Source organism: Cetorhinus maximus, chromosome 3 (genome assembly GCF_964194155.1).
Source record: "Cetorhinus maximus chromosome 3, sCetMax3.hap1.1, whole genome shotgun sequence".
In the NCBI taxonomy this organism is placed as follows: Eukaryota; Metazoa; Chordata; class Chondrichthyes; order Lamniformes; family Cetorhinidae; genus Cetorhinus; species Cetorhinus maximus.
This window is the reverse complement of record NC_135881.1, coordinates 203,437,946-203,582,124: the sequence shown is the minus strand read 5'-3', so window position 1 is coordinate 203,582,124 and position 144,179 is coordinate 203,437,946. Positions and strand designations below refer to the sequence as shown.

General features: G+C 44.6%; 1 protein-coding gene across 1 annotated transcript; it reads left to right on the top strand.

The window, feature by feature from the left end:
• The first annotated feature begins 33,434 nt into the window (after positions 1 to 33,434).
• On the top strand, positions 33,435 to 134,431 carry LOC144679210 (cadherin-20-like). Its single transcript, XM_078539644.1, has 12 exons — positions 33,435 to 33,539; positions 65,120 to 65,560; positions 70,558 to 70,852; positions 76,490 to 76,609; positions 79,482 to 79,649; positions 92,684 to 92,871; positions 93,837 to 94,090; positions 104,192 to 104,328; positions 108,726 to 108,847; positions 118,661 to 118,778; positions 125,566 to 125,817; positions 131,680 to 134,431. Exons 2-12 carry the CDS (start codon positions 65,354 to 65,356, stop codon positions 132,174 to 132,176), a joined length of 2,358 nt encoding a protein of 785 aa, XP_078395770.1. The 5' UTR covers positions 33,435 to 33,539; positions 65,120 to 65,353; the 3' UTR covers positions 132,177 to 134,431.
• Positions 134,432 to 144,179: the final 9,748 nt, after the last annotated feature.

Sequence of the window (144,179 nt, the reverse complement as noted above, 5' to 3'; positions counted from 1 at the left end):
GCGGGACCGGACAATCCTGGTGGTGGGCGGGGCTGGACAATCCTGGTGGTGGGCGGGGCTGGACAATCCTGGTGGTGGGTGAGGCTGGACAGTCCTGGCGGTGGGCGGGGCTGGACAATCCTGGTGGTGGGCGGGGCTGGACAATCCTGGTGGTGGGTGAGGCTGGACAATCCTGGTGGTGGGCGGGGCTGGACAATCTTGGCGGTGGGCGGGGCTGGACAATCATGGCAGTGGGCGGGGCCGGACAATCCTGCCCATAATCTGACATGGATGCTTCAAAGTAGGAAGCAAATCTTTGTTACTTGGCAAATAGTTTCCAAGACCTATTCCGATGGAGATGTTTATTGGTACAGTCAGTCTCATGTTACCAAAATCTGGATTTAAGAAATGCTTTTCTCTATCCTAACCTTTAACCTAGGGTTACCTTGTAATTAAAAAAAAAGTCTTGCTTTTAGATGTCCCGTAAGATATTGCATACATTGCATTGCTCAAAAATCCACTGACTTGTACAACAGTGTATAAGTCACAGTGATAAGTGAGGTATTTTGTCTTGATTCTGTTGTCCCCTGGCCAAAATCGTCCAGGTCGATTTTTACCATTTCACACTTGGTTCAGGGTCCCTCTCTTGCCCGGTTGCAGCCTTGCCTGCTTGTATTTTTGCAATGCATTCTTTGTCCCTTTTTCTGGATGAAGGGTTGCTGAGTTCCAGTGAGAAACAAAAGCAGCCGGACACCTCCAAAAGATTGACCCTCTATGCAGTTAAGAGCCAACGCAAAAAAGCAAGGCACTCTCTGAGGTCAGTGATGTGCCCATTCCCTCCCCATTGCTGTTAACATTGACCCTCTAGACTGAACGTCCTTGCAATGTGAATGTTGGCAGCTCTGCTGTTTCTGGGTGACAGGAAATGCGGGAGTTTCCGATTCTGTCTCTTTGGAGTATCAATCCAATCATGTTAAACAGCGATTTATAATGTGTTGGATGAAATAAATGACACCCTATTAAAATGCCTAAATTAAATCTGGAAAAACAAAAGACCTACTCCGGGAGCTTGAAAATTCATAGCGTGCCTCCATAGCAATCGGCACTGTCACTGAGAAGTCGCTGAATGGCAGAAAACTGATTAAAGTTTATTTTTATTTTCCAGTCCCCAGTGGTTCATTAGATTAGAGGCTTTTGATTAACATGTTGTCACCGTCGGAAAGCAGACTGTCAACCCAGGCAAAGACAGGCTCAGATATCCCTGGCCAGATCAAAGGGGGAAAAATTGAGGACATTGCCTCTAATTACCATCATTTCATTCTTTATATGAGAAACAATAACCTCAGCAGATAGGCTTTGCCGAGTGATTTCCCTGTTAATGATGTGATTTAGCTTCCTCATCACTTTGAATAAATGGAACTGGCAAGTTTTGGGAGTATTTCTTTTTAATACCTTCTCAGGCTGTCACATTATACAGTCCCAGAAATGAATCTTTATGATGCAAAGCTGCTTATGCAGAAGACTAAGATTAAGCCAGAAATTATTGCTGATGAAAACAGTCCAATTAATTTCTCTCCTTGCAATAAATTATAATATTGAAAGAAGCTTTTCTGAGCACCTCCAACTTACTTCATTTAGCTAGTTGAAAACAATTGTCGTCTGCTGTCCATTAAATTTAAATTATTTGTGCATGCCACTCGAATCTCAAACACACAACATAATAAAATCATACAGAAATGTCAACAGGGCCATGAACCATGGATTACAATTGAATATTAAAAATCACCTGTATTCATTCAGCTTTATCTCAGTGGCCTATTTTCTGAATAATTAGTCCACATTTACCTGCTCCTGACACTTCATATATTGGCACTTCTGATAATAGATCCTAAAATTCTAGTTAACTCTGATGGCCCCTTAATACAAAAGTAATTTGGCTGGGGTACTCTTGAATCACTGCTGTCCATGTGGTGTAGATACACTCACAATGCTGTTAGGAAGGGAGTTCCAGGATTTTGAGCCAGCGACAGTGAAGTAACGGTGACATAGTTCCAACTCAGGATGATGTGTGACTTGGAGGGAAATTTGCAGGTGGTAATGTTACCAATGTTGGCTGTCCTTGTCCTTCTGGGTGGCAGAGTTGGCAGGTTTAGGAGGTGCTGCAATGCATCTTGTAGGTGGTACACACTGCTGTCACTGTGCATCGGTGGTGGAGGGAGTGAATGTTGAAGGTAGTAGATGGGGTGCCGATCAACTGGGCTACTTTGTCCTGGACGGTGTTAAGCTTCTTGAGTGTTGTTGGAGCTGCACTCATCCATACAACTGGAGAATATCCCATTACACTCTGAACGAGTACCTGAATCAGGAAGTGAGTTACTCATCTCATAATTCCCAGACGCTGACCTGCTCTTGTAGCCACAGTATTTATATGGCTGGTCCAATTCGGTTCCCGGTCAATGGTAACCCTCAGGATGTTGTTGTGGGGTTTCAGTGATGGTAACGCCATTGAATGTCAAGGGGAGATGTTTATTTCCTGATACTTATGTGGCACAAATTGTAACTTCTCATCCCAAGCCTGAATCTTGTTCAGATCTTGTTGCATATGGGCACAGACTGCTTCAGTATCTTAGGAGCTGCAATTGGTCCTGAACATTGTGCAATCATCAATGAACATCCCCATTTCTGACCTTATGATGGAGGGAAGGTCATTGAAGAAGCATCTGAAGATGGTTAGACCTCGGACACTACCTTGAGTAACTTTTGCAGTGATGTCCTGGAACTGAGATAATTGACCTCCTACAACCACAACCACCTTCCTTTGTGCTAGATATGACTCCAGCCAGTGGGGAGTTTTCCCCCTGATTTCCAGTGACTTCAGTTTTGCTAGGGCTCCTTGATGCCACACTCGGTCAGATGCTGCTTTAATATCAGGGGCAGTCACTTTCATCGTAGCTCTAGAATTCAGCCTTTTTGTCCATATTTGGACCACAGTTGAAATGAAGTCTGGAGCTGAGGGGCCTCGGCAGAATGCAATTTGAACATTGGTTAGCTGGTGGTTACTGAGTAAGTGCCACTCGATAGAACTGTCAATGACATGTTCTATCATTTTCTGATGAGCGAGAGCGATGGGGGGGTTTAATAGGCTGGATTTGTTCTGCTTTTTGTGGATAGGACATATCTGGACAACTTTTCACATTGTCGAGCTGATGCCAGTGTTGTAGCTGTACTGGAACAGCTTGGCTAAGGATGCAGGTGGTTCTGGAGCACAAGTCTACAGTACTACAGCTGGGATGTTGTCAGATCCCATAGCCATGGACAAGCTGGTGGAATGGGTGAACACATGATGGATAAAATTTAATGCAGAGAATTGTGAAGTGATACATTTTGGTTTGAAGAATGAGGAAAGAGAAAATAACCGAAAGGGTGAAATTCTAAAGAGTTTGCAGGAACAGAGATAGGGGTAGTGGACAGATATATGTTAACAAATTGTTGATGGTAGCAGGGAAATTATGAAAGTGGTTAAAAAGGCATAAGGGACCCTGGATTTTATGAGGTAGCAGCATAGGGAACAAAAACAAGGACGTTTTGATGAGCCTTTAAAAAATTCAGGTTCAGCCTCAACTGAAGACCAATTCTGGATGCTACACTTTAGGAAGAATGTGAAGGCTTTAGAAAGGGTACAGAAAAGATTTATGGGAATGATTCCAGTGATGAATAACTTTAGATACATAGGCAGATTGAAGAAGAAGGAGATGTTCTCCTTAAAGAAGAGGAGGTTGAAGGGAGATGTGATAGGAGTGTTCAAAATCATATGGAGAGAAACTGTTCCCATTGGCGAAAGGGTTGGGAACCAGAGGACACAATTTAAAGTGACTGGCAAATGAACCAAAGGCAACATGAGGAAAAATGTCTTTGTGCGGTGAATAGTTAGGATCTGGAATGCACTACCTGAGAGCGTGGTGGAGGCAAAGTCAATTGTGGCTCTCAAAAGGGAATGGGATAATTACTGGAACAGAAAAAATTGCAGCGCTACAGCAAAAAGTTAGGAGAGTTGGACAGGCTGCTTGCCCTTACAGAGAACTAGCATGGACACAACAGGGCCAGTCACCACCTTCTGTGCTGCAATCATTCCATGATTCTATGAAAAGGAGCATGTGTGGGAGGCAGAGTACAACACTGTAGCCCCGATCTCTGCAACTACACTCCCCATGAGTGTATCTCCCCACCGGGAGTGATCATTGAAGCCCCCTTTTGCGTCTCCCCAATAATGTACTGAGTGGACACTAACATAGAGTAGACATAGCTGTGCTCATCAAATCCATTGGCCTCTAAAATTAAATCAAATGAGCCAGAGCTGATAAGCTATGGTAGCTATCTGTATTTGTAAATCAAAAAAACCCACCCATGACTTGATCATCCATGAAAGATCTTGTCAGCCTAAAGTTGTACCACAAGAGTCTCACTTTCTGCTTGTGCCATTCTTCTTTCAAAAGGAGCATGACACTCTGATCCAAGAACATGATCATTTTGTTGGTTTAATTGCTAGGAGAAAAAATTGGAATTTCCCATTCCACTTGAAATATTGGCATCGGAAAGCAACGCAAGGACATTGGGCTGTAACTGAAGCAATCAGCTTACAAAGTGCAGCACGCTACAAAAAGCAGCTGCCATGTTTTGTGACAGAAAGAAGCAAGCTACCTTGGAGTAGAAAGGTAAAATATTCAAAAGGAACGATTAATAGAAATACGGGGCCACAGGTCAGGAGTACAGCTGTGTCGCAGTGTGTAGCAGAGGTTCGTTATTCCCTGCAACCTCGGAACCTGTAAAACAAGGTGGGGGGGGGAAAAAAATATTCCATGGTTTATGAATGGTTGCTAATTCCTAGCTGGAACCTGCCAGATATTCCTGTTGCCAGAATGACGATCCAAGGCAGACGTACATAAATTTTGCATCATTTCCAATCACACTGCTGTTGATCTCAACATTTCTCATAGCCAAGGATGAAAACCAGAAAAAACTAGCCTGAGGCATCAACAAACGTAAAAATGAACTCCCTTTATCCCCCTAGCAATATCTGCATATTCATACTGGAACAACAATTTTACTCAAGTTTTTGGAGGCAAAACCTTCAACTATTGTAGAATTCGAAGTTTCAGTATTTGCTTTTATGCTATGTCTTTTTAAAACCTGGAGTTAAATTAGATGACGATGAGCAAGAAGGTGCATATTAATTGCAATTTTAACACACTGGGGACTGCCTGGACAGTGTGTGGAAACCCAAACAGACTATTATAGGTGTATATTTAATACATTACCATTAGATCTTTGCATTTCTTCGGGCTCTGTAGCAGCAGCTCTGACTCAAACGATGAGAGATCCAAGATGTGGGAGTCCATCATTTATTGCCTGTCCTTAATTGCCCTTTTGCCTGTCCTTAATTGCCCTTGAGAAGGTGGTGATGAGCCACCATTTCGAACACAACTGAGTGGCTTGCTAGGCTATTTCAAAGGGCAGTTAAAAGGTGGGTCTGAAGTCACATACAGGCTAGACTGGGAGGTTTCTTAAAAGAGCCAGCTGAATTTTCATAATTCATATAGATTTTTAATTTGAGGTTTATTTAGTTGAATTTAAATTCCCCAACTGCCATGGTGGTATTTGAATTCATGTCACTGGAGGCTAACCTTTGGAATGATAACCTAGTAAAATGGCCATTATGCTACTGTACCCTGTGTACTGGTTAGATTGACTCAGCACCAATCCTGCTTTTGCGTTGATGGGAAATCAGGAGCAACGTAGAACAGATGGCTGCAAAAATATCCAAATCAAAATTACATTCTGTGGGTTCATTAGATTTTTTTATAATGGTTTTTACTAACCTGATGTTTCCTTTAAAGCTTAACAGCAATTTACTAGGATGATACCAGAATTGGGAGTTTATAGCTATCAGGAAAGATTGAGCAAGATGAGTGGTGTTGTAATATGCCTTTAAGGGGTTGCAGCATGACATCAGTAGAAAGGAAGTATGTCATGTGATTCAGTTTTAGTTTCACTTTTGCTTTTAAGCAGAGTACACACACACAGCTCTGCTGCTCTGATGTCTTCAAGCTTTATGCCTCTATAGATGTTCTCATGTGCCTAGTCTCAATAAATGAACCTACAATGTGTTTGCACAGTCCCTTATGAGGGATTGGTGCCATTATATAATTATAAAAACATGATGGGTGTCTTTTCTCTAGAGAAGAGAAGATTGAGCAGAGACCGGAAAGAGGTTTTTAAGATTATGGAAGGGTTTGATAAGGAAAATGTCAGGATTATGCTGCCATTTGTGGAGAAACCAGAACTGTGGTCCATAATTATAAGATGGCCAATAAATCCAGTATGGAATTCAGGAGTAAGTTCTTTACCCAGAGAATGGTTAGAATGTGGAACTCTCCACCACAAGAGGCAGTTGAGTTGAATAGATGGATCCAAAGGGAAGTTGAATAAGCATATGAGGGAGAAAGGGATAGAAGGATATGTTGGAATAGTTAGAAGGATAAATGTAAGAGGAGGCTCATCATTGAGTATATTCAGGACAGGGATTGATACATTTCTAGGTATTAAAGATATCAATGGATATGGGGATAAGTGCAGGAAAATGGCGTTGTGGTAGATCACCCATGATCTAGTTGAATGGCAGAGCAGGCTCGAGGGGCCGAATGACCTACTTCTGTTCCTATTCCCTATGCTCCTCTGTCCATGTGGCACAATAAACACCAACGTGGACCTGTTGGGCTGAATTACCTGTTTCTGTGCTGTAAGTACTATGTAATATTTTACAATAGATATCAGGGGGAGACAGGATTGGATTTAACTATGATCAGCAAACTCGGCACAGAACAGGAACCGAATCTGGGAGTTTTCATCAGTCTAGCCTGGTACTGCACCAGCTGTTGGCTTTACCCACTTAGCCTTTGGGAGAATTAAAATGTTTTGTTCGCCAAGTGTCGCCTTTTAATTATAATCCCTTTCGGAGATTTTTGACACTTTCTTTTGAACTTATCAAGCACAAGTTTTGCACACAGATCACAGCCTTCTTTAAGAATAGCAGAAACAAGAGAAGTAGAGACAGAGGGCAGCCTCTTTCTGAACAAGCCCTGTTCTTGGAGAGTTTAATCAAAACAAGGGCTCTTTTCTGGCGATATTTTAATTTGACCTAAGAGAAGGGGGAGAGAAGTAAATAACTCAAAGGGCGATTTTTACTTCTGACTTTAAGTATACAACGCAGGACATATTATAGATTTATTTAGGAACCCTGTTTTAAAAAAAATTAAAAATTCCTGTATGTGGTTTGACTTGTTGTAATGGCAGACCCCAGGCAAGCCATTCTAAGAGACTCTATTGTGCCATTGTGAGTAAAGTGCTGCGATTTTACACTGCCTAATTGCAGTTGAAATATTTTTTTTTAAATCCAATTATCTGATTCAGATGCACCAACGGTAGAAAAACAAGGAGGCATATATTTACTAATAAATAGATCTCACTGGGAAAAATCAGATAAACTTAAGCTAAATATCTGTACCTGTCGGATGTGATATTTATTCCGTTTGGCTAACCAACCTAATAAAATTGGAAAACGATTATAAAAAAGAAAATTAAAATAAACACACATTTTATAAACTGAAGCAAAACGAGAAAATGTTGGAAGCAGACTGTAGCTTAACTCAGTAGCTGAAATAGAAGCAGGAGATCTGATGATAAATTCTGCATGAAATATTGAGGAGGTTCTGCACGTAAAGACCAAACCTTATAAGACACCAGGTGACTGCAATTTCCCTGCATCAAATAAAGGCAGAAGCTGCTGCCAATGTATATCCAGCCAGTTAGCACCTAAAGGAGAAAGAGCAATGTTGTCATTGGGACCCTTAATGAGTGTCCTGCTGGAGTTATCCCTCCTTTTTTGTTGTTCACTCATGGGGTGTGGGTGTCACTGGCTAGGCCAGCATTTATTGCCTATCCCTATTTGTCCTTGTAGAAGGGTTGACTTAAGAGTCAACCACATTGCCGTGGGCCTGGAGTTACATGTAGGTCAGGACAGTAGATTTGCTTCCCTGAAGGGCATTAGTGAATTAGATGGGTTTTTACATCAATCAACAATGGTCAATTGGATTTTGCAGTCATCATCATCAGACTTTTAATTCCAGATTTTTATTGAATTCAAATTTCACCATCTGCCGTGGGTCGGATACAAACCCAGGTCCCCAGGGCTTTACCCTGGGCCTCCTGAACTACTAGTCCAATGACAATACCACTATGCCACCACCTCCCCTCTACCTTGGGAACATTCAATACTTCATACTCGTTCTTTGTTAGGATACAAATCTTGAAGTATTGTTCTCAGAAAACGTTTTTAAATTGTGAGGTATCGGATTAAGTAATTTCAGTCTATAAATATAAGGATTGAAATAGTGATGCTGCACTTTCGCCCACTCTGCCCATGGGTGTGGGTACAAGTTGTTGGTGGGACTACAGCACTGTAAACCAAACCCATTTATCACACTCACATCTAGCAAGGGGTGGCGGGGAGAGGGAAATCAGGTTAACTGTAAAATAGGCAATGTCCCATATCACCTGTTTCCCATCCCCCCTCCTTCACACATACGATGCAAGTCCCACCCAGCATAGTCTGTGGGTGCTCAGTGGTTGAGTATATTCAAGACTGAGGTTGAGTAGAACTTTGGACACTAAGGGAATCAAGGGATTATGGGGATCAGTTGGGTAAATGGAGTTGAGGCAGAAGATCAGTCATGATCTCACTGAATGGCAGAGCAGGCTCAAGGGGCTGTATATCTTATACAGCCTCCTAGTTCTTATGTTCTTATGACAGAAGGAGTTGAGTTATCAAGTGACACTTACTCACCAATAACCTGCTCAATGATGCTCATTTTGAGTTTCACAAGGACTACTCAGCTCTAGACTTGTTGATAGCCTTGATTCAGACATGAGCTGAATTCCGGTGAGAGGAAAGTGACTGCTGTTGGTATTAGGGCAGCATTCTACCAAGTGTCCCCAGGACTCCTACCTGAAGTCAATGGGGACGAGGGGAAACTTTAGTAGCTGGAGGCACACCAGGCCACAAAGAAAGATGGTGCAAGTTGTTTGATGGCAATTACCTTAGCTTCAGGACATCAGTGTTCAGTGCAACATCCTAGACCCAACTATCCTCAGCTGTTTCATTAATTACTTTCCCCCCATCATAAGGCCAGAAGTGTGGTGCTTCACTGATGATTGCATAATGAATAAACCAGTGCAGGGCCACATGCAGCAAGACCTGGACAGCATCCAGGCTTAGGAAGTAGCGAATACTATTCGCACCGCACCAAGTGCCAGTCAATGACCATCTCAAACAATAGGGTGCTTTAGCACTTCCCCTTGACTTTCAATGGCATTACCTTTGCTATGTCCCCCACTATCAACATCATTGAGGTCACCATTAACCGGAAACTCAAATGGATACTAGAGCAGGCCATGGTTTGGGTATACTTTTCGTTATTCATTTATGGGATGTGGGCATCACTGGCTAGGCCAGCATTTATTGCCCATCCCTAATTGCCCTTGAGAAGGTGGTGCTGAGCTGCTTTGTTGAATTGCTGCAGCCCATGTGGTGTAGGTACACCCACAGTGCTGTTAGGAAGAGAGTTCCAGGATTTTGACCCAGCGACAGTGAAGGAACGGCCGATATATTTCTAAGTCAGGATGGCGAGTGACTTGGAGGGGAACTTCTAGATGGTGGTTTTCCCATGTGTCTGCTGCCCTTGTCCTTCTAGATGGTAATGGTCGTGGGTTTGGAAGGTGCTGTCTAAGGAGCCTTGGTGAGTTGCTGCAGTGCATCTTGTGTTTGGTACACACTGCTGCCACTGTGCATCGGTGATGGAGGGAGTAAATGTTTGTGGATGGGATGCCAATCAAGTGGGCTGCTTTGTCCTGGGTGGTGTCAAGCTTCTTGAGTGTTGTTGGGGCTGCATTCACCCAGGCAAGGTGGCTCACTTCCTGATTCCTGGAGCCTATCCATCACCTGCAAAGTACATGTCAGGAGTTTGATGGTCACCACCACCACACCCCAGCCCACACTTGCCTGGATGTGTGCAACAGTGACAACACGAAGTCCACTTGAACAACAACTCATCAATGGCTTAAATATCTACCCTTTTCACCACTGACACCCCATGGTTGCAATGTGTAATATCTACAGGATGTATTGCGGCAATGTTTCTTCAGCAATACCTCCCAAACCCAAATCCACCACCACCCAGAAGAACAAGTGCAGCAGGCACCATCCCCTGCAAGTTCTCCTCCAAATCACACACCATCCTGACTTGGAACTATATCACTGTCCCATCCCCAATGTTAGGTCAAGATCTTGGAACTCCCTTACTTAACTGCACTGTGGATGTACCTACACCACGTGGACTGCAGTGGTTTAAGAAGGCAGCTCACCACCACCTTCTCAAGGGCAACTAGGGATGGGCAACAAATGCTGGCCTTGTCAGTGATGCTCATATCCTGAGGATGAATTAAGAAAAAGTCCAGTTAAGATGATAGCTCATGAGACTCCCTTGATGTGCTGGGTAGCTCAGGCCTGTATAAAAGATTTACTGTTTGAAGCTCATTTCAATTCGAAACGGTAACCCTGGCTTTGGGTCCTAAGGTAGAGTTAAATCCAAAGATATCAAGGGATGGGTATTCGATGCACTGCAGTGTTTCCAAACATTAATCTGCTTTCCAAACTCCTCACCCGCTAACTGAAACAAACTGGTCCTTGTACAATAAAGCTGGAAAATCAAACTTGAATAGGATGGTAGAAGTGGTGTTTTGAAACTCCTCATTCCAAAAGAAATTCAGGAGCATGCCCATTAGTTCCTTTTAAGATATTATAAATGCACAATAATCAGTTTTTAATTGAAGTTTGAACTGGGCTTGCTTTTCAATGCTGGGGTGGTCACCTCAGCCAGAACCTTATTTATATTGTTCAAATCAGCATAGAATTGTTCCTGCTGCTTTTGAATGCCTTTCATACCCCGACCGGTTAATTGTATGCACGAGGCTTTTTGTTCATTTTAATTAAATTTTGCACGCTCCAGTCTAACTGAAGTCTTTTCACGGGTTTTAAAAGCAGGTGCTTCTAACCGAGACTGTTACCAGGTGCAGTGACAATAAAGCTGCATGCTCCCAGAAAGCTTCCTGCTGGACCTAGTGGGCCATGCATTGCCTTCAGTTTTTTTTTCTGTCATTTTGTCTTGCTTGACAAGCTGATGCCAGAATTACAAAAATACTGCACTGTTATCCATACGAGAAGATGTGTCCAGTGTTGCAGTAGAAATATATAAGTGTACTCAGGGCAGTAACTAGGAATGGATATTTAAGTTGGGTGGACAAGCCAAACTGCAACAACAGGTTGTATTTATATAGCACCTTTTAATGTTGTTAAACATCCTAAGTGCTTCATAGAAGCGTTATGAAGCAAAACCAGACACCGAGCCTCTTAAGGTGACACTAGGGCAGCGGAACATAAACTGGGTCAAAGAGGTAGGTTTTAAGAAGGGCCTTAAAAGAGGAAAGAGAGAGAGAGAGAGAGAAAGGCACAGAGGTTGAGGGAGAGAATGCCAGAGCTTGGGGCCCAGGCAGATGAAGGCACGGCCACCAGTGGTGGAGCGACTAAAATCGGGGATGCTCAAGAGACCAAACTCAAAGTGCGAAGGGTTGTGGGGTGTCGGAGGAGATTACAGAGGTAGGGAGAGGTGAGGCTATGGAGGGATTTGAAAACAAGGATGAGAATTATAAAATTGAGGCTTTGCTTAACTGGGAATATTGATCAATTAGACAGATGGGAAGAGCTCTTTGATGGCTCAGGAAGTTTATTAAAGTGACAAAGTGGTTATTTCTTTAAATATAAAAAAATTGTATTTAATATTATATTTTATATATTCCTTAACCTCAAGCAGTAAAATAAGTGGATGAAGAAATAAGCTTGTAACTCTCACATTCCACGGTTACAATAACTTGCATTTATATAGTGTCCTAACTATAAAAAGTCATGTCCCAGGGCACTTCATAGAGGAATAATCTACAAAAAAGCACACTGAGCCAAATAAGGAGATAAATGTGAAGAGTAGTGGGAAAATGCTTGGATGAAGAGGTAGAATTTTAAGAGGGTCTTAAAGGAGGAGGGAGGGCAGATAGGGTCAGAGACGAGACTCCAGAGCAATGGGATGAGGCGGTTGGGTGATTGGCTGCAATGTGCACAAAAAGCCAGGTTCAGAGGATTCAAGGGGAGGGTGGCCAGGCTGGAGATAGGGAAGAGTCAGACTATGGAGGGACTTGAATTCAGGGCATAAAAGAATTTGATAGCATTAAAGGTCAAAGCTGTAGGCTGCAGTAAGGAAAGATCGAAAGTGACTGCTGCAGGCTTTGGGACCTTCAGGAAGCTGGGGGCTGCTAAGCCCAGGAAAGCTCGAAGACATTTTCTTTCCTTCATTAAATTCCAAATCCCAAACAGAAAAGATGCACTCTAAATGTTGAATCCTTCAAGTACCATAAGAACATAAGAAATGGAAGCAGGAATAGACCATTTGATCCTTTGAGCCTGACTTGCCATTCAACAAGATCATGGCTGACCTTTAACCACAACTCTACCTTCCTGCACCATCCCCATCTCTCTTAATTCCCTTGGGACCCAAATATTTATCGATCTCAGCCTTGAATATACTCAATGATTGATCATTCATAGGCCTCTGAGGTGGAGAATTGAAAGAGTAAAGAAATTTCTCCTCATCTCCATCTTAAATGGATGAGATTTTAAGACTGAGGTGAGCAGAATAACCCCTTATCCTGAGACTGTGATCCTGTGTTCCAAATTCCCAGCCAGGGGGAAACATCTTCTCAGCATCTGCCCTGTCAAGCCCCTTAAGAATTTTATATGTTTCAATTAGATCAGCTCTCATTCTTCACAGCTCCAGGAAATATAGGTCCAGTCTACTCGATGCCTCATCATAGGACAATCCCCTCAGTCTAGTGAACCTTCATTGCACTCCTTCTAAAGCAGTGATTGGCAACCTGTGCTAGTGAGTGGGCTGCATGAGTGGCCCTCCTTCATCTCAGTGAGCCGCAAGATTGAAATCGGGCATGTGCACTAACCATGACCCCATGAATAAGATTAAATATATTTAATACATGCCGAATATTTCCTAGCAAGATACGGAAAATTCTTAATCATGCATATATTAATAGAACTGTCATCAACTTCAAGTGGTAAAAACAAAATAAATATTTATGCTTGCCTTACCTACATTCATCCAGGACACAAACATGAATTAATTCCTCTTCAAACTTCCTTTTATCAGCCCCAGATTAAATTCAAATGGATTTGACAGCAACAAGAGGTAGGGCTTTAGATAACTCAGAGAAGAAAAATGGTTCTCATAACGCTCTGCCAGTGTAGACAACACTTGCATGTGAACCGATGGATCATATTCATTTCCATCGTCAGAGTACTTTTGCAACAGTTTTTCAATTTTGGGAAGTGAGTATAGCCACATGGAGAAAAATCTCATCCAAAATCCAGTTTTCGTCTCCTAACTCTGGGCTACCACCAAAAGTAACACCAAAAAGCTCACCCTCCCACACCCACCGGTGTCGTAACCCCAATGGTCTCCCGGGATAGGGTAATTTTGCTAACTGCGCTGGCATACCCACAATTCGTGGGGCGTGCTGATTGAGCCGTAGCGGCGCCAGCCTGCGCGTGGGTAACAGTCAACAGAATGTCTCGCAGGCAGCACTCGGAACCCCGATGGGTCACATGAGGCTCTTGGGCCATAGGCTGCCCACCACTGCTCCAAGGAAAGCATGTTCTTCCTTAGATAAGGAGACCGGAACTGCACACAGTACTCCAGGGACAGAATTTTGCCCTTGGCAGGGGTGCTTGGCGAGGGCAGGTCGGGAAGCCGACCGTTACCCGTGATCGGCACTGCACCGCGATTTTACACGGGCAGGCCAAATAAGGCCCACTCAGCGTGGAACACGAGCGGTAGTCCTCAGCGCTGCCTGTGCGGGCGGGTGGGGGGGAGGAGGGCAAGCGGGGCTGGCGCAAACTTGGCACATGCACGCGAAAGAGCGCTTCAATCTCCCTGAGGCAGCTTCGTGCCTCAGGGAGATGAAGTGGTGTTTAAAAAAAAATAACGAAGATAATAAAAACGTCATAAAACATGTCCCTTCATGTGACTCTGTTGCATGAGCAGGGACATGTCTTTAATTCAACTGTGAAATTTTAATTTTAATTTTATTAGCTTTAGGAAACCTCGTCCCGATGAGGATGAGGTTTCCTAAAAAAGTGTAAAGGCCGCTTGGCGTTTTACGCCTGCCCGCCACCCGTAAGGTGTGTAAATTTGAAATTAATCACCTTGTTAATGGCCTTAATGGGCCCTTTAATTGTCGGTGGGCTCACTGCCTAACGAAATATCGCGGGAGTACGCGGTGACATCGAGACGTTCGCCCGATGTTATCGCGCATCATTTTACACTCGGCCGGGTCGGGCGTGCGCGTTGCCCTATCAGCTCAATATTCTGTCTCAGGTGTAGCTTCACCAATGCCCTGTATCATTGTAGTAAGGCTTATTTACTTCTACATCCAAACCCTTTGTGTCAAAAGCTAACCTGGCCAGGAACACACCAGCAATCCTAACCTCTAATACTGCTGCGGTATTATTGATGGAAACTAACACCTTCTGATATTTTTTCCAATTTGAACATGTCAGTCAGATACACCCAGCTGTCACTTGGGTGGATGTATTCAACAGCCGCCATTTCCTCTGGCAAAAACATTCCAGAATTATGAGCAGCTGCAGAGAGCTGATAGAGCAGCCAGTTATCCACCTCATTATAGAGAAAATACCTACTAAGATGTTTATCTTGAAACATATGAGATTCTTAGGAAGCTTGACAGGGTAGATGCTGAGAGGTTGTTCCCCTTGTGGGAGAGCCTAGGACCCGGGGGTATAATCTCGGAGTAAGGGGGCACACATTTAAGACAGAGATGAGGAAGAATTTCTTCTCTCAGAGGGTAGTGAATCTGTGGAATTCTTTACCGCAGAGGGCTGTAGAGGTTGGGTCATTAAGTACATTCAAGGCTGGGATAGACAGATTTTTAATCAGTAAAAGATTCAAGGGTTATGGGGAAAAGGCAAAAAAGTGGAGTTGAGGATTATCAGATCAGCCATGATCTCATTGAATGGCAGAGCAGACTTAATGGGCCAAATGGCCTACTTCTGCTCTGACATCTTACGGTCTTATGGTCTTTATTGCCTAATTGAAGGACATGGGGGTGGGAGGATGTGGGGGAGATGCCATTAAAGCAATTGAGCCATTGTATATTGTGAGAGGTCTGATGATTTTTATGATATCAAGGTTTCTTAAGATTCATGTGACATTCAAAGTTGCTGGTAAGATTTAAAACCCACGCAATATTGACAGAATGTTTGCAACAAATATTTTTTGAGCACTTCAATTGACTGCAACCATTTAATGATGAATATTCAAAAGAGAAATGCAACACTGTGTTACACACCTATTACAGAAATCAATGTTTCATTCCTCAGGACAATTACTGTTTATGATGCAAAGCAACATAGTGTGACAGAAATTCAAATGGGTTTGCACTCCCTAGTGTCATTTTCAAGTGCTGACATTTCAAGGTTGATGTTCGCATTGGCACTGCATCTGAGACTTCTATGGAACTCAATTTGAATACTTAAACACTTATTAGTGAGACACTTCAGGGTATGTTTTCCCAACCTCTCATTTATATTTTTGTCTTGAATGCAAGAGTTGACTGAGAGGAGGATTTCTGCTCAGAGTAGAGTCAATGGGAGAAAAATAAAAGGCAAGTGTTTTAGGTACAATTGCTCTAAGACCCTGGAAAGCCCAGGACAACTCATTTCGTCACTTGGCATAAAACTTTACAAGGAACTTTGCCATGTCTTTGTATAGAGGATCAGGAAGACATGGCGGTGTGATAATTTTTTTATCCATTCGTGGTATGTGAGCAACAGGCCAATGTTTATTGCCCTTGAGAAGGTGGTGGCGTACTTGAACCATTGCAGTCCATGTGGTGCAGGGAGGGAGTTCCAGGATTTTAACCCAGTGACAGTGAAGGAACAGCGATATATTTCCTAGTCAGGATGGTGTGTGGCTTGGAGGAGGAGCTCGCAGTGTTCACTGCAGTATAACTTGTGGTGGAGAGAGAGTGAAATTTTAATCTGGCAGATCATGATGCCAATCAAGAGGGTCCTGAAAGGTGCCAAGCTTCTTGAACATTGTTGGAGCTTCACTTAAGTAGATAGTATTCCATACCCCTGACTTGGATGGTGGACATTTTTTTTAATTCAGTCACCTGCATTTATTGCCCTTGTTCAGAGGACATCTAAGAGTTAACCAAATTGCTGTCAGTCTAGAGGCCAAGTAAGGTCTGCAGATTTCCTTCCAATGGTTTTATGGTCATCATCAGACTTAATTCCAGATTTTTATTGAATTCAAATTTCACCATCTGCTGTGGCAGGATTTGAACCCAGGTCCCCAGAACCCTGGGTCTCTGGAATACTAGTCCAGTGACAACACCACTATGCCACCACCTCCCTTTCTATAGCTGCAATATCCATTTACTGGTCCTGTTAAGTTTCTGGTTAATGGTAACCCCCCCCCCACCACCACCCCCCCGCCCAGGATATTGATCTTAGGGGTCTCAGTGATGGTACTGTTATTGAACATCAGGAGGCAGACTTCAGAGGAGATGAGGCCGGGTGTGTGTGTGAGAGAGTGAGTGGCAGTGAGTGAGATGCCGGTGAATGTGTGATGGGCTTGTGCGTGTGTGAGTTTAGAGGCATGGATGAGATCATTCATCCACTTTCTGCACTGGGTGGCTGATCTCTTGTGTGCAGCATTGGCACTGGCCACCACTGCCACCGCCTCCTGCAGCCAGAGTCGGGGTGGAGGACTTTGCGACAACCTGCACGGCTTCCAGAAGGCGTCTCCAGGGATGCGCCACTGAATCGGTAGGGCTGCACTCTTCTTGGCTTTTTGGGACCATGTCTTCACCGGTGCCCTCCTGGGCTGCAGGCATTGAGAAGTGTGCACGTGGCTACGGTTTAAATATGGTGCCCTGCTTGAGGAAGCGGCGCGGTAATGGCACGGGGGGCCAATGGGAAGCCACCCGCCAGCGAGACGGCGTATTTCCTGTGGCACAGTTAATGAGGCCGGAATGAGATGTGGCGGTATGAAAAGCCGCCATTGCGGCTGGCGGGTAAAACCTTTTTTCCGTCCACCATTACACTTGGTGCAAACCTGGGACGATTCCACCCGTAGTCCTGGATGTTGCTGTTGGAATAAAACAATGCACCTGCAGCAATTCATTATCAATGGCCAGCAATGCCCGGAAGTTCATTGTTTTACCCCCTTCCTCCCGTTGCAGTAAATTGCTGCAGCATTTTTAGGATTGCGCTCTGTGCTCTGTTAGCATTGCCACACTCTTTAATTCTCAATTATTGTTTGTTCAGAGCGTGTAGTGCACCAAATTCCAATCTTAACTCACTGCCCAAATGGTGTGCTGGGTCTGACCACATGCAAGAAACATTGCAGCTCAGCTGCAAAAGGTTCTCGCGTGAGAGGAATCAAAAATCACCCACTGTTATTTCAAACCATCAGGCAGACGTCAGAATAGGGACAGCACTCGGTGCTCCGTGCCCATTGACTTGGTGGACTTTGCCTCAATCCTGGAACTCCCTCCCTAACAACACTGCGGGCGTACCTACCACCACTTGGACTGCAGTGGTTCAAGAAGGCAGCTCAGCACCACCTTCTCAAGGGCGATTAGGGATGGGCAAGCCAGCGATGCCCACACCCATAAATTAATTAAATTATTCCACGGCACTACTCGAAGCAGAGCAAGGAATTCTCCAGATGTTGAAGCACTAATTCCTAGCCGGCTTTTCCTTGTGCTAATGCAGGGAAGGTGCCGAAACCATCTTAATGCTGCTGATCAGTCTAATCGCTCCTGAGGTTCATTAGCCAGTGCACTGCGTAGGCAGAAGATCACACATGCAGTTGAAAAGTTAATGAGCAGGTTAGAATGCTTGCAAAAAGACATTAGTAACCCGCTGTTAATCCCTGGATAGGGTTACAAATCAGAAACAACCATAGACCCATCGGGCTACTTCAGTCATATGTGAACTAATGAAACAAATTATTGGAACTAAACACCAGCCAACCTTCCTTGATATCTTTGAGGAAGTGGCAGCCCAGATGGACAGTGACACAATGAGTGACAACATTCTTCACCAAAAAAATAACTTTATTTAAACTCAAAGTTGTGGGGATTCAGGGAAAGTGCTGAGCATGGATAAGAAAATGGCTGGAAGGTAGAAACAAAGGGGATGAAAAAGCAAAGTAAAGTGTCCTGAGATTGATGTTCCTAATTTAGCCAATACCCAAAGCAAGTTGGTAAAATTTGTCACTGTTACCAAACTAAAGAATGACGGTAGTATCAGAGGACGCAGCTCAAATACTACAGATTCAGATTAGTAAAGGGCAAAGTTAGGATCGTTATCAGACAGTTCGTCTTCAGACAAAATTGATGTGCATTTGGAATGGATGTCAGATAGAAGAGTAGAAGCAAAAACCGAGAAGCATTTAAAAACCAAATGGATAGATTAATTCATGAACGCTCTGGCCAAAGGCAGGCCCTCGGTTCAGTGTGTGCTGATGCTTCATTCTGAGCTGTTTCCTTTGGCTGTTCTCGTCAGTGGTGGTCTGGCCATTGTTTTCCAGAGTCAGGAGGCTGGTCCTGAGTTAGCCGAAACAGGGATTAAACCACGTGCTATGGCAGCTAACCAGCTCTTCTAACCCAATAGACAGAGGAATGAAAAGACTTCACGTTATTTCTGGAGGGTTGAACGATGATGGGCTAAGTGCCCTTGCTCATTGTACTTATGATCACCCGAATCGTGCACCTACAGTAATTTCTAACCTATTATATCTGAAAATTCTAAATATTTTCCTTCTCGCCTGTTTTGTCACAGAAGCCTAATAAAAACACAAGCATGATAATGTCAGACAATAGAGTCCTACTGGTAATGACCCTATTTAAATAATCTGATATATGGGAGGACAAAAAGATACGACATTGAAATGTGTGTGTATGATGGAATGTGGAGCTCTGTCACAAAGTCGAAATAATCCTCAGAAATATTGGAGCTAGAAACCTGGTTAATGTTTATTTGACGCTTTCAATTTTGCAACAGCGATGACGCATCCAAAGTATTTCTGTAAAGCCTTTTGGAATGTTCTGAGGCCCATGAAATGTGCTATAGAAATGCAAGTTCTTTCTTGTGGGATAGTAGTTTCACTGCGTGTTACTTTAAGCATTGCTACTGATGGTTTCACAGTCCATGGACCATCTAGATTGGAACACTAGTTAGGGTTGAACTCCAAAGCTCAGAAAAGGACTAAGGATCCAAAGACTTGAGAAGCCTTGTCTGCTCCATATAATGTATGAAACCAAGCTCCTTCACCAAGGATTCACCATTGGTGGCTAACTCATTAATAATAATGAGTATTGCTGAGAAAAGAGACATGTCTAAGCTTTTTGTCTTGCACTCATCAGGACACTCGCAAGAATACCAATATAAGGGGAAAACAACAATCCATACTGTATGAGAAGAGAGTGCTGATTGGTTGACAAATGGATTTGACATGGAGAATGCATTGCTGAAGTTTAAACCAGGCATCAAACAATGTTTGGCAGTTAACTGTCGGTCACCCATCAGTGGTGCATTCTCATGGCAATGCCACTTGTTTTTCCCTTATCTCGGTATCTTGCGAGGGTCCTGATGAGTGCAAGACGAAAAGCTTAGACATGTCTCTTTTTTTTCAGCAACACTCAAGTTCTGTACTACCAAACGACTATTAGTAATAATGATTAAAATAAACAGGAAGCTGTTGTCTATCTCTAAAAGAGCATTATAAGCAATGGTACGTAACTCAATAAAAGCAGGAGAGGGTCCTCCTCCATTCTAGACCTCAGGCTCAGCATCAAACTAGCAGAGCAAGATGTAACTTCATGCTCCTTAGCAACGCACCTGGGCTTGGACAGCAACTTATGCAATCTTGCATACAAACTCCACATTCCATTGACATGATTTTCAGTCACGTTTTTCTAACAATATTCACCATTATGAATTACTATGGCAGTTTAATTCTCTTGCTCAAATGTAGTGGTCAGTCTACCACCAGGTGGTGCTGTGTGGTGAGTTCCTGAAGCCTCTCTCCAAGGTCAATTGCCATCTTATGTATAAATATATATAAATATGTATATACATATTTCTCATCTAACCATGAACGAAGCCATGGGAAATTTACTGCTAAATATAAAAACAAAAACGGTTACATCAACAACTTTATTTTTAATGCTGCAACAGATCCCAAGGAACTTCATAGAGGTGTAATCAAAATTAAAACAAATATCTGGCTAAATAATTATGTATTAGAAGGGGTGACGAGTGAATTTTAAGACGTGTCTTGAGGGAGGGGATTGAGGTGGACAGGCAGTGAGATTTAACGAGGAAATTCCAGAGCTTAGGGCCTGAATAATTGAAGGGGTGGCTGCCATTGGTGGTATCGAGGGAGAGGGGAATGCAAAAGGGGAGTAGAGTCAAAGAGGACACAGAATGCAAGGAAGTTCAGAGATTCCAGAGGTAGCGAGGTGCAAGAGCACAAAATAGTTCAAATGCAAGGATGCAAATTTTAAATTGGAGACGCTGAGCGACGAAAAGCCAATATCGGTCAGTGAGTTCAGGGTGCAGAGAACATGGTACGAGATTAGGATACTGGCATTAGGGTTTAGGATAAGCTGAAGTTTATAGACAGAGGCTGACTAGGAGATCTTAAGAATAGTCAAAACTGGAGGTGACAAAGGCACTGGTGTCCCCAATGGTATGGCCCCAGTCAAGTTCATGAAGCACAGACCTGTGCATATCTGATGCACATCTGATTTAGACATCCATCCCTATTGCCAGTGCATTACTAAAGCCCCACTCCCTTTTCCAAGGTGTTCGGACGGTAAGGTTGGCAAGGTTTGCCCACAGTATGTGCAGTGGACATAACCAGAAGGTTGGTGGGAGAGGTGGATAGGGCAGTTGAGGTTTCTGTTGGAAGGAATCAGCGCCTGGTGATCAGTGCAGAGAGGGAACTTTCTACCATGGAGATACAATGAATGTTCATGAACATAGCTCCAGTATTTGCTTTCAGTTTCTGACAATGGGTGAGACTCTTAAGTGATTGGTCATACGCGTCTTTCAGTGGACTGAGAGTACAGCTCCAATCATATTTACTGATGGATCTGTTGTGACACACGATTCCTCATGAGAGTTGAAATGTGCGAGGACTGGCAGAGGTGCTATTTTTTGCCCTTAACATTTTAAACGCTGTTTGCTGTGTCATTGTCCATTCCCATTACACATCATTGTGCAGTAGCTTTCAAGGAGGCACTGCAATCTCTGCGGACTTAGGAACAAATATGTGATTGCAAATTCGGTAGCACTTTCACATTAGATGGTCTCGGAAGTTTCTGAGTGGCTTTGACATCATAGGTAGAATTTTCTGGTCGGCGAGCGGGGGCGGGGCCCACTCGTCGACGTGTAAAAAGACGCGTGGTGACGTCAGGCGGGCGTCCTAACATCACCTCACGTCATTTAGATTTTCAGTTTGGCGGGCGCACAGCAGACTCGGCTGTGCGTCCGCCGAACTGTCAAAGGCCTATTAAGGCCTGTTAAAAACAAATTGAAATAATTCAATGAGCTGCCCATCCAAGCTTAAGGTTGGCGGGGGGGGGCAGGCGAAGAGCCCAGGCGGCCTTCGCATTTTTTATGGAACCTCATCCATGGGTGGGATGAGGTTTCATGAAGTGTTTAAAAATTCATTGACATGTCCCAGCTCATGTGGCACTGTTACATGAGGGGACATGTTTTAAAAGTCTTTAATTTCTTTATTTAGATGTTTAAAACCTAAACAAATCTCTCCCTGAAGCACCTCTGTGCCTCAGGGAAATTTCTGCGCTCTTTCGCGCAGGCCTTAACTCATGGAATACACCCCCGCCCCTGCCTGCACAGGGAGCGCCCAGAGCTTCCAGGTGAGCGCCACGCTGGGCGGGCCTTAATGGGGTCGCCCACATAAAATGGCGGCTCGGCCCCCCGGTTGGGGGTGCCGATCGGGCTCGCGCCTGCCCCAACACAAACCCCCCCCCCCCCCATCAACGGGGAGAAATATCTGCCCCATGTGTAGGCTTTACTCCAGCTGCTGTCACTCTGTACCTTAGAAAGTCAACCTCGAATTACGCAAATGTGCATTTGTCCCTTTGGAGCATCAAATGTGTTGTATGAGCCAAGTGAACACTGCTGATAACTGCCGATCATGTTCTGCTTTGTCCTTTCCATGGACAACAATAACGTCAAGTAGATTGAGCACAATATCTGACAAGACTGAAGAAATGACCTTCTGAAATGTGCTAAAGGCTGAACATGGTCCATAGGGAATTCTGCGGTACTGAAACACAACTTCATGAGTAACAAAAGCTGCAAGATATCAGCTTTGCTCTTGCTGTCTGAAGATAGCTCCATCACATGTTCAGCTTTGTGAAGACTATGGAGTAACAAAATAATGCTGATAGTTCTTGGGTTGTAGGAAGTGGGTACTAGCGTAGGAAGTTTCACAACTCCTCCCTGGAGAACAAGCCGAAGATATGAAAGTTCCCTTGAGATCCATAAAGTCAGAACTAAGAGGTTAAAACAGAAATGGCCGCTTTAGAGAAAGCTGGTAGTCTTAGCTGTTATTTAGCTAAAGGAGAGTGTACTTTAAAAAGAAATATCTTTCAATATGGAGTATAATTTTACCAGAAGGATTAAAACCAATTGCTCGCTGTCATGAAAATAATACATAATTTTCATAATATTATTGTGATTTATTGTAAAGGTAGGTTAATAGTGGGGTTTGGATTAGTTTCTGTGTGAGGTTGTTTGTGGGGTGGGTGGGGTTTAACTGAATTGCAGGCAGCGTGTCTGGAGCTTTTGAGTGATCAAAAGGGAAGCCAGGTTTGAAATGCTAGACACTTAAATAGGGCTGAAGCTTTAGAATATGAGGTGTGAGGAACATTTGCATTTTTAGTTAAACCAGAGTAGTGAATTTCAAAGAGATGGTGAGGTGTTACACCTAGCCAACAGAGGCTAAGCCAAACAGTGTGTTTATTTTTCCCAAAGATTACTGATAATATGAGTGCTATGAAAGATTTATATTATGGAAAACGTAAAGTTGCAAAGACATATTGGACCAATGGGATTTACATTAAAAAGGGAGAAACATGTATAAAGGAGCTGAGGCCATGTATAAGCAGAAGGCATTCTAAGATCTAACAAGTGTGAAAAGCCTCCAGCCTCAAGGTATCAAGTTGCTGTCTACAGGAACTGAAGCTAAGAAAACTCACTGTACATATCACTGTCCAGGGTAATGCGTGCTTTGCCTGGGTCTATTGACATTTATTTGTTTTTACTGTTGCCTTAATGGGGGTGTAACTGGGAGTCAGGTTAATTAGGGGAGCTAAGAGTTACCATAGTAGTGACTTGTTGACCTATGTATGTGCTGAAAATCATTTCTTTTATTAACAAATGTTTAATTTAGTTTTGTAAAAAAAAAAATCTCTAAAACTTGGTGGACTTATTACTACTGAATTAAAGGCACACATCTCAAAAAAAAAATACAAATTGCAAAAACAGCTATAGCAGCTGTTTCAAGTTTCCCTCTGGGACTTGAGCAGCTCAGTATTTACCATCCGCTGTGCCATAATGCTCGCTAAGAGGAGAAGTGAGGGTCTCAGAGAATATAATTAACCTGCCTTTGGCCAGATCGTCCCTAAGATTTCCTTTCTTATTCTCGGTGTTAATGACAAACTCGAATGTAGATAAAAATTGCTTCTTATCCATGTGCTACAAGTGAAATTGTTCTTCATGGTAATAAAATGGTTTCACCAACATTTTGACAAGGTAGATGCCAAGAGGCTGTTTCCCCTTGGCTGGGAAGTCTAGAACTAGGGGCTCAGCCATTTAGGACTGGGGTGAGAATTTTCTTCATTCAGAGTTGTCAGCCTTTGGAATTCCCTACCCCAGAGGCTGTAGATGTTCCATTGTTGAGTATATTCAAGACAGAGATCAATAGATTTTTGGACACTGAAGGGATCAAGAAAAATGGGGATAGAGCAGGAAAGTGGAGTTGAGGTAGAAGATAAGCCATGATATTAGTGAATGTCTCGAGGGCTTGAATGGCCTACTCCTGCTCCAGTACTTATGTCCTTATTGAGAGGCTTCGATCGCTGAGCATGCCTAAATTTCAGAGCAGCTCCTTCATCGTCACTGGGTCAAAATCCTGGAACTCCCTCCCTAACAGCACTGTGGGTGCACCTACACCACAGGGACTGCAGAGGTTCAAGAAGGCAGCACCACCTTCCCAAGGGCAATTAGGGATGGGCAATAAATACTGGCCCAGCCAGTGACGCCCACATCCCGTGAACCAATAAATTTTTAAAGAAGCTCGGAAGCCTCCAACCAAATCAACAATACAGGAATGTGGTCGGTTTTGTTCATGCTATCTCTCCTGCTCTAGGCCTCAAATTGGTCCAAAAATTGTCAATTTCACCAAAGGAATTGCAGGCATCATTTCAGCTCCTTCCCCCCTTCCCCCCACCGAATAAAACAAAGCCATCTTTCAAAATGTTGCAACGGCTGCGAATTCTGCCCTAGATTTATGTCCTCCCTGCCACCTTCTGTCCTATATCCTGCTTTTCCGATGTAAACATGTCTAGATTTTGTTTTACTGTGCCCTGGTACATGTCTGCATGGCGGCTGTATCAAATCTATTGCTACGCTGCATTGTAGGGAGCCACAGTTGGTCTTGTTCCTCCATGTTCCCTCCATTTTCACAGTGAAAAGAGCAGCCCAGGATAAGCTCCTAGTCAATTTGTTCTGCTAATCATTACTTTGCTTCCACTGCAATGAGAGCCCACTGGAGCGGAAGGCCACCCAGCCATATTGTGTGGGGCGGGGTGGGGGGGACAGAGTGGGAGGGACAAAGGGGCACAACCCTTTCTGATGATTCAGTCAGGCATGGGAGACAGCCTGGGCCACAAAACTGCTCGATAACGCATTGAGAAAATAGCATGCGAGGAAAAGAAAGGCAGAAAAAATGAGGTGACTTGTGCAAAGGGAAAATGCTTGATCAATAAAGGAGAGTTTAAAAAAAAATTAAGGCTTTCAACCAACCTTCACAGTCTAGTTATACTGCATTTGGAGGCCATTATCTGGATTTTTGACTTACCTGGCACAATAAATTGCTGTTTTCTACAGCTGGAATTACTTTGAGAATAGACACTCCATTGTTCTGGGGAAATGAGAATTTGTCCTTCCTCACAGTTCAAAAAGGGAACAGTTTTGACAAGATTGCTACACAAATCAATCTTTAATATCTTAAAAGCAATTTCTCTCCCAGATGATCACCTTTTCAGAACAACGTCTCATTCATAAAAGCTTGTTATGTGTAATGGCAGCTCTTTTGTTTTATTGAATGCTAACGAGGCACTATAAAACGCTGAAGTTGACTCTCTTCGTTTCCCAGTGAAGAGATTCTGCACTGAATGGACAAAAGATGAAAGGACTTTTCGACAAGATGGTTTTGCAAATTGGAAGGCACTTGTGACAAATGTTTGAAAACGTGACAGGTTGCAGGACTGATTTTTTTTTTTGCCTTGTCTTTGAGCCCTATAGATGTAGGAACTAAAGTAACGAATGCTTCCTTCACTTGACTTGCAAATGCTTAAACATGAAATAGGGCCCTTTGTTCTTTCGGTCCTCCCATGCTGCTTTTGCGGCACCATTTGTTTAGTGTCTGCCTCTCCATTACTGGTAGCTGTGGTTCGTGTATTCCTGAATGTAATTTGTATCCTAACTTTTCACTAAGAGAGAAATCTGCATCTCCACCACCCCCACCCCCCCCCCCCCCCACCCACCCACCACCATCCCCACTCTCTCGCCAACTTTGAAAATATGGTTTGTTCTGATTGGCTTTACTTCAGAGAACACTTGCCAAGGAGAGTCTATCGGATTGTCAAAGGGCTTCAGAGGCAGCTGCATTAAGGAACTGAGGAGCAGGCGAGTGCTCATTGCTGCCAGCCAGACCGAGCCCCGGCACAGAGGGCGTGTTACAGGCAAAGGGACACTTGTCTTTGCCTCATTAGTGCTAAAAACCCTTAATTTAAGCCAAAACAGAAACATTAAGGATCTTCAGCAAATATTCCACAAGGTAGGAATTTGCATTTCCTTGGTATTTTTTGTTTTACAGAATATAATGGGAGGAGTTGCACAAATTGTCTTCAGTCCTCAAGCCTGGAGTTTGAAAGCTGTACAGTTGCCACTCCTGATTTCTTTGTTGACTCTCAGCGACGTTTTCAACAGAGGTTTGCTTGCTGGGAGTGTTGTGGTTGTTTTGTTGGCGTTTGCTTTATTCCAGTCCATGAGTTGACTCTTGTACTTCTGTGTCGGGAGTTACCCGCAAGAAATGCAAGTGACAAAGATATTATTCAGAATGGGGAAATCGCAGCAAGCAAACTGCTTGGTAGCCATTTAGACTTTTGCAGCACCCTCACAGATTGGAGAGGCACAAAGAGGTAGAAAGGGAGGAAGGAAAAGAGCAGATGTCGAATAGAGAGATGGAAAGGCTGAAAGATGGAGGTGTGGGAAAATGGAGAAAAATGGCAGTGAATGGAAATGAAGAGCAGAGATTAGTTAACATGGCTGGTTAGTGCTTTTTCTTTTGGTTTTGCACTTAATTAAAGGCATTTTCCCCCTCCCACTTTTAATTGTGTTTTTCCCTCTTCTAGATTCTCTCCTTAAGTGTTATCAAACACCATTCCCCACCACAGCAGGCCTTCTAATCTATTCTTGCCCATTGTTCCCTCCACTTCCCCATCTTTTGACAGTGGAGATTTCAGCCTGTGGGACATTGCAAGTGTAAGCTTGTATCTTTGGCGCACCATTATGATCTACCCTGATTGCTCAGCTGTCGGGTCTTAAGAGCTAGAGGGCATTGCTGCATAGCCTGAAGGACACGAGGAGGCACCAATGCCTCCACGTCTAAAATAACTGTATGAGACACGCAGTAGAGCTTTAGTCAGGATATTTTTCTCCTAATTTCCCCATGAGCGATTCCTGTTACTGGTTTTCTCTGCATCCTCTTCTCCTCCACAATAAATCACAATGCACAACCTTTCCATCAACAATGTCATAAATGTTGTATATTTGCTCGCTTCACAGCAGCACAGAGATGATACTAGTTTTTTATAGAGTTTTATGCAATACTTTAGCATGCTTCAGCTCTTCTAGTAGTGGCTTCTGTGGTGCCTGTTCTGAGTCCCACCCGGCCTTAACCAATCAAGCACAGTGTGCATCATTAGTAAACAGACTCACATAATCGTACACAAAACAATTGAACACAACAAACAACAACTTGGATTTGCATAGCATTTTTAACATAGCAAAACATCCAATGTGCTTCACAGGAGATATTAGGTCAAACGTCCAAGAAACTTAGTTAAAGAGGTCGTTTTCAAGGAGTGTCTTAAAGGACAGAAGAGGTAAAGAGATGGAGAGGTTTAGAGAGGGAATTCCAGAGCTTAGGGTCTTAGGCAACTGAAGGTACAGCCACCAACAGTGGAACGTTGAAAATTGGTAATGCTCTAGAGGTCAGAATTAGAGCAGTGCAGTTTTTTCAGAGGCTCTGAAGGAGGAGATTGCAGAGATAGAGGGGTGAGGCAATGGAGACACTTGAAGGAAAGGAATTTTAAAACAGAGGTAAAAGCAAAAAACTGCGAATGCTGGAAATCCAAAACAAAAATAAAAATACCTGGAAAAACTCAGCAGGTCTGACAGCATCTGCGGAGAGGAACACAGTTAACGTTTCGAGTCCATCCTCAGGATTCTGCCTTTGTATGAGGGAAGGTTTACCTTCGTCACAGTCACACTCGAAACTTTGCTTAAGAGCTGCTTCAATACTGTGGCAGGGTCAGAAACCTGACTGGAGGAATTCAAACATTGGTGAGAGAGCCATAAACAATCTCAGCTAACTTGGGAGCCAGGAGGTGCAGTTGGATGACCAACAGTTTAGCGGGAATGAGCGGGGATGGCTGCCTTGCTAGTTGAGCTCAGAAAAAGCATGAGGGAGATAGGAGAGAAACTAGAGAAAGATGTGTGTTCAGGCCCAGGGCAGTAGGGAACTTTAGAGGACGTTTGGCCTGGGTGGGCTAGTGGAATGGAGGAAAGCAGCAGAGGCAGCTAAATTGGATGATCTCGACCTTAGTGACAGAAGACTTGTTGGAGGTGAGAGTGGGGGACAGGGGAGAAGGGTTTAAGAAGACAGCTTGTAGCAATGGGTGACCATGAAACTACCAGATTTCTGTAAAAACAAATCTGGTTCACTAATGTCCTTTAGGGAGGGAAATCTGTCATCCTTACCTGGTCTAGTCTACATGTGACTCCAGACCCACAGCAATGTGGTTGACTCTTAACTGCCCTCTGAAATGGCCTAGCAACCCACTCTGTTCAAGGGCAATTAGGGATGGGCAACAAATGTTGGTCTAACCAGAGACGCCCACATCCTGTGAATAATTTTTTTTTAAAAACCTGTTGTCTTTCAAAGGTTTTGTACAGATTCACCATTAAATTTTGACTTCACTTATCTTTACAGCTGTTACTATAAAACTTTGTATTCCATTATCTGTCTTATGGTTTTACCAGATGGAAGTGCTTCTTCTACTGTTTAATAAACCTGAGCCATCAAACCCCACTTATCTTCCCTGTCACCCAAGATTAGCCTCATCAAAAATGGAATTATTGCTTTTAAATTATTTAACTACAATAACACCTTACATTTATTTGCCAGTAAATTCCACCTTCTATCTGTTTTTCCCATTTCATCATCTTATCTATATCCTCTTTCAACTTCCTTTAGTTCTCAGAATTACTCTTGCCTTTTGTGTGCAGCTTTGGTCTCCTTATTTAAGGAAGGATGTAAATGCGTTGGAAGTGGTTCAGAGGAGGTTTACTAGATTGGTACTTGGAATGAGCAGGTTGTCTTATGAGGAAAGATTAGACAGACTGGGCTTGTTTCCACTGGAGTTTGGAAAAGTGAGAGGTGATTTGATTGAAGTATATAAAGTCTTGACAAGGTGGACGTGGCAAGGATGTTTCCTCTTGTGGGTGAGTCCAGAACTAGGGGGCACTGTTTTAAAATTAGGGATTGTCCTTTTAGGACAGAGATGAGGAGAAATTTTTTCTCAGAGGACTATGCGACTTTGGAACTCTGCCTCAGAAGGTATTGGAAGTGGGGTCACTGAACATTTTTAAGGCGGAGGTAGACAGATTCTTGTTAGGCAAGGAAATCAAAGGTCATCAGGGTAGATGGGAATGCGGAACTCAAAACACAAACAGATCAGCCATGATCTTATTGAATGGCGGAGCAGGCTCGAGGGGCCGAATTCGTATTTCGTATGTTCGTATTTTAATGTCAGCTGTAAAATTCGCCACCACTCCCTCTGGCCCCAAATCCAAATCATTGATGGAGACCATAAACAGACATAGCCGCAGAACAGCTCTCTGTGGATCACGGCTACCCACTTCCAACTGCTCCTGGAAAATGCCTTAACACCTACTCTCTCCTCCCTTCCAGCCAACTTTTAGTTCAATTTGAAACGCTTCTCCAAACTCCTTCATTTTAGCCAATTGCCTCCCGTGTGGCACCTTTTTCAAAGGCTTGCTGGATTCCATTCCTAAGCACTAAACAAAATACTAACACTTCAAAACAAATGGCTGAATGTTTTCCTGGTTAGTTGTTACAATAAGTTAGGTGATGTTGGTAAGTATGTGACGTTAGTTTGGTTTGGGCTTCATTAAGATAGGCATGAGAGCTCTGGATTGATGCTCTGAGCAGAAGGTGCATGTGATGTTGAGACAAAAATCATCCATGGTCATGTTGATTGGGGAAACAGGTTCGAAGGACTGCATGGTCTATTCCTACTCCCATTTCTTATGTCCTTGCGAGTAGGGGGATATATAAAGCAGCTCATCCGGTGTGTTGCAGTAGTATGAATTTTTAAGAATTCATTCACGGGATGTGGGCTTCGCTGGCTGGGCCAGCATTTATTGCCCATCCCCAGTTGCCCTTGAGACGGTGGTGGGCGCAACTAGGGATGGGCAATAAATGCTGGCCTGGCCAGCGAAGCCCACATCCCTTGAATGAATTTTTAAAAAAATAATCCCTATGACTGCAACATTTAAAACAGTGCAGGTAAACCTCAACTTGCTGTTCGGCAAGCCTGGCCAGAGACACTGTACATCAGGCATGAATTTTATTCTCTCTTAATGTGACATATTGCCTCGAGGTACTGTTTCAACTATTTTCAGTGTTTCGGGCAGCCAAATAAATATTAATTAGACTGCTCATGGCAAGCCTGTGTGACATCGGGACATTCCATATGGCTGTCAACGAGAAATATATTAAGTGACAAGTGCTGAAATGGTGCCTTCTCTGAGATGAACGGCAAGAAGAGCTGTAATAAAAAGACAAAGAACTGTTGAAGCTATCCTGAACAAAATGTCTTTCTCCAACTTCTCACCCATCTCTCCTCGGGCTCTCTCTCTGAACTCATCTCCTGCACGAGACCCACCCTCCTGTTTCCTTGGCCCCGCTCACACTCGCACACACCCAGATCTAAATTCTCCTCCTGCCCCCTTTCCGCTGCTCCCCCCCCCACCCCCCACCCACCACCGCACCACCCGTGCCCCCCCTGCCCAACCCCCACCCCCCCGCAACAAGCACCATTACTAGCTGACAGAATAAATGGTTGGTGTGACCATGAGTATGATATTCATGGTTCGAGCCGAGGAGGAATATATTGCAGCCTTCTAGACTCAACATTGAGTTCAACAATTTCAGATCATGAACTCTGTCCCTCATTTTGATTCTGAGGCTTTTTTTGCCATTTGCCAGCTTGAATCTTGTTTTTTCATGTTTTTGCTTTTGGACAGAGCTCTTCATTATTCTACCATCCACACTCACTCTGGGCAATTCTTTGTTTCTTTCCTGCATCCATTACCATTTCTTTGTCTTGTGATCTATGACATCCTTGTCATTTAATCTCTCCAACCCTCTACCCCTTCCCAGACCCTCCCTTTTTGTTCTTCCTCCTCCTCCTCCCGCCCCCTTTTCAACAGCGTCAAACCCAGCACGTTGCCATCCTCTCCCAGTGCTGAAGAAGTCATAACTGACTGGAAATATTCACTCTGTTTCTCTCTCCACAGAGGCTGCCCGACCAACCAGCATTTTTTGTTTTTAATTTCAGGTTTCCAGTATCTGGGGCATTTTGCTTTCGGAATAAATAGTTCCCTCTCCCAAGGTTCTATTTTCCCTCTATTTTCTAACCACCATCGTTACTGCCCCCTCAAAAAAAGTATCCATGAACCTTGTGTCTGCCCCATCTCCAACCTCCCTTTCTCCTTTTGAACATGATGGCACTAGTTAAATTGGTGTCCATCGTTCCAACTATTCCATGTTTGACTCTCCCATCAAGTATCCAGCCCACCACAGCATTGAAGCAGATCAAATCAAAGTCACAAGTGACAAAGACTTCTAACCTCCACTGTAACATCACTTGCCTCGGTTGTCAAGAAATAGGAGCTTACCTGATTTACAAGAGGACGTCAGGAACTATAAGTCCTGAAATGGGCAGGTGGGGAGTGGGCTGTGCATGCGCATTTCAGCATTGCGAGATTGCCCAGAGCACCTGCCGGGGGTGGGGGGTGTTAAAAAGTGTTGTAAAAACTCGATCATGGGACCCAGGAGTGAGTTACCACGACAGAGAGGAGCCCTGGGACAGGGGACAGAGAGAGGGGACACGGGGAGAGTAAGGGGAACCCAGAGAGAAGGAACCCAGGGAGAGTGGACAGTGAGAGGTCCCACAGAGAGAGAGAGAGAGAGAGATAGGATCAGGGAAGGAGCCACCGGGAGGAGGAGATAACTGAGAAGAACTACTGGGGAGATAAACCATTGGGAGAGGAGCAAAGGAAGAGGCTTCAAGCAGTAAACCTGTGGGGTTGACAGGCTCCAAGTAGTGAGTGCTTGGGAGCCGCCCTGGAGTGTGAAAAGGCATTGGATAGTTGGTGACTCTGTGCTACACACCATTGGGGGAAAAGCAGCCCTTTGGAGCAGTGGCGTTCTGCTCGGTGAGGCTGCAGAGCTGGAGTTGTGCCTGTGAGTTGTTGCTGCAGTGCAGGCTCAGGAATCCAGGGGAATGGAGTCTCAGGAGATGAATTGAAACCCTGGGAGGTAAGTAGTTGTCAAGGCAGTCCGAGTCAGAGCGGCTTTGAGGGAATTCAGAGACTTGATCTTCGAGAGTTAAAAGTTTGGAATCCCTTGTGAGGGAGAGAGATTGGTTGACTCATAGTGTTTACTGATATCTGGGTAAGCTGAGAAATCCAAGGCACCTGTCTTGGTTGCATCTGCCACTATTGTGCAGTGTCATGTGTTCGACCACAATTTTCCTGTTACCTAATATTGATTCTGGATGTTAGAGTGTAAGATATATATTGTGAATTGTTTTACTTTTCTGACAGTGTATGGTAAAGTTTATTGTATTTGTTCAAAAACCATGGAATCCTGTAGTTTTATTCTCTTAGCAAATTTCTGGGATCTCAAATTTGACTACTTTAAACAAAAGCTCACTGGTCCCTAGCAAGAGTTGGACATAAATTTGGACGTCTGGTCCAGGATCATAACACAGTCCATTGCTGATTAACCCCTTGCCCAAACTTTTTGTCACCTCCAGATTTGACTGTACAATGCTCAACCTTCTCCGGCTCAATGACCAGACTTCCATTCTTGTCACTCCATAAGTTTCAGCTCATCCAAAACGTTGCTGTCCATATCCTAGCGAGGACCCAGTCGCATTCATCCTTCACCCCTGCTGCTGAGCTACATTAGCTCCCAATCCCACGCTGCTTCTGATTTAAAATTCTCATCCTTGAGTTTATGGCCTTGCCCCTCTATATGTCCTCAACCTCCTCCAGCGCTACAATCCCTCCACCCCACTTCACTCCAAGTCTACTCCTCCATCTCTAGTCACAATATTTGTACCTCCCTTAGCTCAGCACCCATTCGGACTGGGCCTTTGTGGAGAAAAAAAGTCCTTGGGTCACGCCTTGACACTAAAGGCGCTATATAAGTGCAACTTGTGGTCACTGATGGCCTCCAAACAGTTATTTTGTGTTTTTGACAGACGTATTCCACCTCCCCCGAACTCCTATGTGACACGGGTGCTGGGGATTGTTACACTACGTCGAAACATGTAGAATCAAATGGTGTAGTTACATCACTCTGGATAAGAGCCATAGGGTAGAATTTTTCACTTGGCATGTGGGCAAGCGACTGACCCGCTCGAGGGTGAAATAGCACGTGGTGAGGTCGGGCGGGCGGGCGTCCCAACGTCATCGTGCACTCGCACGATATTTTAGTCGGTGGGCGCATACGGGAGTCAGCAGCGTACCCGCCGACTATTAAGAGGCATACTATGGTCATTAACGTAGTAATCAGCAGTGATTCTTCATTGCCCATCCAACGTTACAGTTGGCGGGCAAGCAAATTGGCTTCTGAAGAAACCTCATCCAAGGGCGGGATGAGGTTTCCGATATTAAGTTTGAAAAATGATTCAAACCTTTGGACAGAGTTTCCATCAGCCGTACATTCAGGTGGCTGATCCTGATGCTTGAACATTTTCTTTTGGCGTTTGAAAATCTTTATTTATGGCTTTTAAACTCTTGAGCTCCCTGAGGCAGCTCTCTGCTCTCAGGGAGCTGTGAGCGCTCTCCCACGCCCGCGCTGACTTCAACGCTTGCCCTCCTCCAGCCCCCACCCCGGCAGCGCTGAGCACTTCAGCGCGCCTTTCACACTGACTGGCCGTTAATTGGCCAGACAGCATGAAATCGCGGTCAAGGGGGCCGATCGTGGGCGGTGACCCACTTCCCAGCCGCTCCCGGGCCTGCCCACCTAACTCAAAATCCTACCCATAGAGTGAGGGCCGAACTTTAAACCAATTCCCACTCCATCGTTTTCCAAGTGAAAACGAGGGAAGCAAAGTCACATCCCGGTAACTCCTGATAGTCAGGTACCAGAGGGATAGGTGGTAACAAGGGGCTGAGACACCAGGGATCCCTCTCGGCACCTAAGGTTTTAGGCAAATAATGGAAATCAATTAACATAGAAAATAGTTGAAACCATCAAAATTCCTTTGGCCACATTATCACATGCTATGTCTTCTCCTTTATATACACCATAAAGGAAGTGTGAGGCAGCAAATAAGAGATGGTGAGGCACAGCTTGAAGCAAAATGTGACCCCAGTCTGAACTTTTGCTATCATATAAAGCAAATAAAAATTTACCTACCAGTTATACATGCTCTAGGAACTTTGATGACATTTTATCTACATATTAATGGGATGTGAGTTTCCCTGGCTAGGCCGGAGTTTATTGCCCATTCCTAATCACCCTTGAGAAGGTGGTGGTGAGCCACCTTCTTCAACCGCTGCAGTCCATGTGGTGTAGGTACACCCACAGTGTTTGTTAGGAAGTGTTACGACTGCAGCCAATGTTATTTGCTGAGCAAGCCAAATCCCAGAGGGAAACTTGTCTTGCTGATCATAACCTTTTTTTTTTGTTTTGTATTTTGAAAGCGAGGATAAAACTCCTGATCCCAGAATCCCAGTAACACTTTTAGGATTTTAAAATTAAAAGATTTATTGACAAGAAGATAAAAAACTTAAACACATAAGAGTAGAATTACACAGTTGAAACAGCCTCTCCAAATGTTCCCCAAAAAAAACCCACTTTGTTAGAAGACACAAGTAAACTACTTGGCAACAGCTCTTTTATAGCTTTCTAATCATAAAAATCCAGTAATATTACCCAAGGCAAAAACTGCTGCTACTTTAATAAAGTATACAACATGACTTCTCACTCTATTCCACTCTGCTGTGGAAATCCAAAGGAAGTTCAGAAACAGATTGCTTTCTGAAAACAAGGATTTTTCCAACTTGAAACCAGATGGCTGCTTCAAATTCACAAATATTCTCAGCACAGAGCTGGTCTCAGGACATCTCCCCCACACAGCCACCTCAACTCAACTGAACACCTTCCTTTAAATATCTATTTTTCTCTTTCATCCTAGATTCCATTGTCCTAAGCACCTCTTTGAACTCAACTTTTCCAAAATATAAAAATCTTTCACGTCTTCCCCTTGCCTCCACTTTCGGGTCAAATAAATTTATTAATCTTCCCTTGTTTACTCATGAAGCCTTTGTAAGTTGTAAAGGCCCATTAAACTCCCCTTTGAAATTTAGCAACTGAAAAGTCATGTCCCTACCTCTCATCTAATGCAAATTTTAAAAGCCAACCTATTCACTTGTAATTCCAACTTCACCATAGCCTCTCATTGCAAATGCATGCATCTAATACCTTTACCTTTCATCTTTCAGTTCCCATAGACAAGCTGTGTCTGTGAACCTTCTCCTCCACCCACCACCCCAACCCCCCATTTAATTAATCGTAGACCCACACACACAGATTTCTTTACAGAATACCACCATATTCCCAAAAATATTAATAACCTCCGTCTTCACAGGAGGGAGTTCCAAGATTTTGACCCAGTGATGGTGGATGATTTGTGGTCAATTTTGATCACCCAAACTTTTGGAAGGTCACCATGGGCTTAGAGACAGTGCAGAGGAGATCTACAACAACAACTTATATTTATATAGTGCCTTTACTGTAATGGAGCATCTCAAGGCACATTATAGGAGCATTATAAAAGAATGTCTGACACTGAGCTGGATAAGCTTTGATCAAAAGCTGGTCAAAGAGAAGCTTAAGAAGTGCCTTAAAGGTGGAAAGTGAGGTAGAGAGCTGGAGAGGGGCAGGGAGGGAATTCCAGGGCTTGGGGCCTGGGCAACTGAAGGCCCGGCCACCAATGGTGCAGCGATGATAATTGGAAATGTACAAGAGGCCTGAATTAGAGGAGCACAGATATCTTGGAGGGGTGGGGTGTTGGAGTTTACAGATATAGGTAGGGACAAGGCCATCGAGGGATTTGAAAACAGGGATGAGAATTTTAAAATCAAGGCGTTGCTTGACCGGGAGCCATTGTAGGTCAGCGAGCACTGAGGTGATAGGGGAACAGGACTTGGTGCGAGTTAAGGCACAAGCAGCAGAGATTTGGGATGGGACCAAGGGTAAAAGGCTTCAGATATGCGAAGGGACTGGTGAAACTGGTGCTGTTCTTCTTAAAGCACAGAGAGTTAAGAAGAGATTTGGCAGAGATAGAGGAACAACGATATAGTTCCAAGTCAGAAACAGAAATACCTGGAAAAACTCAGCAGGTCTGGCAGCATCGGCGGAGAAGAGCAAAGTTGATGTTTCGAGTCCTCATGACCCTTCAACAGAACTGTTCTGTTGAAGGGTCATGAGGACTCGAAACATCAACTTTGCTCTTCTCCGCCAATGCTGCCAGACGTGCTGAGTTTTTCCAGGTATTTCTGTTTTTGTTTTGGATTTCCCGCATCCGCAGTTTTTTGTTTTTAGTTCCAAGTCAGGATGGCGTGTGGCTTGGAGGGCAACTTACAGGCTGTGGTGTTCCCCACCTACTTTTCTACTTTTTCCTATTTCCCTTTGCGATGGTTAGATAGATATTGTGAACTGGTGCCTGTATGCAGCTATCAGATTCACAGATACCGCAACAGTGTCAAAAATATGAAAGAAAATTGAAGAGGAAATTATGGGACACAAGCTGGGGCAAATTGTCTGAAGAGGCATTTTATCCTGATTTGAAAATGTAACCAGGACTTAACCATCTCTGAGACAGCATTGCTAACACAAATGTTTTATTTTAATTGTTTTTCCTCATATATATATATAGCCATTTTAGAATAAGGTAAAGTAGATGATTTTTTAAGCACAAAGATAACATTGTAATGGCTGATATGATTTAAAAAGTAGTTTATTTCAAAATGATGTCTCCTTTGATAACAATACTGCAGCTGTTCAAAATCTGAAATCATAACAGAAAATGCTGGAAAAACTCAGCAGGTCTGGCGGTGTCTGTGGAGAGAGAAAGAGATTTAACATTTGACTCGAGACATTAACTCTGGTCCTCTCTCCACTGGTGCTGCCAGACCTGCTGCCCTTTTCCAGAACTTTCTGTTTTTATGGTGCTTTTGCCAAAACCTCTTCACTGAGGGTCCAAATGTCTGACTTACGAAGCAATTGGCTGCAGTGCTTTGGACAGCTTCGTGTTTTCAGAGTGGTCAATGAGTGGGTAGAAAAGAGGACCAGCTTCGCAGGCAGTTCAAGGCATTCAAAAGATTCACTCTTAGCCACTGCCTGGATATGATTAGGAGACAGCTGAGAATAATCTGCCAGTAAGCAGTGTTGGTAATGTACCGCTAACTAGACAATTGTCATAAAAATGCTGGTGAGAATTCAACGGTGTGTGAGGGGGTTAGAGGAAGAGAAAAGGCTTATACATTAGTTTAGTTGTGTTGTGGAATCACTGCTGAAATATAAAAATCTTTATGCTTCATAACAATGCAAATGCTGTGTAATTAATTGAAAATTAGCTGAAGACTGTAGTATGGTTATTTCATATTGAACTGAAATTAATTCAAAGCCATGATGTAGGAAGGTTACATCCGCACAAGTATTTTTTTTTAATGTTGAATTAGCAAACTTTCACACAGGACAACACAAAGCTTAGTTGTACAAAAGAACAGAATAGTTCACATGTGACTTCCTCACTCGTGATCTATTCAGGTGCTTGCAAATTTTGAACATCAGTATTTTATCTCTTTATACTGTACTCTTATTAAATATTCATATAAAATATTCATAAGATACCCTTGCTAAGAACTATGCAACAATCTGTAACCCGTTCACCACTGAAAAGCCTTTGTGGCTTTCAAAATGACAAAGATTTTCATTTTACTCCTGCAGAATTGATATTTGTCATTAATTTGATACTTTTATACCCTTAATAGTGTCTCATTTTGAAACGGTAGCCTCATCTGGCACTGTAGACGACTGCATTTATCATGGGCTTTGCTCTTGCATCCCACAGTGACACCCTGATTCAGAATCATTTTCTTAATAAAGCCCAGGAGACAGCGCATTAACCATTCACCTGCCATGGGCCTTGGAACAGTTGTTAGCCATCCGAAACCTTTAAATAACTTGCAAGGAAGTTGGCATTGATCACGGGCTTTTGTCACATTAATGATTGTCCCAGAAAGGTACTGCCAAGGCAATCTGCAGATGTCCAAGATACAGATATCCAATGTGGCTTGAGGGACTGGGAACCCTTCTTTGCCTCGCTAATCCCTTAACCTCCTTATCAAGCCATGCTAAGAGTTAAAGTGAACCTTTATAGACTAGCACACAGATGCCTTTGTGTTATTTTTTAACCGTTACATGATAGCTGCCAAGTACCTGTCACACAAAGCAATCCATACATCCAACTCATTTTTTTTATCCTTTCATGGGATGTGGGCGTCACTGGCTAGGCCAGCATTTATTGCCCATCTCCAATTACCCTTGAGAGGGTGGTGCTGAGCCACCTTCTTGAACATCTGCAGTCCATGTGGTGTAGGTACACCCGCAGTGCTGGTAGGAAGGGAGTTCCAGGATTTTGACCCAGCGACAGTGAAGGAACAGTGATATATTTCCAAGTCAGGATGGTGAGTAACTTTGACGGGAACTTGCAGGTGGTGGCGTTCCCATGCATCTGCTGGTCTTGTCCCTCTAGGTGGTAGAGGTTGCAGGTTTGGAAGGTGCAGTCGAAGGTGAATTGATGCAATGCATCTTTTGGATGGTACACACTGCTACCACTGTGCATCTGTAATGGAGAGAGTTGAATGTTGAAGGTGGTGGATGGGGTGCTAATCAAGTGGGCTGCCTTGTCCTGGATGCTGCCGAGCTTCTTGAGTGTTGTGGGAGCTGCACTCATCCAGGCAAGCAGAAAGACCCCAGAGGAAGGGTATATGATCTGTGCTAGCTAAGGAAGTTAAAGATAGTATCAAGTTGAAAGAAGAAGTGTACAATTCCACAACGATTAGTGGCAGGTTAGAAGATTAGACAGAATTTAAAATACAGCAAAGAATGACTAAAAAATTAATAAGGAGGGAGAAATTAGAAGATGAGAGAAAGCTGAATAGAAATGGAAAAACAGATAGTAAGAGTGGTTGAAAAGGAAAAGAATAAGTAAGGTGAACATAGGTCATCTAGAGAGCAAGTCTGGGGAATTAATAATGGAAAATAAGGAAATGGCAGATGAATTGAACAGATATTTTGCATCTGTCTTCACTGTAGAGGATACAAATAACATTCCAGAAATAAGTGTGCATCAAGAGGTGAAAGGGGGGGAGGAACTTAAAATAATTAATCACTAGGGAAAGAGTACTGAGAAAATCATTAGAACTAAAGGCTGACAAGTCCCCAGGGCCTGATGGACTTCATCCTAGGGTCTGAATAGAAATGGCTGCTGAGATGTTAGATGCATTGATTTTAAATTTCCAAAATTCCACAGATGCTGGAAATGTCCCATTACATTGGAAAATAGAGAATGTAACTCCTCTATTCAAGAAAGGAGGGAGACAGAAAGCAGAAAACTACAGTTTGGTTAGCTTTCCATCTGTCATAGAGAAAATGCTGGAATCTATTATTAAGGAGATTACAGCAGTGCACTTAGAAAATCTCGATGTAATCATGCAGAGTCAGTATAGTTTTGTGAGAGGGAAATCATGTTTGGCTAATTTTTTGGAGTTCTTTGAGGAAGTAACAAGCAATGTGGATAAAGGGGAACCTGTAGATGTGGTGTACTGAGATTTCATGAAGGCATTTGACAAGGTGCCACACATCAAAAGTTACTACACAAAGTAAGAGCTCATGATGTGGCGGTAACATATTGGCATGGATAGATGATTGGTTAGCTAACAGGAAACAGAGTAGGTATAAATGGGTCATTTTCTGGTTGGCAAGCTGTGACGAGTGGAATGCCACAGGAATGCCTCAACTAACAAGCTACCTTCATGACTTGGATAACAGGATCAAATGTATGGTATTAGCTAAATTTGCTGATAACACAAGATATTTAGGAAAGTAAGCTCTGAAGAGGATGTAAGGAGTCTGCAAAGGTATATAGACAGGTTAAGTGTGCAGGCAAGAATTTGGCAGATGGAACATATGAACTTGTCCAGTTTGGCAGGAAGAATAAAAAAGCAGCATTTTATTTTAAAAGGGGAGAGATTGCAGAACTCTGAGATATATAGGGGTCTGGGTGTCCTGGTACATGAATCACAATAAGTTAGAATGCAGGTACAGCAAATAATTAGGAAGGCAACTGGAACGTTGTTGTTTATTGCAAAAGGAATGGATTAAAAAAGTAGGATGTTTTGAGACATATATAGGGATTGGTGAGATCACATCTAGAGTTCTGAGTAGTTTTAAAACCAAAAGACGTAGGAGCAGAAGTAGGCCATTCAGCCCATCGAGTCTGCTCCGTCATTCAATGAGATCATGGCCTTTTCCTGCCTTTTCCCCATAACCCTGGATTCCCTTACTGATTTAAAAATCTGTCTATCTCAGCCATGAATGTACTTAACAACCCAGCCTCTACAGCCCTCTGTGGTAAAGAATTCCATAGATTCACTGCCCTCTGAGAGAAGAAATTCCTCCTCATCCCTGTCTTAAATGAGTGACCCCTTACTCTGAGATTATGCCCACTGATCCTAGACTCTCCCACAAGGAGAAACATCCTCTCAGCATCTACCCTGTCAAGCCCCCTAAGAATCTTATGTGTTTCAATAAGGGCGTCTTTCATTCTTCTAAACTCCAATGAGTACAGGCCCAAGCTACTCAGCCTCTCTTCATGAGAAAATCCCTCCATACCCAGGATCAACCTAGTGAACCTTCTCTGGACTGCCTCCAAAGCCAGTATATCTTTCCTTAGATAAGGGGACCAAAACTGTTTACAGTATTCTAGGAGTGGTCTAACTAGTGCCTTGTATAGCTTTAACCAGACTTCCCTATTTTTATACTCATTCCCTTTGAAATAAAGGCCAACATTCCATTTGCCTTCCCTATTACCTGCTGAACTTGTATGCTAGCTTTTTGTGATTCATGACATAGCAGCTTATTTTTCACACCTCTCCTAACTATACTCAGTTCTGCCGAAGGGTCGTGAGGACTCGAAACGTTAACTGATTTCTTCTCCACCGATGCTGCCAGACCTGCTGAGTTTTTCCAGGTAATTCTGTTTTTGTTTTGGATTTCCAGCATCCGCAGTAGCTTTTAGCTTTTGGTTTTAAGCCCCCAAATCCCACTGTGCTGCAGCTTTCTGCAACCTTTCTCCATTTAAATAATATTCAGCTCCTCGATTCTTCCTGCCAAAGTGCATAACCTCACAGTTTCCCACATTATATTCCATCTGCCACTTTTTTGTCCACTCACTTAACCTGTCTATATCCCTCTGTAGACTCTTTTTTTGTGTCATCCTCACCACTTAACTTCCCACGTGTTTTTGTGTCACCCGCAAACTTGGCAACAGTACATTCACATCCCTCATCTAAGTCATTAATATATATTGTAAGTAATTGTGGCCCCAGCACTGATCCCTGTGGCACTCCACTAGTTACAGGTTGCCATCCTGAAAATGCCCCCTTATCCCAACTCTCTGTCTTTTTTTAGTTAGCCAATTCTCTATCTATGCTAATATACTATCCCCAACACTATGGGCTCTTATCTTATTAAGTAGCCTTATGTGCGGTACCTTATTGAACGCCTCTTGGAAATCCAAATATATTACATCTACTGGTTCCCCTTGATCTATCCAGCTTGTTACCTCCTCAAAGAATTCCAATAAATTTGTCAGGCACGATTCCCCCTTCATGAAGCCATGCTGACTCTGCTTGATTACATTGTGCATTTCTAAATGCTCTGCTGTTACATCCTTTATAATAGACTCTATTATTAACTCTAACATTTTCCCAATGGGCCTATAGTTACCTGTTTTTTGTCTCCCTCACTTTTTGAATAAGGGTGTTACATTGGCAGTTTTCCAATCCTCTGGGACTTTTCCAGAATCAAAGGATTCTTGGAAGATTACTACCAGTGCATCCACTATCTCTGTAGCTACTTCCTTTAATATCCTAGGATGCAACTCATCAGATCCAGAGGACTTAGTGGCCTTTAGCCCAATTAGTTTCCCTGGTACTTTTTCTCTAGTGATAGTTATTGTATTTATTTCCTTTCCCCCTCCCCCCATTTTGCCTCTTGATTGTTTAGTATTTTTGGAATGCTTTTAGTGTCTTCTACTGTGAAGACTGATGCAAAGTATTTATTCACCTCCTCTGCCATTTCCTGGTTCCCCAATATTATTTCTCCAGCCTTATTCTCTATGTTCACTTTGGCCTCTCTCTTCCTTTATATATATTTAAAGAAGCTCTTACTGTCCATTTTTAAATTACTTGCTAGCTTACCCTCAAAGTTTATTCTCTTCTTCTTTATTATTTTTTTGGTCATCTTTGGTTGGTTTTTAAAACTTCCCAATCCTCTGGCTTACCACTAAGCCTTACCACTTACCACTATGTTTTTTCTTTCAATTTGGTCTCCTTATTTAAGAAAGAATGTAATTGCATTAGAAGCAGTTCAGAGAAGGTTCTCTCAACTGATTCCTGGGGTGAAGGGGTCAACTTATGAGGAAAGGTTGAACAGGTTGGGCCTGTATCTATTGGAGTTTAGGAGAATGAGAGGTGATCTAATTGAAACATATAAGATCCTGAGGGAACTTGACAGGGTGGATACTAAAAGGACGTTTTGCCTTGTGGGAGAAAGGGGACACAGTTTAAAAATAAGAGGTCTCCCATTTAAGACGGGGATGAGGGGAAATGTTTTCTGAGGGTCACGAGTCTGAGGAACTCTCTTACCCAGAGAGGGGTGGAGACAAGGTCATTGAATATTTTTAAGGCTAAAATTGGATAGATTCGTAATTGGCAAGGGAATCAAAGGGTATAGGGAATAGGAAGGAAAGTGGAGTTGAGGCCACATTCAGATCAGCAATGATCTTATCAAATGGTAGAACAGGCTCAAGGGGCCAAATGGCCTGCTCCTGCTCCTAATTTGTATGTTCATATGCGTATTCGTATTCTCCAGCTAGGGGAAACAATGGTGGGGTTTTCCAGCCCTGTCAGTGGTGGGCATTGTCGCAGGCAGGACAGGAAAACTTGGAGAGCACCCAAAAGTCAATGGACTTTTGACCACTCTCCAAATTTTCTCATCCCACTCGAAATGATGCTCATCGCTGCAGAAACAGAAAATCCCAGCCAATGTCTCAGTACCTAGCCTGTCAATACCCTTCAGAATCTTGCATGTTTCAAGGAGATCAGCTCTCATTCTTGTAAACTCCAGTAGACATGCACCCAATTTACTCAGCCTCTCATCACAGGATAACCCTTTCATCCCAGGGACCAATCTAATGAACCTTTGCTGCCTCCAGTGCAAGTACATCTTACATCTTTCCTTAAATATGGAGACCAAAATTGCACACAGTATTCTGTAGCAAGTAACTCACCTCCTGACTCCCCAAAGCCTGACCAACATCTACAAGGCACAAGTCAGGTGCATGATAAAATATTCTCCACTTGTCTGGATGAGTGCAGGTTCATGACACTCGCAAAACTCAACACCAACGATGAATCAGTCTGCTTGATCAGCACCCCATCCACCATCTTCAACATTCACTCCTTCCGCCACAGCAGTGTGTACCATCTACAAGATGCACTGCAGCAACTCACTCAGGTTCCTTCAACAACATCTTCCAAACCCGTGACCTCTACCACCTAGAAGGACAAGGGCAGCAGACACAAAAGCCTAATGATGACCATGAAACCATTGTCAATTGTTGTAAAAACCCATCTGGTTCACTAATGTCCTTTAGGGAAGGAAATCTGCTGTCCTTACCTGGTCTGGCCTACATGTGACTCCAGACCCACAGCAAAGTGGCTGACTCTTAATTGTCCTCTGAACAAGGGGCAATAAATGCTGGCCTAGTCAGCGACATCCACATCCCATGAATGAATAAATAAAAACATGGGTACACCACCACCTGGAAGATCCCCTCCAAGTCACTCACCATCCTGACTAGGAAATATATCGCCGTTCCTTCACTGTCACTGGGTCAAAATCGTGGAAATCCCTCCCTAACAGCACTGTGGGTGTATCTACACCACATGGACTGCAGCAGTTCAAGAAGGCAGCTCACCACCGCCATCTCAAGGACAATTAGGGATGGGGAATAAATGCTAAGAGTTGGCAATGCCGCTCACATCTCATGAATGAGTACAAAGTTCCGTTGACTGACCTAAGTGACACATCTTAAGGGAGTTTAACTTTTTTGGTATCAATCTTCCTTGCACCACCTCCATGGTTTTGGGGTATTTATGGGTGGTATTAGGATGGCATCACCTGACTTGCACTTAGTTAAACCAATAATACAATTGAGCGTTTATGTGCTTTGTCTATTGATGCTCTACAGTAATTTGACATTTTAAGCAGTAACTATCATCTTTCCACTTCACCTTAAGCCATTTCTACATCACCCATACCCTGTCTGTGGCATTCATCCTATCTTCCAATGTTTGGAATCCTCCAGCAATGGGTAATGAATTTCATTTTCCACTGATTTGCCAATTTGTAAATTTGATCTAACTCCTGTTCTTTGAATACTTACCACCTCGAATGTCCTTTTAAATTTAGTGGGCTGAATTTTCCCCTCGTCGGGGGTGGGGCGGGGGGGTTGATGGGCGGGCATGCATGGGCGCAATTCCGATCGGTGTCCCTGATGGGAGGCACGCCACCATTTTATGTGGGTGGGCCAATTAAGGCCCGCCCAGCGTGACGTCCACACGGAAGTGCTATGCACTCCCTATGCAGGCGGGGGAGGGGGGGGGAATCCTAAAATCGAGAGTGCGTTGTTTCGTGCAAGCACACTCATCTCCCTGAGGCTAAGTGCAGCCTCAGGCAGATCAGCTGTAAATGTAAAAAGGATAAAAATAGAAAAACAAAATTTCCCTTACATGTCCCCTCATGTGACAATGTCATATGAGTTGGGACATGTCCATAATTTTTACAAAACCTTTATTAGAATTTTTTAAAGCCTACATGAAACCTCACCCCGCCAGTGGATGAGGTTTCATGTTTTTTCTACTTCCCACCGGGTCTCCTGGCCTGCCCGCCAACCTTAAGGTTGGACGGGCAGGTCCTTTAATTGGTTAAATGATCCTGTCAATGGCCTCAATTGGCCATTGACAGGTCAGCGGGCCCGCAGCTGATTTTGCTGCGCTCCCACCTTCCTGAAAATTTAAATGGGGTGCAGTGACGTTGGGAGTTCCCCCCACCCCGACATCACCACGCGTCATTTTACACATCGGCGAGCAGGCCCCACCCCCACTCGCCGACGCATAAAATCCTGCCCAGCCTGTGCAAATTCAGTAATATTAGGTTGATTTTCTTAATCAAAGCTAATGTAGATTGGAAGCAGCCAGTGCTCCAGAACAAAAACTATTTGGTAACCAGAGGAGACAGATTTAAGGTAATTGGCAAAAGAGCCAGTGGCTGCATAAGGAAACATTTTTTTAACAGCACAAGCTGTTATGATCTGTAATGGGCTGCATAAAAGTGCAGTGGAAGCTGATTCAATGGCAGCTCTCAAAAGGAAATTGGATAAAGACTTGAATGAAAAATATTACAGGGCTGTAGGGAAAGAGCTATGGTGTAGGGGGTATCATATTAGCATGGGTAGAGGATTGGCTAGCTCACAGGAAACAGAGAGTAAGGATAAATAGGTCATTTTTGGGTTGGAAAAATTTAACCAATTGAGTACCAGAGGGATCAGTGCTTAGGCCTCAACTACTTACAATTTATATCAATGACTTGGATGAATGGACCGATATGGTTGCCAAATTTGCTGATGACACAAAGATATTTGACAGAAAGTTGTGAGAGGACATAAGGAGTCTGCAAAGGGATATAGATGGGTTAATTGAGTGGAGAAGAATTGGGCAAATGGAATATAATGTAGGAAAAAGAGAACCTTTTGGCAGTAAGGATAGAAAAGCAGCAACATTACTTAGATGAAGAGAGATCGCAGAACTTTGCGGTACAGAGGGATTTGGGTGTCCTGGTACATGAATTGCAAAAAGTTAGAATGCAGGTGCAGGAAGTGATTAGGAAGGCAAATGGAATGTTACTGTTTATTGCAAGGGGAATGGAATATAAAAGTAGGGACATTTTGCTACAGCTGTACAGGGCATTTGCGAGACCACATCTGGAGTATTGTGTGCAATTTTTGTCTCCTTATTTAAGGAAGGATGTAATTACATTGGAAGCAGTGCAGAGAATGTTCACCTGACTGATTCCTGGGATGAGCAATTATTTTATGAGGAAAGGTTTTGACAGGTTGGGCCTGTATCTAATGGAATTTTGAAAAATGAGAGGCAATCTTATTGAAACATATCCAATCCTGAAGGGCCTTGACAGGGAGGATGCTGAAAGGATGCTTCCCCTTGTGGGAAGACACAGGAGTCATCTGGTGAACTTTTAGCAAAAGAATAAAACATTTATTAAACAAGAAAAGATTAACTATGTTACAATACTCCTTCACCCACAGCTATACCTTTACAGATATGTACAGCTATGTAAGGATAACACAAGTTACTAAAGCTATCTTATACTCTAATGTTCACAGTGAGTACACAGTCCATGTAAACCAATAGGCACCCTGTGGTCAGGCACACCACACTCTGAAACCGAGTGACAGATGACACCCCAAACAGATGCCATGGATCCCTCATCAACTCTCCCCTCAGACGCTTATCACGCCATGAGCCAACAGGTCTCACTGAACCCTGTCTTTCACACAAGGGTTTCCTAGCTCCACTCTCGAAGAACTCGCTTTGGAATCTTCTCCCAAACAATGCTTTCTCTCGGGTGACCTGTTTGTTTTAACTCCCCTTCAAGAGTCATCAAACCTTCATTAAAATGCAGGCATCTTTTAAAGTGAAACTAAAACTCAACTTCCTCTTTCCTTAACACACAAATACAGAGACACAAATCAAATTTAACTTAAAGCTATGCTTTATTCCCAACACACCCAGCTACACATATAACTTACTTAAACTATCTCTATTTCCTAACGATAGCTCTTTAAAAGCGCTGGCACAGCTGCTATGGGCCAAATGGCCTGCACTGTGCTGTATCATTCTATGATTAAATCTAAAAGCTGAGATACTCCACTCAGTATGCAACAGGATCTCTGACAACCCACTGATTATAGAGAAGGGTAACCTAGCCATTCAGTACAACAGATCAATTTGCCTTGAATATATCATTTCCATCATCGGTTGGTTGGTGGTTGTGAGGGTGAAGACAAAGAAGTGATGTTATTGCATCTCTTTCACAATTTTACCCAGAAGACAGAAAATAATTAGTGGGGTTTTTTCTTGCCATTTTAAATGTCACAAAAACCTTAACATAAAAAGTTCCTGGACCATGACCCCACCACTGAACATCAAGCCATTGTTTCCAGGTCTGTTACTGACCTCATCTCCTCTGGAGATCTTCCTTCCACAGCTTCCAACCTGATAGTCTCCCAACCTCGGACGGCCCGCTTCTACCTCCTACCCAAAATCCACAAACAGGACTGTCCCGGCAGACCAATCGTGTCAGCCTGTTCCTGCCCCACGGAACTCATTTCTTGCTATGTTGACTCCCTTCTCTCTCCCCTTGTCCAGTCCCTTCCCACCTACATCTGTGATTCCTCTGACACCCTACATCATATCAACAATTTCCAGTTCCCTGGTCCCAACCGCCTCGTCTTCACCATGGACGTCCAATCCCTCTACACCTCCATCCCCCACCAGGATGGTCTGAGGGCTCTCCCCTTCTTCCTCGAACAGAGGCCCGAACAATCCCCATCCACCACTACTCTCCTCCGTCTGGCTGAACTTGTTCTCACACTGAACAATTTCTCCTTAAACTCCTCTCACTTCCTCCGAATAAAAGGTGTGGCTATGGGTACCCGCATGGGCCCCAGCTATGCCTGTCTCTTTATAGGGAATGTGAAACATTCCTTGTTCAAATCCTACTCTGGACCCCTCCCACCACTCTTTCTCCGCTACATTGATGATTACTTCGGTGCTGCTTCATGCTCTCGTCGGGACCTGGAAAAATTTATTAGTTTTGTTTCCAATTTCCACCCCTCCATCATTTTCACATGGTCCATCTCTGACACTTCCCTTCCCTTCCTTGACCTCTCTGTCTCAATTTCTGATGATAGACTGTCCACCAATATCTATTACAAGCCTACCGACTCCCACAGCTACCTCGACTACAGCTCCTCACACCGCGCTTCCTGTAAGGACTCCATCCCATTCTCTCAGTTCCTTCGTCTCCGTCGCATCTGTTCTGATGACGCTACCTTCAAAAACAGTTCCTCTGACATGTCCTGCTTCTTCCTTAACCGAGGTTTTCCACCCACGGTGGTTGACAGGGCCCTCAACCGTGTCTGGCCCATCTCCCGTGCATCTGCCCTTGCACCTTCCTCTCCCTCCCAGAAACATGATAGGGTTCCCCTTGTCCTCACTTATCACCCCACCAGCCTCCGCATTCAAAGGATCATCCTCCGCCATTTCCGTCAACTCCAGCATGATGCCACCACCAAACACATCTTCCCTTCACTCCCCCTGGTGGCATTCCACAGGGATCATTCCCTCCGGGACACCCTGGTCCACTCCTCCATCACCCCCTACATCTCAACCCCCTCCCACGGCACCTTCCCATGCAACCGCAGAAGGTGTAACACCTGCCCCTTTACTTCCCCTCTCCTCACCGTCCAAGGGCCCAAACACTTCTTTCAAGTGAAGCAGCATTTCACTTGCACTTCCCTCAATTTAGTCTACTGAATTCGTTGCTCCCAATGCGGTTTCCTCTACATTGGCGAGACCAAACGCAGACTGAGTGAGCACTTTGCAGAACACCTTCGGTCTGTCCGCAAGCATGACCCAGACCTCCCTGTCTCTTGCCATTTCAACACTCCACCCTGCTGTCATGCCCACATGTCCATCCTTGGCCTGCTGCATTGTTCCAGTGAAGCTCAACGCAAACTGGAGGAACAGCACCTCATCTTCCGACTAGGCACTTTACAGCCTTCCGGACTGAATATTGAGTTCAACAATTTTAGATCATGAACTCTCTCCTCCCTCCCCACCCACTTTCCGATCCCCCCCCTTTTTTTTCCAATAATTTATATAGATTTTTCTTTTTCCACCTATTTCCATTATTTTTAAATGTATTTCCATCCATTGTTTTATCTCTACCTTTTAGCCTTTTTCGATTTCTTCCCCCCACCCCACCCCCACTAGGGCTATCTGTACCTTGCTTGTCCTGCTTTCTACCCTTAATTAGCACATTCCTTAGATAATATCACCACCTTCAACACCTCTTTGTCCTTTTGTCTGTGACATCTTTTGGTTATCTCCACCTATCACTGGCCCTCTATCCAGCTCTACTTGTCCCATCCCGCCCCTTAAACCAGCTTATATTTCACCTCTCTTCTATTTTTACTTAGTTCTGTTGAAGGGTCATTCGGACTCGAAACGTTAACTGTGTTCCTCTCCGCAGATGCCGCCAGACCTGCTGAGTTTTTCCAGCTATTTTTGTTTCTGTTTTATAAAAACTTGCAGATTTGATGATTCCAAAAAATTCCACCTTTCTTGGGTAATACAAGGTAGAATACAAAAACACCAACCATTCATCCACGGAATGTGGGCATCACTGGCAAAGCCAGCCTTTATTGCCCATCCCTGATTGTCCTCGAGAAGCTGCTGCTAATCTGCCTGATTGAACCGCTGCACGTAGTTTGACACAACTACAGTGACTCGCTCGGCCATTTCAGAGGGCACTTCAGAGTCAACCGCGTTGCCGTGGGACTGGAGTCACATGTAGGCCAGACCGGGCAAGGAGTCGGATTTCCTTCCCCAAAGGGCATTAGTGAACCAGATGGATTTTTATGACAACCTGGCAGTTTCACATCCACCATTACCGACGGTACTTTTTTTAAAAAAAATTGCATGTCTATTAATTAACTGAATTTAAATTCGTGCAGCTGTTGAAGGGAAAAAAAAACAGTGAAACTTGCACATAACAGGAGCTCCATTTTAAGGTATACAAGACCAGTATCATTTCCCAAGTTTTACTGGTTTTTACCTTCAGTGTGAGTTTATAGCACCAGATGATTAGCCCAGGTCCCCTGGATTATTAGACCATTAACGTAACCACTATGCTACCTTACCCGTTCCACTGGTTAAAATAAAACCAGCCGGACCTCACGCACGTAAAAGACACAGATTTTCCAAATCTGAAGAAACCAATCAGAAATTGTAAGAAGTTGAGTGTTGCGCTTGCCAGGCTTATGGAGAAACCCAGTGGACACATTTTCTTACAACAGGAGAAGCAAGGTGCTCCCCCTTGTGTTGGAGGAGTGTAGGTGGACTTTCTGCAGCAGCTGACTGACATGAGCAGCCTCGCTCAACATGATGTGTGAGCACTGTTTCAGAATAAATCACCCCAGCTAGTGTGCACTGGCGATGGAAGCGCGGCAATGGAAATTAAGCAGCGGATTAGCTCCGGTTGGAATAGTTCGATGAAGAGCTTGCTTACTTGGATTTAGTTCCTCTGGTCCCGTGCGGAACAATGGGCAGCAAGAACTCCGCCACCAGCCCCAGCCCATCGCAATTTCTTTCACTCCAGCCCAGGTGATGCCCCGCTCTTAGAGGAAGAGGCGCAGTGGAGGGTTATGTGATAGAAAAGCCTCGATGAAACTGAAAGGAAGAGTCAACAGTACAGTTGTGAGAAAAGCCTTGTTGTATAGTGCAAAAACTTGGGCACTATCGAGAAGAGAGGAACAGCAACTGGATACTAATGAGATGCGGGATGCTGAGATGGACGTGTGGAGTAACAAGGAAGGACAAAGTCAGGAACCAGCACATCAGGGGGTCAGTGAAGATTGTGGGAACGTCAAAGGAAGTAGCCGAGACGAGATTGACATGTCATGCGCCCTATTTTTGTTAGATTATTTTTCTTATCCTTCAGCTCCGCAATTTTTTAGCCACAAGTTGTTGGAAGTGCGAACTGTTAATGGTGTGACGAAGGCAATAGGGCACCTGGGACTTTGCTGAACAATGGGCCCCAACAGTCTATCTCCTTGACTAATGAGATTTAAGGGTTGGGAAAGAAACAGGAATGATGGAGAAGGAAATTGGGTGAATTAGAGTCAAATTAGACACAAAAGGAGAGGTAAAGAGGGAAAGAAAGACTGGATTAAGAGAAAGAAAAAAGAGACAGAAAGGAAAAGTAAGAAAAAAAAAAGGAACTATTTAAAATTGGACATTTTAAAAACCTTCAAAAGCAACTCACTAGTTGCAGGAATGAGTCTCCACTGTTTCAGTTGTTCCTTTTTTAATTGGAGAAGTTAAGTGGCGTTGCAGGAACATAAACTGCGTCGATAAGAGGGTCCTTACGTCATTAAGTACCAGCCCTAACTTTCTGCGGTAAGTTTAATTCATATTTACAGTGCAGGTGCTGAAATTTCTTCCAGCTAGTGGGAAGGTTGAGGGTGAGCTGCAACGCTCGAGGGGCTAACGACGGAGTGTGTCAAATCGTCCAGCAACTTAGCACGATTCAGAGCCCACGGGATATCTCTTCCTCGCCGCAGTTTGCTGAATTATTTACGCAATAATAATTGTGGGCATTAAATTGTTAATGTGTTCCCAGCAAATTCTAAGCCCGTGTCACCCGCTCTGCCACCCACAACAAATCTACCAAACTCCACCAGTTTCAGTTTCAGGTGAAGATCATTCCACTGTTCCAAACTCTTTCTCAATCTGCCTCACATTACCGAATTTCTGATCGTTGTCAAACATTTCAATGGTAACCACAACGTTTTGTAGTTATATAGCACTTTGAATGTAGTAAAATATCCCAAGGCATTTCATGAGAGTGTGGTAAAGCAAAATTAGACAGCGAGCCACAAAAGCAATGTTAGGGCAAATTGCCAAATGTTTGGTTAAAGAGGTAGATTTTATGAAGCAGCTTAAAGGTGGAGACATAGGTGGAGGGGCCCAGGCAAGGAATTCCAGGGCTTAGGGCCCAAGCAGCCGAATGCGCGGCCACCAATGGTTGAGCGATTAAAATCAGTGATGCTTAAGAGGCCAGGATAAGAAGTCCAAGTACAAATGCAGCAAGACCTAGACAATATCCAGGCTTGGGCTGATAAGTGGCAAGTAACATTCACACCACACAAGTGCCAGGCAATCTCCACCTCCAACAATGAGAGAACCTAGCCATCGCCCCGTGACATTCAATGGCATTAACATCGCTGAATCCCCCACTGTCAACATCCTGGGGATTACCATTGATCAGAAATTGAACTGGACTAGCCATATAAATACAGTGGCTACCAGAGCAGGTCAGAGGCTAGGAACCTTGCAACGAGTAACTCACCTCCTGATTCCCCAAAACCTGTCCACCATCTACAAGACTCAAGTCAGGAGTGTGGTGGAATACTCTCTACTTGCCTGGATGAGTGCAGCTCCCACAACACTCCATGAAGCTCGACACCATCCAGGACAAAGCAGCCCACTTGATTGGCACCACATCCACAAACATTCACTCCCTCCACCACCAACGCAGTGTGTACCATGGACAAGATGCACTGCAGAAACTCACCAAGGCTCCTTAGGCAGCACCTTCCAAACCCACGGCCACTACCATCTAGAAGGACAAGGGCAGCAGACACATGGGAACACCACCAGCTGGAAGTTCCCCTCCAAGGCACTCACCATCCTGACTTGGAAATACATCACCATTCCTTCACTGCCACTGGGTCAAAATCCTGGAACTCTCCCCCAAACAGCACTGTGGGTGTACCTACACCACATGGACTGCAGTGGTTCAAGAAGGCAGCTCACCACCACCTTCTCAAGGGCAATTAGGGATGGGCAATAAATGCTGGCCCAGCCAGCAATGCCCACATCCCGTAAATGAACAAAAAAAAGGATGAGTGCTGAGATTCCAGATGGTTGTGGGGGGTTGGAGGAGATTACTGAGGCAGGGAGGAGCGAGGCCATGGAGGGATTTGGAAACAAGGATGAGGATTTTAAAGTTGGGGCATTGCTTGACCGGGAACCACTGTAGATCAGTGAGCATAGGGGTGATACGTGAATGGGACTTGGTCAAAGGACCTAATCTTAAACCTCCTCCAGTGACTCAGTAGGTAGATGTATTACCCGGCATTGAGCTGACCTATGCAGACCAGGAAATTTCTATCCCTGGTCTATGCTACGTTTAGTGCTCTTGAACAGGTTAGCAGGAGGGTTTGAAAATAGCCTCAACATCCTTTCTCTAGGGAAAAGTACAAAAGCTGCAGCTGCTTGGCTGGGAAGTGTGGATGTTACATGAGGATTGGATTAAGCCTAGTTGTAAGACTATCCCTTGGAAGAAGATCTGTCAATATTTACTGTCCCCCCTCATGCATGAGCTGTGGTCTCTTTGGGGCAATATTGGAAAATGCTTCACACAGGTGGGACTGTACATCGGCGCAATGTAGTGTCTTCAGGAGGGACGGGGAGACATGTAGTGAGAGGAAAATACTTTATTAAAAATTGCCTGATGCCAAGCATAAAATGATTCCACAGTTATCGGCTTCTGGGTGTTCAGCACTCACAGGGCAATTATAGTTCAGCTGCAAGAAATAGCATATATTCAGAGTCTGTTCATTCCAGTAAGAAGGTGGCTTCTTTTGTGTCAATTTAGATTGTATTTCTGGACAATTCACTGACCTGGAGTAATGCCTCCATTGGCTGTTTCTTTAGAGGTATTTTTTTTTAATTTTTCAAGAAATTGCAGCTTTTGCACTGGAATAATGAATTAACCTTGCCGCAGATTGTTATGGCTGTTACTTTACAGCGTGAAGGCCCTTTTATGTTCCTGCAGTGCCATTCAACCTACCTAGCCCAGAGACATCTCGGCAGGTAGAGAATTATTCTTGGAGGTTTTTAAAATTTAAAGCAATTTCATGTTTTCTTTGCTTATTCCTTTCTGTCTAAGAGAGGGTCCACGGCCATAATTTAGGCTGCAAAATATGATGGCGTAAATCACCATTGAATGTTTAAATTATGCCAAGGTTGTGTCTTCACAGCTTGTGAATAGTTGTCTATTGTAACCATATTCTCCATTGATAAAGTAGCCGTGGTTTAATTCATGTTCATCGGTAAAAAGAAAAATGAAGTTCTTTGCAATATATAAATCAAGGACGATGTTTTGGAGCTTTTTTTTTTTGCCTTAGTTTCTTCTGCCACTTATGACTCATCATGTGCGTCCCTGTCCTTACATAGTCACCAATAACCAACTGACCCCACTGTGAGCTGCTCGCACAGAAGCTATTCAAACCCAGAGCCATGCAGATAGAGGGTGGTTTGTGTGCGCTGAATGAATAATAGAGTTCATTGAATGCAACCACAGAACAAGTAGAAAAAAATTGGCCTGAACTAGCTGAGGTCTCAGGCTAATTTGAATTGATCTTAACAAAAGACCCTTAACCACTGCAAAAAATGTTCTCCCGGCAATCAGCATTGCTGTCAGATTAGAGAGACCCTGAAGGAAAAATATGTTAATTCTCACACGGCGTGGCCACCAACATCCTGAATTATTTAGTCATTAGGATATATTGTCACATGCTTGCATCAAACAAATGGTAAATGTTCGCTGTATCTGTGTAGCTTCAAGCACGTTGCCTTCAAGAAAAAGAATTTGTTGTTCTTGTTTGTTTACATGCCCAGTGCAATCACTAAATCAAATTGAAATGCATCATGTCACTTGTGCATAATGTCGTATTCACGAAAATGTTCTCCCTCCTAAAAGGTTTGCCAAACATCTTTTCAGGAAGACAGTTGCTTCTGTGGACTGTAGCTCCGATTACATTAGCCTCTGAAAAATAAGATGGTTTGAATTATCTCCTAACTTAATGATGTATGTCATCTTAAGAGCTAGAATTTGATTCAGGACCCCATTTTGCATAGCTGCTCTTTATTTCACGAGATCCACTTTAAATCACGAGCTATGCTATCCATGAAAGTGTATCAGCTCATAACCTTCTCCCAAGAATAGGTTGTTCAAATGGAAGTCCCTCCCCAGACTTCTCCACCTCTCTACTTCTTTCACCTGTCGTAATATCTTGTCATGTCACTCGGTAACTCTCCTGTGAAGCACCTTGGGATGCTTTACTATGTCAAAGGTGCTATAAAAATGCAAATTGTCACTATTGTATTGAAGGCTGCTCAAGAATGTGCCTTTCAAAGAATTTGCTGCTTTTAAAAATAAAAGCATTCAGACACTTCAGAGTAATGTATCTGAACATAATCCAACATAAAGCTTGTGTTGCGTACTCTGAGTTGGGGTCTGCTCTGAGTAGGGCAAGTATCTGCTATAACATATCACAGCTCCATTTGTGAACTGCGGAGTTCAGAAACTTTTCACCTTGGTTTCCAGTCAATGACAAAAGTTGCTAGATTAAGATGAGGAGCAGGAGCAATGTGATAACCTGATATCTATTCCACTTTCTTTCATTACCAACTCAACAGTGTTATGATCCCAGCTGATGTCATTACTGGACAAGTCAGATTCCAGAGGGGTTGATAGCTCCTAACTTTTTTTTTGAAACAGTGGAGGAAAGTTACTGAACAAATTCCCAGGAGTCTGCTGATGAACTTTTAACACAAAGAATAAAACATTTGTTAAACATGAAAAATTAATTATATTACACCAGACAAAAATGTTGGAAAGACCTCAATACAAACACAGGAACATGATTCAAATATTCACTTTTCCTTCACCTCAGCTCTTTCTTTCCAGACACAGACAAATTCAGAAAGATGAAACAGTTCACCATATCTATTTTATACTCTAATATTCAGAGTAAGTCTGAGGTACATGTGAATTAACTATGATCCGACTCCAAAGCCGCACTCCAAAGTAAATGACAGGTGTGACCAAAGCAGGATCCACAGATTTCTCAATAATCCATCCAGATGCTTGCCACATTGTAAGCCAGCGAGTCTCATTGAAACTCTATCTTTCTTACGAGGGTTTCCAATCTCCACAGTTGAAGAACTCGCCTTGGAATTCTCTCCAAGCATCACTCCCACTTGGTTGACTCCCACAAGGATCCAACTCCAGAGTTTCAATCACATCTCCTGAGACTCTTTCCCCCTGGACCTCCAAGTACACTGAAGCTTCTCCTTCCAAGCATACTTTCAGATCTTCAGCTGTGCCAAGCAGAACACCACTGTTCCAAAGTGGTACCTTTACCCTTATGGCCCACAGCACCAACCTTTAGCTGCCCTCTCAGATCTTCTGGGCTTCTCTCAAGCCCACTTTGCTTCAAGTCTGCTCTTTGCAGCTTTCACTTTAACTTGGAGCATTTTTCTCTGCTTCTGTCATTTATCTTGACTCAATGGGATCTATCTCTGATCCTTGTCTAAGCTCATGCCTGGTACTTTCTTCTGGGACCTCTTTCTGTCCTACAAGTCTGGTTTGGGACCATCTTCTTGGGCTGGGAACCTCTCCCTATCCCCCTCCCCCCGTGTCCTGCTCCCTGAGACACCACCTCTCAAATGGTGCTTTGGGTCAGGTCACCTGACCTGCCCTTCCACGCCATTTCACTTATTTTCTTCTTCCCTTCTGCGCATGTGCTGGTTCCCGGCCTGAAGATGTGAAGACAAATGAGCTGCGCATGTGCAGCCCCTTTCTGGCTGGCGCTTGTGCAGAAGGTCCGATGTCCACTGGGAACTGAAGCTCCCGGCCTCTGAATACAGAACAAGGGAAGTATCTGCGTTTCTTAACAACAGTAATTAAGCCTCTTTGTAGCAGATGTTCAGGGTTACTAGGCACAGATTATCTGGTCATTATCACATTGCTGTTTGTGGGATCTTGCTGTGTACAAATCGGCACCACTTATACCAGGTACATTATAACAGTGACTGCATGTCAAAAGTAGCTGTGGCCATGAAAGGCGCTACATAAATGCATGCCTTTCTTCATAATCAGGAGAGGTAGATGCAGGCAGCTGACACGCTGTCTCTCGTTTACCAGCCAAAGTCAAAATTACTCCCCAAAGGTAACGAAAAATCTGCATCAGATGGAGTGTGTTCGTGGAGACAGAGAAGGATTACTCCAGTGCGATTTTTGTCCATGATATCAATTCATAAGACCATAAGACATAGGAGCAGAAATTAGGCCATTCGGCCCATCGAGTCTGCTCGGCCATTCAATCATGGCTGATAAGTTTCTCAACCCCATTCTCCTGCCTTCTCCCCGTAACCTTTGATCCCCTTACCAATCAAGAACCTATCTATCTCCGTCTTAAATACACTCAATGACCTGGCCTCCACAGCCTTCTGTGGCAATGAATTCCATAGATTCACCACTCTCTGGCTAAAGAAGTTTCTCCTCATCTCTGTTCTAAAAGGTCTTCCCTTTACTCTGAGGCTGTGCCCTCGGGTCCTAGTCTCTCCTACTAATGGAAACATCTTCCCCACGTCCACTTTATCCAGGCCTTTCAGTATTCTGTAAGTTTCAATCAGATCCCCCTCATCCTTCTAAACTCCATTGAGTATTGACCCAGAGTCCTCAAACATTCCTCATATGTTAAGCTTTTCATTCCTGGGATCATTCTCGTGAACCTCCTCTGGACCCTCTCCAGGGCCAGCTCATCCTTCCTGAGATACGGGGCCCAAAATTGCTCACAATATTGTAAATGTGGGTCTGACCAGAGCCTTATAAAGCCTCAGCAGCACATCCCAGCTTTTATATTCTAGTCCTCTCGAAATAAATGCCAACATTGCATTTGCCTTCCTAACTACCGCGTCAACCTGCAAGTTAACCTTAAGAGAATCCTGGACTAGGACTCCCAAGTCCCTTTGCACTCCAGATTTCTGAATTCTCTCCCCATTTAGAATATAGTCTATGCCTCTATTCTTCCTACCAAAGTGCATGACCTCAAAATTCATATTACTTATCAGAATTAGAATATGAAAAATGATTTGAGATATCAAAATATATAATGTGATTAGCTGTTCAGGAAACTATTGAGTCGGTGAGTAAAGATGAGATTTTAGAACTTTAATTATTTCTTCTATGGACTCTTGCCTCAGGGGTTTATATGCAAAAGCACCAAAGCTGTCAAAAACGGTCATTGTAAGGTCAAATTCTCAAAACCATCCAGTTAGATGGGGTTCTCTACTTTTTACCATCAGCAGTTTGTGAATTTCTGCTTGTTAAAAAGTGAATGAGCAGGAAAACATGATCAAGCAATGCAGCATAGCCAGAGCCCATAGTGCATTTCAAATTGTATTTAAATATGATGTCGTTTTTATTTCATTACTTCCCAGATTGGTTGAATATATTGCACTCAAAGCTCTCCTTCTGAAATGAGCAGGGTTAAGCATTGCTTCAATGCACTTACCAGTCAGAAGTAGTGTGCAATGCTGTGTGATTATTGAGAAGGTTATTAAAGTGTGGTGTCAACAGAACTCATAAAAAAAAAATACACTGAAAGGATAGTATTAACCTCCTTTAGTCTTATTGGGTTTGTTTATCTCTTTTTTGTAAAAAAAAGCTATGCTTTCTTCCACACCCAGCTTGCCTGGATGAGTGCAGCTCCAACAAGAAGTTGACACCATCCAGGATAAAGCAATCCGACTGATCGACACCCCCTCCACCACCGACACATGGTGGCAGCGGTGTGCACCACCTACAAGATCCACACTGCGGGGACTCGCAAAGCATCCTTTGACAGCACCTTTCAAACCCATGACCTCTAGCACCTAGAAGAGCAAGGGCAGTAGACATGTGGAAACACCACCACCTCCAAGTTCCCCTCCTGACTTGGAAATGTATTGCCGTTCCTTCACTGTCGCTGGGTGAAAAATCCTGGAACTCCCTTCCAAACAGCACTGTGGGTGCACCTACACCGCATGGACTGCAGCGGTTCAAGAAGGCAGCTCACCACCACCTTCTCAAGGGCAGTTAACGATGGGCAATAAATGCTGGCCTAGCCAGCGATGTCCACACGCTAAGAAATATAAGGTGGGACTGATGGCTGGGGGCAGCAGGAACATAGGAACACTGTCATAATCATCTAGTTCGTGGTTCGTATTAATATTTTAGAAATAGCTTTTGGTATTGGGAAGATTAAATTTGTACGGGTAAGATAATTAAAACACTTGATTTTAGAAATTGTCAGATTACCTCAAGTAGTGGCAGTGGGAAGGCTTCCATGTGTATTTGTGAGATCAGAGTTAGGAGGGTAAAAGCCATAAAAGGCAGGTGACCTTCCTTTAACTGGGAAACTGCAGACAGTAAGTCTGAGGGGAATTGTCCTGACTTCACTGGGAATTTGAATTATTCGTGCAGACCTCAGGGTCAAGAGGTTCGGTTTTGAAACTAAATTTCATTAATGCAAATATCTATTGCACATTTTTTAAAAATTCATTCATGGGATGTGAGTGCCGCTGGCCAGGAGCATTTATTGCCCATCCCTAGTTGCCCTAGCTCAGAGGGCATTTAAGGGTCAACCTCACAGCTGTGAGTCTGGAGTCACATGTAGGCCAGACCAAGTAAGGACTGCAGGTTTCCTTCCCTAAAGGACATTAGTGAACCAGATAGGTTTTTAACAACAATAACAATGATTTCATGGTCATCATTAGACTTTTAATTCCAGATTTTTATCTCAATTATCCCCTGTTGCCATAGAGATGAGTGATTCAGGGTGGAGCCATGGTTGGAATTCTGGGAAGTTGTCTGTGGTATTTTTCTAGAAGGTTTTTGGGGTTGGAGCTGAAAGCACCCAAGTTGGTGGGTGTCAGCCCTGAGTTCAGCAGGCAGAGGGAGAGTCTGCTAAGAGCAGAAAGGCAGCTGTAAACAAAAGGTCAGAGTGCAGTGAAGTTCATGCATGAACTGGAGTGTCCAAAATCGTGAAGTGCTTAAGCAGCAGTGAAGGGTTTCCTAGCCAAACACTAGTGGAAGGACCCTTAAGAAAGCTCATACCTCGGAGGGTAGCAAGAACACTGAGCATTCCTGAGAACCTTAGCATTTTGGGTTGGTCCCAAGTAGTGAAGGAACTTTCAACAGCCTGATGGCCAAAGACTTTCTAGGGGAAAAGTCAAAGCAAAAAGGGAAAGGTTTGGTTAAGGATTTCAGTTCTAAAGTATAAGTGATCGTGTTTGTTGGGGGTTTTTTTGGTGTAAAGTATAATTGATAACCTAAGGTTCTGGGCAGAATTTTCCATTCCTGTTCAGCAGCCTAAGCGAACAATATGGCGAGAAGGCCAAAAATCAGTTTCGTGACGTTGTGAAACCAGTTTGCGATCATCTGCTCTGCCCATCGATGGTGGGCCGCGTTTCCCGCCATCGGACATCGGGAACCTCATTGCACTACATTTGCATATCATTATTCGCCCAGCTCACTGGAATCAACCCCCACCACCCCCCCTCCCCCACCACCCCTCCCTCAAGCTGGATTGCCTGAGCATGTCGGTGTGATTGCACGCCGACATTTTCACAACTGTACATAAGTGACGTGCATCTGGCAAGCTTCACTTCACTAGGGACTTCGAGGTTTGTTTGCCTACCTTGCTTCAAGCACCAGTCGCAGTCATCAGTGCCAGGCTTCACAGGCAGCACCACATCACTTTTAGGGGGCTTCACAGGCAGGTCAATACCTGCCAGACCAGCCGTAAGGCGGGGGTGGCTTTTCAATGGCTGGAGGGCAAGGGCTTGCTTGGGGAAGGGGGCGAAGTGGCCTCAGGCAAGGGAAGAGGCTGCAGGATGAGGGCTGTATTGGGGAAGGGGGGTATCCCAGGTCCCAGGGTGTGTGTGTGTGGGGCACAAGTTGATCTGTGCAAGTGGCCTCAAGATGGTGAGGGCTGAGGAGGCAGTCTCCAGAGGAGATGAGGCCAGATGGAGATGTGAGGGTGTGTGTGTGAGAGTGAGTGGTGATGTCCCATGAGCTGGCAATGAGTGAGATGCCAGTGAATGTGTGATGAGCTTGTGAGTGTGTGAGTTTAGAGGGATGAGATGGTTACACGGATGTGATCATTTATCCTCTATCTGCACTGTATGGCCAACCTCTTCTGTGCAGCATTGGCACAGATCGTCACTTCCATCACCTACCAAGCCAGAGTGGTAATGTTGCTGCCCCTCCTGCAACCAGAGCAGGGGTAGAAGATATCACGGCGGGCCTCCATGGTATCCAAAAGGCGCTCGAGGGACACATCACTTAACCGGGGAGCTGCAGTCTTCTTGCCTTTCGGGGCCATGTCTTCATTGCAGCAGCCCTGGACTGGGAGCGCTGAAAGACGTGCATGCGGCTGCACTTTAAATGTTACACCCAGCGTGAGGAAGCAGCGAGGTGATGGTGTGGCGGCCGAATGAGAGCCCGCCCGCCATCGAAACAGCACGCTTCCCGGGAATGCATGATTAATGAGGCGGGATTGGGTCGATACGGCATGAAAAGCTGCCATTGCTGCCAGCGGGTAAAACGGCCTTTTTCCCTCCCGCTATCGCACTTGGTGCAAATCTGAGACGATTCCGCCCAGCGTTTTAGTGTTTGCTTTGTTTGACTCTTGTAAACCAGGGAATCTTGTGGCTTCACTCTTTCGATAGATGGAAGGGTTTTGAATTTCTCTTTAAATGTTCACGGTCTCTACAGGTCCCATAACGACAGGAGAAGGCTATTTATCCCCTCTAGCCTGTTCCACCATTCAATGAGATCATGGCTGAACTGTGACCTAACTCCATATACTCACCTTTGCCCCATAGTTCTTAAAAAGTTTGGCTAACAAAGTCTACCAAACTCAGGTTTAAGATGAACAATTGATCTCGCGTCAATTATCATTTGCAGAAGAGAGTTCCAAACTTCTACGACTCTTTGTGACTGAAAGAATTTCCTAATTTCACTCCTAAAAGGTCTGGCTCTAATTTTTAGACTATAACCCCCTAGTCCTAGACTCACTAAAGAGCAGAAATAGTTTCTTTCTATCTACCCTATCTGACAGCCTTAAATATCTTGAAAACTTTGATCAAATCACCCCTTTTATGTTATAAATTCCAGGGAATGCAAACCCAATTTGTGTAATCTCACTTCATAATTTAACCCTTGGAGTCCAGGTATCATTCTGGTAAATCTTTGCTGCGCTCCCACCAAGGGAGGTATTGTAAGATTTCCGGGTTCGGGATCACTGATACCTAAATAGGTAGTCGACTATTTGTATGTAATTTTAAGATAGTTTACTGAGTTTATTAAGAAACAACAGTTTAGATACGATACAGTAACTAATACGACCGGTAACAGCTTGTGATAACAGCATTCCGCCCTCCAGTCTGAAGTGTTAGGAAACTCTTCCCTTGATCCCTCGATCTTCCTCCTCCTCCTCCTCCTGTGGTCCATCTTCCATCTGAAGAAGGCAGATGCCCAATGAGCACTGCCACCTCACCAGCACCACAGGCCTTGCACCTCACCAGCCCCTCACCAACCCCTAACCAGCACCTCAGCCCCTCACGCCCATTATGACACCAATCTATATACCCTTTTTTGGGGGCTGGTAGCTTATCCAGTGTCAATCACCCATCTAACCATTCTGACCAATGGCACAGGACAAGTACTCACAACACATCCCTTGTGCGTCACTCTGCTCGAGGCCAGCTTTTTAGTTTACATCTTGCTCAGGGTCATATCCTGGCCCTTTTTAAACAAATGCATGGATAAGCGGGTACAGAAGACGCCATCTTAACTTAGGAATGACAACCTGAACCAAGTGACCTTCCCTGTTTCCACAGACTCTTTGAAAATTGTTGCCTTTTTAGAAAGCATTTCAAGATGTGTTATACTTTGCAGAAAATATCTGTTTATTCAAGACCCCAATTTCTTTCAGTATGGTGCCCAGAATCACTGCCAGTACCCCCAGGTGTTGTCTAGCAGGGCTTTGTACAGCTGAATTCTAAGTTCTACTGCATCCCTTGTATTCTTGTATTCTAATATTTTGAGTGAAGACTGGAGGCCCAGCCAGGGTTACATTGAGGACAGGCTGCGGGTTTGGGGAATCATTCCTGGTGAGCGAGTGAATGGGACTTGCTAGGGGACAGGCAATGGAGATTGCAACCCAGGACACACAGTCTCCCGGCTCTTCCATTGACACATCTTGTGGTGACAGTTTCTGAAGTAATGCCAGTGTGCAGCCCTGTAGCCTAGGGGGAAAAATCCACACCTGGTTACTGAAACATTACTGGTCATTTGGTGGTAGGATTTAATCGGTGAGTCAGAATATTCAGAAAGGCAAAAAAGTATAACCAACAAAGCAGGAACAGCACAAAAAATTAATCAGAAAGAAAGATAATTGTAGGCACTACAGCCAAAAACAAGACCATAAATATTCTTTCCTTAAATAGCAGCATCACTGGAACACTGACTGGAAGGGATTACTGACCCCATCACAGGAAGCTGGAGAAACATTGGCAGTCATTAACCTTGCAAAGCTTCAGTATCAAGCCTTCCATCCAACCTTAACTAGTTTATATATGGGAGCACTCTTCTATTTCTGCAGGTTAAATTAAAAATATTAAAGCGATGGTAAACCTTTTTAACTGCTTGCTTCTACAACAGGGATCCTGATAGGAAGACTTCCTCTTGAAGGTTCCATTATAAACACCCACAGAATAAATGGACAATGAATTTTTTTAAATTTGCATTTCTATAGCACCTTTCACGTCCACTGGATGCCCCAAAGCACTTTGCAGCCAATGAAGTGCTTTTGACTGATGTAATGTCGGAAACACGGCAGTCAATTTGCGCAGAGCAAGCTCCCACAAAGAGCAGCGTGGTATGACCAGATAACCTGCTTTGCAATGTTCATTGAGGGCTAAATATTGGCCAGGATATTGAGGATAACTCCCCTGTTCTTCTTCAAAATTCTGCATTCGGATCTTTATCACCCGCATGAGAGGACAAACAGGGACTCAGGTTAACCTCTCATCCTAAATTCAGCACCTGCCACAGGGCAGCTCTCCCTTAGTACTGCACTGGAGTATTTTAGTGCTCAAATGGCTGGAGTGGGCCTTGGATTCACAATCTTCTGGCTCAGAAGCATAAGTGCTACCAACTGAGCCACAGCTGCCATCCTAGCAACATACTCGAGACCTTTTTATTGAAGTAAAAACCCATTATGACTCATTCATGCCTCAACAGCTTTTAAATTGTGGGCATGCTTGTAAAAGAGTGTCAGAACATCAAAATGAAGTATTTTCTTTCTCACTCTAAGAAGAAAGACAGACAAGCAGATGGGGTGGGGCAACAAATATATTTTGAAGAATGCAAAACGTCGATCATCAAAATAATTTTCTTATAGCTATCTCGTTGAAACTGTCAAAAAATATGTATCAGTGTTACAAAATCTCATGGTTTCCTGATGCATGTTTAATAAAAGATCACACACTCTTTGCTAGCTCACATGAACAAGCATATGCAGGAAGCAAGTCCCGATCTAAGCAAACGTTACTAAGTCTTGTGGCGATTGGTGTGCCAAATTTGTAGCCATTCTTACCCTAAGCAAAGTTCATTACAAGAAAGCTCACTGTTCATTTCAGCCTATTGCTTAGCAAAATCGTTCCCCTTACTTGTGATGCACAGTTTGGCAATACTTTCTGAAACGTGTTTGTTATTCTTTACATTTGCGGCACACTATTGAAAGCTCACTTGTGTTTTCATTGCAGGTCCAGCGCTGATGAAATTTTGCAAAATTCCGTTGGACAAGAGGCTCAAAACTCAGCTGAGAGTAAAAGTGAAAGACTTGATTCAGAGGAAAACCACCACAACCTAATTCTTGATAAAGATATTATTTGACCAAAGACTGTCACACCAAGTTTCCAAAAAGAAAAGCTTGCAAAGGATCGCCCCCTTTCCTCCTCTTCTCCACCTATGTTTCCTGTAACAATTGGATTTACAATATGATGGGTAATAAATATTTACCTGGGGTGTGCCTGTTTCTGTGTCTAGCTGATTTGGTGCAAGTGTTTGGTGTGCAGCCAGTAACTGCAGTGGAGAACAACCAACACGATAAGGTGTTGCATCATCGTGTGAAGAGAGGTTGGGTCTGGAACCAGTTTTTTGTGCTGGAGGAATACACCGGATCAGAGCCGTTATACGTTGGCAAGGTAAGACCAGGGGGAAATAAACGTTCAGATTCAAAAGAATAATGAAGTTAAACCCATTAGCAGCTTTTAGCAGACCCACACTTACCATCCAGCCCCCTACTTAAATAATATTGGATCAGTTCTGGACAAACCAGATTTACATTCTGCATGGCGGAGACATCAAAAACAACTTGCGATCACATATTGGCCCGGATCTTCTGCGAAGCAGCAATTGCCATTGGATTGACACTCCGACCCTACTTCATTGCGCCCTGACGCAGCTCCACATTTCTGGCCGGGTCTTCGGAGTCCGGTTTCTCCAGAAATGCGGAATGTACAATCCATCAGAGAACTCCCTCCGTCACAATGGAGTAGTGGGGGGGTGGCGGGTGGAGGGGGGGTTTGGAAACACCCCCCTTTTTACAGCACTACTGCCGTAAGGTAAGTTTAAATGTCCCATGTGAGTGTTAGTGAATGGGTGTGTGAATGAATGAGTGAGTGGGCAGGGTGGTAGGGTGGGTGAGGTGGTTAGGTGGGCAAGGTGAGTGAAGCGGATGGTTGGGTCGGGAGGGGGGTACTCGGGCCGAGAGCTAGACCGGTCAGGTCAGGGGGTGGTCGGCGGTGGGGGTAGTCAGGTCAGGTTGGGAGGTAGTCAGGTCAGGTTGGAGGGGTAGTCGGTGGTCGGGGGTTAGCGTGGCAGGAAGGGTAGCTGGGTTGGGTTGGGTCGGGGGAGTAGTCAAGGTGGTAGAGCGTAATCGGGGGTGGTGATCAGGGGGTAGTCAGGAGCGAGGAGGTAGTCAGGGGGTCAAAGGGGGAGTCAGGGGACTCAGTGTGAGCGACTGGGTTGGGGGGGGGTGGGGGTCAGTTGTATAGTTACCCAGGGGTTAGACTAAGATTTTAGATTTTTCCGTCAAAGATTTCCTGGGTAACTATTCAGGTAAGTTAATCAGAACTGTCCAAGTCTCCAACTCTAACCCGGAGTCAGAGACTTTCACAGAGGGCCCTGGGGAGCAGGAGAATTGCCCATCGGAAGTTCAGACTTCCCAGGCAATTCCCTTGGGGGGTCAGCACACTGGGGCTTCCATGGGGGTCCTGACGCACATCTGGGGTCGTACATCCGGTTTCTGATGATCCAGAGACTGGAAAATCTGGGCCAGTATCTTAAAGAAACATGTTCAGATCCCGTTCAATGAGACCTGAGGAGAACTGATTCTGAGTCAGGAGGAAGAATTTTGGAAAGATGGTCAAAAGGTAGGTGGAAGGGATGGGTTTTGAGGAAATGATTTAAAATGGAGAGAGAGAGGTGGAATATCTCTGCCCAAATCTTAGAGCTTCCAGCGATTGATAAATTAGACCTCAGCTAGTAATAGCAAGGGGCAGCCCCAGAAGATTGATCGAGGTTGGCTGAGTGCTGCTTAGGCAGATGCAAAACATGCTCTCAAATGGTTTCAGCTGCGGCTCAGCGGGTCGTGCTCTTGCTTTTTTTCTTGAGTCTGAAGGTTGTTAGTTCAAGCCCCACTCCAGAGACTTTAGTGCAAAACTCTTGCCTGACACTTGAGTACAGTACATGCAGGTGATACCTCTCGGCTGAGATGTATTTGTTCGAAGAGGAGCAGCGGAGTTATCCCTGCTGTCCTGGTAATTGGAATATCACCAAAAAAAAAGATTATCTGGTCATCATTACCTTGGTGTCTGTGGGAGCATGCTGCGTTTTTTTTTACATTATGAAAATTACTATACTTCAAGAAGTACTTCATTGGCTCTAAAGCACTTTGGGATATCCTAAGCTCATGAAAGATGCTGCATAAATGCAGTGTTTTGGCTGCATACACACACACATATATACACACACATACACACACACACATATATACACACACACACACGTATATACACACATACACACATACACACACACATATACACACACACGCACATATATACACACACATACACACACACACATATATACACACACATACACACACACAGATATATACACACATGCACACACATATACACACACATACACACATATATACACACACATACACACACACACACGTATATACATAGACACACATAAACATACACACACACACACACATGCACACACATATACACACATACACATATACACACACACACACATATACACACACATACACATACACACACACACATATATATACATACACACACACATTGTAGGAATTCAACTTTCACCACTGACATAACATGTAGCAAATTAACTATTGCTTGTTACATTTTTGTGAATCTTATACATAGTTTACTCTCGTGGTTTTTGGTGCCTGTTTTGGACTAGTCAAATTGTTGAACTCCAGCTCCCTACATCCTCAGGAGTGTTTTCACTTTCCCTAAAACCTTGGTAAATATCTCGGTGTATCCAGAATAATGAATAGAGAAGCCTTTACTGGAATATTTCAGCCATTGATTCTATCTATAACACCAAGGGACCGTTTTTATTTCCTGAAGGTAACAGATTTAAGATGTGAACTGCCTAACAAAATTATTAAGTAGTAATAGAACAAGCAAATAGTAATAATATGTAATATTTAGCAATACTAATATTTAATAATAAAACATTTTTACAGTCGCTGTTAAACTTTGCTAGATCTTCGATTAGTGACAAGTATTAGTGCAAGTCTTGCACTAAAGTTATGATCTAAATACTTTTTTAATGCTCACTTAAGACAGAGATGAGGAGAATTTTTTTTCTCTCAGAGGGTAATGAGTCTTTGGAACTCTCTTCCTCAAAAGGCGGTGGAAGCAGAGCCTTTGAATATTTTAAGGCGGAGCTAGATAGGTTCTTAATTAACAAGGAAGTGAAAGGTTATAGGGAGTAGGCAGGAACGTGGGGTTAAGGTTACAATCGGATCAGCTATGATCTTATTGAATAGTGGAGCAGGTTCAAGAGGCCAAGTGGCCTGCTCCTGCTCCTAATGCATCTGTTCGAATGTATGTTCATTTAGTGATACCCTCTCATTCCTTCACCCACTATAGAATTAGCTAAGCCAGGTAACTTTTATGAAGAGGTACCAGTCAAACCGTTTTCCTTCCGAGGCTCTAGTCCATCTCATTGATTTAAGCAAAGAATGCTGACACATCTACTCAACACTAGAACTGGAGCTTCATGAGCTTAAATAGCTGTCCGAAAGTTTTTCCCTTAAAAACAGCTGCTAAATAGGTACATAACTAAATGTTTGTATTTGAGTTGAGAGGGCTAGCTCCACTCTCAAGCAAGCTGCTGAGAAACCGGTTAAACAATTATTGTAATAATTGGTGGGATATTCCGACCCCAACGGTGACAATGCCCGCCATTGGCAGGACCAGAAAATCCTGTCAATGTATCAGATCAAGTGTGACCATGACCAGAAATTCTAGAAATCAGTAACTCTTTTGGGCGTGTGGCAGTGGGGTGGGGGGTGCTGGTAGAAACCAATGTGCCCCCGATCTACTCTTGTGCTATTAGGGGAAATTTGAGTGCAGAAGACTCTGACTTTCGGTGACATGCAATTTATTTTGCCCTGCCACTTAGACACCAGAAAATCATACTGTAAGCTCATGCATTGTGCTATTCAGGAGAAAAATGAGAATAAAAGATTAAATCCCATTTTTCCTCTGCACATTTTGGGTGTCCTTTGCCAAGAGGGCAGAGGAAAGTGAACAGTAATATTTTTAAGACTCAAAGGAATCATTTTCAACTTTGTCACCTGAGTGGGAATTAGTGGAACAAGAATCAGGTTCAGGCAGATGATCCCTACCAACCAGTTACCACCCAGGTATCAAGGTTGAAAATTACTGCCACGCCTCTTTAGGGCAAGTTCTCAATGGTACCATGAGACTGAGTATTCCGTAGAATCATTGATGGCCATTTGGCCCATTGTATCAATGCTAGCTGTTTGGTAGAGCTGTCCATTTAGTCCCTGTAATTAATTTCCCTTCAAACCTTTATCCAATTCCATATTGAAAGTTATTCTTGAATCTGCTTCCACTCATGTATCGTGCACTGTTCTTCAACAACATACCCTCGTAGTTTCTTTTCTAGCGCGCAGGCATTTTGTATAAGTATGGCGTCCCTCTACATTTGTTTGCGCAGCCACACACACGTGTTAACTTAAAGGGGCCGACTAGTGCACAGCCTTTGTGCAGACTCTCGGGTTGCTGCACAGCTTACGGGTAACATTAAAATAAAAGCAAAACACTGTGGATGCTGGAAATCTAGAACAAAAGCAAAAATACCTGGAAAAACTCAGCAGGTCTGACAGCATCTGCGGAGAGGAACACAGTTAACTGTGTTCCTCTCCGCAGATGCTGTCAGACCTGCTGAGTTTTTCCAGGTATTTTTGTTTTTGCTACGGGTAACATTGTTCTTTAGGTACAATTGCTAGAAGACACTGAAACATTCAGAAAGGTTCACAGGGTCTTGGAATGTTGCAGCAGAGAAGTGGGCTATTTGGACCTCATGCCTGTACTGCCTCTTTGGAGCTATCGATTTATCCCACTCCCTTTGCATTTTCTGCATAGCCATATAATCACATCTTTGCAATTATTTATCCAGTTAGCTTTTCAAAGTTACTATGGAACCTGCTTCCACCGCCCTTTCAGGCAACGTGTTCCAGATCACCACAACCCGCTGTGTAAAAAAAAATGTTTCCCCACGCCACCTCTGGTTCTTTTTCCAATTATCTTAAATCTGTGTCTCCTGGTTAACAACTTTTCTGCCACTGGAAACAGTTTCTCCTTATTTACTCTAACAAAACTGATTCTGAGCATGTCTTTCATGTCACCTCTTAACCTCCTCTGCTGTGAGGCAAGAAGCATGGGGAACACATGATCAGAAATCACAAGGAACTCCGCAGCCCACACCCACCGAGTGCTCCCACTGATAAAGGAATTAGCATAGGAGGCAGAGACACGAATACTTGAAGAGATGAAAGTGAAGGTGGAAAAATCAATAATAATAATAAAACCAGCTTATCATTCTGTAATTATAGCTTCATTCAGACATGGACAAAGGAGAAGGTTCTGTCAGATACATCCTCTCTGGTGATGGAGCCGGCACTGTTTTCACTATTGATGACAGCACTGGAGACATTCACGCTGTACAGAGGCTAGATCGGGAGAAGAAAACACACTACACCCTACGTGCACAGGCCTTAGACAGATGGACTGGGAGGCCAATGGAGCCCGAGTCTGAATTCATCATCAAAATCCAGGATATCAATGACAACGAACCAAAGTTTCTTGACGGGCCTTACGTAGCCAGTGTTCCTGAAATGTCCCCGATGGGTAAGGATCAATTTTGTGATAGCTTCTTCAAACAAGGCGGTAATTCTAGAATATTCCTGCATGTTATATTACTGTGGCAGTGACACTGTTGCAGTGCATTCTTGCCCCTGAGTGACAAGGTTTTGGGTTCAAGACCCACTCCAGGGCTTGAGCACAAAAATCAAGGTTGATGCTCCAGTGCTGCACTGTCTGAGGTGCTGTCTTTCAGATGAGACAATTAACCTGAGGTTACATCTCAGGCTGTAAAAGGTCATGTGTCACTATTTCAAAGAAGAGCAGGTAATCCCTGGCATCCAGGCCAATATTTATCCCTTAATGAATATCACTAAAAAATAGATGATCTAATCAGTATCACATTGCTGTTTGTGGGAGCTTGCTGAGTGTCAATTGGCTGCTGTGTTTCCTATGTTACAACTGTGACTACACTTCAGAAGTATTTCATTATCTATAAAGTGCTTTGGTACATCCTGTGGACCATACTCAACCAACCCATGCTTGCAAAGCCCAAAACAAAACATCGACTGTTAGATGTGATTCCGTGAATGGGCAGTACTTGCTGAACAACCCCGAGTGTGCTAATAGCTACACTAACAACCAATTTAAGATTATCAGTAAAGCTTGTAAGATGGCTCAATGACGCTTTCTAGAAGTGATATACATGCATTCACAGGAATTCATTCTCTGCAAACAAAAGGAATATGTTCAAGCCTTGCACCTTTTCTCAATTACCTGGGAGCTTGGGAAGCCAATCAGAATTGACTTGCCAACCAATCAGCACCTTTCGTCCTGTAGTATAAATTGTTGTTTGAAATTTGGCATTCTTTCATTTGCCCTGATGAGTGCAAGATGAAAAGCTTCAACAATATGTCTCTCTTTTCAGCAATATTCAAGTTCTGTATTACCAAGTGACTATTTATAGCAGATCATTACAAACTTATCATGTATTTCCTTGTTATAAAAGCATATTTCTTTAATCACTCTCATTGCCAGCCCAATAGTTTGAATAATGGGGCATCCAGACATCCTGGAGATGCTCTATTACAACCAACAAGGGACATGACATCCAATTGGCCTTTCATCTGAGTTTCCAAAAAGCTTCAGAAAGGGACCGATACCAATCTGATGCCCCACTCTCTTTTCCCACTCCAGGACACATGGGGCACTATTTCCATAACTGATGCTGCAGCTGGAACCCAAGACGAGTGCCTCCATGTCAGTAATAAAAATGGCTTTTGTGTAGTTTAAAGCAAAACTACTGTCACAATTATTAATAAAAGAAGTGTTTTGAACCAGAAGTGCTGCTCAAGATCTTCCTTCCCCTTTAAGAGAAATACAGCAGCTTATGATCTGAAGTTATGAATAAAATGATACAATTTGACATCCCTGTTTACTATGGTCTATCTTTGCTAATGCCCGCAATTTCTTGCCAGCAATATTGTACCCACTGCACTAGCGTGTTGTGTAGGATTTCCTGATCTGACATGAGCGACTGAAGCTACTTTTACTCTGTTTACAAACTGAGCTCAGTCCATCCACAAGAACCTGGTGTCATTCACGTTGCTGTTACGACCATCTCTCCCTCTCTGGCAGCTTTTCCAGCAGCATGACCTGCTTTTCAATGACAGCACTTCAATGAATGGAGTCAGGCAGTTGTTATTAGCCTAACCCGAATGCAACGGGATTTCTTTCATTTGTATTCTGCTCAGCGCTCTGGCGTAATGCAATGAAAAGCTGATCGTGAAAAGCCTACGATGGAGATTGTTAGAGCTGATTTAAGCATCTGGTTAAAACCCCATCACATTGAGCTGCTGAGCTCTGATGACCAAAGAAAGCTCAAGGGTTCTAATGAAGAGTCATGTTCAACTCGAAATGTTAACTCTGTTTCTCTCTCCGCAGATGCTGCCAGACCTAGTGAGTATTTCTAAAAATAAGTTAGCACGCAGGTACAACAAGTAATCAGGAAGGCAAATGGAGTGTTGGCCCTTATTGCAAAAGGCTTGGGGTATAAAAGTAGGGAAGTCTTGCTACAGCTGTACAGGACATTGGTTACACTGCACCAGAAGTACTGTGTACAGTTTTGATCTCCTTACTTAAGAGAGAATATGCTTGCATTGGAAGCAGTTCAGAGAAGGATCACTAGGCTGATTCCAGGTAATAAGGTGTTGGCTTATGAGGAAACGTTGGACAGATTGGGCCTATATTCAAAGGAGTTTAGAAGAATGAGACGTGGTTTTATTGAAACATATAAGATTCTGATGGGGCTTGACAGAGTAGATGCTGAGGATATTTCGTCTTGTGAGGGAATCTAGAGCGAGGGGGCACAGTTTAAGAATAAGGGGTCTCCCAGTTAACACGGAGATGAGGGGGAATCTCTCCTGTCAGAGGGTCATTAGTGTTTAGAATTCTCTTCCACAGAGGGCAGTGGAGGCTGGGTCTTTGAATATATTCAAGGCTGAGTGAGGCAGAATTTTAACTGACAAGGAAATCGAGGGTTATAGGGGACGGGCAAGAAAGTGGAGTTAAGGTCACAATCCGATCAGCCATGATCCTATTGAATGGCAGAGCAACCTCGATGGGCTGAATGGCCGCCTCCTGCTCCTATATTTTTATGATCTTCTGATTTCTAGAACTTTCTGTTTTTATTCAAGCAAGCTCAATATCCACACCATGAAAATTACAGGACAACATTCCCAACAATATAAATAAATCTGAGGTACATTAAATACAGTCTGTCTCTGCTGGCACATGCAGTAAAACAAATTTTAAGTTGTTCAGCATCACTACACTTCAAATTATATCATTTACCACCCATCAGCTGGGCAAAATAAAACAGCCAAAAAGAAATTTAAATTACATCCTTCCTCTCAACAAACAATCACTTGCATTTGTTACACAGGGAATCAGAAGCTTAGGGGTCGGAGCCAATTAACCCCTTCACTCTCAAGTCCTGAAATAACTCAAAAGTGATATGCCTATTGTTGACAGTGGTTATATTTTATTCAGTAAGACTTTACACGTGCTAATGTCTGAGCAGCAGAATCAAAACACCGACAGCATTACCCTTACATGCTGGGTAAGAGTGTGATCTCCACGTGGCTGCTGCTGGTGGCTGTGTCCCGGGCGCTATCATCTGTCAACGTGACACATGGGGTCCCTCCGCCAGTCCGTCCTTCCACATGGGGGATGGTCCCAAGTCTCTGGACAAATGCCTTTGCACCTTAAGTGCTCGGGACATCCTTTCTTATACTCTTTCTACACAGCAAAACCCAAGGAGACCAGTTTAACCCAATCATTGCTTGCTATAATTTGAACTCTCCCATTAAAGAGATATCACATACCCATCAGCCCACCCAAACTAGGCCAGTATCCCATGACTCCTGACTCCACGTAGCAGCTTGTGAACATTTAATGCCAACACCTAACTAAAGCAAGTAAAAGATGTTGGCCTTGATACCCAGCTATCTTGCCTGAGATTCGAGGCATTATCGTTTTCCCTGGCAGTTTATCTGGGTCTCTATAATCTTACCAAGGGTTTATTTTTTGGGTCACACACACACACACACACACACAGCCTGTCTGTTTTCACACCCAGCTTGAATTTCCACTGAAATTTTGCCATTTAGTCTCTTTTAAATAGTCAGAGCCAATAAAACATTTGATCAACGAAAGCCCAGGCTACAATCTTCTATCATGTCACCTCTCAGCCATTTCTATCCAGGGCATTTCACAAGCAGAGTCAAAGACAGAGTTCAGTATAAACCTCATTCGATTACGACTAGTGAAAACTCTAATTTACAATCAGACAGTTATAGTATTTAAGTTAATTGTTAATTAGTGAGAAAACTCAAAAGTAGGGATTTTCCAGGATTCTCAAAATAGGATATGCTTTAATATTGTTGTCAGTCTTAGGTTCTGGGGGGGCAACTTTAAATTTGGGTGCATGCTGATATATTAGGCCACCCTCCTCTGTGCAATTGGTGAGATGCCTGAACTGTTTTTGGGGCTACGAATCCCTGATGCCAGCGAGCTTGGTATATTGAAGCAGCTGGAGGGAGGGTGGTACCAGATCCTCTTCCCAGCCCAGTCAAAGAGCCAGCATTGAATGGATGAGTGGGCGGCAGTTGTAAGGGGGCTGGCAGCCAGTCAGAAGATTTCAAATGTTCCCTCAAAATTGCGTCAAGAGCCCGACAGTCAAGGCAAGACCCCCGTTTGTATTTTGCAGATCGCTTCCCGCCTGAAACAGGCATTCACTCTGACCAAAATAAAAACAGAAGATACTGGAAAAACTCAGCAGATCTGGCAACATCTGTGGAGAGAGAAACAGAGTTGATGTTTCAAGTCCATATGACCCTTCTTCGGATGCTCTGACCACCCTGTTACCCAACAAAATGATTGCAACCGTATTCGGGAACAGGAAGGGGCAGTGAGCGGTGATCCCTTACCTCCAGCTCACTAACAGCCCACTCCCAGCATGTGGAAACCGTGACAATCAGGGTCTACATTGTCATTGATATACAACACCAGCTTGCGTTTATTTAGCGTCTTTAATATAAAAATTTCCAAGGCACCATCACAGCACCATTATCAAACACAATAGGGAGGGATTTGGAAGGATGAGAATTTTAAAATCAAAGTATTGTCAGACCAGGAGCCAATGTACACAGGGTGATGGGTGAACAAGACTTGGTCCGTGTTAGGACATGGGCAGCAGGGTTTTGGATGAGTTCAAGTTTACAGAGGGTGCAGGTTAGGAGGCCAGCCAGGAGCACATTGAAATAGTCTAGAGATAACAAAAACCTGGATGAGGGTTTCAGCAGCAGATGAACTGAGGCAGCGTCACAGATGAGCGATCTTTTGGAGGGGGAAACAGGTGGTCTTAGTGACGGAGAGATTATGATCACATTGCTTTCATGGTAAACAACATCACCCAAAAGACTGAATGTAGCACACTCTGCCACTTGTATTATCCCATATGCTGAAGATGGTCCACACAAGTCAGTTATGACTGTCTCACTCATGAATAGGAGGGTGGTCACTGATTTCCTACTTTTGTGCACAAACAGATGGTATCACAGAATGCAGTCCCCAGGTGTATATATAATAAAAATGGGATGTGACTAATTTAGTCACCATAAATCAGTGACCACGATTATTTAGTTACACTTAGTTGAAAAAACGTAAAAGTATAATGCCCCTATGCAAAAAAAAAATACAGTTTTTTATGTATCTGCTACAACTTTATACTACGTGAAGAAATAAATTGTCCAAAATCAATATAATCATGAATGGTGCAGAAACGCCCCAAATATCCTGTTGGGACTACATGTTCCTGAAAGGAAACATCAACAATTTCTCATCCAAGACCTGTCAACAGAAGCCCTTCTGTACACTCCCAATGGTCATTATCAATATCAGTGGTTCTAGACTTTGTGTAATGGTGTAGCCAATGGAAATAAAAATGGAGAGAGAGTTTAAAATGGGCAGCAGATTCACGATTATCCACTTGACACTATTACACAGGTACAAAGCTACCCCCATCGAGCTCCCTCAAATTTGCAAAGCTGAAAGCTAACCCAGTGTGCAAACTCTTCTATTTCCAACATGACAGAGGCATGATTGTGTCTCATCTCTATACAGGTACGTCGGTAATACAGCTCACAGCCAGCGACGCTGATGACCCCACTTATGGGAACAGTGCTCGAGTGGTGTACAGCATCCTGCAGGGGCAGCCATACTTCTCGGTGGAAGCGAGGACAGGTAAGCAAAAACTACCACTGCCTGGGTTTCAAGCATGAAGCAGCGGTAAGCAGCAAGCTGTGCATTTGCTTTGCTGGTGGATTTATGGTGAATCTCTTATAGTTAACCACTCTACCAAGTGTCTCCACAAACTCCTCTCCCCTTCTTCTTCCAGCCTCATCTCTAAAAACAAGGGTTGGTAAGATCTGGAACACACTAACTGATAGGGTAGTTTCAATCGGACTATATAGGAACTTTCAAAAGGTATTTATGTGATGAGGATGAATTTGCAGGGTTATGGGAAGAAAGCTGTGTGTTGCATATTTTATATCTCGGAGCTATGCAGAGATGACACTAATTTCTAAGCGTGCAACAGGTTTATTTACAAGGATTTTAAAACACTTCTGCAATCACAAAATGTCTGCGCCATGCTTATCCCAGCTCTAGCTCCTAGCAACTTCCAACACTTTCTGTGGTGTCGGTTTACTTTTCTCTAAGTCAACAGCCAGGCTTAACTAATCAAGGACAGTGAGCATAGATCAGTTACCATGCTCACATAATCAAACAAAGAACAGTTGGACACTACACTTCTGTAATATTAGTGTTTGGTGTTTGCATAGAAAAAGAACAAAGGGAGGGAGACTGTAACTGGGATGGAAATATGGTTGCAGAAATCATAGGTTATATAGATATAGGGAATGCAGTGATGTTTTATTATATGTGGATTTTTAGAAAGCTTTTAATAAGGTGTTACATGGGAGGCTTATTACAAAATTAAGGCATATGATATGAATACAAAGATAAAGAGCATAGCAGGGGGGAATGAAAAGTAACGAACAGAGGTAAATAGATGTTTTGTGGGTTGGTGGAATGCCCATGTATGTGTAAAGGCAAAATACTGCAGATGCTGGAAATCTGAAACGAAAACAAACAATGCTGGAAAATTTCAGCAGGTCTGACAGCATCTGTGGAGAGAGAGAGACAGGAATAACATTTCGAGTCCATATGACTCTTCTTCAGATCAGAAGAAGGTTTATACGGACTCGAAACGTTATCTCTGTCTCTCTATCTCCACAGATGCTGTCAGACCTGCTGAATTTTTCCAGCATTGTTTGTTTTCGGCCCATGTATGTGTGTTGGGACCACCTTCATGTTCCATTTCTGCAATGGCATAAGGAAATTATAGAAGTTTGCTGATGCAAAGAATTCCTCACCCTTGTTATAGAATCAGCCATAGAATTTTACAACACAGAAGGAGGCTATTCTGCCCGTCATGCCTCTTTGAAAGAGCTGTCCAATTTAATCCAGCACCACAGTGTAATGTTCAATTGTTCTGTGTTCAATTATGTGAGTCTGGTAACTGATCTATGCTCACTGTGCTTGATTGGTTAAGCTTGGGTCGTTGACTCAGAGCAAAGTAAACAAGCTCCACAGAAAATGCTAGAAGCTAGAGCTGGGATATGCTATATCCCCGTTTATCAGCATCAACTCCAGGCACCACTTAGCAAGAGCAAAGCTGTATTGCCAAGGCTAGTAGTTGGTAAGCATCCAAAGTCGCTGTCTGGAGGAGATAGGCTAAACAGTCTCCTTCTCTCACTCCACCTGAAGACCAGCAGATTTACTGCTTTCAGCCTCAGGCTGAGGCCTAAAAGAAAAATTGTGCCTTTTATTCCTCAGGGACTCGTCTGCTCCCTTCAAACCCTTGCTGCTTCTTCTGGTACAGCAGCATTGCCAGAACCTTCCACCAGGGTAAAGGTGGGCACCCTTTTGGGGGGGGGGAACAAGACTCCCCCTCTGCAGTCCGCTCTGTGTGCCAGTGAATCCTACCACATGGCAAAGGGCTCTGGGTTACGGTCAAGTCAAAGCAGCAAGGGGAAGAAGCCCAGCTCCAACAATGGGGAGAGAAATCTAGCTCTCAATCAATGTCAAATTCATGGTGGGGATTCAAAAAAAATTTTAGCAAAAAAAGTGAGAGACTTGTTGACTTAATAAATCTTCCATTTTACTGTTTTGTTTAAATGGAGTCGAGGATTAGATTAAAAGGCCTAATGAATATGGTGGAACTGTGTTGGGACTGTTTGAATAAACGAAGTGAGGAATATATTCCGTTCGCAAGTCAGCCCAACACATCCTCACCAACAATCATCTCACTTGACCAATATTTTAACATGTGATCACTGGATACAGTTTATTTTCCGATTAGTACAAAAGGCGGTTCAGTTGCTTCTAATTCATAAGGCTCTGGGCTCAGGTCTCACTCTAGGGTTTGAGCACAAAAATCAAGGCTGACACTCCACTGCAGCACCATTGGAGGTGCTGAATTTTAGGCGCTGTGTTAAAACCAAGGCCCCATGTGCCTGCTCGGCTGCATGTAAGCCATCCTGTGGCACTATTTTTTATGAAGAGCAGGGGAGTTATCTCCTGTGTCCTGACCAAGATTGATCTCTCCACCAACATCGCAAAAACAGATTATCTGGCCATTATCACAATTGCTGTTTGTGGGAGCTTGCTGTGCGCAAATTGCCCGCTGCGCTTTCTACATTTGCAACAGTGACTTCACCTCATAACAAACATCATTGGCTCGAAATCATTTTGAGACACCTGGTGGTCGTGAAAAGCAGGGTATAAATATAAACTTTCCTTTCTTAAAAAAGAAATAGAATTTATTAAGATAGCCAGGCTTTAGATTTCACATAACTTTGTTCACTTTAGAGGCAATTTCAAGGTTAATTCCAGAGGAGTTTCACCCTGAGATGAACTGAATCAAGTCTCCGTGTTTTCTGCGCTGCTGCTAATCTGCTTTTTGTTGAAATAGATTCCAACAGTGGAATTGGTGCCTCCTGCACTTCTCAAAATACAGTAAATGATTAAGTCTGTTTTCTCCACCCCCCAGGTATCATCAGGACAGCGTTATCAAACATGGACCGAGAGGTAAAGGATGGGTACCAAGTGGTTGTACAAGCAAAGGACATGGGTGGACAAATGGGAGGATTATCTGGGACAACAACTGTAAACATCACGCTCACCGATGTGAACGACAACCCTCCCAGGTTCCCTCAAAGTGAGTGCCTCCATCATTGCATCAACCGCTCATTTCCAAATGTTTATCGCTAAGAGCTTACATAGAATTTACAACACACCAACAGGCCATTCAGCCCAGCTGCCAGTGCTGGTGTCCCACACGAACCCTCCCCCTCCCACCTTGCTTTATCTCACTGGACGAGTATTCCAGAGACCCAGGGTAATGCTCTGGGGACCCGTGTTCGAACCCCATCATGGCAGTTCGCGAACTTTGAATTCAGTTTTAAGAAAACCTGGAATGGCTAAAGTCTGATGATGACCATGGGCAGAATTGTTTCTATGGCGGATGGGCTCGGTGGGGGGCGGGGTGAGGTGGGGCAGTCACGGAGTGCATGAAAGAGGGCTTCAATCTCCCTGAGTCACGGAGCTACCTCAGGGACATTGAATCGATGTTGGAAAAAATTAAATGAAGGGTTTAAAAATGTATTTAAACATGTCCCCTCATGTGACTGTGTCACGTGAGATGGGACATGTTTTTATATGTATGAAAACTTTTTTTTATTTATTTAATAAAAGCTTTAGGAAACCTCATCCCGCCCGTGGATGAAGTTTCCTAAAAAAAAAACGCGAAGGCCGCTTGGGCTTTTCGCCTGCGAAATACTGAGGGACTGCGCGATGACTTCAGGACGCAAGCCCTGCCTCATGTTACGCGTCGGTGTGTCTGGCCCGCCCCCGCACGCTGACTGCAAAATCCTGCCCCCGTGAAACCATTGTCGATTGTTGTAAAAAACCCACCTGGTTCATTAATACCCTTTTAGGGAAGGAAATTCTGCCAACCTCACCTGGTCTGGCCTACATGTGACTCCAGACCCACAGCAATGTGGCTGACTTCAAAATGCCCTCCGAATGAGGGTAATTAGGGATGGGCAATAAATGCTGGCCTAGTCAGCGACACCCACATCCCTTGAATGAATAACAAAAACCCATCACAGTATCTTCCTATTCCTTTTTACCTCAGGAAACCTGCCAACTTCCCCATTCTGCCGTCTTCAGTAAATGGCGTTAGATAGCATTCAGCCTATCTGCTGTCACAACCAGGCTACCCACTGCAATCCTCCCTCTGCCAGTCCTTAAACAAGGAGGAAAGAAAGAAAGGCTGGCATTTATATAACGCCTTTCACAACCTCTGAAATTAGAAGCAATTCTCACTAATGGTGACCATGAAACTATCATCGATTGTTGTTAAATCCAATCTGATTCACTAATGCCCTTTAGGGAAGGAAATCTGCCATCCTTACCTGGTCTGGCCTACATGTGACTCCAAGCCACAACAATGTGATTGACTCTTAACTGCCCTATGGTCTAGCCAGCCACTCAGTTCTAGGGCAATTAGGGATGGGCAACAAATGTTGGCTTTGCCAGCGACGCCCACAACCCATGAAGGAAAAATTAAGAAAGGATTTTCCAAAGCCCTTTACAATGTAGAAACCACGGCAGAATTTTCCTAGTCCCGGGATGGCGGAGATAGAAGTGGGGGGGATCGGGAAAATAGCCGGGGGGGCGCATCTGAGACAGCTCCCCTGATGCATTCCCGCTGCCCGGGAAGCTGCTACATATTTAAGCCCCGATTAAGGGTCATTTAGAGTGCTCGTCAGTATTTTGCCACAACAGAGCATGAGCAGAGGCTGCCAGCCTAATGGAGGCAGTCCCCCCTACAACAGTCCAGGGGGGGCCATCGGACGGGAGGCTCCATCCCCCAAAGAGGGGGACCTCCGGCCACCCAGCAGACCCAGTCTGGGGCCCAAACGCCGCTGCCGGAGTGAATTCCTCTCCGATCGAAGGGGCCTGCTTTCCCCTCTCGTACTTCTGTGACTCATCACCCCTCCGAGAGCACCTCCACCTTGAGGTTACCCTCGCCTTTCCTCGGAGAGGACTGGGGCTGTATTACGAGCCCGCCCACCATCCTTAATTGGACGGCGATATCGGAGGCGGCCAACTGAGAGGCCACCTTCTGGGAAATAGAACCCCCCCACCGGACTGGACCCTGGAAACTGCGGGCTCGGGACCCCAAGGTTGGCCCCGGGTATCGGGGTCCCAAATCCGGCGGGAACGTCCAGCCCGAAACCATTTTTTTTCCACCTGTCCGGATAGAAGTTAAAAATTCCACAGAATTATTCAAAATAGATCGATAATCCTTCCTCAACTAATTTGATTAAAAATAAGATTAATGTGGCTGCTGTATTTGTACAAACAACAAACAGCATCATGGGGTAAAGCCTTTTAAGACTCCGACATGAGAGTCGGCCATTGGATACAATAATTGGACTTCATTCAATATTTATCACAGATTTTATATATACTTCTCCTGACATCAGTTTACGGATCCCAGTGATTCCCGATTTATTCACGCAAACATTATGGCCTGAATTTTACGCTCCCCCAGTGGTGGGTTTCTAGGCGGGTTGGGGGTTGCGGGGAGTATGGGGGGAGCGTGAAATTGAAGTAGGACAGGATCCCCTCCAGGTCCCTGCCTGCCCCAACCAAGCAGTGACTTTACGCTGGGGCAGGCAAGGCCTCAGGTAGGACGTCCACCTTGGCCCCAGTTGAGGCCCTCAAGTAATGGCCACTTACAAGGGCAGTTTCCCACCCAGCCTCAATTTTTAGCCCGGCGGGAGGGGACATGTCTAAATAATATTTTTCTGACTTTAATAAGAACTTACGTTCTGAACTTGATCTCCCCGCGGCTGCTCCGCGCCTCAGGGAGATTTCTGCGCTCCTTCGCACGCATGCGCGAAAGAGCGCAAGCCCCAACTCAGGGCATCCCTCCCCTGCCCGCCTAGGGAGCACTCAGCGCTTCTGGGCACACGTCACGCCAGGCGGGCCTTAATTGACCCGCCCACGTAAAGTGGGGGCGCAGCCCTGATCGGGGGCACCAATCGGGTTCGCGCCCTCCCCCGCCCGTCCCTGCACAACCCCCCGCCAAATGGAGGAAATTTCTGGCCCTTATTTTGAAACAGTGACCTTCAGTTGTAGATTCTACCACAAGAAGAAATGCCTTTCCACATTCACCCTGTCAAGTCTGCTCAAGATCTTATATGTTTTCAATCAAGTCGCCTCTTACTCTTCAAAACTCCAGTGGATACAAACCCAGCCTGTCCAGCCTTTCCTCACAAGACAACCCGCCCATTCCCGGTATTAATCTAGTAAACCTTCTCTGAACTGCTTCTAGTGGATTTACATCTTTCCTTAAATAAGGAGACAAATACTGTACACTACACTCCAAATGTGGCCTCGCTAGTCCCCTGTATAACTGAAGCATAACCTCCCTACTCTTGTATTCAATTCCCCTCGCAATAAATAGTAATACCCTATTAGCTTTCCTAATTACTTGCTGCAACTGCATACTAATCTTTTGCAATTCATGCACTAGGACACCCAGATTCCTCTGCATCACAGAGCTTTGCAATCTCTCACTGTTTAGATAATATGTCTTTTTTTTAATTCATCCTGCCAAACTGAATAACCTCACATTTTCCTACATTATACTCCATCTGCGAAATCTTTGCCCACTCACCTAATTTATCTATATCCATTTGTAGCCTCCTTACGTCCTCTTCACAACTTACTTTCCTACTGACCTTTGTGTCATCGGCGAATTTAGCAACCATACCATCAGTTCCTTTATCCAAATCATTTATATAAATTGTAAAGAGTTGAGGCTCCAGCACTGATCCCTGTGGCACACCACTTATCACATCCTGCCAGCAAGAAAATGACCCATTTATGCCTACTCTCTGTTTGCTGTTACCTAGCCAACCTTCTATCCATGCCAATACATTACCCCCTACACCATGAGCTTTTATTTTCCACAATAACCTTTGATGAGGCACCTTATCAAATACCTTCTGAAAATCTAAGTACAGTACATCCACTGGTTCCCCTTTATCCACAACACCTGTTACTTCTTCAAAGAACTCCAATAAATTGGTTAAACATGATTTTCCTTCACTAACCATGTTGACTCTTCCTGATTACATTGAATTTGTCTAAGTGCCCTGTTATAATGTCTTTGATGATAGCTTCCAACACCTTCCCTATTGCAGATGTTAAGCTAACTGGCCTATAGTTTCCTGCTTTCTTTCTCCCTCCCTTTTGAATAAAGGAGTTACATTTGCTATTTTCCAGTCCAATGGAACCTGCTCCGAATCTAGTGAATTTTGGAAAATTAAAACCAACGCATCAACTATCTCACTCGCCACTTCTTTTAAGGCCCTAGGATGAAATCTATCAGGACCTGGGGACTTGTCAACCCACAGTTCCGACAATTTGCTTACTAGCACTTCCCTGGTGATTGTAATTTCCATTTCCTGATTTACAGCTATTTCTGGATGTTATTTGTATCCTCTATAGTGAAGACTATCGCAAAATACCTGTTCAATTCATCTGCCATTTATTTTCCATTATTAATTCCCCAGGCTCACTTCCTATAGGACAAACACTCATTTTGTTAACTTTTTTCTTTCTTAACTATCTATAGAAACTCTTACTGTCTGTCTTTATGGGCAGAATCCTCCCCCTGTTGGGAGCGATGTTGAATGGCGCAGCGCGTTTCCGATCGGTGCCCCCAATTGGGGGCGCGGCGCCATTTTACGTGGACGGACCAATTAAGGCCTGCCCAGCATGACGTCCGCACAGAAGCGCTATTATTTGATTTTAATTTTAAAGTTTTAGTTCTATTTTATTTGTAGATCACCTTAACCCCTGTGTCCTAAGCTGGCTATTAACACACTGTCCCTAACACTAAGCATTCATCGGCCAATCAACTTACAAGAGTACAGTGCCGATACGATTTTAAATCTTAGGAACAGAATAAATCTTAACCACTAACTAGGTACTCTCCAGAAACTCACCAAACAGCTAGCTTCTTCTCCAACCAATCAAACTGCTTCTTTGCTGTGATGTCACTGCCTCTCCTCTCACGCTGTTTTCAATCTCCCGACTGTCTCTCCTCTCGCGCTGTTTTCAATCCCCCGACCGGCTCTCCTCTCACGCTGTTTTCAATCTCCCGACTGTCTCTCCTCTCGCGCTGTTTTCAATCTCCCGACTGTCTCTCCTCACCCGCTGTTTTCAATCTCCCGACTGTCTCTCCTCTCGCGCTGTTTTCAATCTCCCGACTGTCTCTCTTCTCGCGCTGTTTTCAATCTCCCGACTGCCTCTCCTCTCGCGCTGTTTTCAATCTCCCGACTGTCTCTCCTCACCCGCTGTTTTCAATCTCCCGACTGTTTCTCTTCTCGCGCTGTTTCCAATCTCCCGATGGCCTCTCCTCTCGCGCTGTTTTCAATCTCCCGACTGCCTCTCCTCTCGCGCTGTTTTCAATCTCCCGACTGTCTCTCCTCTCGCGTGTTTTTCCAATCTCCCGATGGCCTCTCCTCTCGCGCTGTTTTCAATCTCCCGACTGTCTCTCCTCTTGCTGTTGTGTGGGGGAAGACCGGAAATCAGCAGTCTTACGTCTCAATCAGGAAGGTGGGAGTTGGGTGGGGGGAGGTTGTCCTCCATTGGAAGCCCACTCCTGAATTTGGGCACCCTCCCCTAATGTCCAGTGGCCTCTGGACCTCTGTCTACCCCCACGGCCTCTCTCCGAGACCCCAACTGTCCCCTTCACAACACAACCCCCCCACCCCAGGCTTTCCCTACCTTCCATGCTCTGGGACCCCTTGAACTTACCTGGGCCTCCAGTGCCCAGACCTAAGCTCCGAAATCCTCCTGTATTTCTTCTTCTATCCACTGCAACATTGTGGCTGGCAGCTCTCTCAGGCATGGACTCCCTCCCAAGTGATGGGCAGAAACCCCACCTGCAGCCGCTTAACACTCATTCCAGTGTGAAGCGGCTGCGAGACCCTCGGAGTCAGTGCGGACCCTTCGGTTGGCAGGAAGCGAGACTCCACCATCCCGAGAATTCAGGCCGATGTGTTTCCCCGGAAGGCAATCCTGCAAAGGTTAAATGATCATAAAACTATAGATTTTTTTTTGTTAAGTAGGACATCAAGATATGTGGAACTAAGTGGGGTGAGGAATGGGACGGAGGGGGTGGGGAAGATGGAGTTGAGGTACAGATCAGCCACGATCTAAATGAATAGTGGAACAGGCTCGAGGGGCTGAATGGCCTCCTCCCGTTCCTGTGTTCCTGGGAGTGTGCCAGTAAAGGCTGCAGAGTTTTGGCCATGTTATACTTGTAGCATTGGCCATTTTTTTACATTAATGTTTAGTTGTAAGTGATTATATGAGCATACGGCTTGAGTCTGTGTGTAATATCCATATCCACCTGAAGTGAGAATATGATAAATCCAGTGAGCAAATTGTCGCAGGCAGGGTATTCGCAAATGCAGCAGAATAAATCTCTGCTAAAAGCACATTATGGAAACCTATGAGAAAGTGGTTCCACAAAATCCTAAACTTGAAAGAGAGCGGTTTAACTGGCTCTTTTATAGAGTGAAACTCAGGGGCTGGTTTGGGAATACATTATTGAATCTATTGCTAAATATCAGCGTTAAAACAATCGCCTGGTTCATTTCTTACATTCCTAGTGTCTTTCTTGATTAACAGTTAGGAAACTTTTGTCAGGAGTTTCAAACATTATGGCGTGATTGATATGTCTAGTTTCGGTGCTTAAAATTGTCTTGTCTGCTTGTTACCCAATGAAATGTTTCAACCGCCCATTGCCCTTCCTGTTGCAAAAATCTTTTTTTTTAAAAGTAAGTGGGTCTGAGAAAAGGTGCCCCCCGATGATTCTTTCACAGCTCTGTGATAATTCTCTATGTGATGTGGCCATCAGCTGTGTGGGGCAGGTCCGTCTCCCTCTGGATTCGTAGGGAGAAACGACAACTTGGCAATGTTTCATTGACCATGCAGTTTGCAGTTCCCCAAAGGGACCCTGTAAATCCTGAATGGTGATAATGTTCTCTGGCAATTTGTACTGAACAACCAGACAGCAATCAATTCAGGAGCACTCTGAACACCAAGCAATTTAACAATGGCAGCAATACTCGTAATGTTCCCACTGTAATGAACCTGAATGCTGCACTAATTGCAGTGTTTCGGCTTGAGAACTGTTAAGTCTTAATCTGCCCTATGCATTAAAGAGCTGGCAGGGATTTAAAAATCATATAAAAATGTAATCGTGTTTGCATTTCCATTGGATACAACTTTTCTACGTAAAACACTAGGGATTTTAACTCCAGAACGCTAGACTTTTTAGAGACAAAGGAAGACTTGTATTTATGTAGCGTTTCTCCAGGCCATCTCAAAGCATGCGCACTTTAACAGTCAATGAAGTACATTTTGAAGTGTAGTCACTGCTGTAATGTAGGAAACGCAGCAGCCAATTTGCACACAGCAAGATCCCACAAACAGCAATGTGATAGTGACCAGATAATCTGTTTTTGTGATGTTGATTGAGGGATAAACATTGGCCAGGACACCGGGGATAACTCCCCTGCTCTTCTCCAAAATAGTGCCACAGAATCTTTCACATCCAACCAAGCAGACAGATAAGGCCTTGGTTTAGCATCTCATCCAAAAGACAGTACATCTGACAGTGCAGCACTCCCTCAGTACTGCACTGGAGCGTCAACCTTGATTTTTGTGGTTAATCCCTGGAGCGGGACTTGACATTGAGGCCAGTGAACAAGAAAATACCCTTTGACTCCACAAGACAGTCCCTTTCAATTGACCTCTGATCCTTACAGCTCCCAAGATAACTACAGATTTTAAAAATTAGATCTCAGGATGTGGCCATCGCCGGCAAGGTTAGCAGGGGTCATGCCAGAAGCAGCACCAGGCATAGCTAAAAGCTATGGTGAAGCTACAACACAGGACTACTTGTGTGCCAAACAGCAGAAGCAGCAAGTGATAGACAGAGCTAAGCGATCCCTCAACCAACAGATCAGATCTAAGCTCTGCAGTCTTGTCACATCCTCTCGCGAATCATGGTGAATAATTAGACAACCAGTCGGAGGAGGAGGCTCCACAAATGTCCCCATCCTCAATGATGGGGGCGCCCAGCACATTAATGCTAAAGACAAGGCTGAGGCATTGGCAACCATCTTCAGCCAGAAGTGCCATCTCAGCCTCCTCCTGAGGTCCCCAACATCACAGATGTCAGCCTCCAGCCAATTCGATTCACTCCACATGATATCAAGAAACAGCTGAAGGCACTGGATACTGTAAAGGTTATGGGCCCTGACAACATTCCAGCAATAGTACGGAGGACTTGTGCTTCCATACCCCTAGCCAAGCTCTTCCAGTACAGCTACAGCACTGGCATTTTCCCAGCTATGTGGAACATTGACCAGCTATGTCCTGTCCACAAAAAGCAGGACAAATCCAACCTGGCCAATTACCGCCCCATCAGTCTATTCTCGATCATCAGAAAAATGATGGAAGGAGTGGTCAACAGTGCTATCAAGTGACACTTGCACAAGAAAACCTACTTACCAATGTTCAGTTTGCATTTTGCCAGCGTCGCTCAGTTCCAGACCGCACTACAGCCTTTGTCCAAACATGGACAAAAGAGCTGAACTCCAGAGATGAGGGTGAGTGCCCTTGACATCAAGGCAGCATTTGACCGAGTGTGGCATCAAAGAGCCCTAGAAAAACTGACATCAATGGGAATCAGGGGGAAAACTCTCCACTGGTTGGAGTCATTACCTAGCACAAAGGAAGATGTTTGTGGTTGTTGGAAGTCAATCATCTCAGTCCCAGCACATCTCTATATGACTTCTTCAGGGTAGTGTCCTAGGCCCAACCATCTTCAGCTGCTTCATCAATGACCTTCCTTCCATCATAAAATCAAAAATGGGAATATTCACGGATATGTTCAGTGCCATCGCAACCCCTCAGATACTGAAGCAGTCCATGTCCATATGCAGCAAGACCTGGACAACATTCAGGCTTGGGCTGATAAGCGGCAAGTAACATTCACACCACACACAGGCAATGGCTATCTCCAACATGAGAGAACCTAACATTTAATGGCATTACCATCGTTGAATCTCCCACTATCGACATTCATTGACCAGAAACTGAACTGGACTAACCACATAAATACTATGGCTACAAGAGCAGGTCAGAGGCTGGGAATTCTGTGGCTAGTAACTCACCTCCTGGCTCCCAAAAGACTGTCCACCATCTACAAGGCAGCATCCTGTTGGTAGAAAATACCACTTTCGGACCTAAAAAGTGTCTGGTCTACCTCAAATTACCTTGGAAAGGCAGGGTATGTCAAACATTTGAACAACAGCTTCAGCGAGCTGTTTCAAGCTGCCACTATGCAGTGGCCGCGTGAGTTGAATTTTCCACTAACAGGATACTGCCACCAGTCCAACAGACATTCTGCCTACCACACAACATTGTGTTAGGAATTTCAGTGCCAGTGTGATGCCTGAGACATAGGCCCTACATCCCAACGATTGGCTGATCGACTCAAACAGTGTGTTCCTTTGGTTGTTCATAATTGGTAGACTACAGGCCGTACTCAACCAGCCTGCGCTCGCAAAACCCTGAACAAAACCTGTGCTGTTAGATGTGATTCCGCGATTGGGCAGCACTTGCTGAACAATCCTGAGTGCGCTAATAGCTACACTAACAACCAATTTAAGATAATCAGGTGAGCTAGTAATGTGGCTCATTTACGGTTGCTAGAAGCGGCATACATTCATACACAGGTGGGGCCCGTTCTCTGTGAGAAAAAGAAATATGTTCATAAGTGCCTTTTGTGAATTAGCCAGGATTTTGGGAAGCTATAGTTCCCTGTTGCTTTCTCCATGGCAATGCCTCAGCCAATCAGAGCCGAGTTGTCAACCAGTCAAAACCCTTTTCCGCTGTAGTATAAATTGTTGTGATTGTTTGAAATTTGGCATTCTTGCATTTGTCCTGATGAGTGCCAGATGAAAAGCCTAAACAATATGTCACTCTTTTCAGCAAGATTCAAGTGCAGAGACATCACTCAGCAGGAACCATCACTTATTATGCCGTTAAAAAAAAATCACTTGCTCCTGAATGCAGCAGCGGTTCTTAGTGTGGAAATAGTGGCCAAGTAACCTAAGTTTGTGCTGCTGTAGTCATTTCAGTGCCAAGTCTGTTGGCGAGGACTGCAACAGTGCACCCTGTGGAGGAACAGAGTGGCCCTGGATTCCCATGTTTAACTGTACATGTGCAGACGGCAGAAGTTGCTGTCCAATTTACTTGGAGCACTGATAACCTCATTGTCATTCTCACAGCAAAACCCTGGGTCATTTACTTTTCCGTTTTTGACTGTGCAGTTCTGGCATGAGGCGCAAGTTCACCGTTAACAAACGTAACGAGTGGAAAAAAAAATCAGCTCTTTTTCCTCAGTTTTCACTAATGTTCATTAATCTACTTTCAGGGGGAGAAATAATCAGACTGGCTATAACGACAAGATGTATTTCCATATGAATGTGCTAAATGGGCTGGACGCTGACAATAGTTGCCTGAAATGTCACGTGTCCCGTTCCCAGCCATAGCATTCATCTCCTTGTTAAGGACAAAACCTGTGAACAAATTTGCTCCCATGCCCCGACAGTCTCTCTGGTGAAATATTTCAGCAGATACCAGTTTGTAAGTGACAGAAGACTAGAATTACACTGATATTAACCAATAGGTGCTTGGCGGTTTTACTTTGGCCAGGGTTTTTCAGTCGGCGTGTGGAGTGGGGCCTGACACACTGGGCGTGTATAACGATGTGCGGTGACGTCAGGCGTGCGTCCCGACGTCATCGCGATGTTCCGTTCGGCGGGCGCGCGCCAGAGTCGGCTGCGCGCCCGCCGATAATTGATAGGCCCGTTAAGGCCATTAACAAATGTCAAGTTAACGCCGCCCGTCCCCCAACCTCACGGTTGTCGGGCGGGCGAAAAGGCCAAGCGGCCTCCACGTCTTTTAGGAAACCTCATCCACGAGCGGGACGAGGTTTCCTAAAGCGTTTACGAATGAAATAAAAGGCTTTCCTGAAAAATAAAAACATGTCCCACCTCGCGTGGCACCGTCACACGAGGGGACGTGTTTCGTTAAATTTTTTTATCAATTTTTAGTTATTATTTTCAGAAGTGCTCCAATATCCCTGAGGCAGCTCCGTGCTCCAGGGAAATTGCTGTGCTCCTCTGTGCGCCTGCGCGAAAGAGCGCTGGCCCCGACTCTCCCTCTTCTCCCCCGCCCGCACAGGTAGCGCCTAGCGCTACCGCTCGCGTATTACGCTGGGCGGCGGTCCGGTTCTCAACCACCCCCGAGCCCGCTCAACACAGGAAACATTCTGCCCTATGACTCTGTATTTTAACACAAGTTTCAATGGACCTATTTAAAGGTTAACATCTTCTATTAAAAGGGCAGACAAAAGGCTGCCACGTTTGTCTGCCAATAGTCCCAAACAATAATATCTGTGCCCAAAATAGCTCCAATTAGGACTGGAATATAATCTTCTGAAAACAATGACTTGCCTTTAACATAAGGAAATGACCCTAAGCGCTTTATGGAGGTGCTTGGGAATCTAAATTTAGCAACCTTATCACTATATATTACAGCAAAAATAAATCACAGCAGTGTGGAAAGGGCATTAGTGGGATGTTTAAAAGCCTTTTGTTAATGTCTAAATGCCCTCAAGAGAGGAAATGGACAGATTGGACTGAGATGAGAGTTTTCTCTCAGCGCCACTAGGGGGAAACCTAACGCTGTTGCTCACTCTGGAAGCCCTGTAATCCTCAATTCAGCTCTGAAACCCAACTGTAAATGTTGGCCTTCTGATACCATTTTTACTAGGGAGAGGGACAAAACTTGGAGCCATGAATAAAACATGATTACATCTCATTACTTAGTGCCAATTTGTAAAGGCACGTTGGTTTAGTGAGTACTTTCACTTAAAAGTTAATCCAAATTGTATGTGCAGATGTGGACTTCAAACGATGAAGCAAAGTGTGGGACCATAACAGGATTGTAAAGTTTAATTGTTGTCTATTTAAATATCAAGCCTTGCGTACTTGTAACGTTACTGGACTAGCAATCCAGACGTCAAGATTATAAAAGTATAAAATGCTGGTTAGGCCACAGCTAGAGTATTGCGTGCAGTTCTGGAATCCGCATTATAGGAAGGATGTGATTGCACTAGAGAGAGAGTGCAGAGGAGATTTACCAGGATGTTGCCTGGGCTGGAGAGTTTTAGTTATGTGGAGAGATTGGATAGACTGGGGTTATTTTCCTTGGAGCAGAGGAGATTGAGGGGGGGACATGATTGAGGTGTATAAAATTATGAGGGGCATAGATAGGGTAGACAGGAAGGAACTTTTCCCCTTGGTGGAGGGATCAATAACCAGGGGGCATAGATTTAAGGTGAGGGGCAGGAGGTTTAGAGGGGAGGTGAGGAAGAATTTTTTCACCCAGAGGGTGGTGGGAATCTGGAACTCACTGCCTGAAAGGGTGGTAGAGGCAGAAACCCTCATAACATTTAAGAAGTATTTGGATGTGCACTTGCGATGCCATGGCATACAAGGCTATGGGCCTAGTGCTGGAAAATGGGATTAGAATAGTTAGGTACTTGTTTGACCGGCGCAGACTCGATGGGCTGAAGGGTCTTTTTCTGTGCTGTAGACCTCTATGACTCTATTAATGCTCTGGAGACATTGGTTCAAAACCCACTATGGCAGCTGGTGGAATTTAAATTCAATTAATTAATAGATCGGGAATAAAATCCTAATTTAATGATAAAGATGATGATGATGAAACTGCTGAATTGTTGTAAAAGCCCAACTGGTCCACTTATGTCCTTCAAGGGAGGGAAATCTGCCACCCTTACCTGGTCTGGCTTATATGTGACTGCAGGCCCACAGCAATGTGGTTGACTCTTAACTACCCTCTGAAATGGCCCAGCAAGATGCTCAGTTGTAGGTGGCTCACCACCCGCTCGAGGGCAATTAGGGTTGGGCAATAAACGCTGGCCTTGCCAGTGAAGCCCACATCCCAAGAAAAATTAAATGTAGTTGATGTGCGTTATGTGTTTTTATCCTCACCCAGAGCTGTATCAGATGGCTGTGATGGAGTCTGCAGTGGTTGGCTCAACAGTGGGGCGAATTCTCGCCAAAGATGCAGACGAGGGGTTAAATGCCGAACTGAGCTACAGCTTCATCGATGGTGATGGGATGAATGTATTTGACATTGTCACAGATAATAGCAACCAAGTTGGCACCATCGTCTTAAAGGAGGTAAGATAGCAATGTACAATGTAGCGGCAGAATCTGGAGCTCTAATCTACTGTGCTATGGCCTGACAGAACAACAACAACATCTTGTACTTAGATAGCACCTTTATGGTAATAAAACATCCACAAGGCCATTCACTGGATGTGTTATAAAGCAAACTTTGACACTGAGCCTCATAAGGGGATATTAGGTCCGATGACATAAACTTAGTCAAAGAGGTAGGTTTTAAGGGGTGTCTCAAAAGAGGAAAGTGGGGCAGAGGAGCAGAGAGATGGAGGAAGGGAATTCCAGAGCTAGGGCCTAGGCAGCTGAAGACACGTCTGTCAATGGTGGAGCAATTAAAACTGAGGATGCTCAAGAGGCCAGAATTGGAGCAGTGCAGAGATCTTGGAGGATTGTGGGGCAGGAGGAGATTACAGTGATAGCGAGGGGCGAATCCACGGAGAGATTTGAAAACAAGGATGACAGTTTTTAAATGGAGATGTTTTTGACCAGGAACCAATGTGAGCACAGGGACAACAGGGGAACAGGACTTGGTGTGAGCTAAGATACGAGCAGCAGAGTTACGCTTGACCTTAAGTATATGGAGGGTAGAATGTGGGAGACCAGTCGGGAACATGCTGGTATAGTCAAATCAAATTCCTCCATGGCTTCACCCCTCCCTGGCTCTTGAATCTCCTTCGGCCACATAGCTCTAGAGGTCTCTGTGCTCATTTAGCCCTGGCCTCTTGAGCATCGCCAATTTTAATTGCCCCATTATTGGTGGTCACGTCTTCAGTTGCCTTGACCCCAGGCTCTGGAACACCCTCCCTAATTTTAAAGGTAACAAAAGCACGAATGAGGGTTTCAGCAGCAGATGAGCTGAGACGCAGGTGAAGTTGGGCAATGTTATGAAGAAATAAATTCCTAACATGTGATTATTCATCCCTTGGTTCTCCACCCTCCCCCTGCCACCGCCCCCTCTCTAGCCATTGGACTTTGAAACTAAGGACAGCTACACATTGACTGTGGAGGGAACCAATACTCATCTGGACCTGCGGTTTTTAAACTTTGGTCCATTCCGGGATACGACCAGGGTGGTCCTGGCTGTCGAGGATGTGGATGAACCACCGCGGTTCGACATGACCTTCTACCGGGTGGAAGTTTATGAAGGTGTCGGAGTTGGCACCACCATCCAAACAGTATCGGCAAAAGACCCCGATGCAGCCAATAACTCGATCAGGTATGTAGTGACGTTGGCAATGAGCCTCGGTGTATTTTTATCTCAGGGAGGGCATCAATGAATCAACAGTAACATCCTCATTACTAGAGCTCAGCCAATAACTGATTCACCAAGCCTTCATGGCCCTCGGTAACAGTTTAGCACCACACGCCAGTGCATTAGCCACAGCGTCCTGTAGTTTTTATATCTTGCAGGGTACAGTTTTACGAACTAGCACATTTCCCCTTCTTCTGGCTGGTCACCGGGTTTAGTCCAATCAATGCACAGGTTGCCTTGGTAAGAAAGTTTGGTTGCATAATGTCTGACTCAGATTATACATTCCCTCTGTCATATTTCTGGCATATCTCCAAGTGTCTTCATAATCTATACTGCTTGGTTATTTTTGCTGCAGATTTCTTCCTCCTGATTTACTACCGTGCTGTGCAGCGTAAAGGGTTTGAGTAATGCTCGCCACCCATCCCAGCACTGTCCTGTGTTGCGCTCCCTGAAGTAGTGATTCACAAATTCCTTTGGTTGAAGAACCCCTTTTCAAATAGATCAGTAATTACGCATCCCCCTGTTTAAATTATGATATATAATAGACATGATTTGAAAGTGCTGCACGAAAAGAATATTTTAATAACTTTTCAAAAAATAGCTGTTTACTTTTGTGATGGCCTCAGCCCTTCTGCATGTGTGCCTCCCCTCCCCTCCTGGGTGAAACCATTAGCCCATTCTGCACTCTGGCAGCCTCACTCCACTCCCACACCCCAGCTCGTATCTTCATATTATTTCACCGATCCCCAGAAAGTCTCTGCAGACCCCAGGGGTCCACAGTCCCCAGTTTGAAAAACTACTGCCCTCCAGCAAGCCCCACAGTGTCTGAAAGAGAAAAGCATCTGGCATTTGTTTAACATACTGTTCTGTACCTGTTCCAGATTGTTTGGGTGGGGGGAGGCGTGTGTGTGTGTGTGTGTGTGTGTGTTGTGGGGTGGGGGGGACGAGGGGTGTATGTGTGTGTGTTTTTTATTGTGTATCTCTGTTGTGTGTTTTTGTGCGTGTGTGTGTTTTGTGCATATGTGTGTGTGTATGTTCTATATGTGTTTTTCAAACTGTCTTGTCCATGTGAATTAATTTACATGAATAAAGTCAGGATAAACTTATAATTCTTTACATAGCCAACCCAAAGTGGAAAATGTAACCGGTTAACAAGCGAGGACACTGGCAAAGATAAGTTTTAGTTAAAGTAGCCTGGTCGAAGCAGCTCGGACAATGAGAGGAATGTGGTGTAAAGGATTGTAAGTGACTATTCCTAAAGATAGCTTTGGAACAACAAAAACTGAAGAGATTGATTTAGACATGTCTTCTTTTCTGTATTTAGTAAAACCAGTTCAAGTACTGTGTGTTCCTGCAGCTATCAGAATTAGAATCGTCAAGAAGGAACGGCTGTTAACCAATCCCAGGTCATTGTAAATTGTTCTTGAAAGCTTTGCACTCTTTCTTAATGAATTGCTAGCTAATTTCGGGTTTCACAGCGATTTCTGGTCCTGTTGGCTCAGTTAGTTTCACCAGTTTCAACGTATATATTACTTTTGTTACCACTATAAACATACCATAGAAGAACTGGATTACGGATGACAATCCCTACATTTTCCTGTGCTGATTTCTGATTAATGTAAAGCCATATTTGGCCAAAATGACTCACTAGTACCTTTTCAGGGTAATTAGAGATGGGCGGTAAATGCCGACCTTACCAATGTCACCCATATCCTGGGAGTGAATGAAAATAATCTCAATGGTTCACTGCAGTATCCCATTTTCCGGGTAGCTTTGACCACGACTCAATGCCCATTAGAAGGTGATGGCGGTATAATGGTAATGTCACTCAGCTAGTAATCTAGAGGCCCAGCTTCATGCTTTGGGGGGTGTGGGTTCAAATCCCACTATGGTAGCTGGTGGAATTTAAATTCAATTAATAAAAAGTCTGGAATATAAAGCTAATCTCAACAATTATCATCTATTGTTATAAAGACCTATCTGATTCACTAGGGAAGGAAATCTGCCACTCTTACCTGGCCTGGCCTACATGTGACTCCAGATACATAGTGATATGGTTCTCTCTTAACTACTCTTTTAGATGGCTGAGGAAGCCATTCAGTTCAAGGACATTTAGGGATGGACAGCACTGCTTGCCTTGCTAGTGATCCAGGAAAGCAAAAAAAAAAGTTGGATCTAAACAGTTTAGATGTTGTTGAAGAAGCAGATGTTTCCCGTCTTTACAGATTACGATCCGATGGTTTCTCAGAGGAAGTCACCATAGTCCAACAGACACTGCCGATATCGCCCTCTTTAGATGGTACATGCTATATATTGTTCTGAATTCATACTCACCTTCAACCTGTGACGAACCAACTTAGTGAAGAATTCCTCTCTTCCAGCAACACAAACAAAATGTTCGATGAGATGGGATATTGTTCCTTAAATACTAAGGCACCACCATGACCAAATGTAATTTGTTCCCCTCCTCCCTCGTAGAGATAATCGGGTTTGAACATTCTTTGTTCATGGTTCCTAATAAACCCGGCAGTGTCGCCAGTCTCAATCTGCATGATAAAGAACATTCCGGCAAGATTCGTTTTCACATCGAAGCCCTTGTTCACACCAGTGGTGATTGGCACAAGGGGGTAGATGTAGACCTTTGGAGGACTGAAAATGGAATGCGTCGCTTGTTCCCCCAATCCACTCCCGCACCCACCCCCGCCCCCACCCCCACACCCAACACCCCCCTCCCCCCCGATGATTTTGAGGCTTTGGTTTCATTTACTTACACCAGGCATGTCACAAAGAGCCAAACAGGCTGCCTCGACTCAGCTCGTTGGATTCAGCGCGGGAAAACAAACAGGAACTGTTGCCAGGAAGGGCTCACAGCAGGTAGGCATTGCTGGAGGGGTCAGCGGCCCTAGATTAACCTTCTGAAATCCTGCTCCTCTGGGGACTCGAAAAATAATTCAATACTTAGTTTTGACCAGGCTCTTCTCCTCCATCGCCCCTGGAAGTCTCTGCAAAGTTTTCAGCCAATTCAGAGCCAAAATGGCAATGGAAATCTTATTCACCTTACGGGGCCCTGATTTCCTATTGCCTGAATCAGGCAGTGCTTTGGACACCTGGCAAATGGCCCCTCGGAAAATTGTGTCGGCAGCAAGGCTGGCATTAAAGGGGCCATGAGGCCATTTACCTCCTTTTGAGGGAGTTAACACCAGGCAAAGGCCACTCAAATTAGGCCCAGAAGAGACCACTTCCCACTGGCTCATTGCTGGTCTCTTCCTTTAATCCTTGTTGGCAATAAACCATGTTATACTGACTTTGAGAAATGCTTCACCCAAAAGCAGAAAAAGAATTGGCAAGTGTCCTGACTTCATCAAGAACACGTTCCTGAGCGGCACTCTCTCCCTCTCTTGTATCCCACTTAATACCTGTCCCCTGAGGCCTTTGATAACTATAGGTTTCCTACCTTCCGAAAGAACTCACCTGTCATGCTGTCTAGAATGTTAAGTGATGATTTCATCAATGTTATTCATCCTCGAACCGATTTCCCGTCACTAAACAAGGAGCGGGGCAGGGCCAATTGTAACTCTGCTTGGCAGAAGCTGGGAGGGCCAGGGATTGAAATCCATTGGTTGAATTGCCTGCCTTTGGCTCAAATGGACCCAACTAACTTCTGAGCAGGCAGTTAAGTCTTCCGCCTACAAGCAGTGGGGCCCCTTAAATATACCCATCCAAATCACATGGCATCATCACGACTGTAATTTTAACTTTGACCTGAGCAGTTGCTGCCACTTCCCAGCCGGATAAAGACAGGTGAGAGGTCAGAAACAGAAGAGACCATTCAAGTTAAGTTCTTTTTTTGGTATCCACGCCCTCACCTCTTTCCATCCCTCCTTCCCCAGCCCCCTGCCCCAACCCCACCACCCGAAACCCCATACTTACCAAATTGTCCCCAGGTTTCCACATCTGAGCAGTCTCTTCCCGCCCAAAATGCGCTGAATAGTTAAAATCGCTGCAGACTCATTCCATCGCAGGCCAGAGGGAACATAACTGAAGGCTTCAGCCTAAACTGCTAGTTAAAATCCCCCCCAGAATTCACCAGCAGTCATTTACAATGTCAGTCCAGAAGGAATTAATCGAGAACATTTCAACCTGTCCGTTTGTCACCAAATGTTTTTACCAGTTCAGATTCTCGGCCTGTGCTCTGGCCTAGAAACAGTGATCACAATGTCATTGATTGTCAATCACTAAATCCTGTTTTTATTCATCCAATTCAGATATGCTTTGGGTTTTCGTTACCATTCTGGTCTCCCAAAGACAACAGGCTCAGAAATATGTGTGCACCCAGTTTTGGGCATGTGGAGTAGGGGTGAGTAGGGTCAAGGGGGAAACAGCTCCTGCTCTCTGACCTGAAGCCTGGGCCTCAGGCTTCATTTCACCGGTCATGGCTGGAGATGGGGCCGCTGCTGGCGTCTCAGTAGCCCCTCAGCTGAGGAAGACAGGGGGCAACCAAATGGAGGCGTAACCAGGTCAGGAAAGAGCAGTGGAATTAACCGGTTTGGCACGAGCAATGGAGATAAGGGGTGATCACATTTAAAGGCCACTGTTAGGTCACAGGCTGGTTCAACTTAGGATCCTCAAATTGGGAATAGACACCCTTGTTCCCATGTACAAAGGGATTAACGCTTGTTTTAGGTGTGGACACTGCACACTAATCTTTATGGCTTTGACCAAGATGACAGGTATAACACTTCCAGCTCATAATTGTAGTGTTAGGGTTGAAAGGGTTAATGTGTGGGGCTGTGTAAATAGCACCGTCCACCATCAGCGATTGACAGATTCCTAAATATCAATGACATAAAGGGATATGGGGATAGTGTGGGAAAAAGGCATTGAAGTAGATGATGAACCATGATCGTATTGAATGGCGGAGCAGGCTTGATGGGCTGAATGACCTACTCCTGCTCCTATGTTCCTATGTTCCGATAATGATGAGGTAAGAGACACATGACCCCCAAGAGTCAAGAGGGAGAATGCTTCTAGTTTAGGCAGAATAACACTAGTCATGTATATCTGTATATGGCTCTGTTATATCCAATAAACCAGTTATTGGTTAGGCATACCAAGGGCTCAGCAGACATTCCTCAGCCAGTCCAACCAACATACAACATTAATGAGAGCACACTTCCTGCCCGCCATATTGGAGGCTTAGGAGGCTGTTCAGTGCCTGATTTAAAAAAACACACCTGCATTTCAGTGGCGCTCCTCACAACCACTGCACGTCTCAAAATGTTTACAGCTAATGAAGTACTTTTAAAGTGTACTCACTCTTATAATGTAGGAAATATGACAGCCAATTTGCACACTTGCAAGCTCCCACAGTTAGCAATGTGATAATGACCTGATAAGTTGTTTTTGTGATGTTGATTGAGGGCTAAATACTGCCCAGGACACCAAGGAGAACTCCCCTGCCCTTCTTCAAAACAGTGCCACGGAACCTTTTACACCCACTTAACCAGGCGCACGGGGCCTCAGTTTATGGGCAGAATTTTACAGGCTCATCATGGCGGGGGCAGGGCTGTAAAATGCAGCGAGCTGTTCAAAAGCCCATTGACTGCGACGGGACCGGAAAATCCCGCCGGTGGGGAGGGCCTGTAAAATTCCACCCTTTGTCTCACCCAAAAGACAGCAGCTCCAACAGTGCAGCACTCCCTTAGCACTGCCGCTGGATTGCCAGCTTAGGTCAAGTGCTGGAGTGGGACTTGAACCCACAAGCTTCTGATTCAAAGGTGAGAGCACAATCAACCAGAGCAGGCGCTTTGCAACAAAATATCTCAGCCATAGGGCTAAGCTGTGCAAATCCTGTCCTTTAGAATGATTTGCAGCTTATTAAGGACTTGTAAATATCCCATCGAAAAGGTGGTTTAAATTTCTTTATGTTAAAAGAAAGATCAAACAGTGCGAGCAAACCAAACTGTGATGTAGTTACAGGGCTATCATATCCAGAATAGAATGAACTGAATAGCCCTTCCTCAATCCGTTTTTCCAATGCCCTTTTTTGTCTCGTGTTGCTTTGTACAAACTAAACGCACAGTCTTGCTGAATGATTGACATTCGGCTGCAAGCGGTGCGTTAGAATCAAAGGGGGAGCTTCAAAAAGCAATTTCTTTTAAAACGCAGGCAGTGGTTTGAATTTTGAGAACTCTGCTAAAAGCCACTGCGGCATCTATAAATTATGTAAAAAGGGGAACTCGACAGCTGTTTGGAAAAGAGGAACATTGGAAGATACCGAGAGTCAGCAGGAGAATGGGATTCGACAAAGATGGGACCCATGAAGGGAAACACTTGATGGGCCAAATGACCTATTCCTGTCCAGTGATAAGCAACTGAGCCAGTTTTTCATTTTTGTTCATGACATTTGCCAATGGGGGATATTGTCTGTAAAATGACGAGATCCATTGTAATGGATCTCCACCCATTTTGACATTGCTGTGGAGTTTCTAAGCGCGGCCCCTGATGGTTGAAGCAGGTTTTCGATCTCCAGTTGTTTCATTGATAGCAAGGCTGGGGGCTGGGGAACTGGGGGTGGCACGTGCTCCCAGCCATCTTCCCTCAATTCCCTGTGCTTGCACCAGGGCAGAGGGGTGTCCCAAGAAGCCTGCTGGTTGTCTTTGTGCCTCAACCCTCCACCCCTACCCTTTCCCTCATTCTGTAAGGTTTGGGTGTGGCTCAGGCTGCCAGGCAGCAGGAAGTGAGGGAAATCAGACCCATGATTCCACCAGAGGACGACAAAGGGGTCGAATGATGGGAAGACACAGATTTAAAGTGATTAGTAAAAGAACAAGGGGCGACATGAGGAAACCTTTGTATGTAACGAGTGGCTAGGATTTGGGATACACTGCCTGATAGGGTGGTGGATACCAGATTCAGCCGTAGATTTCAAAAGGGGATTGGATAATTACTTGAATAAGAAAAAATTGCTGGGACATGTGGAAAGAACAGGTAGTGGGAATAACTGGATTGCTCATTGACAGAGCTGATACAGATTCAATGGGCCGAATGGCCTCCTTCTGTGCTGTACTCTTCTATGATTTCATGAAACCATCTACTATGTAAATACTTAAGCATCTCCAAGCAGCAAGCATTAGGGCATGTAGTGGGACATATTTTCATATCCATGGCTCACCACCACCTTCTCAAGGGCAATTGGGGATGGGCAATAAATACTTGTCTCTGAATTCAGGCTCCTTCACGAACTGAGGTCTCATAAGATAATACGAATTAGGAGCAATTCAAGCTGTTCCAGTACAGCTACAACACTGGCATCTACACGGAAATGTGGAAAATTGCCCAAGCATGCCCTGTACACAAAAAGCAGGACAAGTTCAACACAGCCAATTATCAGTCTACTCTCGATCATCAGTACAGTATTGGAAGGGGTTATCAACAGAGCTATCAAGTGGCACTTGCTTAGCATTAACCTGCTCACTGACGCCCAGTTTGGTTTGTGCCAGGGCCACTCAGCTCCTAGCCTCATTACAGCCTTGGTTCAAACATGGACAAAAGAGCTGAACTCCAGAGGTGAGGTGAGAGTGACTGCCCTTGTCATCAAGACAGCATTTGACTGAGTATGGCATCAAGGAGCCCAAGCAAAACTGGAGTTAATGGGAATCAGTGGGGAAACCCTCAGCTGGTTGGAGTCATACCTAGCACAAAGGAAAATGGTTGTGGTTGTTGGAGGTAAATCATCTAAATTCCAGGACATCACTGCAGGAGTTCCTCAGTGTCCTAGGGCCAACCATCTTCAGCTGCTTCATCAATGACCTTCCTTCCATCATAAGGTCAGAAGTGGGGATGTTTGCCGATGATTGAACAATACTCAGCACCATTCACAACTCCTCAGATACTGAAGCAGTCCTTGTCCAAATGCAGCAAGACTTGGATAAAATCCAGGCTTGGGCTGACAAGCGGCAAGTAACATTCATGCCACACAAGTGCCAGGCAATGACCATCTCCAACAAGAGAGAACCTAACCATCGCCCCTTGACATTCAATGGCATTACCATCGCTGAATCCCCATTATCAACATCCTGGGGGTTACCATTGACCAGAAACTGAACTGGACTAGCCATATAAATACTGTGGCTACCAGAGCAGGTCAGAGGCTAGGGATCTTGCAGTGAGTAACTCACCTCCTGACCCCCCAAAGCTTGACTACCATCTACAAGGCTCAAGTCAAGAGTGTGATGGAATATTCTCCACTTGCCTGGATGAGTGCAGCTCCCACAACACTCAAGAAGTTCAACAGCATCCAGGACAAAGCAGCCCACTTTATTGGCACCCTTTCCACAAACATTCACTCCCTCCATCACCAATGAACAGGGGCAGCAGTGTGTACCATCTACAAGATGCACTGCAGAAATTCACCAAGGCTACTTAGGTAGCACCTTCCAAACCCACGACCGCTACCATCTAAAAGGACAAGGGCAGAAGATAGATGGGAACACCACCACCTGGAAGTTCCCTTCAAGCCACTCACCATCCTTACTTGGAAATATATCGCTGTTCCTTCACTGTCACTGGGTCAAAATCCTGGAACTTCCTCTCTAATAGCACTGTGGGTGTACCTGCACCACATGGACTGCAGCAGTTCAAGAAGGCAGCTCACCACCACCTTCTCAAGGGCAATTAGGGATGGGCAACAAATGCTGGCCTAGCCAATGGCACCCACATCCTGTAAAGGAGTAATAAAAAAAAGGCCATTTGGCCCATCACACCTGCTCCACCATTCAATAAGATCATGGCTGATCTGATTATGGCCTTAACTCCACTTTCCTGTCTTCCCCCAAAACCCTTGACTCTCTTGTAGATCAAAAATCCCTCAATCTCGCCCTTGAATATACTCAATGCCCAGCCCCAACAGCTCCCTGTGGAAGAAAATTCCAAAGACTAATGAATTTCTTGGAGGAGAAATTTCTCTCATCTTCCTCTCACATAGGAGACCCCTTATTTTTAAACTGTGCAGCCTAGTTCTAGATTCCCCAAGGAGAGGAAACATCTTCCCAGCATCGACCCTGTCAAACCCCGTCAGAATCTTGTAATGTTTCAATGAGATCACCTCTTATTCTTCTGGACTCCAATGAGTATAGGCCCAACCTTTCTTCATAAGGTGACCCCTTCATCCCGAGAATCAGCCTAATCTTCTCTGAACTGCCTCCAATGCAAGTATCTCCTCCTCCAGGTACCAAGCCCTAAGAGGGTGTTGACAACCATGGATTTCTATTGAATTGGTCCACTTATTTTTATGAATTCACAGGATGTGGGCTTCGCTGGCCGGGCCAGCATTTATTGCCCATCCCTAGTTGCCCTTGAGAAGGTGGTGGTGAGCTGCCTTCTTGAACCGCTGCAGTCCGTGTGGTGTAGGTACACCCACAGTGCTGTTAGGAAGGAAGTTCCAGGGTTTTGACCCAGCGACAGTGAAGGAGCAGAGATATATTTCCAAGTCAGGATGGTGGGTGACTTGGAGGGGAACTTCCAGGTGGTGGTGTACCCACCTACCTGCTGCCCTTGTCCTTCTAGATGGTAGTGGTCGTGGATTTGGAAGGTGCTGTCAAAGGAGCCTTGGTGAATCCTTGCCAATGGCCTTCCACAGTATGGCTGACCAGGAAACTCTCTCACTCTTACCACCTAAGAGGTAGTAAGGCAGGATTTACAGGCTGATACCCAACCTGCTTGGCTTGATTATGAACACACCTTCCATGGCTATCAAGTCCTGAAGTACGTCTTGAACCACTTCACTGCACCACACTGTGTCACAAGACCTCTAACACAATTATATCCTTCCTTAAATAAGGAGACCAAAACTATACACGGTGCTCAAGGAGGGTGAATACGGTTTATTTAAAATCCATTTCAGAAGACTCTTGGGATAATATTTGACCAGCAAATTTTGAAAAGAAGGAAACAATTATCTGGGAAATTTGGGTTGGTCCTAAGTTATCTTTAATTGCTTTCTGCAGATGCAAGAAAATTATGTGGATTATTAATGGTGCATTTTCCTCTCTTCCACTTTCAAAGATATTCAATCGATCGATCCACCGACCCCACAAGATTCTTCTACATCGACATCGCTTCAGGAGCTTTGATGACTGCAAAATCATTGGACCGAGAGGAACTATCATGGCACAATATCACAATCTTGGCAATGGAAATGAGTACGTATCTGAAGATTATCCAGCATTTGATTAAAAATGAGGCAATTTTTAGTGTGCTAAGGGTTTGTTTGCTTTAATTCAGTTTGATTAGGTTTTGGAGCTGAAAGCAACATGAATTAATAGGAGTTGCTGACATGGAAAATGCGCTCAAATACCCTGTCAGGAGCAAGTGGGCGTTCAGCCAAATTTCCAAGGAGCCTTTCAAACTGTCGACAGTTTAGATGTGATTTCGTATGCAGCCATTTTTTTTCCCACGTCAATAAAGTTTTGCAGTGAATGTTGCGCTTTTTGATTAACAGCTTTGCAAGGAGGCTGCACTGAAAGTAAAAGTTAATATGCTTTCAGGCTCAGAGGAGCAATCAAGAGGCCTTTAAATAAAGATATTATTAGTTTACCCCGCGCGGTATTTTAAAGATATTAATTGCCTTGAGGGGAAAAGCCTTCCGTATTTTACAAGCAATTGGGTAAGTTTTACAAAACAGTGTATCCGGCATGACAGGGAATTCATGTCTGAAATTTAAACATGAAGATTAACACATCCCTAAAGATACATTATGAAAAGTGAAGCTCTGTACGTGAAGCAGTAACCTGTATAATCTGCCCTGGTGTATTTGCCCAAGTTAAAGATTCAATTGTACATGAGAGTCAGATATTCTCTCGCTCCCTGTTACATGGCGTGTCATGCACTTCTGTTCAGCTGTGAAATGATCAGGATGATGAGTGTCATAAATGGAGCGTGTACTGGCTTCATGACCTAGTTTTCAGAGTATGTACTGAGAGGGCCAGAAAGCCCCTGTGCGGCAAGAACGCAAGAGTTGGGGACCAGGAGGAGGCCTTTTGGCCCATCGAGCCCATCGATAAGATCATGGCTGACCTGATTGTGGCCTCAACTCCACTTTCCCCGCCAATAAACCTTGACTTCCCTGTCAGTCAAAAATCTGTCTAACTCAGCCTTGAATGTATTCAATGACTCAGCCTCCACTGCGCTCTGGAGATGAAAATCCCACCAACTGATGACCCTCTGAGAGAAAAAAATTTCTCCTCATCTCCGCCTTAGTTTAAAAATTAGGAATTTTCAATTATGTCCTGTAGTTCTAGGCTCCCCCACAAGGGGAAACATCCTCTCAACATCCACCCTGTCAAGTCCCCTCAGGATCTTATGCGTTTCAATAAGATCACCTCTCACTCTTCCAAACGCCATTAGATACAGGCCTAACCTGTCCAACCTTTCCTCATAAGATAACACCCCCATCCCAGGAATCAGCTGAGTGAACCTTCTCTGAACTGCTTCCAATACAATTATACCCCTTCTTAAGTAAGGAAACCAAAACTGTACACAGCACTCCAGATGCAGTCTCACTAAGGCTCTGCATTGGGAGATCCCATGCTCACAAATTTCTGATATGTGCTGATGGTGGGTGACAGAGTGAGCAGAAAATCATTATCAACATAAGAATATAAGGAATAGAAGCAAGTGTAGCCAATATGGCCCCTTGAGCCTGCTCCACCATTCAATAAGGTTTCAACTCCTCTTTTCCCAACTCCCCAGATCCCTTGATTCCCTTGAGAAATCAAAAATCTGCCTTTTTCAGCCTTAAATGTACTCCATGATGGAGCATCCATAATCCCCTGGGGTAGAGAATTCCAAAGATTCACAAACCTCGAGTGAAGAAATTTCTCCTCATCTCAGTCCAACACAATCAACCCCTTATCTTGAGACTGAGGTGTTCTAGATTCCCCAGCCAGGGGAATAAATCCTCTGCGTCTACCTTATCCAACCCTCTTCAGAATCTTCTTTGTTTCAATGAGATCACCTCTCATTCTTCTAAACTCCAGAAAGTATTTACCAAGTTTACTCAGCGTCTCATCAAAGGACAACCCTTTCGTTCCAGGGACCAAACTAGCGAACAAACCTCAAGAGCAATGATCAACCTCCCTGAGTTTCCAATCCGTGCATAATAACATCAAGGCCAAATCTGTAACGCCAGCAAGCTCATGGAGAAGTTATTTTGATTCTTAGGATAAGTTATTCTACTTGCTGTTGACCAAGTGCAAATGTGGATCAGTGAGTTCAAGTCCCACTCCAGCAATTTAAGCATAAAAATCTTGCATAGGTTGTACAGCACAGAAACAGGCCATTTGGCCCAACCAGCCCATGCTGTTGTTTATGCACTTGAGATCCTCCTATCTTTCCTCATCTAACTCTGTCAGCTATAACCCACTTTTCCTTCCCTCATATCACAGAATCACAGAATTGTTGCGGTGTAGAAGGAGGCCATTCGGCCCATCCTGTCTGCACCGGCTCTCTGAGCATTTTAACTTAGTGCCATTCTCCTGCCTTTTCCCTGTAACTCTGCACGTTGTTTCTATTTAAATAACCATCCTATGCCCTTTTGAATGCCTCAGTTGAATCTGCCTCCACCACACTTCCAGGCAGCGCATTCCAAACCCTAACTACTCGCTGTGTGAAAAAGCTTTTTCTCACCTTGCATTTGCTTCTTTGCAAAACACTAAAACTGAGCCCTCTGGTTCTCGATCCATTTACGAAAAGGAACAGTTTCTCCCTATCTACTCTGTCCACACCCCTCATGATTTTGAAAACTTCTATCAAGTCTCCCCTTAGCCTTCTCCTGTCTAAAGAAAACAGTCCCAACTTCTCCAATCTTTCCTCATAACTGGAGTGTCTCATCCCGGGAACCATTCTTGTAAACCTCTTCTGCACTCTCTCCAATGTGTTCACATCCTATAGTGTTGCGTCAAGAACTGTGCACAATACTCCAGCTGAGGTCTAACCAGTGTCTTATATAAGTTCATCATAACCTCCCTGCTCTTGTACTCTATGCCCCTATTAATGAAGACAAGAATACAGTATGCTTTAGAAACAGCTCTCTCTACCTGTTCTGCCACCTTTAATGACTTATGTACATATACATCCAGGTCTCTCTGCTCCTACACACCCTTTAGAATAGTATCCTTTATTTTATACTGTCTCTCCACGTTCTTTGTACCACCTCACACTTCTCAGCGTTGAACTTCAGCTGCCACCTATCTGCCCACTCCACCAATGTGTCAATGTCCTTTTGAAGTTCTACACTGTCCTCCTACAGTTTACAATTCTCCCAAGTTTTGTGTCATCTGCAAACTTTGAAATTGTCCCCTGCACACGAAGATCCAGATCATTTATATATATATATACATATCAGAAAAAGCAAGAGTCCCAATACCAACACCTGGGAACTCCACTCCAAACCTTTTTCCAGCCTGAAAAATACCTTTTTAACTATTACGCTCTGTTTCCTATCCCTCAGCCAATTCTGTATAAACGTTGCTACTGCCCCTTTTATTCCATGACCTATAACTTTCCTCACAAGTCTGTTGTGTGGCATTGTAAGGAACACCTTTATTTTTATGTTTATCTCACCCCCTCTTATGTCCATCTACATTATTTGTTTAACCATTAGACAGACAGATGGAGAGACAACCATAATTCATGCCATAATTATAGACAATCATTAAAATAAAGTATAAATAATAAAGAGGATGCACAATTATGAACATGTCAGTATACAAATAATTCACTATGTTGCAAAATGCTGGTCTCCTTAATCTAAAAATGAAGGTCTACTACACTCTGTATTATGTATGAAAGTCCATAGTCCATGTGTTGCCAAGGTGAGTTCATTAAATTCTCAATCATTTCCATACTATTTATGAGTTTTATAAAGTCCCTGTTACAGTAAGTTCTATATTCTCACAACTCCCTGGTACTGAGGCAGTGCTGCACGGTCAGATGTGCAGTCTTTCAGATGAGGCATCAAACCGAGGTGCCAGCTGCCTCTGTCGGTGGAGGCTGACATTGCCATGGTACTGTTCCAAAGAAGAGCAGGCGAGCTATCCCTGTCTGTCACGCTAATATTTCCCCCTCAATCGGCATCATTAAAAAACAAGTTAGCTGGTCATCACTGCCTTGCTGTTTGTTGGATCTTGCTGTGCACTATACTTTAAAAGTACTTCATTGGCTGCATTTTGGGATACTCGAGGTAATGAAAGGCGCTACATAAATTCACCTTCTTTCCCATCTTTAGGCCAGAATAAAACTACTTTCAGCAAAGTTTGACCGTGTTTAAATCCAAACTGAGACGGCAAAGTAAAATTTTAAAAACGCGGGATTTTCTGGCCCTGCCTCGTTGGGACCTGCTGCGGGGACCAGTCTAAAATCCATTGACGTTTGGAGGGACCGAGCAATCCTGGCAGCAAGCGGGGCCGGAAACTCCTGCCCATGGCGTTGACTAACACCAGCTCTGGATTTGGCTCTCATGCACCAGGGTACTATGAATAATGTTAGATGTTAAAGTTTGGTCAAACCAGCTGTTTAGATAGTGTTTGTCTCATTTCAGAGAACCCCACACAAATTGGGAGTGTTTCAGTCGCCATTAAAGTCCTCGACATCAATGACAATGCACCAGAGTTTGTGAAGGACCGCGAAGCCTACATCTGTGAAAACGTTAAACCTGGTCAGGTAAGAGAAGGGATGCTAGTATCATTTGACAGAGTTTATATACAGAGATTCACAAGACAAGCTCATATTTTATTTAACTCAGAGAGGAGAGCTACGTGAAACAATCTACAATTTTTTTTATAGGTAGGGTAAACTTTCCAATTTTTCTCTCCTGGTTCCCAAGTCTCTTCTCACAGAGTCACAGAAACACACAGTGCAGAATCGAGAACAAAAACAGAAATACCTGGAAAAACTCAGCTGGTCCGGCAGCTGCCGGACCAGCTGAGTTTTTCCAGGTATTTCTGTTTTTGTTTTGGATTTCCAGCATCCGCAGTTTTTTGTTTTTATCTCAGTGCAGAATCGAGTCTCCACCGACACGTGAGAAACACCTGAACTACCTACCTAATCCCACTTACCAGCACTTGGCCCATAGCCTTGAATGTTATGACGTGCCAAGTGCTCATCCAGGTACTTTTTAAAGGATGTGAGGCAACCCGCCTCCATCACCCTCCCAGGCAGCGCATTTCAGACCGTCACCACCCTCTGGTAAAAAAAGTTTTCCTCACATCCCCCCCCAAACCTCCTGCCCCTCACTTGAACTTATGTCCCCTTGTGACTGACCCTTCAACTAAGGGGAACAGCTGCTCCCTATCCACCCTGTCCATGCCCCTCATAATCTTCTACACCTCGATCAAGTCGCCCCTCAGTCTTCTCTGCTCCAACGAAAACAACCCAAGTCTATCCAACCTCTCTTCATAACTTAAATGTTTCATCCCAGGCAACATCCTGGTGAATCTCCTCTGCACCCCCTCCAGTGCAATCACATCCTTCCTATAATGTGGTGACCAGAACTGCACACAGTACTCCAGCTGTGGCCTCACCAAGGTTCCAAACAACTCCAACATGACCTCGCTACTTTTGTAATCTATGCCTCGATTGATAAAGGTAAGTGTCCCATATGCCTTTTTCACCACCCCGCTAACATGCCCCTCCGCCTTCAGTTCCTTCTCCTGGGAACCCAAATCCAGGAACTGCGCACATGCAGCTATTCTGTTCATGAACAGCCTGTGTGCTTCTGATTTCCTGATCTGCATGTGCTTTGGCTGTTGAAAATTCAGTCAGAAAATTCTTTACATTCTCATAGTCTCGGGTAAGGCCCCCTGATGTATACTCTTGAGTTTTTCTTCTGAATGTGAGAAGATTTTACAGGCCAGTGGGAGAACTTTTCTGTTTGCCTGAGAAACCCGGACAACAGATATAGATCTGTGGAAGAAAACCGAGGCCTTTGAAACGTGGATGCTAATATGTGCGCCTAAAGCTCCATATACAGACCAGAAGACAAACAAGAAGGGCTCGAAATTGCAAGAGCAAAATGGACTCTAGAAAGTGACATCCAGAAAAGAAGATGTCAGTATTTTTGATCGTTTGATCAGAGCTGAGAAGCTACGGAGATCTCTTCCAGAGGGAAAAGTGGAGGGCAGCTGAAAGAGGTGTCGACCTAGACGTAGTCGCGTGATCAGTGTTACAGAGTGGTTGCAGATGGGCTACAGTGGAAGTGTGAGATGGCGCAAGGCAAGCGAAGGTGACATACCAAGACAGCAGGTCTCCTGGTAGGAGTAGCAGTGCCATGATGGAAAAGCAGAGCAGTGAGATATTTGGATGGTGCTACCAAAGAACCAGCACAGGCAAGATGAGCTCAACGGTCTCTTTCTGCATCATTCGATGATTCTATGGCCGAGGTTTTATGTGAAGGCAGTGGCCCCGCCCCTCGCTGAAAAGGCAGGGCAAGCTCGCCTCCGCAGGGGCTGGAAGCCCCAAATTGATTTTGCAGCAGTCGGCATGTTAATTGGCTCAGGCCGTGGCTTCTGCCCCTATCTAGGAGGACGTCCCATCTCCAAGAGCTGCTGGAGGCAGGTCTCCAGCCCCAGCAGCGCCACTGGGAGCGTTGGCCACTGCTGGAACTGCAGCCAGTCCCACACAAGGATCATCGCTGGAGGCCAGACACCAAGGTGAGTGGGGGCGGTTTATCCAGGACCCGTTAGGCAGGGCCTGGTGAAGGGGCTTGTGGGGGAGGCGGGAGGCTGCGATCAGGTGTATTTCGCCCGGAGGTAGTGAGGCAGGACTTCAGTGAAGTGGATGGGGGAAGGGTGGCTGCAATCAGGTGGCTGGGAGGCGTTGAATAAGCCAGGGTGGGGATTACCATTAATGGGCACACCCCACCACTGGTAAAATTCAACAGCAGCAGGAAGAGGCCCATTTCTGGCCATTAATTTGGCCACTTAAGAGCCCCAATTGTCTCAAGGTCAGACTGGCCACCCAACCCCTGACCCGCCACAGCTAAAAATTCGAGGGGAGGTGGATGAAACAGGCCCCCGCCATGCCAGACAATTTTAAGACGCATCCCACCTTCCCCACCCCACTCCCAGGCTGGTGGGGGAGCTGTAAAATTCTGGCTTTTGAAACTCCTGATCCCTCTTCCCATTTTCCGTTTTCTTCCCTAAAGTTAAAGAGAGTGAAGGAGTTAAAAACGGCAAACCTGGTAAAAGAAAATGCCTACAATCATAAACATCACAGTGAAGCATGTTGTTTGCATCACCAATGCACAGCTTCTAACTCTCCTGAAGGGCAGAGTCTGACACAGTGGCACAAAGTTAATCCACCTCCAGTTTTGCCTTTCACTGAGGTCGATAACTCTCGGTGTCACTAGTTTGAAATTGTGATTTCGGAGTCTGTTTGGAAGCTGAGCACTGACGGACATGTCAGCACCAAGTCTGGGCCTCCACTTTTGGTTGAAAGCCACAAAGTGGGGCTCTGCCTTTGCAGGAGATGCCCGAGGGGGGTCAAAATTTCTCTTTCGGCAAGGAACACTTGCTCTATTCAGCTAACCAAAGTGCGAGAATGGGCACCTTTCAAATATGCAATTTAGTAGGGCCGTTAATCACTCAAGAAGGCGGGTATTTTCCCGTTTCTAAATCATTGAGAAATTTTATCCCTTCGGAGCAACACGGTTCACGTAATTTTTTTGAAAATCCAGAGTTTTGGAGGGAATTTGAAGCTCAATGTTCTAAAACATAGAACATAATTAGGAAGTGAGTGCCTCACGTGGCCTAGTACTCAGCTACACTTATCTGAAGATCGCAAGTTTGAGGACCTTTTCTCTAGAAAATTGAAGGCTGAATGTAGAAATTGTAAGTTAAACCATTTCTGACTGTTATGGGGATCACATGACTGTATAGACCAATCAGCCTGAAGTGTGGGGAACCTTAGGGGTGGAGCTATTAAGCCTTGGTCTTGGAACAGGCAATCAGCCTCATCTGGAGTCTGTAAGTAGAGTTCACTGTTCCTGACAAGAAACCCGTTATGCATTCCAAATTTATTACAGTTGGCAACAAGGACAAATAGCGCCGATGCAGCTCCCGCTTCACAACTGTGAGTATTTCCACATTTTAAGGGAAGAAAAGAAGTATACTCATCAGCAATGCCTCTCTCTGGCAGAATTGACCCATACGACTCATCCATCGAGGACTAGAGTCAATACATTGAATGATTAGGTTTCTACTTTGTAGCTAAGGAAATAATGGTGAAGGAGAAACAGAAGGCCATTCTCATAAGTGTCTGCAGGAGCAAAGCCTATAACCTAATCTGTAGCTTGACAACTCCCAACGCACCAAACTCCAGATCCTTCACCGAGCTAGTTGATCTCGTGAAGGGGCATTTTCAGCCTAAACCCTCAGTGATCGTGCAAAGATTCAAATTTAACTCTCGAGTAAGGGCCCCCAGTGAGTCGATCGCAACGTACATTGACGTTTGCTCTCTACACAACCTGAAGGCCAGGGAAACTGAACCAATCACTGTTACACTTTAATTAAACGGGAAGCCTCTCCTCATGGAGGTTGACGCAGAGGCATCAACCACAGTGGTCGGAGAACACATCTTTAAATATCTCAGAGAAGATATTGAAGAAAAGTATTTGAAGAAAACTGCTGCTCAGTTAAAAACATATACAGGAGAAGCCATACAGGAGAAAGGCATCACCTCTGTACCTGTATCATACAGGCAACACACAGTTCAGCCGACAATAATTGTTGTAGCAGGAGCAGGACCTAGCCTTCTAGGCCGTGATTGGTTGAAAGAAATCAAACTAAACTGGTAAGAAATTTTTCAGGTCAGGACTGGAGGAATTCCAGAGTTGCTGAAACAGTATGACAGAATATTCCGAGGTGAGATGGGGAAAACCAAGGGTCTACAAGCTAAAATATACGTGGACCCTGAAGCAACACCCCAGTTTTTGAAGGCAAGACCTGTGCTTTATGCTCTAGAAGAAAAGGTAGATGTGGAATTACGTTGTTTGGAGAAGTTAGGAATAACCCAGCCAGTCCGATTTTCAGAATGGGCAGCATCCATAGTCCCTGTGCGAAAACCGGACCAAACCATTCGCAATTGCGGAGATTATAAATTAACAGCTGCAAACAAGGCTGCGAAATTAGACAAATATCCAATCCCATGGATTGAAGGTCTGTATGCTAAACTCGCAAGAGGAAGATCTTACACTAAATTGGACATGAGTCATGCGTATCAATAGCTCGAGCTGGACAACACGTCAAGAAGTTATGTCCCCATAACCACACACAAGGGCCTGTGCCAATATACAGGCCTACCCTTCGGTGTGTCCTCGGCCTGTGCGATTTTCCAAAGAACCATGGAAATAAGCTTCTTGAACCATGTCCTAATCACAGGGCCCACAGAAGCAGAACATGTGGCCAACCTGGAAGAGGTTCTGAAGAGATTTTTAGAGGCTGGTGTTTGTTTAAAGAAAAGGAAAGTGCACCCTCCAAGCAAAGGAAGTTGCCTATCTGGGTCATCGAGTGGATGCCCAAGTGTTGCATCCATTTGAGGAGAAATTCAGGGCAATCAAAGAAGCGCCTTCTCCTACCAACGGCATGGAGCTCAAGTCTCTTTTGGGCATGGTTAAATATTACGGTCGATTCTTGCCTAATCTATCTACAGTGTTAGCCTTTTTACATTTATTATTGAAGAAGAACCACAGATGGTCCTGGAAGGCAGAGCAAGAGGAAACCTTCACAAGAGTCAAGAAGCATTTACACTCATCGTGTCTGCTAGTGCACTATGACACGTCTTAAGGAATTGATACTCATTTGTGATACATCTCCCTATGGAGTGGGAGAAATATTGTCACACAAGATGAGGATGGATCTGAAAGACTGATAGGATATGTAACCAGAACCCTTTCTGCAGCTGAGAAAGGTTACTCACAAATTGAAAAAGAGGGCTTCTCTATCGTATTTGGAGTAAAGAAGTTCCATCAATATTTGCATGATCAACACTTCACCAGAGCGCCGGATCACAAACCACTGTTAGGGTTGTTTAGTGAAGATAAGGCAATCCCACCGATAGCCTCTGCTAGAATTCAAAGATAGGCTTTAATTTTTGTCGGCATATGAGTACACTTCTATGCACCGCCCAGATGTGCACATAACAAATGCGGAAGCCCTCAGTCATCTCCCTTTGCCCGATAGTATTACACATGTTCCAGTAGGTCAAGGGGTAGTACTTGTGTTGAATTTCCTGAACTCCTCACCAGTCTGTGCGAGACAGATAAAGAATTGGACAAGTCAGGATCCAATTTTAGCAAGAGTCCGCGAACAAGTATTGCAAGAATGGCCAAATGCACAAGTTCCTAAATAATTAAAACCATTCTTTATACGTAGATCTGAACTGAGTTGTCAAGATGGTACCTTATTATGGGGAGCAAGAGTGGTTGTCTCTATGCAAGGAAGAGAAACATTATTAGAAGAACTTCATAGTGTGCATCCTGGTATTTCGAAAATGAAGATGTTTGCATGAAGTTATATCTGGTGGCCAGGTATAGACAGTGAAATAGAAAAAATGATTAAACACTGCCTCAGTGCCAGCAACAACAGGAGTTGCCCGTTTTGGCTCCAATGCATCTGTGGCAGTGTCCTGGTCGACCCTGGGTTAGTCCACATATCGACTATGCAGGTCCATTTCTAGGTACCATGTTTCTTGTGATTATCGACGCACATTCCAAATGGATGGACGTGTTTGAAGTGAGATCACCCACTTTGTCCGCAACCATTGAAAAACTGCGCCAGAGTTTCAGTGTTCATGGTTTACCTGAAGTTATTGTGTCAGGCAATGGTACTGCTTTTACTAGCACTGAATTGCAAAAGATTCGTGAACCTAAATGGGATTAAACACATCAGAACAGCACCGCAACATCCCAAATCCAACGGGGTTAGCAGAAAGAGCAGTACAAACCTTTAAAACAGGCATGAAGAAACTCACAGAGGGAACGTTAGAAACACAAATTTCAAGATTCCTGTTCAGCTATCGCACAACTCCGCATGCAGCCACTGGTTTAACACCTTCAGAATTGTTAATGAAGCGCTGACTTCATACAAGATTGAGCCTAGTATTCCCTAATTTAGAGGGGAAGGTGGAGAGAAACCAGGGTAGTCAGAAAGTGAATCATGACGTGCACAGTAAAGGTCAAGAGTTTGCTCATTGGAGTCCAGAAGAATCTTATTGAAACATTACAAGATTCTGAGGGGGCTTGACAGGATGGATGCTGGAGGGATGTTTCCTCTCCCTGGGGAATCTAGAACTAGGGGGCACAGTTTAAAAATAAGGGGTGTCCCATTTGAGAAGGAGATGAGGAGAAATTTCTTCTCTCAGAGGGTCGTTAGTCTTTGGAATTCTCTTCCACAGGGAGCTGTGGAGACTGGGTATTAAATATATTCAAGGGTGAAATTGATGGATTTTTGATCTACAAGGGAATCAAGGGTTTTGGGGGGCAGACAGGAAAGTAGAGTTAAGACTATAATCAGATTAGCCATGATCTTATTGAATGATGGAGCAGGCGTAATGGGCCAAATGGCCTTTTTTTAATTATTCATTTATAGGACGTGGGTGTCACTGGCTAGGCCAGCATTTATTGCCCATCCCTAACTGCCCTTGAGAAGGTGGTGGTGAGCTGCCTTCTTGAACTGCTGCAGTCCATGTGGTGTGGGTACACCCACAGTGCTGTTAGGGAGGGAGTTCCAGGATTTTGACCCATCGACAGTGAAGGAACAGCCGATATATTTCCAAGTCAGGATGGTGAGTGGCTTGGAGGGGAACTTCCAGGTGGTGGTGTTCCCATGTGTCTGTCACGTGTGTGGTGGTGGTGTGTTAGAGTTCACTGAGGGAGTCCAAGTTGCTGTGGCAACATGCACTTTTAATGTGTTAGTCTTGAGCTATGGATAGTGATGGGAGAGGCTCCAATGTTTTTTCCATCACATGGCTGACCAAGAATCTCTCCCGCTCTTGCAACCACTCATTGGCACATGTTAGAAGGTTTTTCAGGTTGGTAATCGACCTGTTTGGCCACATTAGGAACACGTTCCTTGGCCATCAAGTCCTGGGGTGGGACTCAAACCTGGAGTTTCTGGTTCAGAGGCAGGGACACTACCCACTGTGCCACAAGATCCCCTAAAGCACATTTGTAGGTGTGTAGTTGAGGTGAATAGCATAGGTGCATGTTAGGAGCAGCAAGATAAGCACATGAGGGAGAAAGGACCAGAAGGATATGTTAATTGATAAGATGAATTGGGTTGGAGGAAGTTCATGTAGAACATAAATACCAGAATGGAGCTGTTGGTCCGAATGGCCTGCTATTGTGCTGTAAGTTCTTCATAATTCTCTGTAGTTCCAGGCCTGTTGTAAGTAAGGTGATCCTGTACTGTGCAGCAGTTGAATTTGACAATTGGCTTTAATGGCCCAAAGTGAGAAGAGGAGGATGACCTGTCAGGAGCCAACCACCAATCATGACCCGTGCTGGGGAGAACATGCAAAGACATTGGATCTGGATAAGATCAGGCTTGGCTCTGAGCCCCTCTGTGACTGGGTCAACGATCTCTTTCCATGCAAAAGAAAGCAGAGGGGCAAGGTAGTGAGAAGCAGCTGGTACTTGTGATATTCTATCCCAGTGAGAGTGAATGGAGTCTGCAGTGACCCTGAGTTTCCGCTGGTCTGTCATTTTAATTCTCCACTTTGCCCTCATGCTGACATCTCTGTCCTTGATATGCTGAACTGTTCCAGTGGAGCTCAACATAAGCTCAAGGAACAGCACCTCATCTTTCGATGAGGCACTTGGCAACCTTTCAGACTCAACATTGAGTTGAACCATTTCCGACCGTAAACATTATCCTCCCATTTTCCTTTCCTTTGCAAGTTTTGCTTTTTCTCTTGTTTTAGCTTTCAGACAGCAGCACACCTGTGCTGGGCACATCATTTGGTCCGTTGTTTCTTTTCTTGCCCCATCCTCATTCCATTTGGCCCTGTAGGACTGACTCTTCAATCCCTCCGGTCATCTACCCTATCACAGACCTTCCTCTGTCTTGTCCCACCCACCCTTTGCTCAAGTCCTATTACATCTTGAACCTGTCCCAGTTCTGATGAAAAGTCATCAGCCTGAAACGTTAACGCTGTCTCTCTTTCCATAGATGTTGCCTGGGCTGCTGAGTATTTCCAGCATTTTCTGTTTTTATTTCAGATTTCCAGCGTCTGCAGTAATTTGCTTCTCTGCAGAATAACCGTTTCGACAGTGAAGAAGGGTCATACGGACTCGAAACGTTAACTGTTTCTCTCTCCACAGATGCTGTTGAGTTTTTCCAGCATTTTCTGCTAGAGTTTGGGTAGTGTGTTGGACGGGGATGCCAGTGGAACTATAGTCACAAGAACAGGGAAAGGGCAAAAGAAATATTTTTACTGCTTCTGCGATTTGAAAAGTTCTGCCCTTCTGACTTCTTGCCCCATAAATGGAGAGTAGCAATAGTTCAGAGCCCAGATTACTAAAAACAGGGACTAACTGCAGGGGTCAGTCAAGTCTAATTTATGAAGTGTAGCAACAGGGCACTCACACCCTTCAAAACCAGCATCCCTTGAACATCCGAACTTGGTTATTCCAATTCACTCCTGGCCAGCCCCACATTCCATCCTCCATAGGTCATCCAAAACTCTGCTGCCCAGTGTGTAACAGAATACCTTCCACTTGCCTGGATGAGTGCAGCTTAAACAACACTCAAGAAGCTCGACACCATCCAGGACAAAGCAGCCTGCTTCATTGCCACCCCATTCACCATCTTAAACATTCACTCCCTCCACCACCAATGCACAGAGGCAGCAGTGTGTGTACCATCTACAAGATGCACTGCAGAAACTCACCAAGGCTCCTTTGTCAGCACCTTTCAAATCTACTACCTCTACCATCTAGAAGGACAAGGACAGCAGATGCATGGGAACACCACCGCCTGCAAGTCCCGCTCAAGCCACACACCATCCTGACTTGGAAATATATAATCGTTCCTTCACTGTTGCTGGGTCAGAATACTGGAACTCCCTCCCTAACAGCACTGTGGGTGTATCTACATCACATGGACTGCAGCAGTTCAAGAAGGGCAGCTCACCACCACCTTCTCAAGGGCAATTGGGATGGGCAATAAATGCTGTCCTAACCAGTGAGGCCCACATCCTGTAAACGAATTTTAAGAAAAACATACTTTTACCTCTGAGAAGCATAGTATGAAATTCTGATTTACAGCAATATCACACTAAATCAACTTCCTCAGTGACCATAACAGAAAGCTATGCCAGATTTACACGTCTAAGGCAGTTATCACTGAGATGCATAATTGTTTGGAGCAACTTTGCATTAACCTGTTGTAAAACAAAGAAAAAAAATTGCACAATATCAGCTGCTGTTGACAAGGGAATGGCTTATGTGAAGAGTTTCAATTTGCTCCTTTTCAACAGCTGATTCAGATGGTCAGTGCGGTGGACATGGATAACCCTCAGGGCGGTCATCACTTCTACTACAGCTTGGCTCCTGAAGCAGTGAACAATCCAAACTTCACTGTGCGTGATAATCAAGGTAAATGGAATTTACCTCCGCAGATCATTAATCCCACATTGCAACTTTCCTCGGGGCTGTACACAAGAGAACAAAACAAAAAACCTGAATGGTTCCTTTTTGAGTTTTATCTTTGTGTTTGATCCAGCTTCCTGTTTTTGTGCCTGTATTTGTCCCTGGGCGAACTGCTGTTATGTGTTTACTTGTGCACCACATTTTGCTCATGATATCTGAATATTTCAACAATGGACGTTCAAAGCAGCCTATTGTTCTCGAAACGCAGCAAAACATGAAGAGTTTCAGAAGAGTAACTTGCTTTGGACAAAGCAAACACTGGAAGGATTAGAATTCCCCCAAAGAAAAACAAAGCAGTGCCCGGCACAAAGTCTTTATCTTAGTACCAGGCACGCATTCTTTGTTATGCCACAGTGGTATTTAATCGATTCCCTCGGCATGCTTATTGGGTTTCACATTGTCTCACGTTTCACAACCTGCATTGTTTGCCTGCCGCAGAGCTGTACAGTGTACTTAAAACCAATGTCACCAACATTATTAGTGTCACCAAAAGGGACCAAACATGTCGTCCTTTAAAAAGGGCCCAAGCGTGTTTCAAGTGTGAAATAAAACACTGAAATATCCATAAAGCAATGGATAAGCAGCTTTGAAATTAGCTCTTCGAACCTAAACTGAAAGGCTTGCATTTTTATTGCACTTTGGACCAAAGCATTTTACAGCAATGAAGTACTTTCTGAAGTGTAGTCACTGGTGTAATGTAGGAAAGGCGGCAGCCAGTTTGCTGGCATGAAGCTCCCACCAACAGCAATGTGGTAATGACCAGGTAATCTGTTTTAGTGATGTTGATTGAGGGATAAATATTGACCCAGGACACTGGGGAGAACCCACCCCTGCTCTTCTTCGAAATAGTGCCATGGGATCTTTTCAAGGGATCCATGAAATTCAGCACGAGGACTCTTTGTGTGCAGTGTGTTTGCGTGCTTTTACCTTGTGTTAATGTGCACACCCTTGATCCACTAGATTAGATTATTTCAATAGTCTACCCCACAAAATGTAGAAGCATTTGTATTGCCATTTCAACGATAACCACCATGTTATCAAAGAGACAAATGCCACTGTTAACAAGGCGAGAACTGAAGAGAGTGAGTTCAGCTTCAGGTGCGCAGAAATTAACCACTCGTGAAATTTCCCTTAAGTTCAAAGTTTTGAACAAACTTGATAAGCACAAATCTTTAATTTAGAAGAAAATGCATTGTTAGTTTTGGTAGTAGTTTTGCTTCTGTCAACGGGTTTGGGCAGGAGTTAGGTCAACATTCTAGAAAGCTAGACTCAGTTTTCGTGCAAAACAACTGTTAATGTTGTCTCGGTGGGAACCTGGTCATCACGTCCCATTGGCCCAGCAAAAGTCAGCATTGCAGCAGCTCAAGGTTCATCCGCCCTCGGACCGCTCCCAGATGGGGTCTCAGAGGGAGGGAGGGAAATCCAACTGAGTTTCTTATAAATTATTCTTTCACAGAGCATGGGCATTGCTGGCTGGGCCAGCATTTATTGCCCATCCCTAATTGTCCTTGAGAAGGTGGTGCTGAGCAGCCTCCTTGAACCTCTGCAGCCCGTGCGGTGTAGGTACACCCACAGTGCTGTTAGGGAGGGAGTTCCAGGATTTTAACCCAGCCACAGTGAAGGAATGGCGATGAAGCTCCACCTCCAGGTGGTGAGTGAATTGGAGGGGAACTTGCAGGTGTTGGTGTTCCCATATATCTGCTGCTGTTGTCCTTTCTAGGTCGCATATTTGAAAGGTGCTGTCAAAGGAGGCTGGGCGAGTTGCCTCAGTGCATCTTGTAGATGATGCAAAATAACCCAAACACAGCTGGGATCAGGAGTTGCCTTAGAACTCCTGGGATGACTCTGATGGGCTAGGATTCTGCAAAAGCAGAGATTGCTGATCACTGTGTATATGCCTCGCGTACACTATAGCTTCTGGTGATGATCCTGTTGGATAGCTTGATTAAAATCCATGACCATCTGACATGGCTCCCTTACATTTTTCTGAAAATTAATTCTAATAGTTCACCATAAATCCAACTCTATAAGCTTCCCTAACATATGAACGTGAGAAATAACCCAACCCAGCCCCATCATGTCCCGAGTCTTGGTTATAGCAATGAAGTGACATGAATCCCGGCAATAATCTCACACTCCCTCACCTTGACTTTCATTGGCAGTTCCCCCACTCAAATTAACCAGTCTTAGCATGAATAGTAATATGTATTGCAATTAATAAGTAACATTTACTCAAACAAATGAATTTGCAGCTGACGAGTCAACCACAGATTTATATCATTGAACATAAGCATTGTATTTATTGTACTGAGTTTTTGTTTAAAAAAAAGTATAATAGTTTGTCATTAGACCTGACTTACATAGCACTTTAAAATTGTTTACTAAATGTAAAGTGCTCTGAGACATTTTGCAGAAGCTTGATAAATTCTGTATAAATGCAACTCTTCTATTCTCCTTATTTTAAGGTCAGTGGATGTCTTACTAGAACTTTCTGCAGCCCCCAAGCACACACCTAGCAGGCAACTTATTTAAAAATTGCAAGTGTTTTGTCTGTGATTTTGTATCCACTGGCATTGAAGCTCAAAGCTTATTTGAGTGATGAAGCTGTGTATGGTTTATAGATCAGCCATTCTAAACGGGGATAGGGCCTTATAAGGACTAGCATACAGGAAATGTTAGTGGGAATAATAATTTCAATGGTAGTCCTCAAAGCCACAAATTATATGGATAAAATGGTCACACACTCAAATGAATGAAATTGTGGCAGAATTGCTGCTGATGCATTTATTTATTTGTATTTAAATAACCTTTTTTATTCATATGCACACTGAAAATCTGCTAACAGTGCATTCAGGCATTGTTAACATTGACTGTTCGAGGTGCTTTGTAGTGAAATGGAGAAACTGGCTATACCATGAGGCAGAACTGAAATTAGGCTAACTTAGCACTGTCCAATAGTGACACTTATCTCAGGACACCAGGGTCCATTATTTTGTCTAATTTATCAACTCCTGGAAGGTGCTGCCTGGGAGGGTGGTGGAGGCAGGTTCGATTGAGGCATTCAAGAGGGAATTGGATTATTGTCGGAAAGGGAAGAATGTGCGGGGCAATGCGGAGAAGGTGTGGGAGTAACACTGGGTGAATTGCTCATTCGGAGAGCTGGCACAGACACGACGGGCCGAATGGCCTCCTTCTGCGCTGAAACCACTCTTTGATTCTCTGACTACCGGCGATGTATTTAGATTGGGGAAGATGCTAAGATTTTGCTCCTTTGTTCTTGCAATTTGTTTTTAGCCCACCCCCTCCCAAGCACTGTCAACCCTCCCCGAAAGCAACTATTCATGATGTGTGAGATTTGGCTGAGTTGTTTGTACAAGGATGTCAGCAGTTGTAAGTGGGCTGCACTCTCGCCTCTGAGTCAGGAGGTTGCAGCATCAAACCTCACTCCAGAGACTCGGGGTTACACATAGACGGTAGCCTCGCCCACTGGCTCAAAACCCAGGAGCCAGCCAAGGAAATACCCAAGGGAGGATGTCCCACCTCCAAGGCTGCCCAGCCAATCAGATGGCCAGGGTTCACGGTAAATGGAGTGACCTCACCCAGGGCCAGTCAGGCAGGCCCCAGCAAGGAATGAAGTGAGGGGATAGCAGCAATCATGAGGCCAGAGGGGATGGGACAGTCCTTTCTATTGGAGGGCCCTACATGTGATATTGGATGCCCAAATATGAGGGACCTCCCCCGCCAAGCCCATAGCCAGGCCATCAGGGTAAACCTGATGGCTTCTCCGCATGGCATGGGCCCCCATTTGCTGGTAAAATACCAAAGGCAGTGAGGAAAGGCCCTTAAGCAGCCATTAGTTGGCCATTTAAGGGCCTCAATTGGACCAAAGGTGGGTGGGCTGCCCAACGCCTACCTCACTACTGGTAAAATAGCAGCGGAGGTGGGTAGGTGACAGCCACAGTGCCCCTCACCGTCCCACTACATTACCCTCACACCCCCGCGCCCCCCACCGCCTTGAACAGAAAATCCAGGCTGATGCTCCAGTGCTAAGGGAGTGCTACCTTGTCAGAGCTCCTGTCTTTTGATGAAGTGTCGAGACTTTTTCTTGGATACTAAGGGAGTGAAGAGGTTTTGGGAGTGGGCAGGAAGGCACAGCTGATGTAGAAGTTCCGCCATGATCTTCCTGAATGATGGAGCTGACACGAGGGACCAGATGACTTACCCCAGCTGCTGTTTCTTTTGTTCTTGTGTTTGTAGGCGAGGGCCCATCCACCCCCTCAGGTGAACATAATAGATTCCCCAGCATTATTTTGAAAAAGAACAGGGAAGAGTTTTCCCCAGTGTCCAGGCCAAGATTGACCTATCAACCAACGTTGCTAAAAACAGATTGTTTAGCCAATATCACATTGCTGTTAGTGGAGTCTTGCTGTGCACAAATTAGATGCTGTGTTTCCTCCATTATAACCGAGACACTGACAACTTCATTCACTATCTTTATCCACTGTCTCTATAGCAGTGGTGACCCCTTGGCTGCGGGTTCATTCTTCTCAGTGTTATCTGTTCTGTACCGTTGGGTTAAGTTACTACAAGGAGCTGAACTGGATGCTGGCTGTCACTGGGAGGAGGGCCAGGGTCAGGATCAGGTCAGGCCGTCCAGGTTAAGTTGAATGAGTAAGCGATGCTGCAGCACCACCACACTCTCAATGCTTTGTTTAAACATTTACATCTTGCTATTAATTTGGCAAACTAACTCACTGCAGGCATCATTGTGAATAATGCATGTAATCTCTGTCAGCTTAGGCAAACTTGAATAAGTCTAGGCCTTGAATGCTCTTTAGAAACCACTAAGCAGCACTTATTCTTTAGTGCGTGCTCATTTTGAGAATGCATGCATGAGAAGTAAGCAGCTTTTAAGTGCAATAGGAAATAATGAGTGTAATGTAGGTAAACAATGAGAATGCGAGCCTTATCTCTGGTACCTAGTCTGATAGCTTGGGTTTCCTCTCATTATTGGCTATTGACGTTGAAAATAAGGCAGACTCACCTTGTCACTGATACGTGTGGGTCCACCGCATAAAACCAACTCTAATTTGGCACTCAGCTGATCATGGCCATCAAGAGGCAACAAGATTGGCTAATATTGAAAATGAGAACATAAGAAATAGGAGCAGGAGTAGACTACACAGCCCACCGTGCCTGCTCCACCATTCAATATGGCTGATCTTGGCCTTCAACTCCACTTTTCCACCTGCTCCCCATATCCTTTGATTCCCTGAGACAACAAAAATCTGCCTATTTCGAACTTAAATATATTCAACGATGGGGCATCCGCAACCCTCTGGGGTAGAGTATTCCAGAGATTCCTAACCCTGAGTGAAGAAATTTTGCCTCATCTCAGTCCTAAGCGATTGACTCCTTACCCTTAGACGGCGCCCCTGTGTTCTTTGAGATTTCCCAGCCAGGGGAGACAACCTCTCCCTGTCTACCCTGTCAAGCCCCTTCAGAGTCTTGTATATTTCAGTGGAATATGTCGCACTGCTGCAACAGCGGAGGAGAGGATTCTTCTGGAGCTTAGACCGGGACACACTGAGAGTTTAATTCCTTTCTTACCTCACTGCTATACCAGACTCAAGAGTCCTTAGTGCTGAAACTGGGGAAGGAGCTAACACTTTCTGTGTTCACCATAATAAACTGGAATGCATTTCGAAAATAAACCAAACAATTGTAAACTGAAAGGTCTCAAAGTATATGTTGATGGGGTTGGATGAGTAGGGCGGAGGAGGTTCATGTAGCAAATAAATTCACTAGGATTCCTGGGATGAAGGGGTTGACTTATCAAGAACGGCTAAACAGATTAGGTCTTTATTCATTCGAGTTTAGAAGAATGAGGGGTGATCCTTTTGAAACGTTCAAGATTCTGAGGGGGCTTGACAGGGTAGATGTTGAGAAGACGTTTCCACTAGTGGGGGGAATCTTGAACTAGGGGACATAGTTACAAAATAAGGGGACACTCATTTAAGACTGAGATGCAAAGGAATTTCTTTTTGCGGAGGGTAGTGAATGTCTGGAATTCTCTAACTCAGAGAGTTGCGGAGGCTAGATCACTGAAAGTATTTAAAGAGGAGGTAGATAGGTTTTTGAAATATCGGGGAGTTGAGGGTTATGAGGAGCTGGCACGAAAGAGGAGCTGAGACCGGGGGGCAGATCAGCCGCGATCTTAATGAATGCTGGGGCAGGCTTGAGGGGCCGAATGGCCTACTCCTGCTCCTATTTCTTATGTTCCTTTGTAAACACTGATATGGACCTGTGGTGCCAAATAACCTGCAACTGGTACAGTAGCATAACAGGTGTGCTAGTGGACTAATAATCCAGAGACATGAGTTCAAATCCCACCATGACAGCTCGGGAATTTAAATTAAGTTAATTGTATAAATCTGGAATGAAAAATGACTCTCAGAAATGGCCACCATGGATTGCTGTAAAAACCCATCTGGCTCACTAATATGCTTTAGTGTTGGACATCTGCCGTGCTTGCCCAGTCTGCCCTGCACGTGACTCCAAACCCACAGCAACATGATTGACTCTAAAATGGCCGGGCAAACCTCTCGGTTGCACAGGGGTGGGGATTAGGTGCTGGCCTTGAATGAATAAAAAATGGTACCTTGCAAATGGTGCATTTTGTATACCTAATGAAACACCGTTATATATCCTGTGCTGTGCTTTATCCTTTCAGACAACACTGCCTGGATCCTGACCAGGAGAGGCGGGTTCAAGCACCAGGAGCAAGGCACCTATTACCTGCCCATTCTCATCGCAGATGCTGGCCTTCCAATGCAGAGCAGCACCAGCACTCTGACGATCAGAGTATGCGGCTGTGACACTGACGGCAATGTTAGGTCCTGTAATGTTGAGGCCTATAGTCTTCCAGTCAGCCTGAGCAGAGGTGCACTTATCGCTATTCTCACCTGCATCTTCATACTGCTGGGTAAGCTAATGTCTTTATCCATAGTCCTCACATTGGTCCAAAAAATGAAAGCCCGACGTTTCAGGAGTGAAATTAAGAAACGCCTCTTCATGCCAAGGGTGGCTGAAGTCTGGAACTCTCTCCCACAAATGGCAAATGATGCTAGATCAGTTGTTAATTTTAAAACTGAGATTGGTAGATTTTTGTTATCCAAAGGAACTAAGTGATATAGGGTGAAAGCGGATATATGGGACTAAATTTTATGCTCCCCTGCCGGCGGGTTAGAAGGCAGGGGGCTTATAAAATACAACATGTGGCCTGCTCACCGCCTTCCTGACCACCCCCGACCTGTCTCCCATTTTACAGGTGAGGAATCGGGCAGCCTGCCCACCCTTGGGCCTATTCAGGCCCTTAAGTGGCCAATTAATGGCCACTTAAGTCATCCGGCCTCACCGCAATTTAGTTCAAGGCAAGGGGAGCCCCATGCCAAGCGGGTAGCCCAGCAGTTTTTAACTAGGAAGGCTGGTGTCTTTTAGGGGTCCCCTGTGTCCATCAGAGGCAATCCCTCCCCAAAGTCATGCCCTTTAACCCTCCCTCCTGGCCTCTCAAACCTGGAGCCCAACCCCCTCGCCAGGGCCTGCCGCCCAGGCCCCACCAATACCCCGGACTTACCTTCAGTCCAGCCTCCATAACTGTTATGACCAATGCAGTTGGTAAAGCGGAGTTATTTAAAAATCCCAGAGGGAAACTTTAAACAACTGTCATAACCTATAATTTTAAGTGTTATGTTTGAGATGTGACTCTAAATTCAGGAATCAGACCACCAGTTCTTGAGGTTTTACATTAAACTAAATGAAATATTTTATTAATTTACACAGGTTAAAATATATATATATATACATGGCTATCAATTATTACTATCATAACTTTTAACAAATTCCCACACTAATCTCCATTAAGGCAACAGCAACCTATAGACTTAACCAGGCACCAGGCAAAGCATTTTCACTGTACAAATTCAAAATGAGGTTCCTTTCACTTTGGTTCCTGTAGAGACAGCTGGAGGTTTACAGCTGCTTTGATGTTACATTGCATCTCCTCTCCACACCCGAAAACTGCTGAAGTTATACCTACCACCACCCATTGAATGTAAATCCCCATTGTATCACTAGCCTCTTCTAACAATAAAACCCCTTTCATGGTACCAATTTTATTTGTCATATAAACATATTGTTTGGTGTCTGTTAGATAGGCATCAGTTTTCACCCCACTTCTTAAATTCTCTATTCAAAAAACGCAAATGTAGGCTATCCCTCTTACATTAGCAAAACTAGTACACATCAAAGCACCCAGACTAGCTGGCTTTAATCCAATTAAGACACACCCACAGACTAAACCTCTATTTTAAAAGAAAAATATTTTCCAATAATATGATATATATATATTAATAGCTTCATGACAATACCCACCTCCTCTTCGGGGACTGGGTGTAGTCCCAGCAGTAGCCACCACTCAAACCTAGTGCGACCAGCTCTCTAAGGCAGACGGGAATCTCACCCTCAGCCAATTAACACCTCACCAGGTGTAAAATGGCTGCGGGGGTGCCAGCATTTTTGTGGGTGGGCTTCCAGCTGACCTTTTAGTCGGGGAGGGGGAAGGGGAGGGGCAGGGAACATGGCAACTGGTAAATTCCAGCCAATAGAGTTAGGTCACCAATCAGCCATGATCCCACCAAATGGTGAACCTGGCTTGAGGAGCGAAATGGCCTCCCCCTGTTCCTATGTTCCTATTTATTTGCATCTTGTAACACCTTCTAAAGCCAAACCACCTACAATGCAATCTTGAGGGCGTTAACTTATCTTTGATTCTTAATGTAGTTGCTGAGCAGATACTTTTTGTTTGCCATGGCAGACTGAGAGTTGAATACAGTCGACTATTGGATAAATTAATTCTGCAGAGATTGCTGATGAATAGTAAAAGCCCAATTTAAGAAGCTGTGCTCCTGGTTGGAGTTTCACCTGACACGATTATATATTCAGAAATCTCAGATACCATCCCTATGGTGATTTTCCATCCATCAGAAATTATTTTACCAGGAACATCAAGGAGAGCGAGCCTATGGTTCCCTGACACAGTAAACTTTGCGTTATCCGGAACTCCACAATCAGGAATTCTCCACTAACCAGAATTCTCTACCAACTGGAATTCTCAACTAACCGGAATTCTCTCCCAACTGGAATTCTCAACTAACCAGAATACTCTACTAAGCAGGGTTTCTGATGCTCCCCAAGTCCGAATCATCACTTTACCAACCGTAAGGAATTCCGAAAATATCCGGAACCTCAACCTGTACACTATTATTTTATACTTGATGTTTTAACATACTGTTGAAGATTAGAAGCTTCAAAGAATACTTCCTGAGTATTTGCAAATATATGCTACAAGTGTTGTTCTATATTCCATTGGTAAATGGAACTTCCTGTTAAACTGCATTTTTTGACTCACCGGCACCACCCATTCCCCACTATGCCAGATAATAAAGATTTTACTGAACATGTTTCAGTAGGATTGGTTTCCCAGGTAGTAGCTTGTATCCATTCAACTGAGCCTTTCATCAATTTGGTTCTTTCGGGGTGGGTCTGTAGCCTCTCGTTTCCAGCACGGAGCAACATTGGAGAGAGCGTATCTCAGGAAACGATAAACTCATTGAATTCCAAACATTAAAATCAATTAACCCAAAATCATGAGCTGCTTGGGCTCGAGACACTGCCTAGGAGATCATGGAATCCTCCACATTACAGACGATGAGAGCATGGGCTGGAGATTTATCATGGATTTCCACCTCTATTGCGCCAAAATCAGTTCTAAGGTTTTGCAAAATGGACTTAAATCCCCAGAACTTTCTGTATACAAAACAGTGTACAGTCTACAGAAGACAATGATCATGAGGAAAGGTTGGACAGGCAGGGCTTGTATCCACTGGAGTTTAGAAGAGTAAGAGACGACTTGATTGAAACATATAAGGGGTCTTGACAGGGTGGATGTGGAGAGGATGTTTCGTCTTGTGGGAGAATCTAGAACTAGTGGTCACTGTTTAAAAATAAGGGGTTGCCCATTTAAGACTGAGATGAGGAAAATTTTTTTTCCCTCAGAGGACCATGAGTCTTTGGAACTCTCTTCTTCAAAACGCAGTGGAACGGAGGCTTTGAATATTTTTAAGGCAAAGGTAGATAGATTCTTGATAAACGAGGGGGTAGATGGGAATGTGGAGTTGAGGCTATAATCAGATCAGCCTTGATTTTATTGAATGGCAGAGCAGACTCGAGCGACCAAATGGCCTACTCCTGCTCCTAATTCGTATGTTCATATGACAGACCTGTGTGTCAGACACAGTTCAGGCAACAACATAGTTTTCCCGTAGTTCTGGAGATGCCAGGCAATGAAAATTATATTTTGTGAAACTGTGCACTGAGACATTGAGAGCTGCACAATTTAGGTCATTTCCAATTGGCACCTTTAGTTGTTAGGGATCTGTGCTGGGTCCCCTATTATTCGTAATTTATATAAACAACATAGATGACTATGCAGGGGGTAGCATTAGTAAGTTTGCGGATGACACAAAGATTGGCCGGGTGGTTATCAGTGAGGTTGAGTGTCTTGGGCTACAGGAAGCTATAGACGGGATGGTCAAATGGGCAGATAAGTGGCAGATGGAATTTAACCCTGAAAAGTGTGAAGTGTTACACTTTGGAAGAAGTAATTTGACAAGGAAGTATTCAATGAACGGCATGACAATAGGAAGTTCTAAGGAACAAAGGGACCTTGGCGTGTGTGTCCATAGATATCTGAAGGCGGAGGGGAATGTTAGTGGGGTGGTGAAAAAAGCGTATGGGACACTTGCCTTTATCAATCGAGGCATAGATTACAAAAGTAGGGAGGTCATGTTGGAGTTGTATAGAACCTTGGTGAGGCCACAGCTGGAGTACTGTGTACAGTTCTGGTCACCACATTATAGGAAGGATGTGATTGCACTGGAGGGGGTGCAGAGGAGATTCACCAGAATGTTGCCTGGGATAAAACATTTAAGTTATGAAGAGAGGTTGGATAGACTTGGGTTGTTTTCGTTGGAGCAGAGAAGACTGAGGGGTGACCTGATCGAGGTGTACAAGATTGTGAGGGGCATGGACAGGGTGGATAGGGAGCAGCTGTTCCCCTTAGTTGAAGGGTCAGTCACAACTTATGTTCAAGGTGAGGGGCAGGAGGTTTAGGGGGGATGTGAGGAAAAACCTTTTAACCCAGAGGGTGGTGACAGTCTGGAATGCACTGCCTGGGAGGGTGGTGGAGGCGGGTTACCTCACATCCTTTAAGAAGTACCTGGATGAGCACTTGGCATGTCATAATATTCAAGGCTATGGGCCAAGTGCTGGTAAATTGGATTAGGTAGGTAGGTCAGGGGTTTCTCACGTGTCGGTGTAGACTCAGTGGGCCAAAGGGCCCCTTCTGCACTGTGTGATTCTGTGATTTGCTAACTCCCCGATGACACACCTTGTACAAAGTCCGTTATCAGAACACAGTACTTGCTTTGTTTAAACTTTCTGTGCTGTAGGATTAAGATTAAGAATTGCTTCTTTCAAATTCCTGGAACATTTAAAAACTTACGAAAGGATATTATCATATGGCCACGTTTTTTTGTTACAGGAATGGTAGTGTTGTTATAAACATCGATGGGTTCAGACAGACACCTTTTTAGTGGTGAAACTATATAGCCATCACACCTCCAACCTGACTTATGTACCTGGCCATAGTTTCTCTGCAACGACCAAGATGGGTTAGAAAAGAGCCTCTGCTCCATCCAACCTGTCGCACGCAATCGTGATACCCTGCGTATCACAACATATACACTCTCTACCCCACCTGAAACCATGGGATCACCTGGGAGAGGAGGAGATCCAGATTAAAATCCCAGGCCAACATTTTGGGGGCGGAGGGTGGGGTGTGGTTGGGGATAGAATCATAAAATGCATACAGGACACAAGGAGGCCATTCGGCCCATTGTGTCTGTGCCAGCTCTCTACAAGAACAACTCACCTAGTCCTAGTCACCTGCCTTTTTTTTCATAGCCCTGCAAATCTTTTCTCTTCAGATAATTAGCTGATTGTCTTTTGAAAACTATGAATAAACTTCCCTCAGAGGAAGGAGTCTGACAGGTCTCCTGGTGGGGTGGGGTGGGTGGGGTTGGTGGATATTTTGACTTGGGGCAATAGTGCCAAATTGATTAGATTGAATTCATTATAATGATTTTTCAGTCAATTTACACCCAGCCCCAAATTTCTCTTGCACTGAATTCAATGATAAGGAAATTGGGAGGTGATATGTAAAAGGTAGCTAATATGATAGCCCCCATTTTATATTATTACCTTAAGTAAGAATGACCTCCCTACCTTTTGGGTCCATTCAGGCCAGTGTCTTTCTTTAGGTAATACAAGAGTACAGAGCTTTAGTATTGCTGAAAAGAGAGACGTGTTGTTAAAGCTTAATCGTCTTGCACTCACCAGGGCAGGCACAAGAATACCAAATTTCAAAGGGAGCAATAATTTATACTGCATAAGAAAAGGGTCCTGATTGGTTGGCAAGTTGACTCTGATTGGTCGAGGCATTGCCATGGAGAATACACCAGTTGACTATAGTTGCCAACCAATCAGCATCCTTTTCTCACGCAGTATATATTGTTGCTTCCTTTGAAATTTGGCATTCTTGCATCTGTCCTGATGAGTGCAAGATGAAAACCTTCGACAGCATGTCTCTTTTTTTTTTCTGCAACAATACAAGAGCCTTGGCCCAATCCCAATTAACCTACAACCATTTCTTGTGCTTGCCTTTCAGTGTTGGTATTGTTTATTTTAACAATGAGGAGACACAAGAAGCAGTCCCTGATCATCGACGATGAGGAAAACATCCATGAAAATATCGTACGATACGATGATGAGGGTGGGGGAGAAGAGGACACAGAGGCCTTTGACATTGCTGCCCTGTGGAATCCCAGAGAAGTCCAGATGACAAAATCCAGGAGGGATATGCTGCCTGAAATTGAAAGCCTCTCCAGATACGTGTCACAGTCCAGAGCAGGGGATGACAATGTAAACAGCTACATTCTGGCAAAGTTGCATGATGCCAACTCAGACCCCTGTGCCCCCCCTTTCGATTCCCTGCAGACTTACGCCTTCGAGGGGAACGGCTCCGTGGCAGAGTCGCTGAGCTCCTTCGAGTCGGCCACAACAGACTCAGACCTCAATTACGATTATCTCACCGACTGGGGGCCTCGGTTCAAGAAGCTGGCCGACATGTACGGGGGCTCCGAGGGTACCGAGGACTCGTTGTAGCCGGCGAGTGGAAGCTACTTGAGCTGCGGCAAACTGTGTAAATGTGGAACTCCTTCCATTTCGGCCTAAGAGGCCCATAGTCAGGCTGAAGCGTCTTTGGATTTCCTACCAGCTTTAACCACACCGTGTAAGGACTGCAGCTGTAACAGCACAGTCGTGTGAGAGAAAAACGATGGGAAAATAACCTGATTTGCTGAAGTCATTATTCGCCTGTGGGGGAAGAAGAACAGAAAATGAAAGACATTAAGGTTGCTCAGTCTCTGAGAATTAAAGCGGTTGCCTGTGTAATACTGAACACTAATCAAACGCTGAGCAACAGCGTCGCACATCCCCCACCTCTCAGGCGAATATATTCTTCAATCAGAATGGGATTGACCTACATTTGAAATTTGCTTTTTTCCTTTTTAGAACTCACTGTAAATATGTGCGCAAGTGCAGCGCTTATTAATCAGACCACTGCTTCAGTCACACAGTAAGCAGGCTAATTTCCAATGTGGAGATTCGTACAGCTGCTCTGTTGTAGCCCAGCAGACTGTTGAGCTATGAACAAGGCTCTCTCTTTTCTACTTGGTTTAATCACAACTTGTCAAAAAAACAGTTCCCCTGTACATAGAAGAATCACACAAACTGACAGTGTGGATGTATACTGAAAGACTGGTCAGGCCAGCTGAGAGCCCATCTCCATGCAAGCTCTACCTATGTAGTCTGAATACACAGGCACAGTTCACAGCTTTGAGGGTGTAACACCCATCCAACTTGCCCCAGGTTTGAACCCACAAGCCTGTTTTTTTTTAATTCATGGATGTGGGTGGTGCTGTAAAGGCCAAAATTTAATGCCCTTCTCCAATTGCCCTTGAGAAGGTGGTGTCAATTGTGTTGAGCTTCTTGAGTGTTGTTGGAGCCACATTCATTCCAGGCAAGTGGGGAGTATTCCATCACACTCCTGACTTGGCCCTTGCAGATGGTGGACAGGCTTTGGGGGAGTCAGGAGGTGAGTTGCTCATTGCAGGGTTCCTAGCCTCTGACCTGTTCTTGTAGCCACAGTATTTATATGGCTAGTCCAGTTCAGTTTCTGGTCAATGGTAACCATCCCCAGCAGGATGTTGTTAGTGGGGGATTCAGTGATGGTAATGCCATTGAATATCAAGAAAAGATGGTTAGACTTTTTTTTGTTAGAGATGATCATTGCCTGGCACTTGTGTGGTGCGAACGTTGCTTGCCACTTAGGAACCCAAGCCTGAATGTTGCCTAGCTCTTATTGTGTGTGGGCATGGACTGCATCGTTATATGGGAGCTGTAAATAAAGCTGAACACTGTGCCATCCTGCTTCTGACCTTATGATGGAGGGAAGTCATTGATGAAGTGAACTAAATCTGGATTTTTTTTTTTTCTTTTTTAAAGCCCGACTTGCTTCAGTACTCAAACTATTCTCGGCCACATTGCGCGATGCTCTAATCCTGAAGCAGTCAGTCAGGCACTGCCATAAGAGAGGGGCTGTGGAAGTGGACAAACACAGCAGACTCCAGCGACGCGCACCAGATGTTTGTTATACACTGGGCTTAGTGGATGCCAGTGAATCGAAGACTGACTGTCCCCCAGTGTCAGCCGAATCAAGTGTTAGATAGCAGCAGGGATCAAACAAAGAGTTTTTAAAATGTAACACAAAAAACATTGCATTTAAACACAGACAGGGCACAAAAATAATGACATTAAATCAGAGTGAGAAATGCAAAATTCATTTTCACCGACTGTACATGTAGCTAAATAATATTGGGATCGGAGAACTGTAAATAGACAGGCAATGCTTACTGAATTACAGATTCCAATCTCCCTGGTGCTATTAAGACGTGCTTTATGCACCCAACTGGCTTTGAAAGTGAATATTTACCTGCTCGATCTCACTGGCCCAGGAGACATTTCAGAAACAAATGAATCCGCCGATTCTGAATTTAGTCTGGGTGTGTAGTGCAGACAGGATTTAAGAGAAGGGCATTCTTCAGAGAGTTTTCTCTTTATGTTTCCTGTACTTGCTGCAGTAGAGGCAGTTTTATTACTCACCAGGTTTGATCTGTACTATTACTGTTATACCTGAAAAGGGAATTCTGATGCAGCTATGGAGAACACGTGAACCTTTAAACCACAAATGGTGTATTTTCTTGTTTATGGAATTTTTTTGTACATTTGTTAATTTCTTAAAAAATGAATATTGATGTGCTGGTTGTCAGTGCATTAGCAGTTGTTTTAATAAAAGTAAAACCTGACCAATTTTGTCACTACTTCCTCTCAGTGAAAGGCAACAATCTCCTCCAGGTAAATGTCCAACAGTTGAAATGTGCTCCCTGTTTGAGTCAGTCACTCCTCCACTCTCACTAGCCCAGAGCAACTCCATCCCACCGACCAACTCTGCTGAGGGTTCCCACCTCTGGCTGTACGTATCCCTGGAGGTTTTTACCTCTGACCTCTGACCTCCAACTGCCCAGTACCCACGGTTCTGCCATTGGTCACCCACACATCCACCCTCAATGTATCCTGCCTTCCCACAGCCAATCAGAAAGCAAATAGACTCTTTGTTACCCAATTGGATGATTCTGGAATTGTTGCTCAGCCACTTTCCTCCCACCTCTAATATTTAGAATTATAGACAGAAATTTGAAAGGCACACAATGGCCCAGATCTTGTGGTTAGCAGTGATGCTGGGGACAACACGCCGCTGACTGTGTAGATAATTGCGACCCTACCTTCTTGCATCCTTACAGTCGGGTCTTTCAGTCCCGGCTGCAGCTACAATCCAACCATACACAGAGAGCACTGGCGAAGAGGAGCAGCACAGAGGACACGCTCCCTTATTACATCAGCTGGCCTACTTAAGTAAGTTTTGAACGGTCTTAAAGGTTTTAAGTGGAGTTAATGAGTGAGTGGGTGACTGTGTGGGTGAGTGAGTGAATGGGTGTTTTGCTGAAAAAAGAGACATGTCGAAGTTTTTCATCTTGCACTCATCAGGACACTTCGCAAGAATACCAATATAAGGGGAAAACAACAATTTATACAGTATGTGAAGAGAGAGCTGATTGGTTGGCAAGTGGACTTTGATTAGTGGAGGTGTTGCCATGGAGAAAGTACCAGTGATGGTGACTGACCTTCGACATGTCTCTTTTTTCAGCAATACTCAAGCTCTGTACTACTAAATGACTATTTGAATGGTTGTTTGTTGAGGTGGGAGTGGGTCGTCGGGTCAAGAGGGAGTAGTCAGTTCAGGGGGTCAGTAGTTGGATCCGGAGTGGATGTGCGAGTGGGTGTGTGGATGGATGGGTGAGTGGGCAGGTGAGCAGGTAAGGGAGTGGGTGTGAGTGGGTGAGAGAGTGATAGGTAGGTGAATGGGTGGGTGAGTGAGTGGATGGGTGAATGGGTGGGTGAGTGATGCATGGATGAGTGAGTGGGTGAGTGCATGGGTGAGCGGACGAGTGAGTGCATGAGTGAGTGGGCGAGTGAGTGCTTGGGTGAGTGGGTGGGTGTGAGTGGGTGAGTGAATGTGTGGATGGGTGAGTAAGAGGGAGGGTAAGTGAGTGAGTCGTTGAGTGATTGAGTGCGTGGGTGAGTGAATAAGTGGGTGAGTGAGTGCATGGGTGAGTGAATGGATGAGGGAATGAGTGAGTGGGTGAGTGAGTGAATGGGTGAGTGGGTGGAGTGAGTGAGTGGGTGAGTGCTTGGGTGAGTAAATGCATGGGTGAGTCAGTGAGTAGGTGAGTGAGTGAGTGTGTGAGTGGGTGGAGTGAGTGAGTGAGTGAGTGAGTGGGTGAGTGGGTGAGTGAGTGGGTGAGTGAGTGAGTGCTTGGGTGAGTGAATGCATGGGTGAGTCAGTAAGTGGGTGAGTCAGTGATTGGGTGAGTGAGTGGGTGAGTGAGTCAGTGAGTGGGTGAGTGAGTGGGTGAGTGAGTGGGTGGGTGAGTGGGTGAGTGAATGGGTGAGTGAGTGGGTGAGTGAGTGGGTGGGTGAGTGAGTGGGTGGGTGAGTAGGTGAGTGAGTGATTGGGTGAGTGAGTGGGTGGGTGAGTGAATGGGTGAGTGAGTGATTGGGTGAGTGAGTGGGTGAGTGGGTGAGTGAATGGGTGAGTGGGTGAGTGAGTGAGTGGGTGAGTGAATGGGTGAGTGGGTGAGTGAATGGGTGAGTGGGTGAGTGAATGGGTGAATGGGTGAGTGAGTGGGTGGGTGAGTGAATGGGTGAGTGAGTGGGTGGGTGAGTGAGTGAGTGGGTGAGTGGGTGAGTGAGTGAATGGGTGAGTGAGTGGGTGAGTGAGTGAGTGAGTGGGTGAGTGAGTGGGTGGGTGGGTGAGTGAGTGAGTGAGTGAGTGGGTGGGTGAGTGAGTGAGTGGGTGAGTGGATGAGTGAGTGAATGGGTGAGTGAGTGGGTGAGTGAGTGAGTGGGTGAGTGGGTGGAATGAGTGAGTGGGTGAGTGAGTGGGTGGGTGAGTGAGTGAGTGAGTGAATGGGTGAGTGAGTGGGTGAGTGAGTGAGTGGGTGAGTGAGTGGGTGGGTGAGTGAGTGGGTGAGTGAGTGGGTGGGTGAGTGAGTGAGTGGGTGAGTGGGTGGGTGAGTGGGTGGAGTGAGTGAGTGGGTGAGTGAGTGGGTGGGTGAGTGAGTGTGAGTGGGTGAGTGAGTGGGTGGGTGAGTGAGTGAGTGAGTGGGTGAGTGAGTGAATGGGTGAGTGAGTGGGTGAGTGAGTGAGTGAGTGGGTGGGTGAGTGAGTGGGTGAGTGAGTGGGTGGGTGAGTGAGTGAGTGGGTGAGTGAGTGGGTGGGTGGGTGAGTGAGTGAGTGAGTGGGTGAGTGAGTGAGTGAGTGAGTGAGTGAGTGAGTGGGTGGGTGAGTGGGTGGAGTGAGTGAGTGGGTGAGTGAGTGAGTGAGTGGGTGGGTGAGTGGGTGAGTGAGTGAGTGAGTGAATGGGTGAGTGAGTGGGTGGGTGAGTGAGTGAGTGGGTGGGTGAGTGAGTGAGTGAGTGGGTGAGTGAGTGGGTGGGTGAGTTAGTGAGTGAGTGAGTGAGTGAGTGGGTGAGTGAGTGGGTGAGTGAATGGATATTTGGAGGGATGGGAGTGAGTAATCGGGTTGGGAGGGAGTAGACGGGTCAGAGGGTTCAGAGGATGGATAGTCGGATTGGGGAGTTGGGAGGTGGGTAGCTGGGTCTTAGGCGAATGGGTAGCCGGTTTGGGGCAGCAGGGGGTAGGTCGTAGGATCAGGGATGTGGTAACTGGATGTACAGTCACTCCCTCCAGCCAATTATGGGTCATGTGATATACTGTGGGGGCTCCGCCAGTGAGCTCTTAGTGCGGGCAATCCGAGGGGTGGGGCTTTACTGATGAGAGATCTGGTCAAGCGTGCACGCACTGAAAACGTCTTGGTAATAAAATTTAACTGTTTCTTGACAAAACCAGCCTGCTCCATAGAGTCATCACAAGGGGTGTGGGTCATTGGGTTTGGGGGGTATTTATGGGGGTTGGTTGGTTGGATTCTGCTGTTAATCACTGACTTAGAGCAGAAATTAAACAGCGCTAAGTATTCAGGTAAGTATCGCGTAGCTAGCCCAAGTCTCCAACCTGAGCTCAGTGTCAGGGACATTCTCGTGGTGTCCCAGGCAACCTGTCAGCCAGTTTTATCTTCCTGGGCAGTTACCACGCATGTGCGTGTCCAGGACTTCTGATGAGTCATAAAGTGCGACAGTGTCAGACGTCCCAACACTCTCTGCTTTTGGCATCAAAATATCCAGCCCAATATTTTTAATGCCTCTACGATCTTCCTCTTGGGCGGTTCACAACAGTGTCTCGGAGATTGAGCTTCATTTCCTGGGGCAGGGTTTCTAAGTGAGGGAGCGGTGCTGAGCAAGTGAATTTCTCGGCCTATACTTCTTACTGATTGCTGGTCCAAAGTGGTTGAAATAATTAAGCAAATCTATTTGTGGTGCTTTTTACAATTTCAGAATATCCCAAAATGCTTCTCAATCAATGAAGCATCACATAATTGTTAAAGGCGCAGAAGGAGGCCATTCAGCCCATTGTGTCTGCACTGACACTCCAAATGAGCAATGCGCCTAATGCCATTCTCCCCGCAACCCTGCACATTCTCGCTTTTCAGATAATAATCCAATTCCCTCTTGAATGCTTTGAATGTGCCTGCCTCCGTCACACTCTCAGGTAGCGCATTCCAGATCCCAACCACCTGCTGATTGGAAAAGTTTCTCCTCGTGGCTCCATTCCTACTATTGCCAATTACATTAAACCTGTGCCCTCCCCATCTCGATCCTTCCACCAGTGGAAACATTCTATCCATTCTGTCCAATGATTTTGAAACCCTTACTTTGGAATAGCAGTCATTGTCGTAAAGTAGTGACATTTAGCAGCCAAATTGTGCCGCGCAAGATTGCACAAATAGCAATGGACAGAGAATTTGTTTTAATGGGACCGATTTGAGGAATAAATGTTGGCCGGGACTCTGGGAAAACTTCCCAGCTCTTCTTCAAATCATGTCACAGGAGGTTCTATAAGCACCTTAGAAAGTACACAAGACCGTGCGGCAACGTCATCCAAAAGATGGCAGTACTCCTTCAGTGCTACACTGAAGTGTCAACCTAAATTATGTGCTCAAATTTCAGGAGCATTAACTTTCACCTTTTAAATTCACTCTTAACTATTTCATGGGTGATATATGCCTCCCATTCCTTTCCTCCTGTGGGTAATAATCTAAACTTGTCCATATTAAATGTTATTTACCACTGTTCTGCCAATTTACATATTTGTTTAAATTATTTGGTAAATATCTGCTACCTCCTCAGATTCAACTTCTACCCCTCACCCAGCATCCTCCCCACTGCCTCCTCCCCTCAGTTTGAGAGATTTTACAAATCCAAACAAGAGCTGTTAAGCAAAAATCCTAATCACTAATGCAAACCACAGAATTAATAAGTATCATGTCACCAATGTGTGAGGTACTCCCAATCAGCCCTCATCTCCCTGGGGATGTTCTCCTTAGAGCAGAGAAGGCTAAGAGGAGATCTGACGGAGATGTGGCGTGAAGGGTTTCTTCTTCAGGTCTCTGCCCAAAGATAGGCCCAACCCAAAACACCACGACCTCCTTTTTTCTTATGCAACAAGTGGCTAGGGTTTGAAACGCAGCACCTGGCAGGACAGTGGAAGCTGACTCAATCATAGCTTTCAAAGGGGAATTGGATAAATACTTGAAGGAGACATGGGGAAAGAGCGGAGGAGTAACTGGATCGTTCTTTGAAAGAGCGATGGGCTGAATGGCTTCCTTCTGTGCTGTACTATTCAATGATAACTTCCCTAGTATTTTCTGCTCCCTACCCTAAAGTCAATCGTTCCACATGTTCTCAGATTTCATCTTGAATTCCTGCTGCTTTAAACTCAAGTGATCATCTTTTCTGAGGTCATTGAGACTCAGCTTCATATCTTGGTTGATATGAACGCAACTGCCCAAAACCTGCATTGAATTTGGAATAAGTGCTGAGATTCACACCAGCCATTCACATGATAGCTGTCTTGGATTGTCAGCCATGGCACAGTGAGATGCACTCTTGCCTTTAAGCCAGAAGTTGTGGGTTCAATTCCAGAGACTTGAGTACAAAAATCTAGATTGACATTCCAATGTTGCACTGCTGGACATATTGTTCTTCAGGTGAGATGTTAAACTGAGGCAGTGTCTACTCTCTCTCAGGAGGATGCAAATGATTCTGTGGCCCTGTTTTGATGAGGGTTCTCCCCAGTGTCCTGGCCAGCATGGATCCCTTGATCAACATCACTAAAGAGGGTTATCTGGTCATTTGGCTCATTGCTGTTTGTGAGAGCTTGCTATGTGCAAAATTGGCTGCTGTGTTTTCTATGTTACAACAGTGACGACAGTTTCAAAGTACTTTATTAGCTGTAAAGTGCTTTGGAATGTCATGAAAGGCGCTACATAAATGCAAGTCAAGTCACTCAACTCACTGGAAGGTGAAGGTTTTCAGTCAAACTTAAGCCCACATTGATTCCACTTCACTCATGCTGTCACTCTGCTACAAACTACGGCAAATGTGAATTTTCAGAGCGGCTATAAACCATGGTGATAATAGAGTCAGATTATGGAAGGTTGATGGATGCAATTGCAACTCATCTACCATCAGGCCCCACGGTCCCCACCTAACCGTAGACCGTGAACCTGCAAACAGCTCCCTGCGAGAGCTGCAATAATACTTTTTCACTATTATCGGGATTAAATTTTTTTTAGAGGATCAATGGCATAAGATAATCTCTGCATTGATTAGCGCACTTTGTTGCCATACAGTGCTGGAACATTAACTGTTGGCTGACTGCAGACAGAAGAATATAGTCCGATATAATATAATTGACTCTTAAATGCACCCTGAACAAGGGCAATTAGGGATGGGCAATAAATGCTGACCTAGCCAGTGACACCCACCTCCCATGAACGAATGAATTTATTTTTTAAATGAGAATATTGTAAAAAGGATAAAAGAAAGACTTGCGTTTATATATTGCGTTCAAGACCATCGGATATCCTATAGCACTTTACAGCCAGTGAAGTACTTCTGAATCATGGCCACTGTTGTAATGCAGGATGATTAATCCGTAATTCCTGGATCATCATCATGTGTACTCTGTCTGAAGGCAGCTCACAGACTTTTCTATGTCTCTCTATCCCATGCCAGTCTTTTCATTTGCCAATAACTTCCTTCAATTTTCAAGCCATCCCGCACTGATATTCTCTTCCTCTCCTTGAATATTCTCATTTTACTTGAAATATTCCCTCCGTAACATCTCTCACTAGTCTCTGACCAGCCTCTCTGCCTTTACCTAATGACAGTCAGTGAGTTTTTTTGTTTGTTCGCTCTCCTCAGAACTTCATAATTCGTTACTTTTTCTGTCCAGATTTCTGTTCTCCTCCAAACCCACATTTCAAAGGTATTACGGCAAGTTGGTCTCCTCTTTCCGCAAGGCTCAAGTCTCACTTCCACACAAAACAACACTTCCAAATCAAGCTCTTTACAAGCCGCTTGTTTATTCAGCTTTCAGGCAGTATCTGTTTCTTCTTATTAAATACAGTCTTTCCCACAGCTATCCTTGCTCTTGTTTCTTTGCTGCACCATAGATACTAAGTGGATATTTTTGCTTCTTAAATGCTTGAATTCTTGCACCTTTCTGGTTCTGGATACCCTAGCACAATCCTGGAGGGGTTTGCAAGACTTACGTCTGCAGAAGATCGGCAGATCGGAAGACAAACATATTTCACCCATTTCTCCAAGGTTTCCTCCAATTTCTAGGAACGATGTGGCCATTCAGCCACTCAAGCCTGTTCTGCCATTCGATTAGATCACAGCTAACCTGGACTTTACCTCAAAGATAAAAACAAAAAGCTAAAAGCTACTGCGGATGCTGGAAATCCAAAACAAAAACAGAATTACCTGGAAAAACTCAGCAGGTCTGGCAGCATCGGCGGAGAAGAAATCAGTTAACGTTTCGAGCCTTCATGGCCCTTCGGCAGAACTGAAGCATAGTTAGAAGAAGGGAGATATATAAACTGGTTTAAGGTGGGTTGGGGGTGGGGGGGGGGCGCGGAGAGAGACATTGAGGGTGTGGTGATTGTGGAGATGAGCAGATAATCAAAAGATGTCACAGACAAAAGGGTCAAAGAGGTGTTGAAGTTGGTGATATTTGTCTAAGAAAAGTGCTAATTAAGAATGGAAGACAGGATATTCAAAGTACAGCTCTAGTGGGGGTGGGGTGGAAAGACTAACGAGGTTTTAGTTTTAGATTTAAAAATAATGGAAATAGGTGGGGAAAGAAGAATCTATATAAATTATTGAAAAAAAAGGCGGGGGGGTCGGGGGGAGAAACGGGGTGGGGATGAGGGGAGGGAGTTTAAGATCTAAAGTTGTTGAATTCAATATTCAGCCCGGAAGGCTGTAAAGTGCCTAGTCGGAAGATGAGGTGCTGTTCCTCCAGTTTGCGTTGAGCTTCACTGGAACAATGCAGCAAGCCAAGGACAGACATGTGGGCAAGAGAACAGGATGGAGTGTTAAAATGGCAAGCGACATGGAGGTTTGGGTCTTTCTTGCGGACAGACCGCAGGTGTTCTGCAAAGCGGTCGCCCAGTTTGCGTTTGGTCTCTCCAATGTAGAGGAGACCGCATTGGGAGCAACGAATGCAGTAGACTAAATTAGGGGAAATGCAAGTGAAATGCTGCTTCACTTGAAAGGAGTGTTTGGGCCCTTGGACGGTGAGGAGAGAGGAAGTGAAGGGGCAGGTGTTGCATCTTCTGCGTGGGCATGGGGAGGTGCCATAAGTGGGGGTTGAGGAGTAGGGGGTGATGGAGGAGTGGACCAGGGTGTCCTGGAGGGAACGATCCCTACGGAATGCCGTCGGGGGGGGGTGAAGGGAAGATGTGTTTGGTGGTGGCATCATGCTGGAGTTGGCGGAAATGGCGGAGGATGATCCTTTGAATGCGGAGGCTGGTGGGGTGATAAGTGAGGACAAGGGGGACCCTATCATGTTTCTGGGAAGGAGGAGAAGGCGTGAGGGAGGATGCGCGGGATATGGGCCGGACACGGTTGAGGGCCCTGTCGACGACCGTGGATGGAAAACCTCGGTTAAGGAAGAAGGAGGACATGTCAGAGGAGCTGTTACCTCGCCTGACAAAATTCCTCACCCTCTCAATTTTGAAAATGTCAGTTGGTCTCCAGCATGCCAAAGCCTTTTGGGAGAGAAAGTTTGTGACTTTTACTATTATTTTTATGACAATGTGCCACCTGATTTAAATTTTGACTCTCCCAGCAGAGGCAATTAGTTTCTCCACACCTAAGTGACCAAATAATTTTAACATTTTTCAGATCGTCCCTCAATCTTCTACACTCAGGAAAATCCAAACTCTCCGAGTAATTTAACACTTTTAGGCCCAGTATCATTTCCGGTGAATCTGAGTTGTACTCACTCCAAAGCCCATCCATCCTGGCCCAGCTCCAATACACTTTCTCCTGTTGTGGCTCTGACTTCCTTGGGCTCTGTAGTTGATGCCTGACGCTCAACATGCTCTTGCCTCCTGTTCCTACATTACACCAATCACTGTGCTTCATTAGCTGAAAGGTGCTTTCTGGAACACTCTGGATGGAGGGGCGCACCATAGAGAAGTCAACGATGAAATGGCATGCGGGAGATAGCTCAGTCTTTCACTACGTACTTCAAAGTGCGACAGGACGCAACAATGAGGGGAGAGCAAGGTGAGGACTTCAAGGGAAGCACATTGACATGGTAAAAGTGAGGAACAGTGAAAAAACAACAGAGATGGGGTGAGCAATAGGAAATGTCCGCCAAGGATATTATCTTATCACACAGCTGGTATCAGAAACTAAGGGACAAATAGACACAGAGCAGGAAACAAATGAACGTCAAGGGCAGGCCAACACAGCCAAGTTAGAAAGTCATCCAATCTCTGACTTACTGTGTGCAATGCCACGGAAGAGCCACTCGTTGCATGAAATCTTTTTCATGACTTCATGGGGCCTACACTCATTACTGCCTGAGACCGGTCACAATGTCGCTGAAACTTGGCCCACAGGGCTCCAGAATGAAGAGGCCCAATTTTCACCCTATATTTATCTTTGGGCTTCACCGTAATAATTCAGGTGAGCTGCAGTCTGGCGCACAGCAACTGCTGGGGCCGAGCCAATAGCAGGCAGTACCTAGGCCCAGATTTAAGTCCATTAGGAGAGGAGAAATGATCAGGGTTCGTGGGAAGGTGTGAGGGAAAGCTGGCAGCGGCCTGCAGTCTTATTATGCAGCCTGGAGGATTCCTCCTGCTCCTTCCAACTCTACATTCCCGAAACGTCTGGAAGCTATTCCTGTGAGCGGCCTCCAGAGGTCCCTTTAAATTCCAAATAAATTTGAGCACCTACGCAAATTAGGCTATTCTGCTGAATTGATTTTTGTTATTATTACTCCTTGTCAACCA

Excerpts from the sequence above, each read along its gene's own strand:
- LOC144679210 (XM_078539644.1), top strand. The coding sequence starts at position 65,354 with ATGATGGGTAATAAATATTTACCTGGGGTGTGCCTGTTTCTGTGTCTA. Across the intron at positions 65,561-70,557 it reads AGCCGTTATACGTTGGCAAG|CTTCATTCAGACATGGACAA; the intron begins GTAAGACCAGGG and ends CTGTAATTATAG. Across the intron at positions 104,329-108,725 it reads AATCTTGGCAATGGAAATGA|AGAACCCCACACAAATTGGG; the intron begins GTACGTATCTGA and ends GTCTCATTTCAG.